The 106,288-nt window shown below is 44.5% G+C and overlaps 1 protein-coding gene across 1 annotated transcript; it reads right to left on the bottom strand.

Moving 5' to 3' along the window:
- Positions 1 to 17,644: 17,644 nt before the first annotated feature.
- LOC124038763 (protein shisa-9B-like) lies at positions 17,645 to 98,913 on the bottom strand. Its single transcript, XM_046354834.1, has 4 exons — positions 98,064 to 98,913; positions 97,125 to 97,231; positions 36,578 to 36,703; positions 17,645 to 19,071 (listed from the first exon to the last, which is right to left on the bottom strand). Exons 1-4 carry the CDS (start codon positions 98,579 to 98,581, stop codon positions 17,645 to 17,647), a joined length of 2,178 nt encoding a protein of 725 aa, XP_046210790.1. The 5' UTR covers positions 98,582 to 98,913.
- Between the last annotated feature and the right edge of the window lie 7,375 nt (positions 98,914 to 106,288).

Consider the following 106,288-nt stretch of genomic DNA (forward strand, 5'->3'; position numbering starts at 1 on the left):
CAACTCCAGTCAATCTATAAACTAAACAACTCCAGTCAATCCATAAACTAAACAACTCCAGTCAATACATAAACTAAACAACTCCAGTCAATCCATAAACTAAACAACTCCAGTCAATCCATAAACTAAACAACTCCAGTCAATCCATAAACTAAACAACTCCAGTCAATCTATAAACTAAACAACTCCAGTTAATCCATAAACTAAACAACTCCAGTCAATCTATAAACTAAACAACTCCAGTCAATCTATAAACTAAACAACTCCAGTCAACCTATAAACTAAACAACTCCAGTCAATCCATAAACTAAACAACTCCAGTCAATCTATAAACTAAACAACTCCAGTCAATCCATAAACTAAACAACTCCAGTCAATCCATAAACTAAACAACTCCAGTCAATCCATAAACTAAACAACTCCAGTCAATCCATAAACTAAACAACTCCAGTCAATCCATAAACTAAACAACTCCAGTCAATACATAAACTAAACAACTCCAGTCAATCCATAAACTAAACAACTCCAGTCAATCCATAAACTAAACAACTCCAGTCAATCCATAAACTAAACAACTCCAGTCAATACATAAACTAAACAACTCCAGTCAATCCATAAACTAAACAACTCCAGTCAATCCATAAACTAAACAACTCCAGTCAATCCATAAACTAAACAACTCCAGTCAATACATAAACTAAACAACTCCAGTCAATACATAAACTAAACAACTCCAGTCAATCTATAAACTAAACAATTCCATTCAATACATTAACTAAACAACTCCAGTCAATACATAAACTAAACAACTCCAGTCAATACATAAACTAAACAATTCCATTCAATACATTAACTCAACAACTCCAGTCAATCTATAAACTAAACAACTTCAGTCAGTCCATAACCTGAACAACTCCAGTCAATACATAAACTCAACAACTCCGGTCAACCCAAAAACTAAACAAGACAAATGCATAGCAACACAATGTAATATATTATCAGACAAAACTTTGCTATATATCTTTTTTTTACATCTATATATAAAGAACTAGTATCCATAAATACAGGTATCCAATAACTGAATCTCACAAATCATATGTCAGGACCGAAAACAGTGGGACAACACTGTATTCTTATAGCTACTTCACAAACAAGAGTAGGGGATAGGGTCTACAAATATCTTCAAATATGTCTGACTAATAATCACTCGTACTATGCAGTGTTCAGTCAAATGTATAAATATACACATAATTAGTTGGACATCATTTTTATGATTGCATGATTACACTTCAGCTGATCTAATCAATGGACGAATCAACATTAGTATTTTAGAAAGCATATTGATCCCTCCATTGGAACTGTATCCATTGGCCCTTGATAGAGTTCAACCCCCAGAAAAAGAACACAAACAGATTGTATGGGTTTGATACCCTTCCATTGATTCTGATATCAGATAAGAACTTGTATTAAAACACACCTTAATCAGATGGAAGAGAAGCTGCAGATGTTTGATATCTTCACCCTCGTCATGTGTATGTACAAGATTTAGTTTTGTTTTTAATAGAAGGTCAAATAACACAAAATCAACAGGGTGACATAGTAGACAAAAACATGATTCAATATTACATAGTTTCAATGACAGGGTGGAACTGGAATTAACTGGAATGTATTTAACTCACTTCCTCAGGGGAACCAAACGGCGTAAAATGTGTTCTAGAAGTCAGACCTGCAGAAACACTTTAATATCAGCCCAATGTATCGGTTGGAGCGAGTGGTCGCATCTGCACTTCGCTCCCGCGGGTAGTATAACTTTTTCATTATATTTCATTATAGCACAACGGTTTGATTTGTCTAATCTTAGCAATTTCTTCTCAGCTAGCTACATAGCCGTCTTTGTATCAAAGATAATTGCGTAATTATCGTATTTCGCCGTCCTAACGTAGTATTCACTAGCCAGCTAGCTAACGTCCACTGATTAGCTGCACTGGAGAAACTTTTACACTCAACTGAACGACTTGATTAGTCGTTCAGTTGTTTAGGCTTAGAGTGTGTAGTCTTAGAGTGATTATCTTAATTTACCGAGGTTAGCTAGCCAGCTATTTGTCGTCCTTAACGTAGGTGACTCTGCTAGCCAACGTCTACCGAATAGACTCACAACCCGGTCGCATTCACAGGTAGTATCACATTTTCACTTCATTTCATTACAGTACAACGGTTTGATTTGTTTGATCGTAGCTAGCTACATAGCTAGCTACATAGCCGTCTTTGTATCAAAGATAATTGTGTAGTCTAGAGCGATTTTCTAGGTTCGCTAGCCAGCTATTGTCGTTCTTTTAACGCAACGTAACGTAAACAACACTGCTAGCTAGCCAGCTAGCCCCCGAATAGCAACACTGCAGAAACTATTACACTCAACGGAACGACTTGATTAGTGTAGTGTCAACAACGCACCCACTGCCAGCTAGCCTACTTCAGCAGTACTGTATCATTTTAATCATTTTAGTCAATAAGATTCTTGCTACGTAGCTTAACTTTCTGAACATTCGAGACGTGTAGTCCACTTGTCATTCCAATCTCCTTTGCATTAGCGTAGCCTCTTCTGTAGCCTGTCAACTATGTGTCTGTTTATCCCTGTTCTCTCCTCTCTGCACAGACCATACAAACACTCCACACCGCGTGGCCGCGGCCACCCTACTCTGGTGGTCCCAGCGCGCACGACCCACGTGGAGTTCCAGGTCTCCGGTAGCCTCTGGAACTGCCAATCTGCGGTCAACAAGGCAGAGTTCATCTCAGCCTATGCCTCCCTCCAGTCCCTCGACTTCTTGGCACTGACGGAAACATGGATCACCACAGACAACACTGCTACTCCTACTGCTCTCTCTTCGTCCGCCCACGTGTTCTCGCACACCCGAGAGCGTCTGGTCAGCGGGGTGGTGGCACCGGGATCCTCATCTCTCCCAAGTGGTCATTCTCTCTTTCTCCCCTTACCCATCTGTCTATCGCCTCCTTTGAATTCCATGCTGTCACAGTTACTAGCCCTTTCAAGCTTAACATCCTTATCATTTATCGCCCTCCAGGTTCCCTCGGAGAGTTCATCAATGAGCTTGATGCCTTGATAAGCTCCTTTCCTGAGGACGGCTCACCTCTCACAGTTCTGGGCGACTTTAACCTCCCCACGTCTACCTTTGACTCTTTCCTCTCTGCCTCCTTCTTTCCACTCCTCTCCTCTTTTGACCTCACCCTCTCACCTTCCCCCTACTCACAAGGCAGGCAATACGCTCGACCTCATCTTTACTAGATGCTGTTCTTCCACTAACCTCATTGCAACTCCCCTCCAAGTCTCCGACCACTGCCTTGTATCCTTTTCCCTCTCGCTCTCATCCAACACCTCCCACACTGCCCCTACTCGGATGGTATCGCGCCGTCCCAACCTTCGCTCTCTCTCCCCCGCTACTCTCTCCTCTTCCATCCTATCATCTCTTCCCTCCGCTCAAACCTTCTCCCACCTATCTCCTGATTCTGCCTCCTCAACCCTCCTCTCCTCCCTCTCTGCATCCCTTGACTCTCTATGTCCCCTATCCTCCAGGCCGGCTCGGTCCTCCCCTCCCACTCCGTGGCTCGATGACTCATTGCGAGCTCACAGAACAGGGCTCCGGGCAGCCGAGCGGAAATGGAGGAAAACTCGCCTGCCTGCGGACCTGGCATCCTTTCACTCCCTCCTCTCTACATTTTCCTCCTCTGTCTCTGCTGCTAAAGCCACTTTCTACCACGCTAAATTCCAAGCATCTGCCTCTAACCCTAGGAAGCTCTTTGCCACCTTCTCCTCCCTCCTGAATCCTCCTCCCCCTCCCCCTCCTCCCTCTCTGCAGATGACTTCGTCAACCATTTTGAAAAGAAGGTCGACGACATCCGATCCTCATTTGCTAAGTCAAACGACACCGCTGGTTCTGCTCACACTGCCCTACCCTGTGCTCTGACCTCTTTCTCCCCTCTCTCTCCAGATGAAATCTCGCGTCTTGTGACGGCCGGCCGCCCAACAACCTGCCCGCTTGACCCTATCCCCTCCTCTCTTCTCCAGACCATTTCCGGAGACCTTCTCCCTTACCTCACCTCGCTCATCAACTCATCCCTGACCGCTGGCTACGTCCCTTCCGTCTTCAAGAGAGCGAGAGTTGCACCCCTTCTGAAAAAACCTACACTCGATCCCTCCGATGTCAACAATTACAGACCAGTATCCCTTCTTTCTTTTCTCTCCAAAACTCTTGAACGTGCCGTCCTTGGCCAGCTCTCCCGCTATCTCTCTCTGAATGACCTTCTTGATCCAAATCAGTCAGGTTTCAAGACTAGTCATTCAACTGAGACTGCTCTCCTCTGTATCACGGAGGCGCTCCGCACTGCTAAAGCTAACTCTCTCTCCTCTGCTCTCATCCTTCTAGATCTATCGGCTGCCTTCGATACTGTGAACCATCAGATCCTCCTCTCCACCCTCTCCGAGTTGGGCATCTCCAGCGCGGCCCACGCTTGGATTGCGTCCTACCTCACAGGTCGCTCCTACCAGGTGGCGTGGCGAGAATCTGTCTCCTCACGACGCGCTCTCACCACTGGTGTCCCCCAGGGCTCTGTTCTTGGCCCTCTCCTATTCTCGCTATACACCAAGTCACTTGGCTCTGTCATAACCTCACATGGTCTCTCCTATCATTGCTATGCAGACGACACACAATTAATCTTCTCCTTTCCCCCTTCTGATGACCAGGTGGCGAATCGCATCTCTGCATGTCTGGCAGACATGGATGACGGATCACCACCTCAAGCTGAACCTCGGCAAGACGGAGCTGCTCTTCCTCCCGGGGAAGGACTGCCCGTTCCATGATCTCGCCATCACGGTTGACAACTCCATTGTGTCCTCCTCCCAGAGCGCCAAGAACCTTGGCGTGATCCTGGACAACACCCTGTCGTTCTCAACCAACATCAAGGCGGTGGCCTGTTCCTGTAGGTTCATGCTCTACAACATCCGCAGAGTACGACCCTGCCTCACACAGGAAGCGGCGCAGGTCCTAATCCAGGCACTTGTCATCTCCCGTCTGGATTACTGCAACTCGCTGTTGGCTGGGCTCCCTGCCTGTGCCATTAAACCCCTTCAACTCATCCAGAACGCCGCAGCCCGTCTGGTGTTCAACCTTCCCAAGTTCTCTCACGTCACCCCGCTCCTCCGTTCTCTCCACTGGCTTCCAGTTGAAGCTCGCATCCGCTACAAGACCATGGTGCTTGCCTACGGAGCTGTGAGGGGAACGGCACCTCAGTACCTCCAGGCTCTGATCAGGCCCTACACCCAAACAAGGGCACTGCGTTCATCCACCTCTGGCCTGCTCGCCTCCCTACCACTGAGGAAGTACAGCTCCCGCTCAGCCCAGTCAAAACTGTTCGCTGCCCTGGCCCCCCAATGGTGGAACAAACTCCCTCACGATGCCAGGACAGCGGAGTCAATCACCACCTTCCGGAGACACCTGAAACCCCACCTCTTTAAGGAATACCTAGGATAGGATAAGTAATCCCTCTCACCCCCCCCTTAAGTTTTAGATGCACTATTGTAAAGTGACTGTTCCACTGGATGTCATAAGGTGAATGCACCAATTTGTAAGTCGCTCTGGATAAGAGCGTCTGCTAAATGACTTAAATGTAATGTAATGTAAATGTATGTTTTTCTTTTTTTACTTCATAAGAACTCTGACAATAACCGTTTGCTTGATAAATACAATTATGTTTCTCTGTCATATAGAATGGTTTGACAATAATTGCTAACATCCCACCTGGTATGATTATTCACAGATAAACTATAGTTGTGTGAACAAGAGCCATACATAAGGGGATACACTTCCCATTTCTGAGTATAAGACCTGGATTCAACACCTATCGCTGAAGTTCCGTGTTGTAGCCCAATTGACATTTAAAGGCAATGGTCTCGCGTTAGCAGAGACTGCATTCATGGAAAACACTGCATATGTCGGCTCAATTGGAAATTACTTAAACATTTCTAGCGCCAAACACTGCTGAGCTTCGGCGATACAAATTGAATCCAGCCCTAAGCCTTTCGTTATGTTTTAGGCTGGGTCGATGTAGCCGCCTATACAAACTGTACAACCAAAGCATACAAACATAACTTTATAATCAGATCAGGTTTAATCTCATCAGGTTTGTATAACTTATTTATTGAATGGGAAAGTCCTCATCCCCCTATACAGGGTCTCCAAGATTAGCTTTTGAGTTTCTCCCCGTTACAGCAGGCAGCTTTCACCAGTTTTTTTTCTCTCTCTCTCTCTCTCTCTCTCTCTCTCTCTCTCTCTCTCTCTCTCTCTCTCTCTCTCTCTCTCTCTCTCTCTCTCTCTCTCTCTCTCTCTCTCTCTCTCTCTCATGACAGTCATCTGAGAGATGTAGGCTCTCTCTCTCCCTCCCTACCCTTCTTGTTCTCTCTCCCTCCTCTCTCCCTCTCTCTCACAGTCCCTCTCCCCCTAATTCTTTCCATCCCTCTCTCTAGATTCCTTTCAGTCATTTCCTCTCTGGAATGATAAGTGCCAGTGCTACACGCGTCACACTGCTTGCATATCGAGTACCACCTCCCGCGATTCAGCTCATACATGGTTCTCACTCGGGACCTCTGCTTTGCTGACACACGTGACCGCCGTAGTTTAACAAGAAAAGGCTTGAGATTTGATCTGATATACTGTACATTATATATATATAACAAAAACCGAATATATTATACACACAAAAATGACAACGTTCCAACTGGTTGAGCCACCCAAAGGTACCAAGTGGATATCTCCATCCACAACATTTCAAGCTAGCTGTGGAGTGAGCTTACGGTACGTTCTTAACTCTGTTGCACCAGATTGTTAATTATATGTGTAAATAAAATCAAACCACAGAGTTAAGTTCTCCAGACAATGAGAGGAGAAAGGTGGACTGGGGACAGCAGTTGAAACTGGAGCAGCAGCACAGTCAGGTGGACTGGGGACAGCAAGGAGCCATCATGTCAGGTAGTCCTGGGGCACGGTCCTAGGGCTCAGGTCCTCCGAGAGAGAGAAAGAAAGAGAGAATTAGAGAGAGCATATGTGGGGTGGCCAGTCCTCTTCTGGCTGTGCCGGGTGGACATTATAACAGAACGTGGCCAAGATGTTCAAATGTTCATAAATGACCAGCATGGTTGAATAATAGTAAGGCAGAACAGTTGAAACTGGAGCAGGAGCATGGCCAGGTGGACTGGGGACAGCAAGGAGTCCTCATGTCAGGTAGTCCTGGGACATGGTCCTAGGGCCCAGGCCAGTTGAAACTGGAGCAGCAGCATGGCCAGGTGGACTGGGGACAGCAAGGAGTCATCATGTCAGGTAGTCCTGGGGCATGGTCCTAGGGCTCAGGTCCTCCGAGAGAGAGAAAGAAAGAGAGAAGGAGAGAATTAGAGAACGCACACTTAGATTCACACAGGACACCGAATAGGACAGGAGAAGTACTCCAGATAAACAAACTGACCCTAGCCCCCCGACACATAAACTACTGCAGCATAAATACTGGAGGCTGAGACAGGAGGGGTCAGGAGACACTGTGGCCCCATCCGAGGACACCCCAATATTCGAACTGGCACACTATGTAACGGCGTTCGTCTGTTGAAGGAGAAGCGGACCAAAATGCAGCGTGGTGGTTACTCATGTTCTTTAATGAAGAATCGACGATACATTAAATAACTATATATAAACAAAAACAACAAACGAAACACGAAAACCTATACAGCCTATTTTTTTATTTATTATTTATTATCTTCAATACCATTCATTCTTTACAACTCATAATTTCCATACATACTCAAATAATGGTATTTTAATTAAACTAATTTAACTAAACATAAACCCCAAACAAAACCTCAGGGGAGCATCTTCCCTCCCCGTCACCCTACAAAATTCCTTTCCCTATCTCCCTGTCCCTAATCTATCCCCTTACAAATCTAAATGACACCCAGCCCTAAACCCCCCTTCCACCTCTCCCGAGCAGCATGCTGCCCCCACTTCCTCTCCTCCCTCTTCATCCTCCCCCTCAAATCTCCTTCCACCCTCCTCACTATCCCTTCCACCCCCAATCTCTCCCTGTCTTCACCATGTTCTGCCTTGCTTCCCACAGCCCCTGTTTAAAGAGACTCATGAGAAGCCAGAGCAGAAACCTGTCCCTATCCATCCCTCTCGCTCTCCCTACACCTCTCTCTAACCTGGCCCACGTCAATACAAAATCCCCCCTTACCAAACCTAACAACACCCGTGCCCTAGCCCATACTACTCCGGCAAAGGCACAGTCCCAAAAGACATGGCGCATAGTCTCCTCCCTGCCACAAGAGGATCTTGGACAGGTGGGGTATTGCACCAAACTATACCGGTACATGATGGAACGTACCGGCAAGCACTTATGGAGGCTCAACCAATTCAGGTCCTTGAGCCTGTTGTCCAGACCCCGCGCTTGCACTCCCTCCCAGACCACTTCCGAGATGCCCACTACAGGCGCCGGACTCCCTGCCTTTCTGACCTCCTCATACAGGTGCCTGTGATCTAAACCTACTCGGGCAACTTCAACCTCAGGGTGCGCAGGCAGCCACTTGGCCTCATGACCAAAGTGCCACGGCAGCTGTTCCGCCCGAGCACCCGTGTTAGACCACACCATTACGCTTCTCGCCTGATACGAGAAGAACACCCGCAGGAGGTAACCGGACGGGTGTATCACTGGCTGAGCAAACTCCGTTAACAAGAAAGAAACAAAAATTGTGTCCAGCTTGAGGGGGAAATGTGGTACCCCCCCTACCTCCCTCCCCGATGGGACAGATCATGCATGCCCTGGCAACCCACTCGCACCTGCCACTCCACATAAACTGAAACACAAGCCTCACTAGAGCCCTCCTCAGACAAGCCGGCAATGGGTAGATGTACGCCAAATACAAAAGAGACGGCAACACATCCACCTTTAGGACCAGGACATAAAAGACAAATACCTAGCCTTCCACATTGCTAGCTTCCTCTGTACCACTGCGATACGCATGTTCCAGTTTAGCGTCGCTGAGCCGGAGGTCTCAAAATGGACCCGAGAATCCTTAGGGCCCCCTCACAGAGAGATAATCCCCCAGGCATATCCGTTCTACTACGCCATCTTCCGAAAAACTTGATGGAAGACTGCATGGTTCAGAACTGCTCCCGACGCTCGGGTGAAATCCCCAAAGATGGCAAGGGACCTTGTCAGGCACGAGTCCTTGCACAGCAGCAAGGAAGTGTCGTCGGCGTACTGCGTCATCTTAACACGCAGCCCACCACTTCCAGGGATCAACAAGCCTTCCACCCCTGTGTCTGCCCTAATGGCAGCCCCCAGAGGCTCCATGTACAGAACGAAGAGGAGAGCCGAGAGTGGGCACCCCTGCCTGACCCCAGACGAGAGGTCAAAAACATCACCAAAGTGACTATTTACACTAACTCGGCACCCCGCTCCGACATATAATGTACGAATCCATCCTATGAACTTCTCCCCAAATCCTAATCGACCTATCACTCTGAATAAAAAGGATCTATTCACGCGATCAAAGGCTTTCGCCTGATCTAGCGCTGCTACCATTAAAGGCAGTCCTCTATCCTTAACCCAAGCGATTGAGTCCCTGATTAACTGTAGGTTCCATCTAATAGAGCGGCCCTCTACCCCACACGTCTGATCCTCATGGACGACGTAGGGAAGAGCTGTGCGCAACCGGTCTGCAAAACCTTTGCAAGTAGCTTGTAATCTACACACAGCATGGTCAACGGCCGCCAGTTGCCAAGGTCTGTTACTTCCCCCTTCTTATATAAAAGTGACAGCACACCAATAGCCATTGATCCCCCCGGGACCCCCGTCTCAAGGATGGCCTTCAAGACTTCGAGGACCACTGGTCCAAGTATACCCCAAAACTTGAGATAAAACTCAGACGGCAGCCCATCCATCCCAGGCACCTTCCCTTTTCCCATCCTCCTAAGAGCGCTCTCAACCTCTTCTAGTGAAATCTGGGCCTCCATCATTCTCTAATGTCCTCCGGCAACCGCCTGGACAAGTGTTCTAAAAACACATTTCCCTGCTCTACATCTATTTCCCTTTCCTTAAATAAACCTTGGAAATGATCAGTTGTCACCCTGACCATATCCTCTGGTTCTCTAACTATACTACCATTTTCTTCCCTAACGCCATGCATTACCTTCCTACTCTGTCTGGCCCTAACCGACTTAAAGAACATAGCAGAACAAGTCTCATTATGTTCTAGAAAGCCACTATGCGCACGCTCCAGGAAAGCTCGAGCATTCCGCTCCTGCAACTCCCTGAGCTGCGCCTTTAGGGTTGCGGATCTCTCCCAGTCAAACGACCCGCCGAGGTTGCCTGCCTCGTACTCGAGTTCAATTAACCTCCCTCCTCTCTTCCCTTTTTTTCCTCTTGAAATACCCTATTATAAAAGCCCTAATCCTCACCTTAACTAATTCCCACCACTCTAACACCCCCTCGCACATGGACCGGAGGCCTTCAAGCCTCCTAAAGAAACCATAAAACCCGTCAACAAATGCCTGCTCCTCCCAACCCCCCTGGAGTTGCGCCATGTAGGACCGGCCATTTTCGGAGTAGTGTGCAGACCACCATCTACCAGACCATGGCAAGCCATTAGCCCGGCAATGGAGCCTGCACTCCTATCCCCCCTATTCCTAAATCTGTATTAAAATCCCCCCCTATCACTAATTTCCTATTTGTGACACACAGACAGTCAACCATCTCCCTCCTGTCTGCCACCACCTGTGGCCCATACACCACCACTAATCTAAATTTACAATCCCTTATTGTGACATCCACCCCTATAACCCCCTGCATTACCACAAAATAATCCTCCACTTTTACCTCCCTGTGCCCACACAAAATCCCTACCCCCGATGAGTGCACCCCCAATACCCCAAACCGACTCCCCCTTGTCCCACTCCCTCTTAAACCTACTAACATCCCCTCCATCCCTCAGGTGAACCTCCTGTAAAAAACAAAAATCAAACCCCACAACCTCCAAATAACTAAAAAACGCCCTCCTCTTAACAAAATCCCTTAAACCCCTTACATTTAAACTAACAAAAGTAAAATTAGACCCCATGAAAAAAACAAACAAAAAAACAAGCATGTAATACACTCAAATTCTAAACCCAGACATAAAAAAAAAAAAAAACAGGAGACTCACCCGATGCTCCCCTGCTACCGGTGAGAACACCATCCGTACTCCTAACATCCCCCCTCTTCCTCCATCTCACCAACTCAGGATGCAGGAATAGTGTTTGGCTCCGGGGTGCCCTGCACCCTGGGTCTACCCCCACACTCCTCCCCCCTCCCCAGTGCTGCAGCTGGTTTGGAAAAAAATCAGGGCGGCTGAGTCCCCAAACAAAAAACTCCCCACCTCCTCCTGTACCCAGTCCTGAGTCTTGTTAGGTGTGTCCCCACCCAACAGAAGTTGAGGGCCTGGGGAAACCAGCAGCAACCCAGAGGTTTCTCCTATCCCCATCACTCTCTTGGCCATCCCTTCCCTCTCACTGTCGGCCAATCGCACCCTCCTCTTCATTCTCTTCTTTGGTGATGGCGGCAGTGGAGAGATACCACCCTCCCCCCCTGCCAGCTCCTCCACCATACCCCTCATCTCTTCCACCAGGGCACTTTCCCCCCAGTCCACTTGCTCTTCCACCGTCTCCTTGTCCACCACTCCTCCCTCGCTTTCTTCTCTCTCATGCTCCTCCACTCAGTTGCCTTCTTCCGCAGCTTTTCCTGGTTCTCCTACTCCCGTGCCTTCCATTTCCTTCTCTCTTCCATCTGCCGCTTCTTGCTCCTCCTCCTTCCTTGCGGCCTTCCCCTCTGGACCTGTACTCTGGTCATGAGGTGTGCTTCCTTCCCCTCCTCTTCTTCCCGCATCCCCCGCTCCTGCTCCCCCCCCCCAGCCGCAGACGCATATGACCTCTGACGAGCCGGGCACTCCCACCACAGGTGTACTGACGAGCCACACCTGTGGCACGCCTTAGGCTTGTCACAATCCCTCGCCTTGTGTTCCTCAGATCCACAAAATCTGCATTTTCTTGTGCTGCACGAGGCGAATATGTGTCCGTAGGCCATACAGCGCCTGCAAAATGGGGGCTGACGTGCATAAAACAACGTCCCCCTGTCAGCCCCTAGGGAGAACATAGCAGGAGGATGGAGGTAGCCACCATGTCCCTTTGGGTCCTCTCTGAGGAGGGCCTGGAAGCCTCTCCTCCCATTCCAAAACCCAAAGGAGTCTTTGAGGTGCCTTGCTGAGGAGACGTTATCCATGTATCTCCCCAGAAAAGCCCTCACCTCTTCGTCCTTAACGTAATTTATTTATTTATTTTGCTCCTTTGCACCCCATTATTTTTATTTCTACTTTGCACATTCTTCCATTGCAAAACTACCATTCCAGTGTTTTACTTGCTATATTGTATTTACTTTGCCACCATGGCCTTTTTTGCCTTTACCTCTTTACCTAGACTTGTTTATACTGTATTATTGACTGTATGTTTGTTTTACTCCATGTGTAACTCTGTGTCTTTTTATCTGTCGAACTGCTTTGCTTTATCTTGGCCAGGTCGCAATTGTAAATGAGAACTTGTTCTCAACTTGCCTACCTGGTTAAATAAAGGTGAAATAAAAAAAATAAAAAAATAATGATGAGTGATAAAGTTACAGATGCACAAATAGAGTCACATCCTTGCTGTAGTCATTGCATGCGTTAAAAAATATAATTTTTACTACTTTAATATGCACTACATGACCAAACGTATGTGGACACCTACTCGTTGAACATCTCATTCCAAAATCATGGCAATTACTAAGGGGGGAGTTGGTCCCCCCTTTGCTGCTATAACAGCCTCCACTCTTCTGCGAAGGCTTTCCATTAGATGGAACGTTGCTGCTGGGACTTGGTTCCATTCAGCCACAAGACCATAAGTGAGATCGGGCACTGATGTTGGGCGACTATGCCGGGCTAGCAGTCAGCGTTCCAATTCATCCCAAAGGTGTTTGATGGGGTTGAGGTCAGGGCTCTGTGCAGGCCAGTCAATTTCTTCCACAACAAACTTGACAAACCATTTCTGTATGGACATCTCTTTGTGCACAGGGGCATTGAAACAGGAAAGGGTCTTTGTTGCCACAAAGTTGGAAGTACAGAATCAATTAGAATGTCATTGTATGCTGTAGCGTTACGATTTCCCTTCACTGGAGCTAAGAGGCCTAGTCCGAACCATGAAAAACAACCCCAGACCATTATTCCTCTTCCACCAAACTTTACAGTTGGAACTATGCATTGGGGCAGGTAATGTTCTCCTGGCATCCGCCCAACCCAGATTCGTCCGTCGGACTGCCAGAGGGTGAAGCGTGATTCATCACTCCAGAGAACGCATTTCCACCACTCCAGAGTCTGACGCTTGGCATTGCGCATGTTGATCTTAGGCTTGTGTGTGGCTACTCAGCCATGGAAACCCCTTTCATGAAGCCCCCTGACGAACAGTTCTTGTGCTGAAATTGCTTTCAGAGGCCGATCACTTTACAGGTAGTGTACTGACCTGTTGCACCCTCTACAACCACTGTGATTATTATTATTTGACCCTGCGAGTCATCTATGAACGTTTGAACATCTTGGCAATGTACTGTTATATTCTCCACCCGGCACCGCCAGAAGAGAACTGGCCACCCCTCAGAGCCTGGTTCCTCTCTAGGTTTCTTCCTATGTTCCGGCCTTTCTAGGGAGTTTTTCCTAACCAACATGCTTCTACATCTACATTGCTGGCTGTTTGGGGTTTTAGGCTGGGTTTCTATATAGCACTTTGTGACATCGGCTGATGTAAAAGGGCTTTATAAATACATTTGATTGATTGATCAATTGAGAGGCAGTTTGGAACTCGGTAGTGAGTGTTGCAACCGAGGACAGACGATTTTTACGCACAACGTGCTTCAGCACCTGGCTGTCCCATTCTACCACTTCGCGGCTGAGCCATTGTTGCTCCTAGACATTTCCACTTCACTATAACAGCACTTACAGTTGACCTGGGCATCTCTAGCAGGGCAGAAATTTGATGAACTGACTTGTTGGAATGGTGCCATCCTATGACGGTGCCACGTTGAAAGTCACTGAGCTCTTCAGTAAGGCCATTCTACTGCCAATGTTTGTCTATAGAGATTGCATGGCTGTGTACTCGATTTTATACACCTGCCAGCAACGGGTGTGGCTAAAATAGCCGAATCCACTAATTTTAATGGGTGTCCACATACTTTTGTATGTATACAGTGCCTTCGGAAAGTATTCAGACCCCTTGACTTTTTCCACACTACATTACAGCCTTTTTCGAAATGTATTAAATAAAACAAAACTCCTCAGCAATCTACACACAATATCCCATAATGACAAAGCGTAAACAGGTTTTTAGATAGTTTTGCTAATTTATATAACAATAAAAATAATGAAATACCTTATTTACATAAGATTTCAGATCCCTTTGCTATGAGACTAAAAACTGAGCTCAAGTGCATCCTGTTTCCATTGATCATCCTTGACATGTTCTTACAACTTGATTGGAGTCCACCTGTGGTAAATTCAATTGACTGGACATGATTTGGAAAGGTACACAACTATCTATAAAAGGTCCCACAGTTGACAGTGCATGTCACAGCAAAAACCAAGCCTTGAGGTCGAAAGAATTGTCCGTAGAGCTCAGAGGATTGTGTCGAGGCACAGATCTGGGGAAGGGTCCCAAAAAATGTCTGCAGAACTGAAGGTCCCCAAGAATACAGTGCCCTCCATCATTCTTAAATGGAAGAAGTTTGGAACCACCAAGACTCTTCCTAGAGCTGGCCGCCGGCCAAACTGAGCAATCACCGGGAGAAGGGCCTTGGTCAGGGAGGTGACCAAGAACCCAATGAGCTCTAGAGTTCCTCTGTGGAGATCCTTCCAGAATGACAACCATCTCTGCAGCACTCCACCAATCAGGCCTTTATGGTGGAGTGGCCAGACGGATTTATTTTCTCAGTAAAATATGCATGACAGCCTGCTTGGAGTTTTCCAAAAGGCACCTAAAGGATTCTCAGACCATGAGAAACAAGATTCTCTGGTCTGATGAAACAAAGATAGAACTCTTTGGCCTGAATGAATCACACCTGGAGGAAACATGGCACCAAGGTGAAGCATGATGGTGGCAACATCATGCTGTGGGGAAGTTTTTCAGTGGTAGGGCTGGGAGACTAGTCAGGATCGAGGGAAAGATGCATGGAGCACAGTACTGAGAGATCCTTGATGAAAGCCTGCTCCAGAGCACTCAGGACTTAAGACTGGGGCGAAGGTTCACCTTCCAACAGGACAATGACCCTAAGCACACAGCCAAGACAACGCAGGAGTGGCTTCAGGACAAGTCTCTGAACTTGAACCTGATCGAACATCTCTGGAGAGCTGAAAATAGCTGTGCAGCAACCCTCCCTATCCAACCTGACAGAGCTTGAGAGGATCTGCAGAGAAGAATGAGAGAAACTCCCCAAATACAGGTGTGCCAAGCTTGTAGCGTCATACCCAAGAAGTCTCAAGGCTGTAATCTCTGCCAAAGGTGCTTCAACAAAGTACTGAGTAAAGAGTCTGAATACTTATGGAAAGTATTTCTAACATTTCTATAAACCTGTTTTTTTTCGTCATTATGGGGTATTGGTGTAGATTGATGAGGAAAATATTTCCAAAAACACTGTATATAGTGCACATAAGTACATTTGGCACAATACTCTTGGTTCCCTAAAATGCGGGGACTATGTACAAAAAGTGCTGTAATTTCTAAACGGTTCACCTGAAAATACCCTCAAATTAAAGCCGACAGTCTGCACTTTAACCTCATAGTCATTGTATCACTTCAAATCCTAAGTGCCGAGCCAAAACAACAACAATTGTGTCACTGTCCCAATACTTTTGGAGCTCACTGTATGTTCTACTTTTTCTGCCTGGTTTCTTTGCCTACTTGCATCCCTGCCTGCTTTCTCTGCCTACCTGCATCCCTGCCTGCCCACCTGCTTGCCTTCCAGCCTTTCTGTCCACCTACCTGCCCCCCTGCCTGCCTGCCTGTCTCCATGCTTGCCTGACTACCTGCCTGCCTCCCTGCCTCCCTATCTGCCTGTCTCCCTGCTGCCATGAGATCAGTGTAAACTTTAAGGATGACAGTATGGGATTCACATTTCTGCATGGCTGGATCAATTCAACGGAGTGTTGTGATAATGCACATCCTGAAAACATTTACCTGTTTTTTTTTATCCTGTCTTTCACAGTGGAACCACAAGCTGAGCAAAAAGGAGGACATGAGAAAGAAAACCAACTACCGGGATGTTTACAACCAGTACAGAGTGCTTTCTATAGGCTGCAGACTGACTATACATTCAGGCTGTATACATTTTACTGTTCAATTTGCTTGAAGATGTCTTGTCTTCTACTTTTAGACCATTTCATATTTGGATGCCCTAGCAACAGTATTTTCCACAAACACCAGAGTGAAGTGGTCGCCAAGGTTCAAGAGGACACAGTCATACAAAAATACAAAAAGAAATACATGTTTTTGGCACATTGTATTAATCACAATATTCTGTAGTAATGATACACATGAGAGATGACACTTCAGGGCCTCGCCAAACACCGTAGAACAGAAATGATTCAGAACCACATTTAGCTCTCTCTTTACATTTTCTTTACCTGAAGTTTGTCTTTTCTAAGAGGGATAGGTAGAATGAAAGAGAGAGAAAAAGGGACATGTAAAAAGATGGCTGTATCACTACAACTGGCCATGGTCTGTAGTCACATTTTTAAATATTGGATCACAGATTCTCTGTGAGTACAGGACTATCCTCCAGATGATGCTTTTGCCTCCTTGCCTTCGGGCCAGCAGTGATCAAGTACTGTTCTTCAAATATACAGGACAACAATCTCCAGAATGTGTTGACGACCGAGTGAGTTTCAAGGTTACAAGAGCAGAAGAAATTCCATAATGTTCGTAGTCCAAAGACCATAACCCATAGCCCTAAAACTGTGACCAACTAAATGGCTTTGTAGGAGAGAGCCGCTTTAATGACTGTCCTTTCCTTCCCCACAGTTTGATATTTCCCTGCTCAATGTTTTAGCCCCAGCCATTGCGGTGTCCATAGATCTCATATTGCAGATTTGGTAACGCAATCCATGGCAATCTCATGCTTTCTTTTGCTGTTGCTGTATTCACGTTTCACTGTCATTGGTTGATTATGTTACCATTATACAGGAGATATTATAACACACACAATGAATTTGATACTTCTGTTGGACGTTGTCATGGATATACCATCTCGCCCCCCCTCTCCTGACTGAGGGTCTGTGTAGGATTGACTGACAGTCACTTGTGCAGGGATCCACTCATACTGGACGACAAATGCAAGCACACTGCCACACCACCAGGGTGCTCTGTTCTGGCCCCCACTACCAGGACACACCACAACCAGGGCCTTACACACCACCATCTCTGTCCTCTCCCGCTCTGCCTAATAGGTGACTCTGCTTTGGAGACTATCGTCCCCCTCTCCCACTCTCTCACACAGTCACCTCCGTTTTACTGTTGGTCACAAAGTAAGGCTGAGTGGGCAGGAAGTGCTGACTGTGGCTCTGGGAGCGGGACTGACTGTGCAGCTCGTTGGTCTGCTCCACCGTGCACTGGGGCCTCTTGGAGCCATAACCCTTCCTCCTACCCATCGTTTCAGTCCCGTCCCAGCCCTTCGGCCCCATTCCTCCCCCCGTCCCCCTGGGGGCTGCGATGGTGTGGGAGCTGTAGGCCAGTGAGTGGTGTTGTTGCTGCTGATATTGGTGGTGTTGTTGGTGGTGAGGACCAGGAACCGTCCCGGTGTGGTGGTGAGGCCCCGGGAAAGTCCCTGTTCTAGTCATGCTGGACATGGTCATGGTTCCTGGACCTTTATTACTGAGCCTGTCACCACTGTTGCTGAGTCTTTGGGGCTTCTGTCCGTTCTGCTTGGGTGCGGTCAGGATGGTGGAGCCCTGGTAGGTGCTGGATAGGATGGGCAAACTGCTGGGCATCTCTGTGATGTAGGTGGCCACTGGCTTGGGGCCCAGGGAACCCAGGGTGCTGATGGGACTCAAAGGGTTGTTGTGGGCCATGGGGTTGTTGTGCGCCATGGGGTTGTTGTGGGCCATGGGATTGTTGTTGGTCGTGGGGTTGTTGTGGGCCAAGGGGTTGTTGTGGGCCATGGAGTTGTTGTGGGTCATGGGGTTGTTGTGGGTCATGGGGTTGTTGTGGGCCATGGAGTTGTTGTGGGTCTTGGGGTTGTTGTGGGCCATGGAGTTGTTGTGGGCCATGGGGTTGTTGTGGGCCGTGGGGTTATTGTGCGCCATGGGGTTGTTGTGCGCCATGGGGTTGTTGTGGGCCATCGGCTTGATGTGGGACATAGTTTTGTTGTGGGACATGGGTTTGGTGTGGGACATGGGCTTGATGTGGGGCATGGGGTTGTTGTGGGGCATAGGGTTGTTGTGGACCATGGGGTTGATGTGGGGCATGGGGTTGATGTGGGGCATGGGGTTGATGTGGGGCATGGGGTTGATGTGGGGCATGGGGTTGATGTGGGGCATGGGGTTGATGTGGGCCATGGGGTTGTTGTGGGCCATGGGGTTGTTGTGGGCAATGGGGTTGTTGTGGGCAATGGGGTTGTTGTGGGCCATGGGGTTGTTATGGGCCATGGGGTTGTTGTGGGCCATGGGGTTGTTGTGGGCCATGGGGTTGTTGTGGGCCATGGGGTTATTGTAGGCCATGGGGTTGTTGTGGGCCATGGGGTTGTTCATTGGATTGTGGGTCATGGTGGGGTTATTCATTAGGTTGTGGGACATAGCGTTGTTGGTCATGGGGTTCAGAGGTCGCATATGGTTCATGTGTTGGAGGGGGAGGCCTCCTTTGGACGGCAGCTCCATCATCAGACGCGGTTTGTTGTAGAAGTCACTGTTGGACTTGGCCGCTGCATGGGGATAGAGGCAGAAGCACAGGTTAGGGAAAGATGTTTCCTAGTTTATAACGCAGATGGGCAACTACGGTCCTCAAGCACTTTTGGTATCCTATATACTGTAAAAGTAGAAAAAAGTATTATTATTATTAAAGTACTTTATTTACAAGGACAACATTATCAGTTATTTTTCAGGTTGTGCACTTACAATTACCTTCAACTCTGGTTCTTACTTGTCACACCCTGACCTTAGAGATCCTTTATTCTCTGTTTGGTAGGTCAGGGTGTGACTAGGGTGGGAAATCTATGTTTATATTTCTTTGTTGGCCGAGTATGGTTCCCAATCAGAGGCAGCTGTCTATCGTTGTCTCTGATTGGGGAACATACTTAGACAGGCCATTTTCCCACCTTCTGTTGTGGGATCTTGTCTTTTTGTGTTGCATTCATAGCTTTACGTTTGTTGAGTTGTTTATTGTTTTTAGTGGAACATTTAAAATTAAAGAAAATGTACGGCTACCACCCTGCACCTTGGTCTTCATTTAACAACGGACGTAACATTACTGTAATACACTGGTTCTTACTGTAATACACTGGTTGTTACTCTAATACATGATGGTTCTTACTGTAATATCATACCGATAACAACATTCAGGTTACATTCATCACACCCACTCTCTCTCTCGCGCTGCATCTCAGATTATCAATGCCAAATTTTATTATGAACATTAGTTTCCTTTATCGAGTCTAAAAGAAAATATGTTTTCACTTTCACCCTGAGGGAGGAAAAACTTATATTATATTTCGACTCCCCTCACGGAAAAACACATGAGTTTCACGTGATCACATATGATTTTATGTGAAGTTAATGTGATAACATGTGCAAGACGTGATAACACGAACCTACACATGACAACATTTGAGCACATGTGAAAACCCAGGTGTCAAATGCAATTGAGATATTTTATCTTAAAAGGCATAATTGACATGATTCAAATTAAACAGTCATGGTCCCTGCAGGTTTTGCCTTGTTCCTGGTTTGTTCAAGGGACATCCCAATGCCAGCATCTGTCTGTGGTGGTAAATAATCAGCCACGAAAAGTATAGCTGAAAACTCTCTAGGCAAGTAGTGTGGCCTGCAATTTATCACAATATACTCTACTTCAGGCGAGCAAAATCTAGATACTTCCTTAGATTTCGTGCTGTTCTTTCTTGCCGGTGCAGCTTGTATCCCACTAGCTGAATATCCATGTTGTCATTCAGCCACGACTCCATGACACATAGGATATCACAGTTTTTGATGTCCCGTTGGTAGGATATTTGTGATCGTACCTCCCACTCGCCTTTTCCGGGTCCTGAGCAGGCATCCGGCTCTTTGTCCTCTGTACCTGTGTCGCTTCCTCTTGCAAGTAACGGGGATGTCGGCCCTGTCGGGTGTTTGGAGAATGTCTTGTGCGTCTTACTTGTTGAAGATAAAATGTTTTTCTAATCCGAGGTGAGTGATCACTCTCCTGATATCCTGGAGCTCTTTTTTTGCCGTAAGATACAGTTGCAGAAACATTATGTACAAAATAAGTTACAAATAACGCGACAAAAAACACACCCGTAAAACTGCTGCCATTTCTTCCGCTGCCATTTTCACTGTAGTTTGGCCACCTTCTGACATACAAGCCTCCAATGCCGGATGCGGTGGATTGAGACGCAGCCAATGCAAAAAAACATGTCTCTAGCTTAAAGAGACAGAATTTGATCTGGAATTTTTTATTATGCTAACATCAACTCTAGGGGTTTAAATAATACACATTGGTATTTAAGCCAATTATATTATATTATATGACTGAGAGACTGAAAAACAGCTCTCAATGCCATCAGCCTGTTAAACAGCCATCACTAGCACATTAGAGGCTGCTGTCTATAAACATAGAATAGGAATAACTGGCCACTTTAAGGAATGGAACACTAGTCACTTTAATAATGTTTACATATCTGGCATTACTCATCTCATATGTATATACTGTATTCTATACTATTCTATGGTATCTTAGTCACTTAATAATGCTTACATATCTTGTACTACTCATCTCATATGTATATACTGTTGTTCTATACTATTCTACTGTATCTTAGTTCGTTCCGCTCTGACATCTCTCGTCCATATATATATAGTCTTAATTCATTCCTACTGTACTGGGTGTATGTTGTTTAATTTGTTAGATATTACTTGTTAGATATTACTGCACTGTCGGAGCTAGAAGCACAAGCATTTCGCCACACCCGCAATAACATATGCTAATCACGTGGATGTGACCAATACAATTTGATTTGATTTGAATGTTGCCTCCTGTTTAAGTTTATTGTGTTGGTAATGACCTTTTTTTAAATTATAATTATTTGTCATTAGCTACAGTATCTTCAGCATAGCCTAGCTTTTAGCTAGATAGCTAGCTGCTCTGCGGTGCAAGCCAACTTGACTTACTAGAAAGTTATAGAAACAAGTTGAGGAAAAAGTAACTAAACAAAACTGATTTATTATCAAATTAAACAATAGGTCTCTCCTGGTTGCCTGGAACATACTAGTATGATTTGGCACCAGATCCAAACAACTAAGAAGGACAAGAGAGACCTCTATGCCATCTTTCTCGACCTGGCCAATGCCAGGTCGAGAAATGCCATGGGTCAGTTCCATGGGTCAGTTCCCCATGAACTCCTCTGGGAATCCTTCAACATTTTCCACGTACCAGAACCCATCCCTACACTGGTAAAGGCCTATTTCCAAGACCTGCAATTGTGTTTCACAACACCTGACTTCACAACAACATGGCAGCGCTTGGAAGTAGGCATAATAGCAGGCTGTACAATTTCACCTCTGGCCTTCACTATGGCCATGGAAGTCATCATCAGGGCATTGAGATGGGTGGTCGGCGGTGAGAGAACTAAGGAAGGGCTCCGTCTCCCACCTATCCGAGCATACATGGATGACATGACTACACTGGCCATCACTGCAGCATGCACCAGGCGGGCCCAGATGAAAATCAAGCCAAGCAAATCTCGAAGCGTCTCCATAGTCAAGGGACAGCTTAAAGATGTGAGGTTCTGCATTGGAGATGACCCGATACCAACGGTGTCTGAGCAACCCGTCAAGAGCCTGGGTAGATGGTACAATGAAAGCCTCCTGGATAAAGATCAAGTGCAGCAAGTAAGGCAGGACATCGCAGACGGTCTTGAGAACATCAACAAGACCCTACTGACTGGGAAGCTCAAGCTTTGGTGCCTACAGTTTGGACTTCTCCCACGGGTAATGTGGCCACTCATTGTCTATGAGGTCCCAATAACAACAGTGGAGAAGATGGAGCGAACCATTACCTCATACGTGAAGAAATGGCTGGGGGTCCCACGATGCCTGAGTAACATCTGCCTCTATGGCAAAGGGGTCCTTGAACTACCTCTTACAAGTCTAACGGAGGTTCAGACTTCAGATGACATTGAAGGACTCCAAAGACCAGACCATTAGCAAGGCTGCACCTCCCCTACAAACTGGACGGAAATGGACATCATCCAAGGCTGTGCAGCACGCAACATCAGCCCTGAGACACCAAGACATTGTGGGGAATATCCAGCATGGAAGAGGAGGCTTTGGCCTGATAGCAAGCAAACCAACGTTCCATAAGGCAACAACATCTGAACGCAGGAAGCTGGTGGTCGAGGAGATATATAGCCTCAAGCTATATAGCCTCAAGCTCATCAGGCAACATTTTCACAAAAACCAGAAAAGCATTCAAATAAAATAATTTACCTTTGAAGAACTTCGGATGTTTTCAATGAGGAGACTCTCAGTTAGATAGCAAATGTTCAGTTTGTCCAAAAAGATTCTTTGTATAGGAGAAATCGCTCCGTTTGGTACATCACGTTTGGCTACCAAAAAAAAGAAGTAAATTCAGTCATCAAAACGCCAAACTTTTTTCCAAATGAACTCCATAATATTGACTGAAACATGGCAAACGTTGTTTAGAATCAATCCTCAAGGTGTTTTTTACATATATCTTCGATGATATATCGTTCGTGGAAGTGTGCTTTCCCCTCTGAATCCCATGGGAAAATGCCTGCAGCTGAAGATTACGCACCAATTTAGACAAAGGACACCGGGCGGACACCTGGTAAATGTAGTCTCTTATGGCCAATCTTCCAATGATATGCCTACAAACATGTCACAATGCTGCAGACACCTTGGGGAACCGACAGAAAGGGCAGGCTCATTCCTGGCGCATTTACAGCCATATAAGGAGACAATGGAAAACAGGGCCTCAAAAATTCTGCTCATTTCCTGTTTGAAGTTTCATCTTGGTTTCGCCTGTAGCATCAGTTCTGTGGCCCTCACAGATAATATCTTTGCAGTTTTGGAAATGTCAGAGTGTTTTCTTTCCAAAGCTGTCCATTATATGCATAGTCAAGCATCTTTTTGTGACAAAATATTGCGCTTAAAACGGGCACGTTTTTTAAACCAATAATGAAATAGCGCCCCATAGGTTGAAGAGGTTAAGCAATGAAATAGTGTCATGTTATTGTATATAAACTGTTGCTAGTGGTAACGTGGCAGCACGCTCCGAGAATAAATTATGTTACCTATTATTGATAAGACTGGTCTCCGTCTATTCTAATCTTACAATTCTAATCTTACAAATTCTCATAAAATAGATTAAGGCAATTAAATGAATGAAAACACATTGGTATAATTAAATTACAGTAACAGTTACACAGAGTTGGCAGCAGACGCAACTCAGCGTAGCTGCAATGCAAAAGTCTGGCCAGTTGAAGTGGGATGCAGAGGATTCATGGCTTCTTCCACCATCAGGTTGCTGAAAGAACTTGGAATCCATGGACAGGCTCTGCGGCAGACCGTCAGAGCAGTTTCTCAAGCAGCTGAAAGAGGCAGCCAGTGGATCTAGATCAAACGGAAGGACCCTTGCTGGGCTATAACTTCATGACCCCCCACCCCCACCTGAGAACCCAATTCAGATCCCTCCAACTTGAGGAGGGCATATGAGGTATGCGGTCAGCTGTAGGGCTGGCTCAGGGAATAGGGCGCCCCTGCCTTGCATAGTCCCATGGGAAATCTTAATTGGGCATAGGACACAAGCTAAGGCTTGATCACCCTTTAGCTGGCCACCTTTGATGAGGGTGTTTAGTGATTAAAGGCCAAGACACCCACTGATTCAAAGGCACACTACTGAGGATGTGTCCCAAAATTTACATCTTAACCCAGTCTAAGAAATAAACCTCCCATGCCACTCTGTCAACATCACGGCAAATCTCATGTGAGTGTATTCCATCTATTGGCACAATGGACGGTTTTTAACATCTCGTCCCGTTGTTTTATGATTCTGTTTTGAATGAAAATGTCATATTTTTCAATCTCCCAACATAAATGTGATATCTGACAAGAGACTATGCTCTCCTCCATCTTGTCTTGCGTTGTGAAACCAAGGGGCCAGGATTCTTTTCTAGAGGCACAGCTTTGACTGCTCCTACAGTTTTGCGTCGGTACTGCAGTTTTAACTGACGCCCGGCCCAGAAAGACAATTTCCATACACCGCCACATAGAAAAGTCAGATTAGAAAATTCCTAACGAGACACTTTAATCATCACCTTTGTGCACAAAACATCCATTGAATTAGTCAAATAATTGTTGCTGAGGCCAATCCTATTTTACATCCCTCACAGCCAAAGATACAGTTTTAGCATTTTATAGTCATCCAAAGTCTGCCATGTTTTTGGACCTTGTGATGACGTAGTCACTGCTTGCGCTGCTTCCTGTGTGCACTGAATGCTAGTCCACATGTGATATTAATATTTTTCAAATCAAATCCAATTTGAATTGTACATGCTTCCTAAACAATAGGTGTAGACTAACCTAGCACTCCGGTACCACTTGCCATGAGGTAGTAGAGAGAACAGTCCATGACCTGGGCGGCTGGAGTCCTTGACAGTCTCCAGGGCCTTCCCCCGCCTGGTATAGAGGTCCTGGATGTCAGTGATGTTGGTCCCTATAAACCGTATGCAACACGGATATAGACGGACCATGAATCGGCGTATGGGAACGTGAGTAGATTGGAAAACAAAGGAAAATGCCTCACACTACTGCTCAGGCTCCCAGGTGATATTTATTTACAATGTTTCCACCTTTAGATCTTCATTAGGCAACGTGAGTAGATTACCTTGACAACAACAGGCGGACATCTAAGATGCAGTCCACAGTTCTTATTATACCTCAGTGTGTGTAACCCTATCCTATGCTCTCCATCCAGTAGCGGAACAAGACTGAATGAAATTGACGAACTGTGTAATGGAATATGTCACGATGTAAATGGGGCATCATGATGAAGTCTCTCCTGCTTATGGTGTTGTTCATGCACTGCTTGATAGCAGCCAAGTCAAGCATGTTGTAGAACACAGCAACAGGTTCCACCTCCCACTGAGTACAGACTTGCCATCTGATCCAAAACATTAGCCGATACTCGCTCACCTGCTGCCCGTAATGGATCCTTTCCCAGATATGGAAAGCCGTTCGGCATGAATCCGAATAATACTCCTCAGAGATGTCTTGATCCATTTCTTTCCTGCTGAGTATTATTCATTCAGATCTTGTAGCAACAATAACACAACATGTGCATCCATTCCTCTTGGTCTAGCAGATGGAAATGATGCACGCTCTCACTGTGTAGCCTACTCTGGGCCGAAATTAGACTGATAAAGAACTTTTGGATTCCGTGGACTGATACAGGGTACACCGTTTTGAGATTATAATTAGAATAGATACACTAGAATGGTCCACCCTGTTCACAATTTGTGATTACATAATTATACATTGTTTGCTTCCCTTCTGTAATCAACTCACCCATTCTCCCCCATCATACTATACTTCATTTATTTCATCTGTTGTTATATGTGTGAAACTGTGGTGGTTGGTGCCATTTAAGATGAGGGAGGATGATATATTTTTTCAATGAGCATGGCCTTATTTCTATTACACCATATTGGATGACTGTCATTTATATTCCATTCACCTAGCCCAATGTAACATCGATAGGTTTAGGCTACTAAATGATACAAATATGTTCCCTGTACCCATCATGAGGTTGCTACAACCTAGCCTACGAATGAAAGTTTATAATGTACAGTAGGTGCACAGGTTGAAAGAATTTTGAGTAATCAAGGTGACAGACAGTGACACATTTGATACCGCTTTGCCCGCTCATGCCTGCATCTAGCTGATCTAGGGTGTAATCATTAGTCCAACAGTTGCAAACGAGAGTCTCTATTGAACAAATTCAGGCACGTTAATCCCCGTTTTCGTCCCGTTTGCTTCCGTTTCATTATTATTTTTCAACAGAATCGGCGCAATGAATACACTGATCATAAGCAATGAGGCGGCAGGTGTCCTAGTGGCTACCTAACACTAGGCTAGCTGGGGCGGCAGGTGTCCTAGTGGCTACCTAACACTAGGCTAGCTGGGGCGGCAGGTGTCCTAGTGGCTATCTAACACTAGGCTAGCTGGGGCGGCAGGTGTCCTAGTGGCTACCTAACACTAGGCTAGCTGGGGCGGCAGGTGTCCTAGTGGCTACCTAACACTAGGCTAGCTGGGGCGGCAGGTATCCTAGTGGCTATCTAACACTAGGCTAGCTGGGGCGGCAGGTGTCCTAGTGGCTACCTAACACTAGGCTAGCTGGGGCGGCAGGTGTCTTAGTGGCTATCTAACACTAGGCTAGCTGGGGCGGCAGGTATCCTAGTGGCTACCTAACACTAGGCTAGCTGGGGAGGCAAGTGTCCTAGTGGCTACCTAACACTAGGCTAGCTGGGGCGGCAGGTGTCCTAGTGGCTACCTAACACTAGGCTAGCTGGGGTGGCAGGTATCCTAGTGGTTAGAGCGCTGGGCCAGTAACTGAAAGTTTGCTAGATCAAATCCCTGAGCTGACAAGGTAAAGATCTGTTGTTCTCCCCCTGAACAAGGCAGTTAACCCACTGTTCCTAGGCTGTCATTATAAATAAGAATTTGTTCTTAACTGACTTGCCTGGTTAAATAAAGGTTTAAAATAAACAGTGTACTTTCAAATAGCCTGTTTGCATGTGTCTTGGTTGTGTGCTTAGGGTCATTGTCCTGTTGGAAGGTGAACCTTTGCCCACAGTCTGAGGTCCTGAGCGCTCTGGAGCACGTTTTCATCAAGGATCTCTCCCTGAGTGTGCCTTCGGGAAGTATTCAGACTCTTTGTTGTTTTTCAAAATGTTGTTAGGTTACAGCATTATTCTAAAATTGATTAAAATAATTGTTTTCCTCATCAATCTACACACAATAACCCATAATGACAAAGCAAAAAATGGGTTTTTAGAAATACTTTACATAAGTATTCAGATGAATTACTCAGTACTTTGTTGAAGCACCTTTGGCAGTGATTACTGCCTCGAGTCTTCTTGGGTATGACGATACAAGCTTGGTACACCTATATTTGGGGAGTTTCTCTCATTCTTCTCTGCAGATCCTCTCAAGCTCTGTCAGGTTGGATGGGGAGTGTTGCTGCACACCTATTTTCAGGTCTTTCCAGAGATGTTCAATCAGGTTCAATTCCAGGCTCTGGCTGGGCCACTCAAGGATATTTAGAGACTTGTCCTGAAACCACTCCTGCGTTGTCTTGGTTGTGTGCTTAGGGTCATTGTCCTGTCAGAAGGTGAACCTTCGCCCCCTGTCTGAGGTCCTGAGCGCTCTGGAGCAGGCTTTCATCAAGGATCTCTCTGTACTTTGCTCCATTCATCTTTGCCTCGATCCTGACTAGTCTCCCAGTCCCTGCCGCTGAAAAACATCAACACAGCATGATGCTGCCACCACCATGCTTCACCTTGGTGCAAGGTTTCTTCTAGACATGACGCTTGGTATTCAAGCCAAAGAGTTCAATCTTGGTTTCATCAGACCAGAGAATCTTGTTTCTCATAGTTAAAGTCTTTGGGTGCCTTTTGGCAAACTCCAAGCGGGCTGTAATGTACCTATTACTGACGAGTGGCTTCCATCTGGCCACTCTACCATAAAGCTCTAATTGCTGGAATGCTGCAGAGATGGTTGTCTTTTTGGAAGGTTCTCCCATCTCCACAGAGGAACTCTAGAGCTCTGTCAGAGTGACAATTGCGTTTTTGGTCACCTCCCTGACCAAGGCCCTTCTCCCCTAGTTTGCTCAGTTTTCCCTGGCGGCCAGCTCTAGGAAGAGTCTTGGTGGTTCCAAACTTCTTCCATTTAAGAATGATGGAGTTCTCGGGGAGCTTCAATGCTGCAGAAATGTTTTGGTACCCTTCCCCATATCTCTGTCTCAGCACAATCCTGTCTCGGAGCTCTACGGACAATTCCTTCAACCTCATGGCTTGGTTTTTGCTTTTCCTTCATTCCAGGTGAAGCTGGTTGAGAGACTGCCAAAAGTATGCAAATCAAGGCAAAGGGTGGCTACTTTGAAGAATCTCAAAATAAATATATTTGGATTTGTTTAACACTTCTTTGGTCACTACATAATTCCATATGTGGTATTTCATAGTTTTGATGTCTTCACTATTATTCTACAATGTAGAAAATAGTAGAAATAAAGAAAAATCCTGAAATGTGTAGGTGTGTCCACATTTTTTACTGGTACTGTACAGTATGTTCTTGATTAAAAAATAAGCATCTGGTGGCCCTGCTGAGACATTAATGCACTCCAGACCAAAAGGTTTCAGGTTCTACTCCCCAGAGCATTTATGCATACTTAATGCCAATTGTCCCTGAGCTCTGCTACTTTTACGTTGGTGTTGTCAGATAATCACACAATTACTGACTTGAGTCTGGATAACTTTCAGCAGTGCAGAAATGTATCCATGCTAATAAACATGTGTCCGATCTCTGTCTTGGCGACAAACCAGGTGGCGTAGCAAGAAATTCAGGTTGCTGGAATCCCTCTTATGGAAATATCACATGATTTCCCATGTGGAAGATCACATGATTTCACAGTAATGTTAAAATGTGTTTTTGGAACATGTCAGATGTGACGGCGGCAGGTAGCCCATGCCCGTAAGAGCGTTAGTCCAGTAACTGAAAGATTGATGGTTCGAACCCCCAAGGTGAAAAAATCTGTTGATGTGCTCTATAAGACAAGGCACATAACCCAGAGTTAGTTGCTCTGGATAAGAGCATCTACTAAAATGTGAAAACATGTGAAAATGTGAAAACACTTCACATGTGACAGTGGTACGCTGTTCAATTAAAATGTGACCCCATCTGGGATGTGAACTCATAACCACTGGATTTGAGAGAGGCTGACCTTTCTGCTGCGCCACAAAGTCTGTAACATTCCATACCTATAATTCATCACTTCACTTAGCAACAGAGTGCCATCTGACTGCTGTTTTATTCATCAGTTTATCTGATTATTCTCTCAACAATTATATAATTTACTTATCTCATCAATTTGAGGGTTTTCAGTACAGTTGTCTAATGTTGGTTGGAAATATATTATTCTGTTTTAATGATACTCCTGAATCACTGTGATAAATATAATAGTTTTTCTTGAGTGTATTTTTTACTTTGAAGTCCAAAGTGTAGGAATACAGGTGACATCAGTCATTGACCCAGACGTGGTGGTCTGAGTACCAGTTAGCTAACATTCCAGGCTTTGCCACTCCTTGTTATTACCTTTTATACAGACATGGAGTGCAGGGAGTGGATTATCTAAAGAGACTGTTACCCAGGCTATAGACATGGAGTACAGGGAGTGGATTATCTAAAGAGACTGGTACCCAGGCTATAGACATGGAGTGCAGGGAGTGGATTATCTAAAGAGACTGTTACCCAGGCTATAGACATGGAGTACAGGGAGTGGATTATCTAAAGAGACTGGTACCCAGGCTATAGACATGGAGTACAGGGAGTGGATTATCTAAAGAGACTGTTACCCAGGCTATAGACATGGAGTACAGGGAGTGGATTATCTAAAGAGACCGGCACCCAGGCTATAGACATGGAGTACAGGGAGTGGATTATCTAAAGAGACTGGTACCCAGGCTATAGACATGGATTACAGGGAGTGGATTATCTAAAGAGACTGGTACCCAGGCTATAGACATGGAGTACAGGGAGTGGATTATCTAAAGAGACTGGTACCCAGGCTATAGACATGGAGTACAGGGAGTGGATTATCTAAAGAGACTGGTACCCAGGCTATAGACATGGAGTACAGGGAGTGGATTATCTAAAGAGACTGGTACCCAGGCGTTAGACATGGAGCATTATCGATTGCGCAACCAGGGCTGGTAAAACCTTGGATCATTTCTATTCTAACTTCCGCGATGCATATAAGGCCCTCCCCCGCCCTCCTTTCGGAAAAGCTGACCACGACTCCATTTTGTTGCTCCCTGCCTACAGACAGAAGCTAAAACAAGAAGCTCCCGCACCGAGGTCTGTTCAACACTAGTCCGACCAATCTGATTCCACGCTCCAAGAATGCTTCCATCACGCGGACTGGGATATGTTCCACATTGCAGCGAACAACAACATTGACGAATACGCTGATTCGGTGTGCGAGTTCATTAGAACGTGCATTGAAGATGTCGTTCCCATAGCAACGATTAAAACATTCCCAAACCAGAAACCGTGGATTGATGGCAGCATTCGCGTGAAACTGCTTTTAATCAGGGCAAGGTGACCGGAAACATGACCGAATACAAACCGTGTAACTATTCCCTCCGCAAGGCAATCAAACAAGCTAAGCATCAGTATAGAGACAAAGTAGAGTCGCAATTCAACGGCTCAGACACAAGAGGTATGTGGCAAGGTCTACAGTCAATCACGGATTACAAAAAGAAAACCAGCCCCGTCACAGATCAGGATGTCTTGCTCCCAGGCAGACTAAATAACTTTTTTGCCCGCTTTGAGGACAATACAGTGCCACTGACACGGCCCGCTACCAAAACCTGCGGACTCTCCTTCGCTGCAGCCGACGTGAGTTAAACATTTAAATGTGTTAACCCTCGCAAGGCTGCAGGCCCAGACGGCATCCCCAGCCGCGCCCTCAGAGCATGCGCAGACCAGCTGGCTGGTGTGTTTACGGACATATTCAATCAATCCTTATCCCAGTCTGCTGTTCCCACATGCTTCAAGAGGGCCACCATTGTTCCTGTTCCCAAGAAAGCTAAGGTAACTGAGCTAAACGACTACCGCCCAGTAGCACACACTTCCGTCATCATGAAGTGCTTTGAGAGACTAGTCAAGGACCATATCATCTCCACCCTACCTGACACCCTAGACCCACTCCAATTTGCTTACCGCCAAATAGGTCCACAGACGATGCAATCTCAACCACACTGCACACTGCCCTAACCCATCTGGACAAGAGGAATACCTATGTGAGAATGCTGTTCATCGACTACAGCTCAGCATTTAACACCATAATACCCTCCAAACTCGTCATCAAGCTCGAAGCCCTGGGTCTTGACCCCGCCCGGTGCAACTGGGTACTGGACTTCCTGATGGGCTGCCCCCAGGTGGTGAGGGTAGGTAACAATATCTCCACCCCGCTGATCCTCAACACTGGGGCCCCACAAGGGTGCGTTCTGAGCCCTCTCCTGTACTCCCTGTTCACCCACGACTGCGTGGCCACGCACGCCTCCAACTCAATCATCAAGTTTGCAGACGACACTACAGTGGTAGGCTTGATTACCAACAACGATGAGACGGCCTACAGGGAGGAGGTGAGGGCCCTCGGAGTGTGGTGTCAGGAAAATAACCTCACACTCAACGTCAGCAAAACTAAGGAGATGATTGTGGACTTCAGGAAACAACAGAGGGACAGTAGTGGAGTAGTGGAGAGGGTAGCAAGTTTTAAGTTCCTCGGCGTACACATCACAGACAAACTGAATTGGTCCACCCACACAGACAGCATCGTAAAGAAGGCGCAGCAGCGCCTCTTCAACCTCAGGAGGCTGAAGAAATTTGGCTTGTCACCAAAAACACTCACAAACTTCTACAGATGCACATTCGAGAGCATCCTGTCGGGCTGTATCACCGCCTGGTACGGCAACTGCTCCGTCCACAACCGTAAGGCTCTCCAGAGGGTAGTGAGGTCTGCACAACGCATCACCGGGGGAAAACTACCTGCCCTCCAGGACACCTACACCACCCGATGTCACAGGAAGGCCATAAAGATCATCAAGGACAACAACCACCCGAGCCACTGTCTTTTCACCCCGCTATCATCCAGAAGGCGAGGTCAGTACAGGTGCAAAGTTGGGACCGAGAGACTGAAAAACAGCTTCTACACTGTATGTTAAAAGCACTGTGTGTGTATCATAATGACTCACTTTTGTTTTAACATGCGAAGTGTTCCAAAAACTTGTGTGATTTCTTATGATTTCACATTTGAAATCATGTTTTTTTCCCGTAAGGGTCCAACCCTCAATGTAACAGACTGCCTTAGGTCAAACCATGTTGAATGTGATCGCATACAGAGACTGCAGGCTACTACTTCTACGCAGGTAAATAAATAGGGAGAATTTAAATTGGACTGGCTGATCAGGGAAACAACCATCAATTGATATGAGGATGCTTCCAGGTAGGTGAGAGATGTTTAGGTCGGCCTCAGAGGCTTCCTGTCTCCCAAGACCTGTGCCCTCCAGCTAGCCTACACCACTCCAGCAGATTTCCTTGCTGAGTGCAGTCACGTTTCATTTCCCTCATTCATTTCTCTGTCGTTCATGTCAGCAAATCTCTCTTACCACTGAGAAATGTGTCCTTTTTACCGGGTGATCCACGTTCCCCGGTTCAGTCATTACTCTTTATCCTTAGCTATTGAGCATCCTAGTGTGACTCTCGGGTTATGGTGGATGGCCTGTTGCTTTTTACGTCCTTGAAGATAGAGTCACTGGGGAAGTTTGCTCTGTAACTATACATCTATTTCATCACTCTGTTGTCCTTCCAGCGAGCATGATGAGGCGCTGTGAACACTGAGTTTGCCTCGCAGCTGCCTGCCTGCAAACTCAGTCAGGCGACAGGTAAATCAATCTAGCAGCAGTCAGCTCAACGGCACACATACATTCACAGGGAAAATACTCTGTCTGTAGTTGTTCTGATGAGAAACAGAACGACTATAGACAGACAGAGTAAGTTCCTCGGGCACAAAAGGCCACAGACAGAAACAATTTAAATGTGGATGCTTGGCAGAGGTGGTGGGACTGTAAGGACTGTAGGGACTAAATGATGTGTCAACTCCAATTACGCTACAATACTATCTGAGAATGACAAATCAGAGATAGCCTAACTGTCGGTCTCTATGGCATAAGGGCAGTGGAGTTGTGAGAGACAAATGCATTTGCATTGCAATATAATTTGCACCAGTGAACGATAGAGATAACCAAACCTTCTTCAGGGTTAAGTTATGGGTAATGGGTCCCTTTTATTAGTTAGATTTCCCATGTCTGGTTTTAAAATCCAACAGTGTGACCTTATACAGAGATTCATTTAGGGACAGTGAAGACAGATATTGATTAACAGAAGTGTGGCTTATCAGCTCTCAGATTGAGGATTCTGTAGCTACCGTTGGGAATGCTATTTTATATAAATATTATTGAACCTTTATTTAAACAGGGAGTCACATTGAGATTAACATATATTTTACAAGAGAACTCTGTACACATTACAATAAAAACGGAATATTAAAACAACGTGCATATGTGTAGAAAACAATACAATTCACTACAATAAAAAATAAATAAACATTTAATAAAAGCAATCACATTCAACTACATAGAGGTCCTCAATCAATCATGTAAACCGCCTGATTGGCACCAGCACATCTAACTGCAGTAAACTTTGTAGATTGTTCCACAAATTTGGGGCAAAAAAAACAAAATGCAGATTTTCCCAAATCTGTGGAAACTGGAGGGATCTCTCGTGTTATCCATTCCATTGAACGGGTTTGGTAACTTGTGATTTTTATCTTAATTAATGATGTTACATACAGAGAGAGTTTTTGTCAGATTGTAAATAAATCAAAGAGAATGCAGCTCTCGTCTTACAGACAGAGGTACATCCCACATTTTTATACGGACAACAATGAGTCCTAAAATTGTCCCCTGTGATAAAAACGCATTGCTGAATGGTAGACTGTGTCCAAGGTTTTCAAAACAGAGGTTGCCATATGCATGTAAACAATCTCACCAAAATTCAATACAGGGAGAAGCTTGTTTGAATAATCTCTCACCTATTTTCAATACTGAGGCATGATTTATTTCTATATAATTTTAAAAAATCTTGGATCTTAGCTTCTTAGTCAGATTTCTATATTTTCTATATAATAGAATATATATATTCTATTTTCTATATGCGTTATGAAGGACAACTTGTCATCAATCCAGACACCCAGGTACTTAAATTGAGAAACAAGGTCAATTTGGGCTCAATTTATAGAGCAAATATGCAGGTCCTCAGGGTCAACATTTCATGACCTTGAGAACAGCATGAGCTTGATTTGACTTGTATTTAACAGTAATTTAAGATCTGTAAGTTATTTCTGAATTGAATCAAAGTCAATTGAATCAAAGTCAAGTCAAGAACAACACTGTCGTTTAAGAGCCGCTTGTGATAAGTGGAATAAGGCCCGAGCAATATGGAGGAGAGAAGACAAAATGCTCAGTGAAAGTTCAGATAAATGCAATAACACAGCTCAAATGAAGGCTCTCCCTCTCTCTCTCTATCTCAGCTGTCCTCATAGTTGTTCGTTTCCACAGTCATATCTTTGTTGTGCATCTCCATGGTCATAACATCAGTTCACGACTCCAGAAAATGGAGATGGCCTCTTAGGACTGTGTCGCTATTGCTCTCTAAAGCAGATTAAAATAAGTGCCTCTAGAATGACAAGATTTCACTGAGACTCTGAATACAGTGGGTGGGAGATCCTCTATTACAGAAATTAAATCAGATATCCTGGGGAGCAGGTAGGTGAAGATGAGAAGAAGAAAAACTGCTTTGAGGTGGAGGGCGATGGAGAGGAGGGGAGGAGAGGAAGAGGAGGGGGAAGATACATTGGTGGAGGAGTAGGGGGGAGGGGAGGAAGAGGAGGGGGAGGAGGAGATAAACCAAATCTAATCTCTCAAAACTATTTTCCAGTATCATTGGACCTCCTCCAGTACAGATAGCCTCATTAAAACCTAGCTGGATAGATCTGGTTCACTTTATTAGTCAAACACAGGAGATATGGGCCAAATCAGTCAACATTTCCCATTCTTAATTGTCTCAGATTGAATGGCTTGCTAGTGGTTATATAAACTGTGTGACATTCACACAAAACAGAAAAATACTTCCTCTTCTCTCTTAAAGCCCCAGCATAATGGACTGCTTTTGTGTAAACAATCACGGCAATCTGTTTCCAAGCTGAAAATTAGTCAGGGACTGAATAGTGAAGTGATGGATTGGGAATTGCTTTGAAAATGATTAGCTTTCTCCTGCATTTAACATCTCAATGAGAGGTGTGAGTATTCTGCATTCCCGTAATGTTGTGTTATTCCAGAGGCAGCGACTATGATTATACAGTACAGAGAGCCAGACGGATCCCATCAGTTTGTTTCTGGGGGAACTGCCTTTCGCATACTTAAGAAGAAGACTTGCTTTGCTCGTATGATATTATGGTATTAACATAACAAAATAGAGTGGACTAGATTAAGAATGTCAATGTCAAAACAAGTTGATTCTACTTTTGATTGGGACTGTGAGAGTTCTATATACTTTTTATTGGTCCTTTATTTGAACAGGGAAGACATATTAAGACCTAGGTTTCTTTTTCAGATATGCCCTGCACAATACAACACAAACATACACAAATGTACACATAAAAATACAAAAACACAGTTATTGGAAGCACAAGTTAAACATCACATATCACCCAGAGCAGCAGTTACATTTGTCCACAAATAATTCCCAGATCAACACTGTAAACTGCCCGAACGGCACCACAACATTAAGATGAAATTGATTTGGGATTTTGTTCCAGCACTACGGTGCATTAAAACTAAAAGGATATTTACGTGGCTCGGTGGAGACCCTAGGAACATCAAGACTTAACCAACCCTGTGAATGGGTAAGGCAACTCTGGTGTCTATACAGAAGTTTATGACATAGGGTCTTGTGAACAAAAAGGGAGTCATGTAGAGATCTACGGGTCTTTAGCGAAGTCCAGCGAACCTTTTGATACAGGATGCAGTGATGAGTATCAAAACTGTCACCTGTAACAAAAGGAAGGGCACTATGGTTGATGACACTCATCACACCCATCGGTCTTCAGTTCCAGCGAAAGTGGGAAGTATACAGAAATCCTTCATGAAATGTCATGTGTACACAATGATAACAAATAGAATGGTATTTGATCAAGCTTAGTCATTGGGTTGTTCTGGTTGGAACAAGGCTAACTTACTTAGTGGAACCCAGGCCTCTACAGACACAAAGCAGAACAAAGCGGATTGAGCAGACACTCACCTACGAGCTTGAGAGAGGCGTACTTGTTGAGTTCCTTCCCAGGTCGTTGCTGGCTCAGAGCAGGGTAGGGGTGTGGCTGGCCCATGGTGGGACCTGGACCCACATTGTTGTTAATCTGACCTCCTTCTGCAGAGACGAGACACAAAATGGGGTAATGTTAGATGACTTTGGTTCCAACATGGCCTCATTAGAATACGTCAAGACAGTGACATTTGTCCATTGTAGTTACAAGTCACTAACACTAAAATATTAGTTATGCCACTTGTGTTCACATATTACACACCTATGGACAGCTGTTCTCACTTTACAATACACACCTTATATCATAACCAAGCCAGCATGGGCCAAAATAATCACCCATTGGTAATACTGATGTTTTTGACATCTAAGTACATGACCGGTTATTGTAGTAACTTTTTTCTTGTGAGATGATGACAAGAAGAAAAACAAAAGAGAAAACACTCATTTGAATTCACCCTGAAACTGTACTGGAGATTGACGTTAATTGCATTTTCATCTTACTCGATTAAGCGAGGGAGAAGGAGCTGAGTGAGAGAGAGACCTAGAGAGAGAGAGACGAGAGAAAGACCGAGAGAGGTAGGGGAGAGAGAGCGACCGAAAGGGAAACCGAAATAGAGAGAGACCAAGAGAGAGAAGAGAGAGGTAGGGGAGAGAGAGAGTGCAAGAGAGACTGAAATAGAGAGAAAGAGATCGAAAGAGAGACTGAGAGAGGTAGGGGAGAGAGAGAGACAGTAGAGAGAACAGAGTAAGAGGGAAAGAGGGAATGAGACAGAAAGCAGTATGGAAAGAGCTTTGTCTGTCTGATGGGAGGATTTACCCAGTCCTCATATTCATATTCCCATCCGACTCCCAGGAGCCTCGTCAAACGCCAGTCAGAAAATCAAACAGAGACTTCTACAGAGCACTTAACACTCCGCTGCCCGATAGAGAGGAGAGAGCAGCAGTCTTATTTACATACGTCAGCGGTCTTAATTACGTGCAGCAGCAGTCTTATTTACATATGGCAGCGTTCTTAATTACGTATGGCAACAGTCTTAATTACGTACGGCAGCAGTCTTATTTACATATGGCAGCGGTCTTAATTACGTACAGCAGCGGTCTTAATTACTTACGGCAGCGGTCTTAATTACGTGCAGCAGCAGTCTTATTTACATACGTCAGCCGTCTTAATTACGTACGGCAGCGGTCTTAATTACGTATGGCAGCGGTCTTAATTACGTACGGCAGCGGTCTTAATTACGTACAGCAGCGGTCTTAATTACGTACGGCAGCGGTCTTAATTACGTGCAGCAGCAGTCTTATTTACATACGTCAGCCGTCTTAATTACGTACGGCAGCGGTCTTAATTACGTACGGCAGCGGTCTTAATTACATACGGCAGCGGTCTTAATTACGTGCAGCAGCAGTCTTATTTACATACGTCAGCGGTCTTAATTACGTGCAGCAGCAGTCTTATTTACATACGGCAGCGGTCTTAATTACGTACGTCAGCAGTCTTAATTACGTACGGCAGCGGTCTTAATTACGTATGGCAGCAGTCTTATTTACGTACGGCAGCGGTCTTAATTACGTACGGCAGCGGTCTTAATTACGTACGGCAGCGGTCTTAATTACGTACGGCAGCGGTCTTAATTACGTGCAGCAGCAGTCTTATTTACATACGTCAGCCGTCTTAATTACGTACGGCAGCGGTCTTAATTACGTATGGCAGTGGTCTTAATTACGTACGGCAGCGGTCTTAATTACGTACAGCAGCGGTCTTAATTACGTACGGCAGCGGTCTTAATTACATGCAGCAGCAGTCTTATTTACATACGTCAGCCGTCTTAATTACGTACGGCAGCGGTCTTAATTACATACGGCAGCGGTCTTAATTACGTGCAGCAGCAGTCTTATTTACATACGTCAGCGGTCTTAATTACGTGCAGCAGCAGTCTTATTTACATACGGCAGCGGTCTTAATTACGTACGTCAGCAGTCTTAATTACGTACGGCAGCGGTCTTAATTACGTATGGCAGCAGTCTTATTTACGTACGGCAGCGGTCTTAATTACGTACGGCAGCGGTCTTAATTACGTACGGCAGCGGTCTTAATTACGTACGGCAGCGGTCTTAATTACGTGCAGCAGCAGTCTTATTTACATACATCAGCGGTCTTAATTACGTGCAGCAGCAGTCTTATTTACATACGTCAGCGGTCTTAATTACGTGCAGCAGCAGTCTTATTTACATACGGCAGCGGTCTTAATTACGTACGTCAGCAGTCTTAATTACGTACGGCAGCGGTCTTAATTACGTATGGCAGCAGTCTTATTTACGTATGGCAGCAGTCTTATTTACATGCAGCAGCGGTCTTAATTACGTACGGCAGCGGTCTTAATTACGTACGGCAGCGGTCTTAATTACGTGCAGCAGCAGTCTTATTTACATACGGCAGCGGTCTTAATTACGTATGGCAGCGGTCTTAATTACGTACGGCAGCGGTCTTAATTACGTATGGCAGCAGTCTTATTTACATGCAGCAGCGGTCTTAATTACGTACGGCAGCGGTCTTAATTACGTACGGCAGCGGTCTTAATTACGTGCAGCAGCAGTCTTATTTACATACGGCAGCGGTCTTAATTACGTATGGCAGCGGTCTTAATTACGCACGACAGCGGTCTTAATTACGTGCAGCAGCAGTCTTATTTATGTGCAGCAGCGGTCTTAATTACGCACGGCAGCGGTCTTAATTACGCACGACAGCGGTCTTAATTACGCACGACAGCGGTCTTAATTACTTATGACAGCGGTCTTAATTACGCACGGCAGCGGTCTTAATTACGTACAACAGCGGTCTTAATTACGTGCAGCAGCGGACTTAATTACGACGACAGCGGTCTTAATTACGTGCAGCAGCGGTCTTAATTACGTGCGACAACGGTCTTAATCACGTGCAGTAGCAGTCTTATTTATGTGCAGCAGCTGTCTTGATTACGTGCAGCAGCAGTCTTATTTATGTGCAGCAGCGGTCTTAATTACGCACGACAGCGGTCTTAATTACGCACGACAGCGGTCTTAATTACGTATGACAGCGGTCTTAATTACGTGCAGCAGCAGTAATATTTATGTGCAGCAGCGGTCTTAATTACGTACGGCAGCGTTCTTAATTACATACGACAGCGGTCTTATTTACGTGCAGCAGCGGTCTTAATTACGTATGGCAGCGGTCTTATTTACGTACGCCAGCGGTCTTAATTACGTATGGCAGCAGTCTTATTTACGTACGGCAGCGGTCTTAATTACGTACGGCAGCGGTCTTAATTACGTACGGCAGCGGTCTTAATTACGTACGGCAGCGGTCTTAATTACGTGCAGCAGCAGTCTTATTTACATACGTCAGCCGTCTTAATTACGTACGGCAGCGGTCTTAATTACGTATGGCAGCGGTCTTAATTACGTACGGCAGCGGTCTTAATTACGTACAGCAGCGGTCTTAATTACGTACGGCAGCGGTCTTAATTACGTGCAGCAGCAGTCTTATTTACATACGTCAGCCGTCTTAATTACGTACGGCAGCGGTCTTAATTACGTACGGCAGCGGTCTTAATTACATACGGCAGCGGTCTTAATTACGTGCAGCAGCAGTCTTATTTACATACGTCAGCGGTCTTAATTACGTGCAGCAGCAGTCTTATTTACATACGGCAGCGGTCTTAATTACGTACGTCAGCAGTCTTAATTACGTACGGCAGCGGTCTTAATTACGTATGGCAGCAGTCTTATTTACGTACGGCAGCGGTCTTAATTACGTACGGCAGCGGTCTTAATTACGTACGGCAGCGGTCTTAATTACGTACAGCAGCGGTCTTAATTACGTGCAGCAGCAGTCTTATTTACATACGTCAGCGGTCTTAATTACGTGCAGCAGCAGTCTTATTTACATACGTCAGCGGTCTTAATTACGTGCAGCAGCAGTCTTATTTACATACGGCAGCGGTCTTAATTACGTACGGCAGCGGTCTTAATTACGTATGGCAGCAGTCTTATTTACGTATGGCAGCAGTCTTATTTACATGCAGCAGCGGTCTTAATTACGTACGGCAGCGGTCTTAATTACGTACGGCAGCGGTCTTAATTACGTGCAGCAGCAGTCTTATTTACATACGGCAGCGGTCTTAATTACGTATGGCAGCGGTCTTAACTTAATTACGTATGGCAGCGGTCTTAATTACGTACGGCAGCGGTCTTAATTACGTATGGCAGCAGTCTTATTTACATGCAGCAGCGGTCTTAATTACGTACGGCAGCGGTCTTAATTACGTACGGCAGCGGTCTTAATTACGTGCAGCAGCAGTCTTATTTACATACGGCAGCGGTCTTAATTACGTATGGCAGCGGTCTTAATTACGTACGGCAGCGGTCTTAATTACGTATGGCAGCAGTCTTATTTACATGCAGCAGCGGTCTTAATTACGTACGACAGCGGTCTTAATTACGTACGACAGCGGTCTTAATTACGTGCAGCAGCAGTCTTATTTATGTGCAGCAGCGGTCTTAATTACGTACGGCAGCGGTCTTAATTACGTACGACAGCGGTCTTAATTACGTACGACAGCGGTCTTAATTACTTATGACAGCGGTCTTAATTACGCACGGCAGCGGTCTTAATTACACGACAGCGGTCTTAATTACGTGCAGCAGCGGACTTAATTACGTACGACAGCGGTCTTAATTACGTGCAGCAGCGGTCTTAATTACGTACGACAACGGTCTTAATCATGTGCAGTAGCAATCTTATTTATGTGCAGCAGCGGTCTTGATTACGTGCAGCAGCAATCTTATTTATGTGCAGCAGCGGTCTTAATTACGTACGACAGCGGTCTTAATTACGTACGACAGCGGTCTTAATTACGTATGACAGCGGTCTTATTTACGTTCGGTGGCGGTCCTATTTACATTCAGCAGCGGTCTTATTTACATACAGCAGCGGTCTTATTTGCGTACGGCAGCGTCTCTATTTACGTGCAGCAGCGGTCTTATTTACATGCAGCAGCAGTCTTATTTACATACAGCAGCGGTCTTATTTACATACAGCAGCGGTCTTATTTGCGTACGGCAGCGGTCCTATTTACGTGCAGCAGCGGTCTTATTTACATGCAGCAGCGGTCTTATTTACATACGGCAGCGGTCCTATTTACGTGCAACAGCAGTCTTATTTACTTAAAACAGCAGTCTTACTTACTTACGGCAGGGTTCTTATTTACTTAAAACGGCAGGGGTCTTATTTACTTAAAACAGCAGGTTTATTTACTTACGGCAGAGGTCTTAATAACTTACGGTAGCAGTGATAATATCTTATGGCAGTGGTCTTATTTACGAACGGCAACGGTCTTATTTACCTACGCCAGAGGAATTATTTACTAGGGTAGCAGTATTATTTACTTACACTAGCGGTCTTATTTATTTGTTGCAGTTGTATTATTTACTTAAAAGATACAATCTACTTGCAGTGAAGCCGTTCGGCTTTCGACCTTTGTCTCACCCGATCCGCAACGGGAGTTGTAGCCATGAGAGAAGATAGAAATGACTAACAATTGGATACCACAAAATTGGGGTAAAAAAAGGGGGTACAATTTTTTAATATATATATACATTGTATATACATTGTAAATTCTTATTTACAATGACGGCCTACACTGGCCAAACCCGGACGATGCTGGACCTATTGTGCACCGCCCTATGGGAATCCCAATCTCGGCCAGTTGTGATACAGCCTGGATTCGAAACCAGGGTGTCTGTAGTGATGCATCAAGCACTGACATGCAGTGCCTTGGACCGCTGCGTCACTCGGGATCCCCAAGACGCATGGCACTACTTACAGATGTGTATGTGTGTGTGTGTGTGTCCATGTAAGTGCACAAGTGTGTGTTTGAAGGAGAGTGTGTGTATCAGCCCGTCCCACCTATCTCTGCTGGCCACCCTCTTCGGATTTCTATGCACCATATATCTTTCAACTGCGCTGTGATGTTTAACATACAATTTGAATCTATCTAATTTAATAGAATCCACATATTGCAAATTTAAAATAAATAATTTTACTAGGAGTATTCGTGTATTACTAATTGACTGACCAGGTCTCTCCAGATCTCCTAACAGTACTATTTCTAGGGTACATTTTTAGATTAATGTTATGCTTTTCCAGCCATTCCTGAACCTGAGACCAGAAACAGGCTACCTGAGGGCAATACCAAAACAAATGGTCTATTGATGCTGTATCCTCGCAACAAAATCTGCAGAGCTGCGATGATTGAATGGCCCAAACATTCAACATTTTGTTGGTGGCAAGAACTCTTCACAATAATTTTAGCTGAAAAGCAAGAAGTCTTGAATCTTGCGTTGTTTTATATATCAACTCACACACCCTGTACCATGGAATCGGTAGATCAAATATCTCTTTCCAACTATTTTTCAATCTGTATGGCACAGTTGTCAACATCCTGGTCTTCAAATGAAACTGGTATTGTCATGCAGGTGAAAGAGGACCCAAAAGCGACTTAACAGAAACAGAGTTTATTCAAGTCCAAACAGAAAACGACAAATCCTGAATCCTTAACAGGAAATGTCCAAACAGGGAATAACAGAAATCCTCTAGTCTGTAGAGGGGAATAACAGGAGAAGCGGCCACAGACTGCAGGTCGCTTCGGGTAGGCGCAGGCCGTAGCTGACAGAGACACCTGCTCACACGCAGCATCTGATGAAGGCAAAAACACGACAGGACAGGGCGATACACAATCACAGCACGGTGAATTCTAAACAAGGAACCGACAGGACAGGAACGGAACACAAAGGAAGAAATAGGGACTCTAATCAGGGGAAAGGATCGGGAACAGGTGTGGGAAGACTAAATGATGATTAGGGGAATAGGAACAGCTGGGAGCAGGAACGGAACGATAGAGAGAAGAGAGAGCGAGAGAGTGAGAGAGGGAGGGGGAGAGAGAGGGATAGAAAGAGGGAAAGAACCTACTAAGACCAGCAGAGGGAAACGAATAGAATGGGGAGCACAGGGACAAGACATGATAATAAATGACAAACATGACAGTACCCCCACTCACCGAGCGCCTCCTGGCGCACTCGAGGAGGAATCCTGGCGGCAACGGAGGAAATCATCGATGAGTGAACGGTCCAGCACGTCCCGAGACGGAACCCAACTCCTCTCCTCAGGACCGTAACCCTCCCAATCCACTAAGTATTGGTGACCCCGTCCCCGAGAACGCATGTCCATGATCTTATGTACCTTGTAAATAGGTGCGCTCTCGACAAGGACGGGAGGGGGGAGGGAAGACGAACGGGGGTGCGAAGAAAGGGCTTAACACAGGAGACATGGAAGACAGGATGGACGCGACGAAGATGTCGCGGAAGAAGCAGTCGCACAGCGACAGGATTGACGACCTGGGAGACACGGAACGGACCAATGAACCGCGGAGTCAACTTACGAGAAGCTGTCGTAAGAGGAAGGTTGCGAGTGGAAAGCCACACTCTCTGGCTGCAACAATACCTTGGACTCTTAATCCTGCGTTTATTGGCGGCTCTCACAGTCTTCCCCGCAGACAAAGGCAGACCGGTAATGACGTCTAAGGCGATGTGAGACCATGGTCGAGAAGGAATGGGGAGCGGTCTGAGACGACCGGCAGGAGGAGAGTTACCCGACTTAGTCTGCGCGCAGTCCGAACAAGCAGCCACGAAACGGCGCGTGTCACGCTCCTGAGTCGGCCACCAAAAGCGCTGGCGAATAGACGCAAGAGTGCCTCGAACACCGGGATGACCAGCTAACTTGGCAGAGTGAGCCCACTGAAGAACAGCCAGACGAGTGGAAACAGGAACGAAAAGGAGGTTACTAGGACAAGCGCGCGGCGACGCAGTGTGCGTGAGTGCTTGCTTAACCTGTCTTTCAATTCCCCAGACTGTTAACCCGACAACACGCCCATAAGGAAGAATCCCCTCGGGATCAGTAGAAGCCACAGAAGAACTAAACAGACGGGATAAGGCATCAGGCTTGGTGTTCTTGCTACCCGGACGGTAAGAAATCACAAACTCGAAACGAGCGAAAAACAACGCCCAACGAGCTTGACGGGCATTAAGTCGTTTGGCAGAACGGATGTACTCAAGGTTCTTATGGTCTGTCCAAACGACAAAAGGAACGGTCGCCCCCTCCAACCACTGTCGCCATTCGCCTAGGGCTAAGCGGATGGCGAGCAGTTCACGGTTACCCACATCATAGTTGCGCTCAGATGGCGACAGGCGATGAGAAAAATAAGCGCAAGGATGAACCTTATCGTCAGACTGGAAGCGCTGGGATAGAATGGCTCCCACGCCTACCTCTGAAGCGTCAACCTCGACAATGAATTGTCTAGTGACGTCAGGAGTAACGAGGATAGGAGCGGACGTAAAACGTTCTTTTAGAAGATCAAAAGCTCCCTGGGCGGAACCGGACCACTTAAAACACGTCTTGACAGAAGTAAGAGCTGTGAGAGGGGCAGCAACTTGACCGAAATTACGAATGAAACGCCGATAGAAATTAGCGAAACCTAAAAAAGCTGCAACTCGACACGTGACCTTGGAACGGGCCAATCACTGACAGCTTGGACCTTAGCGGAATCCATCTGAATGCCTTCAGCGGAAATAACGGAACCGAGAAAAGTAACGGAGGAGACATGAAAAGAGCACTTCTCAGCCTTTACGTAGAGACAATTCTCTAAAAGGCGCTGTAGAACACGTCGAACGTGCTGAACATGAATCTCGAGTGACGGAGAAAAAATCAGGATATCGTCAAGATAGACAAAAACAAAGATGTTCAGCATGTCTCTCAGAACATCATTAACTAATGCCTGAAAAACAGCTGGCGCATTGGCGAGACCGAACGGCAGAACCCGGTACTCAAAATGCCCTAACGGAGTGTTAAACGCCGTTTTCCACTCGTCCCCCTCTCTGATGCGCACGAGATGGTAAGCGTTACGAAGGTCCAACCTAGTAAAGCACCTGGCTCCCTGCAGAATCTCGAAGGCTGATGACATAAGGGGAAGCGGATAACGATTCTTAACCGTTATGTCATTCAGCCCTCGATAATCCACGCAGGGGCGCAGAGTACCGTCCTTCTTCTTAACAAAAAGAACCCCGCCCCGGCCGGAGAAGAAGAAGGCACTATGGTACCGGCGTCAAGAGACACAGACAAATAATCCTCGAGAGCCTTACGTTCGGGAGCCGACAGAGAGTATAGTCTACCTCGAGGAGGAGTGGTCCCTGGAAGGAGATCAATACTACAATCATACGACCGGTGAGGAGGAAGGGAGTTGGCTCGGGACCGACTGAAGACCGTGCGCAGATCATGATATTCCTCCGGCACTCCTGTCAAATCGCCAGGTTCCTCCTGAGAAGTAGGGACAGAAGAAACGGGAGGGATGGCAGACATTAAACACTTCACATGACAAGAAACGTTCCAGGATAGGATAGAATTACTAGACCAATTAATAGAAGGATTATGACATACTAGCCAGGGATGACCCAAAACAACAGGTGTAAACGGTGAACGGAAAATCAAAAAAGAAATAGTCTCACTGTGGTTACCAGATACTGTGAGAGTTAAAGGTAGTGTCTCAAATTTGATACTGGGAAGATGACTACCATCTAAGGCAAACATGGGCGTAGGCTTGTCTAACGGTCTGAAAGGAATGTTATGTTTCCGAACCCATGCTTCGTCCATGAAACAACCCTCAGCCCCAGAGTCAATCAAGGCACTGCATGTAGCACCCGAACCGGTCCAGCGTAGATGGACCGACATAGTAGTACAAGATCTAGATGAAGAGAACTGAGTAGTAGCGCTCACCAGTAGCCCTCCGCTTACTGATGGGCTCTGGCCTCTTACTGGACATGAATTAACAAAATGTCCAGCAACTCCGCAATAGAGGCACAGGCGGTTGGTGATCCTCCGTTCCCTCTCCTTAGTCGAGATGCGAATCCCTCCCAGCTGCATGGGCTCAGTCTCAAAGCCAGAGGAGGGAGATGGTTGCGATGCGGAGCAGGGAAACACCGTTGATGCGAGCTCTCTTCCACGAGCCCGGTGACGAAGATCTACCCGTCGTTCTATGCGGATGGCGAGAGCAATCAAAGAGTCCACATCTGAAGGAACCTCCCGGGAGAGAATCTCATCCTTAACCACTGCGTGGAGTCCCTCCAGAAAACGAGCGAGCAGCGCCGGCTCGTTCCACTCACTAGAGGCAGCAAGAGTGCGAAACTCAATAGAATAATCCGTTATGGACCGTTCACCTTGGCATAAGGAAGCCAGGGCCCTAGAAGCCTCCCTACCAAAAACTGAACGGTCAAAAACCCGAATCATCTCCTCTTTAAAGTTCTGGAACTTGTTAGAGCAATCAGCCCTTGCCTCCCAGATAGCTGTGCCCCATTCTCGAGCCCGGCCAGTAAGGAGTGAAATGACGTAAGCAACCCGAGCTCTCTCTCTAGAGTATGTGTTGGGTTGGAGAGAGAACACAATCTCACACTGCGTGAGAAAGGAGCGGCACTCAGTGGGCTGCCCGGAGTAGCAAGGTGGGTTATTAACCCTAGGTTCTGGAGGCTCGGCAGGCCAGGAAGTAACAGGTGGCACGAGACGTAGACTCTGGAACTGTCCAGAGAGGTCGGAAACCTGAGCGGCCAGGTTCTCCACGGCATGGCGAGCAGCAGACAATTCCTGCTCGTGTCTGCCGAGTATGGCTCCTTGGATCTTGACGGCAGTGTAACGAGCGTCTGAAGTCGCTGGGTCCATTCCTTGGTCGGTTCCTTCTGTCATGCAGGTGAAAGAGGACCCAAAAGCGACTTAACAGAAACAGAGTTTATTCAAGTCCAAACAGAAAACGACAAATCCTGAATCCTTAACAGGAAATGTCCAAACAGGGAATAACAGAAATCCTCTAGTCTGTAGAGGGGAATAACAGGAGAAGCGGCCACAGACTGCAGGTCGCTTCGGGTAGGCGCAGGCCGTAGCTGACAGAGACACCTGCTCACACGCAGCATCTGATGAAGGCAAAAACACGACAGGACAGGGCGATACACAATCACAGCACGGTGAATTCTAAACAAGGAACCGACAGGACAGGAACGGAACACAAAGGAAGAAATAGGGACTCTAATCAGGGGAAAGGATCGGGAACAGGTGTGGGAAGACTAAATGATGATTAGGGGAATAGGAACAGCTGGGAGCAGGAACGGAACGATAGAGAGAAGAGAGAGCGAGAGAGTGAGAGAGGGAGGGGGAGAGAGAGGGATAGAAAGAGGGAAAGAACCTACTAAGACCAGCAGAGGGAAACGAATAGAATGGGGAGCACAGGGACAAGACATGATAATAAATGACAAACATGACAGGTATACTTTCCTATTTATGCTATTTTTATTCCACCGCCAGTTTTGGTCCTTTATATTGGACAGACAGACCAGTTCCCTGCCTCCTCCCGCTGCCACCTGCCTCTTCGATTTTTGGGGTAATAATGTAATCAAATGGTTGTAATCTTGGATTGAGCAGACCATCCCATACAATTCTGATAAATCCATGACATAACTCTACCATTCCAATTTACAAAATAATTTAAAAACTAAATACAGTTTTCAAACTTGTTCTATAAAGTCTTCTTTACTTACGGCAGCGGTCTTATTTACTTATGAGAGCGGTCTTATTTATTCATGACAGTGGTCTTATTTACCTGCGACAGCGGTCCTATTTAATCACGGCAGCGGTCTTATTTACTTACGACAGCGGTCCTATTTAATCACGGCAGCTGTCTTATTTAATTACGACAACAGTCCTATTCAATCACGGCGGCGGTCTTATTTACTTACGACAGCGGCCTTATTTATTCATGGCAGCGGTGGTCTTATTTACTTACAGAAGTTGTTTTATTTACTTAAGGCTGTAAGGACCGATGCCGGATATGAGAAGCAGGTACAGGGAGTCAACATTTAATAAGGAACAGACATGAAACAAGACAGGCACAGAATCAGCACATGGGCAAAACGATGACATTGGTCAATCAATGCAGAAGCGGGGAACAGAGATGAGGAACTGACAAATATTGGGGAGGTAATAAACGCTGATGTGCGTGACGGGGAAAGGCAGGTATGCGTACTGATGGTGGCAGGAGTGCATAATGCAGGGGAGCCTGGCGCCGTGGAGCGCCAGGGAGGGGTAGAGGCACTGTATAGGATGGTTCAATAACGACTTCCATGTCCAATGTGTACCACTGTATAGGATGGTTCAATAATGACTTCCATGTCCAATGTGTACCACTGTATAGGATGGTTCAATAATGACTTCCATATCTACTGTGTACCACTGTATAGGATGGTTCGATAATGACTTCCAAATCCAATGTGTACCACTGTATAGGATGGTTCAATAATGACTTCCATATCCTCCATATCCACTGTGTACCACCGTATAGGATGGTTCAATAATGACTTCCATATCCAATGTGTACCACTGTATAGGATGGTTCAATAATGACTTCCATATCCAATGTGTACCACTGTAGAGGATGGTTCAATAATGACTTCCATATCCACTGTGTACCACTGTATAGGATGGTTCAATAATGACTTCCATATCCACTGTGTACCACTGTATAGGATGGTTCAATAATGACTTCCATATCCAATGTGTACCACTGTAGAGGATGGTTCAATAATGACTTCCATATCCAATGTGTACCACCGTATAGGATGGTTCAATAATGACTTCCATATCCAATGTGTACCACTGTAGAGGATGGTTCAATAATGACTTCCATATCCAATGTGTACCACCGTATAGGATGGTTCAATAATGACTTCCATATCCACTGTGTACCACTGTATAGGATGGTTCAATAATGACTTCCATATCCACTGTGTACCACTGTATAGGATGGTTCAATAATGACTTCCATATCCACTGTGTACCACTGTATAGGATGGTTCAATAATGACTTCCATATCCACTGTGTACCACTGTATAGGATGGTTCAATAATGACTTCCATTTCCAATGTGTACCACTGTAGAGGATGGTTCAATAATGACTTCCATATCCAATGTGTACCACTGTATAGGATGGTTCAATAATGACTTCCATATCCACTGTGTACCACTGTATAGGATGGTTCAATAATGACTTCCATATCCACTGTGTACCACTGTACCACTGTATAGGATGGTTCAATAATGACTTCCATATCCACTGTGTACCACTGTATAGGATGGTTCAATAATGACTTCCATATCCACTGTGTACAACCGTATAGGATGGTTCAATAATGTAATGCAGTAGCAGCATTACATATGGTCTAGAGGTAGTAGCAGCATTACATATGGTCTATAGGTAGTAGCAGCATTACATTTACATTACATTTACATTTAAGTCATTTAGCAGACGCTCTTATGGTCTAGAGGTAGTAACAGCATTACATATGGTCAATAGGTAGTAGCAGCATTACATATGGTCTATAGGTAGTAGCAGCATTACATATGGTCTAGAGGTAGTAGCAGCATTACATATGGTCTATAGGTAGTAGCAGCATTACATTTACATTACATTTACATTTAAGTCATTTAGCAGACGCTCTTATGGTCTAGAGGTAGTAACAGCATTACATATGGTCAATAGGTAGTAGCAGCATTACATATGGTCTATAGGTAGTAGCAGCATTACATATGGTCTATAGGTAGTAACAGCATTACATATGGTCAATAGGTAGTAGCAGCATTACATATGGTCTATAGGTAGTAGCAGCATTACATATGGTCTATAGGTAGTAGCAGTATTACATATGGTCTATAGGTAGTAGCAGCATTACATATGGTCAATAGGTGGTAGCAGCATTACATATGGTCAATAGGTAGTAGCAGCATTGCATATGGTCTATAGATAGTAGCAGCATTACATATGGTCAATAGGTAGTAGCAGCATTACATATGGTCAATAGGTAGTAGCAGCATTGCATATGGTCAATAGGTAGTAGCAGCATTACATATGGTCAATAGGTAGTAACAGCATTACATATGGTCTATAGGTAGTAACAGCATTACATATGGTCTATAGGTAGTAGCAGCATTACATATGGTCTATAGGTAGTAACAGCATTACATATGGTCTATAGGTAGTAGCAGCATTACATATGGTCTATAGGTAGTAGCAGCATTACATATGGTCTATAGGTAGTAGCAGCATTGCATATGGTCAATAGGTAGTAGCAGCATTACATATGGTCTATAGGTAGTAGCAGCATTACACATGGTCTATAGGTAGTAGCAGCATTACATATGGTCTATAGGTAGTAGCAGCATTACATATGGTCTATAGGTAGTAGCAGCATTACATATGGTCAATAGGTGGTAGCAGCATTACATATGGTCAATAGGTAGTAACAGCATTACATATGGTCTATAGATAGTAGCAGCATTACATATGGTCAATAGGTAGTAGCAGCATTACATATGGTCAATAGGTAGTAGCAGCATTGCATATGGTCAATAGGTAGTAGCAGCATTACATATGGTCAATAGGTAGTAACAGCATTACATATGGTCTATAGGTAGTAACAGCATTACATATGGTCTATAGGTAGTAGCAGCATTACATATGGTCTATAGGTAGTAACAGCATTACATATGGTCTATAGGTAGTAACAGCATTACATATGGTCTATAGGTAGTAACAGCATTACATATGGTCTATAGGTAGTAACAGCATTACATATGGTCTATAGGTAGTAGCAGCATTACATATGGTCTATAGGTAGTAGCAGCATTACATATGGTCTATAGGTAGTAGCAGCATTGCATATGGTCAATAGGTAGTAGCAGCATTACATATGGTCTATAGGTAGTAGCAGCATTACACATGGTCTATAGGTAGTAGCAGCATTACATATGGTCTATAGGTAGTAGCAGCATTACACATGGTCTATAGGTAGTAACAGCATTACATATGGTCAATAGGTAGTAGCAGCGTTACATATGGTCTATAGGTAGTAACAGCATTCCATATGGTCTATAGGTAGTAGCAGCATTACACATGGTCTATAGGTAGTAACAGCATTACATATGGCCAATAGGTAGTAGCAGCATTACATATGGTCTATAGGTAGTAGCAGCATTACATATGGTCTATAGGTAGTAACAGCATTACATATGGTCTATAGGTAGTAGCAGCATTACATATGGTCAATAGGTAGTAACAGCATTACATATGGTCTATAGGTAGTAACAGCATTACATATGGTCTATAGGTAGTAACAGCATTACATATGGTCTATAGGTAGTAACAGCATTACATATGGTCTATAGGTAGTAACAGCATTACATATGGTCTATAGGTAGTAACAGCATTACATATGGTCTATAGGTAGTAACAGCATTACATATGGTCTATAGGTAGTAGCAGCATTACATATGGTCTATAGGTAGTAACAGCATTACATATGGTCTATAGGTAGTAGCAGCATTACATATGGTCAATAGGTAGTAGCAGCATTACATATGGTCTATAGGTAGTAGCAGCATTACATATGGTCTATAGGTAGTAACAACATTACATATGGTCAATAGGTAGTAACAGCATTACATATGGTCAATAGGTAGTAACAGCATTACATATGGTCTATAGGTAGTAGCAGCATTACATATGGTCTATAGGTAGTAACAGCATTACATATGGTCAATAGGTAGTAACAGCATTACATATGGTCTATAGGTAGTAGCAGCATTACATATGGTCTATAGGTAGTAACAGCATTACATATGGTCTATAGGTAGTAACAGCATTACATATGGTCTATAGGTAGTAGCAGCATTACATATGGTCTATAGGTAGTAACAGCATTACATATGGTCTATAGGTAGTAACAGCATTACATATGGTCTATAGGTAGTAACAGCATTACATATGGTCTATAGGTAGTAACAGCATTACATATGGTCTATAGGTAGTAGCAGCATTACATATGGTCTATAGGTAGTAACAGCATTACATATGGTCTATAGGTAGTAACAGCATTACATATGGTCTATAGGTAGTAACAGCATTACATATGGTCTATAGGTAGTAACAGCATTACATATGGTCTATAGGTAGTAACAGCATTACATATGGTCTATAGGTAGTAGCAGCATTACATATGGTCTATAGGTAGTAGCAGCATTACACGGTAGCATTACAGTACTGACATGTACATGTTGAAGAGACAGACAGTGGCATTACAGTACAGGAATGTACAGTATCAGTCAAATGTTTGTAGAAATCAAAAAAGTCTTAAACAAATATATTTGAGATTTTTCAAAGTAGCCACCCTTTGCCTTGATGTCATCTTTCTCTCAACCAGCTTCATGAGGTAGTCACCTGGAATGCTTTTCAATTAACAGGTGTGCTTTGTTTAAAGTTAATTTGTAGAATTTCTTTCCTTCTTAATGCGTTTGAGCCAGTCAGTTGTGTTGTGACCAGGTAGGGGTGGTATACAGAAGATAGCCCTATTTGGTAAAAGATCAAATCCATATTATGGCAAGAGCAGCTCAAATAAGCAGAGAAACGATAGTCCATCATTACTTTAAGACATGAATGTCAGTCAATATGGAAATTTCAAGCACTACAGTCGCAAAAACCATCAAGTGCTATGATGAAACAGGCTCTCATGACGACCACCACAGGAATGGAAGAGCCAGAGTTACCTCTGCTGCAGAGAATAAGTTAGTGTTACCAGCCTCAGATTGCAGCCTAAATAAACACTTCGCAGAGTTCAAGTAACAGACACATCTCAACATCTACTGTTCAGAGGAGACTATGGGAATCAGGCCTTCATGGTTGATTTGCTGCAATGAAACCGCTACTAATGGACACCAATAATAAGAGGAGACTTGCTTGGGCCATTAGACTGGTGGAAATCTGTCCTTTTGTCACACCCTGATCTGTTTCACTGTTCTTGTGGTTGTCTCCACCCCCCACCAGGTGTCTCCCATTTTCACGTATCATTCCCTGTGTACTTATACCTGCATTTTCTGTTGGTCTGTTGCCAGTTCGTCTTGTCAAGTCTTACCGGCGTATTTTCCCGTATACCAGTATCTCTATTTTCTGGTTTCTAGTCCCCCCAGATTCTGACCATTCTGCCTTCCCTGACCCTGAGCCTGCCGTTCTGTCCCTGTTTGATGCTGTCTTAGATTACCAACCTCTGCCAGCCCTGACCCTGAGCCTGCCTGCCGTTCTGTCCCTGTTTGACGCTGCCTTGGAATACTGACCTCTGCCAGCCCTGACTGTGAGCCTGCCTGCCGTTCTGTCCCTGTTTGACGCTGTCTTGGATGTCTGCCGTTTGTCTGCCCCCTGATTTGTAATAAACATCTGAGATTCTATCTGTCTGCCTCCTGTGTCGCATCTGGGTCTTGTCCTGAGTCGTGTTACCTTGTGTCTGATGACTCGAAATGGCATGTTTTGTGAGACGCTGAGTAAGTAAACAGATGATCTCTGCATGTGTGGTTCCCACCGTGAAGCATGGAGGAGGAGGTGTGATGGTGTGTGGGGGTGCTTTGCTGGTTACACGGTCTGTGATTTATTTAGAATTCAAGGCACACTTAACTAGCATGGCTACTACAGGATTCTGCAGCAATACGCCATCCCATCTGGTTTGAAATTAGTGGGACTTTCATTTGTTTTTCAACAGGACAATGACCTAAAACACACCTCCAGGCTGTGTAAGGGCTATTTGACAAAGAAAGAGAGTGATGAAGTGCTGCATCATGACCTGGCCTCCACAGTCACCCGACCTCAACCCAATTGGGATGGTTCGGGATGAGTTGGATGTCAGATTGTAGGAAAAGCAGCCAACAAGTGCTCAGCATATGTGGGAACTCCTTCAAGACTGTTGGAAAAGCATTCCTCATGAAGCTGGTTGAGAGAATGCCAAGAGTGTGAAAAGTTGTCATCAAGGCAAGGGGTGGCTACATTTGATGAAATCTAAAATCTAAAATGTTTTTTATTTGTTTAACACATTTTTGGTTACTACATGATTCCATATGTGTTATTTCATAGTTTATGTCTTCACTATTATTCCACAATGTAGAAAATAGTACAAATAAAGAAAAACCTTTCAATGAGTAGGTGTGTCCAAACTTGTGACTGGTACAGTACGTGCTGAAGAAACAGACATTAGCATTATAGCACGGAAATGTACAGTACGTGCTGAAGAGACAGACAGTGTAGCAGCAGAACACATGTGATGCATGTAAGTGGGAGTGATATACATGTATCCCATGCTTAGTGCTTGGCATGGCTTCATATCTATCTGGATGGGCTATTCACTGTTTGTTTGGTTTGGTGTTCATGAGCCGAGTCATTATCTATATATCTTTCTAGTGGAACATGGAACATGTCCTCCTCTCCAGGATTCAGCTGCCTTTATTTTCTCCTGTTCTCATGCTTTCACTTTGTCATGACAACATGGTGTGTGTGTGTGTGTGTGTGTGTGTGTGTGTGTGTGTGTGTGTGTGTGTGTGTGTGTGTGTGTGTGTGTGTGTGTGTGTGTGTGTGTGTGTGTGTGTGTGTGTGTGTGTGTGTGTGTGTGTGTGTGTGTGTGTGTGTGTGTGTGTGTGTGTGTGTGTGTGTGTGTGTCTGTGTCTGTGTCTGTGTGTGAGAGAGAGAGAGCTCTATTCTGTCTTGTGCGGTGCGCATCGCCCACACATACCAACAGGCAACTGTATAGGCAACTTAATCGCTCATACACAGTGCCTGCTCTCCAAGTCTTTTCATTTCCTCTGAGATGTGTGAGGTCAGTGTGAGTGATCGCAGGGCCGAATTAGTGATTTGGAGGTCCCATGCAGAGACCAATCAGAGCCCCCCTCATGTCTATTTAACAAAATCATGGCTACTGAAAGTGGAGCTGTTCGGAACCAGCTCTTTTAAGTGAATGAAGCAGAATGAAAAGGATAAATGAAAATACTTGAAATTACCTTCACTAGTAAAGGTATTTGAATCACCACAGATCAGGGCTGGGAAATCATTTTGTTTCGAGGGCCACATTGGGATTCCAACATTTTGGGGGACTGATTTGTTGGTCAAAATGTCACGACTCCCGCCGAAGTCGGTCCCTCTCCTTGTTCGGACGGTGTTCAGCGGTGGAAGTCACTGGTCTTCTAGCCATCGCCAGGTATTGTTGTAACCCGTGGTTTTGTTATTTGTACATAGGTGTGTAATTTGTGCGCATTCGCTTTTTTCTTTGGGCCAGAGTGTTGCGTCTGGTTGTTTTCCTCTGCCTGAATAAAGTGTGCCTGTTCACTCATCTCTGCTCTCCTGCACCTGACTTCCTTCGACCAGTTGCGCACACTCTGACACAAAAGCTACTTGCCAGCCAGAAAAATGGCAGTTATTTTTTATTAAAAACGGGCTGGTTCGAGCCCTGGATGTTGATTTACTGAGAGCCATGGTATATCAGACCGTATACCACGGGTTTGACAAAACATTTATTTTTACTGATCTAATTACGATGGTAACCAGTTTATAACAGTAATAATGCACCTTGGGGGTTTGTGGTATATTGCCAATATACTGTATCTGTCATATTTACTCCTGCTCCCCCTCTCCGGTGCTCAACGTCCCCGGTTGTTTTATTATTACGCGCACCTGCGCTTCATGAGACCCACCTGGACTCCATCACCTTCCTGATTACCTCCCCTATATCCGTCACTCCCTTTGGTTCTTTCCTCAGGCGTTATTGTTTCTGTTCCTGTGTTTCATGTCTGTACGCTACTCGTGTTTCTTGTTTTGTTCCATGTTCGTTTATTTACTAAATTCACTCCCTGTACCTGCTTCCCAATTATTAGCATACGCGTTACAATATCTTAAGATGAACGCACTTACTGTAAGTTGCTGTGGATAAGAGCATCTGCTAAATGACAAAAAATGTAAATATTTTACATACAGATCTCATATTATTGTATTGAATTTAAAAACATGTATATTTTTAAATAATAAATATATATACACTAACGGTCAAAAGTTTTAGAACACCTACTCATTCAAGGGTTTTTCTTTATTTTTACTATAGCATGCAAAGATGACTCAAGTAGCAAAAGGAGTAAACCATAAAAATGGACATTACACAAGCCGGAGGTGCATATCACATTTAACAAAACAAACATTGAAATACCATTAGAGAAGGTAAAGTAAAAACCGGTTCCTGCATTAGTACCGGTATATATAAGGTATATCACCCAGCTTTAGTCAGTGCAAATAGTCTCTAAGGTACAGATAGTCTCTAGGTGCAGGTCTGTGCAGGGAGAGAGCTAGGGTTAGCTGTTCAGCAGTCTGATGGCCTGGTGGTAGAAACTGTCTCAGAACCTGTTGGTCTCCGGAGTCTTCTGGTTGAGGCCGGTGCAGCAGCCGAACCAGGTGGTGATGCAGCCTGTCAAGACTGCAACCAAGTTTCTATATTCATAAGGCTAATAAGAAAGTGTCAATTGAATTGAATATGGGAAAGGTGTAACTATTTACATTTTCCTCCATGTTATGGTGAAGCCGCAAATAACACATATTTAGATTCAAAACAGAACATTTACATTCGCTGCAGAGAGATGGGCAGTATTTCTGTTACTTGGTCATTTGGGAATTTGGTCATTTGTATTTCCCCGGCCTAAACTACAGTCCAATGTATTTTGTAACAAGGTACTTGAGACCTTTTTCTATAGTGTTTCACACTTTTGTGGCCCCCTTTCAACCAGTATTGGTATCAGAAGTCTGATGGCACTATGGTGTGATAACAATGTCTGCTAAATTACCAAAATGTTGATATTAACACTTGCAAAGAATGCTGGGTATTATTCTAATGAGCCCTGCCTCAAAAACAAGGCCAATAATAGTATCCAGTGTTCTGTTAAAATGTTACATTTACATTTTGGTCATTTAGCAAATACTTATTCCAGAGAGATTTACAGTCAGTGGATTCAACTAAGTTAAATAAACATCCACATATAAAAATAATAGCAAGTAAAACATGTTTTGTTACTGTTACTGAGAATGTTGTTGTAGTGAAGGTGTGTACTTGCAAATGTATTTTGGATTTCATTACAAGATACCTCAATATACCTGTATTTTATATTAATACAATACTTTGCAAAAGTATTTTGTATCTTTTGAGACATTGGTCTTCAGAGTATCTTGTAACAGGATACATTTTTAGGCATCTTTTCCGTATCTCTGGCTGCACACTACCTTCTCACACTGTCACCATATGTTCATCTCTTCATCATCTCTCATTAGCAAGACAGTATGTTCCCATTTAGGAGAATACAGGGAGGGGGACTCAGAGGGGGGCAAGATACAGAGCCTGTGCACACCGTATGACCAGGGCCCTAGGGCTGGTCAAAAGTAGTGCTCTATATAAATGGCACTCTATTCACTATATAGTGCACACCGTATGACCAGGGCCCGTAGGGCTCTGGTCAAAAGTAGTGCTCTATATAGGGAATAGGGTGCCATTTGGGATAAAGCCTCTGCATTCAGAGCCGCCATACTGTTGCGGGACATAACCTACTTAAGTGTATTCCAATTCCAAACCACTCACATACAGAACATTCATATTCAAAGGAATGCTCTTCAAGAAGTCATTATTGTTTTGTAGGAAAATCTGTTCGGTGTAGTGTAATGGTATCATCATCATTATGGGTCAAAAAATAATCCAACACGTGCAGGGTTTTATCTATTTGCTTAGAGTGACATGATAACACATTTTCATGCTATGATACGTTGTCTGTACCTCTCTATGATACGTTGTCTGTACCTCTCATGCTATGATACGTTGTCTGTACCTCTCATGCTATGATACGTTGTCTGTACCTCTCATGCTATGATACGTTGTCTGTACCTCTCATGCTATGATACGTTGTCTGTACCTCTCATGCTATGATACGTTGTCTGTACCTCTCATGTATGATACGTTGTCTGTACCTCTCATGCTATGGATTGTGCTTGGCTCTGGTCATAATATTCCATCCCTATACTGTAGACCTCATATTGATATCCATTGTTATGTTCTGTACCTCTCATGTTATGATAGTAACTATGGAGTCATAATATTCCATCCCTATACTGTAGACCTCATATTGATATCCATTGTTCTGTTCACTCACAATAGAACAGTCTTCCAGATGGATTCACAAACAGCAGCCTTCTCCAGTATTATCTTTTCTGGTGAATACAACATGGATAATGAATTTGATTCAAGTCTCAAAGGACCTTACCTAGTAATGAGGAAAACAGACATCTCATCTCTCAAAAAGGATATTTATAAATTCCAACAGGCATTTTGTTATGAAATGTACACATCCAATGGTTTTTGTCATGCTAGGTAGTCACAAGCTTGCCCTTTGATTTTCTGTTCTAGTTTTAGGGCAGGTAGGAGACTGAACAGGAACCCCCATCTCATCTTCCCTGTGACTAGCCTTTCTGTCTCCTCATTGACAGCCTAATCAGTCAGTCAGATGGTCCACTAAACAATAGGATTGACAAAGAGCAGCTCGTTCCTCATAGTGATGGACCACCACCACAGCACCACGGAGACCAGAGCAACAACTGTCCAGGTCGTATTGTTTCAAGGTGTTCTCCCCAAGCCCCACAGGAAAGATCCATGGTTGTTGGGAATGCTTCTGTGAGTTTAAAGCGGGCCAGCCTGGCTGACAGTCACCCGTTTAGTTTTCACTCTATGGTTTTCCCTGAGTGGTCTGCTGAGAGTGTTTTGTTTTGGCCTTATGAGAAGCTCTGTGTTAGTTGAAGAGCCACCACCAGGTGAATTCTATTCCCTGCATGCTCATGGTTACTGGACGGTTGTAGGAGCCAGCAGCCAGCAGCCATTCTTAGTAACAGCTGATGAAAACATTATACACATCTCAGAGAGAGAAACAGAGGGATGAGATGTGATGAAAACATCCTCTCCCTCAGAGAGAACAACAGGCAGCGATGTGGTGAAAACAACCTCAGAGAGACAAACAGGAATGAATGTGATGTGATGAAAACATCTTCAGAGAGACAGAGGAGGTGGTGGTGATGAAACATTGTCAGAGAGACAGACAGACAGGATGTGATGTGTCTAACAAGTCACATGCAGAGCCATAGATAAAGACCAGATTTTTCTCTGGTCACATGGTCAGGAACAACTCACAGCTCTACTCTGTCTCATACCATCAAGCGGTACCATCGTTGTCATGCAGGTGAATGAGGACCCAAAAGCGACTTGGCGAAAACAGAGTCTTTAATCCAGTAAAGTAACTTTACAATCAAAAGGCATAATTCTACTCGTAATGACGAGAACAGACTGGAGACTTGATCAAGAACTGCAGGTTGCCTCGGGAAGGCACTTGAACGTAGCAGACTAGACACCTGCTCACCACGCAGCATCTGATACATAGACACAGCACGGTGAACAATAGACAAGGATCCGACAGGACAGGAACGGAAAACAAGGGAAGAAATAGGGACTCTAATCAGGGGAAAAGATAAGGAACAGGTGTGGGAAGACTAAATGATTGATTAGGGGAATAGGAACAGCTGGGAGCAGGAACGGAACGATAGAGAGAAGAGAGAGAGGAAGGGAGAGAGAAAAAGGGGAACGAACCTAAAAAGACCAGCAGGGGGAAAATGAACAGAGGGAAAAGCAAAATGACAAGACAATCTAAGACAAAACATGACAGTACCCCCCCCACTCACCGAGCGCCTCCTGGCGCACTCGAGGAGGAATCCTGGCGGCAACGGAGGAAATCATCAATGAGTGAACGGTCCAGCACGTCCCGAGACGGAACCCAACTCCTCTCCTCAGGACCGTAACCCTCCCAATCCACTAAGTATTGGTGACCCTGGTCGAGAACGCATGTCCATGATCCTACGTACCTTGTAAATAGGTGCGCTCGACAAGGACGGGAGGGGGGAGGGAAGACGAACGGGGTGCGAAGAAAGGGCTTGACACAGGAGACATGGAAGACAGGATGGACACGAAGATGTGTCAGTCGCACAGCGACAGGATTGACGACCTGGGAGACACGGAACGGACCAATCGCGGAGTCAACTTACGAGAAGCTGTCGTAAGAGGAAGGTTGCGAGTGGAAAGCCACACTCTCTGGCCGCAACAATACCTTGGACTCTTAATCCTGCGTTTATTGGCGGCTCTCACAGTCTGTGCCCTGTAACGGCAAAGTGCAGACCTCACCCTCCTCCAGGTGCGCTCACAACGTTGGACAAATGAGCGGAGGGAACGCTGACTCGGCAAGCTGGGAAGAGAACAGAGGAGGCTGGTAACCCAGACTACTCTGAAACGGAGATAACCCGGTAGCAGACGAAGGAAGCGAGTTGTGTATTCTGCCCAGGGGAGCTGTTCTGCCCAAGACGCAGGGTTTCTGAAAGAAAGGCTGCGTAGTATGCGACCAATCGTCTGATTGGCCCTCTCTGCTTGACCGTTAGACTGGGGATGAAACCCGGAAGAGAGACTGACGGACGCACCAATCAAACGACAGAACTCCCTCCAAAACTGTGACGTGAATTGCGGGCCTCTGTCTGAAACGGCGTCTAACGGGAGGCCATGAATTCTGAACACATTCTCGATGATGATTTGTGCCGTCTCCTTAGCGGAAGGAAGTTTAGCGAGGGGAATGAAATGTGCCGCCTTAGAGAACCTATCGACAACCGTAAGAATCACAGTCTTCCCGCAGACAAAGGCAGACCGGTAATGAAGTCTAGGGCGATGTGAGACCATGGTCGAGAAGGAATGGGGAGCGGTCTGAGACGACCGGCAGGAGGAGAGTTACCCGACTTAGTCCGCGCGCAGTCCGAACAAGCAGCCACGAAACGGCGCGTGTCACGCTCCTGAGTCGGCCACCAAAAGCGCTGGCGAATAGACGCAAGAGTGCCTCGAACACCGGGATGACCAGCTAACTTGGCAGAGTGAGCCCACTGAAGAACAGCCAGACGAGTGGAAACAGGAACGAAAAGGAGGTTACTAGGACAAGCGCGCGGCGACGCAGTGTGCGTGATTGCTTAACCTGTCTTTCAATTCCCCAGACTGTCAACCCGACAACACGCCCATAAGGAAGAATCCCCTCGGGATCAGTAGAAGCCACAGAAGAACTAAACAGACGGGATAAGGCATCAGGCTTGGTGTTTTTGCTACCCGGACGGTAAGAAATCACAAACTCGAAACGAGCGAAAAACAACGCCCAACGAGCTTGACGGGCATTAAGTCGTTTGGCAGAACGGATGTACTCAAGGTTCTTATGGTCTGTCCAAACGACAAAAGGAACGGTCGCCCCCTCCAACCACTGTCGCCATTCGCCTAGGGCTGCGGTTACCCACATCATAGTTGCGTTCAGATGGCGACAGGCGATGAGAAAAATAAGCGCAAGGATGAACCTTATCGTCAGACTGGAAGCGCTGGGATAGAATGGCTCCCACGCCTACCTCTGAAGCGTCAACCTCGACAATGAATTGTCTAGTGACGTCAGGAGTAACGAGGATAGGAGCGGACGTAAACGTTCTTTTAGAAGATCAAAAGCTCCCTGGGCGGAACCGGACCACTTAAAACACGTCTTGACAGAAGTAAGAGCTGTGAGAGGGGCAGCAACTTGACCGAAATTACGAATGAAACGCCGATAGAAATTAGCGAAACCTAAAAAGCGCTGCAACTCGATACGTGACCTTGGAACGGGCCAATCACTGACAGCTTGGACCTTAGCGGAATCCATCTGAATGCCTTCAGCGGAAATAACGGAACCGAGAAAAGTAACGGAGGAGACATGAAATGAGCACTTCTCAGCCTTCACGTAGAGACAATTCTCTAAAAGGCGCTGTAGAACACGTCGAACGTGCTGAACATGAATCTCGAGTGACGGTGAAAAAAATCAGGATATCGTCAAGATAGACAAAAACAAAGATGTTCAGCATGTCTCTCAGAACATCATTAACTAATGCCTGAAAAACAGCTGGCGCATTGGCGAGACCAAACGGCAGAACCCGGTACTCAAAATGCCCTAACGGAGTGTTAAACGCCGTTTTCCACTCGTCCCCCTCTCTGATACGCACGAGATGGTAAGCGTTACGAAGGTCCAACTTAGTAAAGCACCTGGCTCCCTGCAGAATCTCGAAGGCTGATGACATAAGGGGAAGCGGATAACGATTCTTAACCGTTATGTCATTCAGCCCTCGATAATCCACGCAGGGGCGCAGAGTACCGTCCTTTTTCTTAACAAAAAAGAACCCCGCCCCGGCCGGAGAGGAAGAAGGCACTATGGTACCGGCGTCAAGAGACACAGATAAAATAATCCTCGAGAGCCTTACGTTCGGGAGCCGACAGAGAGTATAGTCTACCCCGAGGAGGAGTGGTCCCCGGAAGGAGATCAATACTACAATCATACGATCGGTGAGGAGGAAGGGAGTTGGCTCGGGACCGACTGAAGGCACTCCTGTCAAATCACCAGGTTCCTCCTGAGAAGTGGGGACAGAAGAAATGGGAGGGATGGCAGACATTAAACACTTCACATGACAAGAAACGTTCCAGGATAGGATAGAATTACTAGACCAATTAATAGAAGGATTATGACATACTAGCCAGGGATGACCCAAAACAACAGGTGTAAAAGGTGAACGAAAAATCAAAAAAGAAATAGTCTCACTGTGGTTACCAGATACTGTGAGAGTTAAAGGTAGTGTCTCAAATCTGATACTGGGAAGATGACTACCATCTAAGGCAAACATGGGCGTAGGCTTGTCTAACTGTCTGAAAGGAATGTCATGTTTCCGAGCCCATGCTTCGTCCATGAAACAACCCTCAGCCCCGAGTCAATCAAGGCACTGCATGTAGCACCCGAACCGGTCCAGCGTAGATGGACCGACATAGTAGTACAGGATCTAGATGAAGAGACCTGAGTAGTAGCGCTCACCAGTAGCCCTCCGCTTACTGATGAGCTCTGGCCTTTTACTGGACATGAATTGACAAAATGTCCATCAAATCCGCAATAGAGGCACAGGCGGTTGGTGATCCTCCGTTCCCTCTCCTTAGTCGAGATGCGAATACCTCCCAGCTGCATGGGCTCAGTCTCTGAGCCAGAGGAGGGAGATGGTTGCGATGCGGAGCAGGGAAACACCGTTGACGCGAGCTCTCTTCCACGAGCTTGGTGACGAAGATCTACCCGTCGTTCTATGCGGATGGCGAGAGCAATCAAAGAGTCCACACTGGAAGGAACCTCCCGAGAGAGAATCTCATCTTTGACCACTGCGTGGAGTCCCTCCAGAAAACGAGCGAGCAGCGCCGGCTCGTTCCAGTCACTAGAGGCAGCAAGAGTGCGAAACTCTATAGAGTAATCCGTTATGGATCGATCACCTTGGCATAGGGAAGCCAGGGCCCTAGAAGCCTCCCTACCAAAAACTGAACGGTCAAAAACCCGAATCATCTCCTCTTTAAAGTTCTGGTAATTGTTTGAACAATCAGCCCTTGCCTCCCAGATAGCTGTGCCCACACTCTCGAGCCCGGCCAGTAAGGAGTGAAATGACGTAAGCAACCCGAGCTCTCTCGCTAGAGTATGTGTTGGGTTGGAGAGAGAACACAATATCACACTGGGTGAGAAAGGAGCGGCACTCCGTGGGCTGCCCGGAGTAGCAAGGTGGGTTATTAACCCTAGGTTCCGGAGGCTCGGCAGGCCAGGAAGTAACAGGTGGCACGAGACGAAGACTCTGGAACTGTCCAGAGAGGTCGGAAACCTGAGCGGCCAGGTTCTCCACGGCATGGCGAGCAGCAGACAATTCCTGCTCGTGTCTGCCGAGCATGGCTCCTTGGATCTCGACGACAGTGTTACGAACGTCTGTAGTCGCTGGGTCCATTCTTTGGTCGGATCCTTCTGTCATGCAGGTGAATGAGGACCCAAAAGCGACTTGGCGAAAACAGAGTCTTTAATCCAGTAAAGTAACTTTACAATCAAAAGGCATAATTCTACTCGTAATGACGAGAACAGACTGGAGACTTGATCAAGAACTGCAGGTTGCCTCGGGAAGGCACTTGAACGTAGCAGACTCAGACACCTGCTCACCACGCAGCATCTGAGGGAAACACGACACGACAGGGCGATACATAGACACAGCACGGTGAACAATAGACAAGGATCCGACAGGACAGGAACGGAAAACAAGGGAAGAAATAGGGACTCTAATCAGGGGAAAAGATAAGGAACAGGTGTGGGAAGACTAAATGATTGATTAGGGGAATAGGAACAGCTGGGAGCAGGAACGGAACGATAGAGAGAAGAGAGAGAGGAAGGGAGAGAGAAAAAGGGGAACGAACCTAAAAAGACCAGCAGGGGGAAAATGAACAGAGGGAAAAGCAAAATGACAAGACAATCTAAGACAAAACATGACAATCGTGTCAGTGGCGGTCTCGACGGCAAAACTAAGTCCGTCGCTGAAACAAAGATGGTTCTGTTGAGTTGTTCTGCCGAGTTCTTCGAGGAAGACTCCACACCACTCTCACTTGAGTATCTTACCTAGTCCTTTTCTGATGATCAAATGTTTGCTCTTTTGTAGCTTTGCAACTGTGTGTTTTCTATTCTTGTTCACTCCTCTCCCTGTAGGGTTTACAAACGCTCCCCACTCCTTGGCTCTAACCCTTGTAATTTAGTGCACCCTGTGTGCACAACCCATGTGGAATTCTGGGTCTCTGGCAGCATTTGGAAGTGCCAATCTGTGGACAAGAACGCAGGGTTCATCTTAGCCCATGCTCCCTTTCAGTCCCTTGACTTTTTTGCCCTGACGGAGACATGGATCACCCCAGAGAACACTGCTACTTCATCTGACTACGTTTCTCTTATAGTCCGAGAGCATCTAGTCGTTGCGGTAGTGGCACAGGGCTACTAATTCCTCCTAACTGGAGAGGTTCTCTTTTCTCCCTCTTTCATCTGTCCATCTGTTCATTTGAATTCAATGGTCACTTGTCCACTCAAGCTTAACATTGTCATCTATCGCCCACCAGCTGCCCTTGGAGAGTTCCTCAATGAGTTTGACACCTTGATAGATTCATTTACTGACGATGGCTCACTGCTCTTCGTACCTGGCGACTTCAACCTCCCGACATCTGCCTTCGATTGATTTATTTCCCCTCCTTGACCTCACCTTCAACTCACAATGCAGGCAATACGCTTGAGCTCATCTTTACTAGAGGTTGTTCGCCAACTAATCTAACTACAACCCCCGTCCAGATCTCTGATCACTGCTTTGTTTCCTTTTCTGTCTCCCTTTCCACCCACCCTAACCACTCAGCCCCAACCCAGATGGTCATGCCGCATCACAATCTTCGCTCTCTCTCTCCCACTACTTTCTCCTATCCTATCATCTATCCCTTCTGCTAAACCCTTCTCTTTATTCTGCCTCTTCGACCCTACTCTCCTCCCTGTCCGCATCCTATGACGTGCACTGTCCTCTTTCCTTCCAGCATCTTTCCCTCAATTCCTGCTCCATGGCTGAGTGACTCATTGTGACCTTATAGAACAGGGCTGCGAGCAACTGAGCAGAAACTTCCGGAGCACCTACCTTTACTCCTGTGTCCGCTGGTAACGCCACTTTCTTTCACTCTAAATTCCAAGCTTCTGCCTCTAACCTTAGGAAACTCTTTTCCACCTCCTCCTACCTCAATCCTCCACCCTATCCCCCTCCCTCTTCTCTCTCTCTGCAGCTGACTTTGTCAACCAAAATGGTCAATTTTGTACTGTCACTAAGTATGATCATATTTATTTTACAGTTATAAGAAAGGTGAAATATTATAATAAGTCATTTATACTTGTATTATTACTAAATTTAGAAGCATTTCAATAATTTCAAGCCATACTTTTGTTGAATAGGAAAAAAAATAATGTATAATTATTATATTTTCTTATCATATTTGTACTGTGTACTTGAGCTTGTGTCCTCAAAAGTGAGTGTCCTCAGAAATGTACAAAAAAATATACAAGAACGGTGAGATTTTTTTTCTTTCTGTCAGTATAAGCATTACCAGTTATTGTTTCTGAAAGAAATGGAGCCGGAAGAAATGGCAGCAGTTTTACTCTCACCAATTATGCTATTATGTGGGGGTTTTTCGCATTTTTTAAAACTGATTTTGTACATAATGTTTCTGCAACCGTATCTTACAGCAAAAAAAGAGTTTCTGGATATCAGGACAGTGATCACTCACCTCGGATCAGACGAAGATTTTTTCTTCAACAAGCAAGACGCACAGGACATTCTCCAAACACCCGACAGGGCCAACATAATCCGTTATTTGCAAGAGGAAGCGACACAGGTACAGAGGACAAAGAGCCGGATGCCTGCTCAGGACCCAGAAAAGGCGAGTAGGAAAGCTGCTGTTACCGTCAATACTACTCTCCAACGTGCAATCATTGGACAATAAACTAGACAAGGTACGATCACGAATATCCTACTAACGGGACATCAAAAACTGTAATATTCTATATTTCACGGAATCATGGCTGAATGACGACATTGATATTCAGCTAGCGGGATACACGCTGCACCGGCAGGATAGAACAGCACACTCCGGTAAGATGAGGGGGGTGGTCTGTGCATATTTGTAAACAACAGCTGGTGCACGAAATCTAAGGAAGTCTAGATTTTGCTTGCCTGAAGTAGAGTATATTGTGATAAATTGCAGGCCACACTACTTGCCTTGAGAGATTTCAGCTATACTTTTCGTGGCTGTTTATTTACCACCACAGACAGATGCTGGCACTAAGACCGCACTCAGTCAGCTGTATAAGGAAATAAGCAAACAGGAAACCACTCACCCAGAGGTGGCGCTCCTAGTGGCCGGAGACTTTAATGCAGGGAAACTTAAATCAGTTCTACCAAATTTCTATCAACATGTTAAATGTGCAAGCAGAGGGGAAAAAAATTCTAGATCACCTGTACTCCACACACAGAGACGCGTACAACGCTCTCCCTCGCCCTCCATTTGGTAAATCGGACCACAACCCTGTCCTCCCTTTTCCTGCTTACAAGCAACAATTAAAGCAGGAAGCACCAGTGACTCGGTCTATAAAAAAGTGGTCAGATGAAGCAGATGCTAAACTACAGGACTGCTTTGCTATCACAGACTGGAACATGTTACGGGATTCTTCTGATGGCATTGAGGAGTACACCACATCAGCCACTGGCTTTATCAATAAGTGCATCGAGGACGTCGTCCCCACAGTGACAATACGTAAAAAACCCAACCAGAAGCCATGGATTACAGGTAACATTCGCAATGAGCTAAAGTGTAGAGCTGCGGTGCGGGACTCTAACCTGGAAGCTTACAAGAAATCCTGCTATGCCCTGCGATGAACCATCAAACAAGCAAAGCGTCAATACAGGGCTAAGATTGAATCATACTACAACAGCTCCGATGCTCGTCTTATGTGGCAGGGCTTGCAAACTACTACAGACAACAAAAAGAAGCACAGCCGCAAGCTATTCAGTCACACGAGCCTACCAAATGAGCTAAATCACTTCTATGCTCGCTTCGAGGTAAGCAACACTGAGGCATGTATGAGATCATCAGCTGTTCGGGATGATTGTTTGAAAATGCTCTCCGTAGCCGACGTGAGTAAGACCTTTAAACAGGTCAACATACATAATGCTGTGGGGCCAGACGGCTTACCAGGACGTGTGCTCTGGGAATGTGCAGACCAACTGGCAGGTGTCTTCACTGACATTTTCAACATGTCCCTGATTGAGTCTGTAATACCAACATGTTTCAAGCAGACCACCATAGTCCCTGTGCCCAAGAACACAAAGGCAACCTGCCTAAATGACTGCAGACCTGTAGCACTCACAGACCTGTTGCCCCCTCCCCATCAAAGTTGCCCACCCCTGACATAAAGTGTAGCAGTCTGGCTCCAGTGAAATGACTGGCGGTCAAACAACTTATACAGCCAGCCTCAGCATGCATGCCCTTGTGTTGTAGACCTTGGCAGGTGTTGAGAGACAGAGCCAGGCATAGCCCGTTCTCTGGGGAGGTTACTTGGCCCTGAGAAGAGAAGACGGAGTGGAGCGGTTCAATTGCCAGCAATTCTGCAGTTCCTTCCTGAGCAACAGCAGCCAGATGAGAGGCAGGTGATTATTGGTGGGGGTGGGGCTAAAACACCAGTAATCACTCATCTACGGACCCACTGTTCACACGGCAATGCTGCAAACTAATCTCTTACCGGATGCAATAAACAACTCCGTAGTATTCTGAAAAAAATTACTAGATTTATTTCAGAGCTATTGATGAACAAATTGTTTCTTATTACACAGTTTGAGGTCCATTAACAAATCATAATCTACTCATCAATAAAAGCACCAGTGAACCTACATAGGGCTCATTAACAGTGACATTTAGAGCTTTGTTGTGGTGGTATCAAAACCCTCATAGTCTCTCTCACATCAAGTTCTCTGGTAAAAACACAGAGAAATCCCAAACAAGTGAGTCAAAGGCAACCATCTGTCCATGACTTAGATAATCAGACTAACCTCCTCTTCTTTAAACGACACTGTCATTCCCTTCCTGTTCAGGCTATTTCATGTTTTCTATCCCCTTATGGACAAAAACACACAGGATTTGACGTGGAAAATCACATTATTTCACGTGAAATTTCACTTGTGAAATCATTTTAAAACATGTGTTTTTGGAACACTTCACCTGACAACAAAATGAGTCTTCTGATAGAGACAGTGCTGTTAACATAGTGTTTTCAACTTACATATTTGACCCACAACCACATCGTGTACAGTGCGTTCAGAAACTATTCAGACCCCTTGACTTTTTACATATTTTGTTAGGTTACAGCCTTATTCTGAAATTGATTAAATTGTTGTTGTTTTTCTCATCAATTCACACACAATACCCCATAATGACAAAGCAAAAACTGTTTTTTGTTGCTAAGGCCAGAAACAATTCATTCACTGTGTAACAGTATAATTTTAAACCGTCCCCTCGCCCATACCGGGGCGCGAACCAGGGACCTTCTGCACACATCAACAACAGTCACCCTCGAACCATCGTTACCCATCGCTCCACAAAAGCCGCGGCCCTTGCAGAGCAAGGGGAACTACTACTTCAAGGTCTCAGAGCAAGTGACGTAACGGATTGAAACACTATTTAGCGCACACCGCTAACTAAGCTAGCCGTTTCACATCCGTTACACTCACCCCCCTTTTGACCTTCCTCCTTTTTCCGCAGCAACCAGTAATCCGGGTCAACAGCATCAATGTAACAGTATAATTTTTAAACCGTCCCCTCGCCCATACCCGGGCGCGAACCAGGGACCTTCTGCACACATCAACAACAGTCACCCACGAAGCATCGTTACCCATCGCTCCACAAAAGCCGCGGCCCTTGCAGAGCAAGGGGAACTACTACTTCAAGGTCTCAGAGCAAGTGACGTAACGGATTGAAACACTATTTAGCGCACACCGCTAACTCCAGAAAGCTAGCCGTTTCACATCCGTTACAACTGATTATGGATTTTTACTCCAGAAAGTAAGGCTAGTGAGCAAAATATATATATATATATATATATATTAAGTCGATAAGGAATAACAGTACTTGACCACATTGTCCTACAGTAGGAACTTATGCAGGCTCTAGGCCTAATGTGAGCTTCAAGAGATATTATTCCATGCAAAAACCTACACTATTTTTCTTAAAAAGAACGCAGATGTTACAATGTAGTTATAACCATGAGAAATGAAACACAATGGGAAGTATAACTTGTGACAGTTTCTTTATTCCTGATTTAAAAAAAATCCCTGATAAAAATCAAGAACAGCTTCACAAGACACCATAACTAAAATAAATCACCTACTGGGTGTCAACAAACAATAACGATTCAACATGTAGAATCGCCTGGAAATGAAAATGACAGCCAATGTTCTGTGGTCAGAAGTAATTGCACAATCACCTGCTGCTTTTTACTGTTCAACAGCATGGTCTGTTTTGCCCTTTATTTCTAGTTTATTCTGGTCTCTTGGTTGTTCATCTCTTTTTTACATTTATTGGAGCTCTTATAATGAACTGCTTTCCTTCTTGCTAACACACTGGGCACATTGGCCGGACATGTTGGGATTGTTGTTTGAGCCTCACAACCTCTTCACCCTCAAGAACATCTGGACATCCACAATGGACACACACATCTGGGAATGACACTGTGATTGCTGAGTAATACTGTCTCTACTTGTATTCCACAGGTTAGACCCTTGAAAGCAACTATCTGCTCGTGATATGGATTGTCTTCTTGGAAAACCTCTGAAACACATGTAAAACCTCTGAAACACATGTAAAAGCTCTGAAACATATGTAAAAGCTCTGAAACACATGTAAAAGCTCTGAAACACATAAAAGCCCTGAAAACATGTAAAAGCTCTGAAACACATGTAAAAGCTCTGAAACACATGTAAAAGCCCTGAAACACATGTAAAAGCCCTGAAACACATGTAAAAGCCCTGAAACATATGTAAATCTCTGAAACACATGTAAAAGCTCTGAAACACATAAAAGCTCTGAAACACATGTAAAAGCTCTGAAACACATGTAAAAGCTCTGAAACACATGTAAAAGCCCTGAAACACATGTAAAAGCTCTGAAACACATGTAAAAGCTCTGAAACACATGTAAAAGCTCTGAAACACATGTAAAAGCTCTGAAACACATGTAAAAATGTTCTCATCCTGAATGCGTTGGACTGATCTTTTTTAGAGAGCTTGCTTTTGGCATACAAGCACTTTGGCTTCTCACATTCAACACAGTTGATGGTCGCTCTCACCTTTGCACTGACGATGGCAGCACTCCTCTTTACATGTTCTATATTTGGTGTCAGAGAAGGCCTATCCATGTCAGTGGTGTCCAAGCTGTACAGATCATACCATTTCTGGTACTCACGTCTGTCTGCTGTCAATGTTGGATCAAGCATTTCGCTACACCCGCAATAACATCTGCTAAACACGTGTATGTGACCAATAACATATGATTTGATCAGGCACAAACCTTCATTTCTTAAATTGTTCTTCTGGCAAGCGTGGAGGATTCATTAAGCAATACCAGCATGGATCTTCTCCCTCGCATTTCTTGATCTGTGTATTTTGACATCTTGAAATGTCTGTCCTGGAATTGCTTGTACTGTTCCTTGTCAAGGCCTTTTCTGCTAAGGTCATGCATCATGTCAATTTCTGTATCAATGATGTTTAATTGGTGTGCAATATTGGCAATTTCTTAATGTGTTGCGAGCTGATGTACTTCTACGTGTGTTCCTTTCCACTTCAGGTGCTCAAACCGACCAATCACAAGAGCTGCAACAGGATGCATACTCTTTTCAAAAGCCTCTTTCATATCTGGTTGTTTGGTGGCTGTTTCACGTAGGCTTGTCATTGTGTCTCACTTCTTCACACACTTATCATTTGATTCTTCCATCTTCTTCCTAGCCAGGGCTGTTCCCTGAAGCCCCAAGTTTAGAAGGGAATTAACTCTCTCGGCAGGGTTGGCCCAGCTGTCACCTAGTGCAGTTCTACAGGCGATAAGCATGTCAGAATCCAGTAGAACAAACAGGAGTGTGTGGCATGCTTGAACAGAGGCATATGTGGTTCTGTGGTCTGGCCCACCACCATGAATGATCAAGATTTACTTGTTGAGAAAGACATCTTCACTGTAGTTCTCTCCTCTGAGAATGCTGAGATGTTCAACTGTGTGTCGAAGGGGCATGGATGGCTGGACAATCTTGTCCTTGACAGTGACATGAACTTTCCCATCATAGAATTAACTAGATGGAGATGCTGGGATATCTGGGATCAACATGACAGATGGTACTGATGTGGTAATCATGGTCGGCAGCTGCTAGAACTGGCCCACTTACAGGAGCAATGCTTGGATGTCTGCCTCTGTTACAGGTCCCTATAGGCTGGCCAGGTTCTCCGACAGGGATGATTGCCTTATCATCCACACATTACATTTCACATGCAAGAAAACTTTTGAATGTTTTTCCACTGTACTGCAACAAACTTTGAATCTTGATGTCCCTTATCACCCAAGACTGGACTGTGAACTTGAGGTTAAACCTTCCTGTGTACTGGAGAGCAGACATGGACCATGGATTCTTGGGTGTAAACTGCAGTCTTAAATACTGTATTGATGGCATTTTAGTTTCTGGTGGAAGCCACTTTTCCACTATGTCACGCGAGTACTCAACTGAAATAGCAAAAGGTAAATACAAGTACTTCCCATGACTGCAATCGTTGACCTGAACTGTGTATTCATTAAAATACTTCATCCCAAAAGGGCTAGAATGAGGATTGTGGTTTGCCATTCAGCTTCCTTAAATCCAGGATCAGGTCTGGGTCATCACCATCAAGGAGGAACAAGGACACTCTCTCATCAAATAGGCCCTGTTCATCATTGTTTGCTGAACTCTTGTCATCTGTCACAAACCAATCAATTTATCTCAGGAAGTAGCTGTTCACATTGGCAGCATGTGCGTATTTGTTAAGGAATGCTTTTTGCATTGCTCTCGTCTGGTACGTTGTTGTTGTTTTTTCTCCGTGTGGAGATGACAGAAGCCTGGTATCATGAACGCCATTGCTAGGAGAGGACACCTTGCATATGAATGTCAGAGTGCCTAGGTAGTTACCACAGGAATACTTGTACAAAGTGAAAGTCAATGAAAGTTTCAAGTTATCAATCCATTTCCTTCTCTGGAATCAATCTTCAGGAGAAAGTCCAGTAGAAAGAGGGGATGGTATTGGGGCACTTTCTCCAAAGCTTGTAACAGAGTGCTGTACTGGGGGCTGATCGGTCAGCATGATGCGCAATGTAGCATAAAACATCAGACTCTGGTGTACGTAGGGGTGTGGACTGTTGGTGACGTCTGGTAATTGCTTGATTCACCTTCTCCAAGTGGGATGCATCAGCTGCTATGGACTCTTTAGACTCACCACATCTTCTCTGAGAGCTAGTGTGAACAAGGAATACAGGCAGTTTTAGATGAGGGGTTTAAAACATAAAGCATACACTTACTTTTGAAAATTTCCTGAATAAACGGTGTGCCACAAACTTAATTGATATAGAAAAATGACAATACAATCATTAAAATACCGGCGAAGTGATTCCGGTGTGCCCAGGGCTGGGATATTGCAATAGAAAGCTGACTGCAATGATCCCGAAGCTGATCTTGACTTAGTTTTGGTGCCTTGCGTCGTGTTTCCTGGTATCTGCTGCAGGATCCAAGGCCTTGTGGTAATTGCAGGAATCTGTCTGGTAAGGCTAAGCCTCTCTCCTTGAACTTCTCTAGATGGGGGTCCATATACCAGAGTGCTTTTGATAATTGGGTAACGAATGTACAGGTTATATGGACATGAAAAATAGGAGAAATATTACATTTCAGCCTGATTATCAGATTATTATTATTAATACACAAATCAACATTAACATTATTCACATAGAATATTGCAATCTATTATACTGTACATCCTATCATATTCAACAATTATTGGAGAGAAAAAATGTAATGTATGAATGTATTATCAGTTCATTAATCTACTTAATTGTATAGCCTAACAAGGCTTTAACAAATGAAGACAAAAATAAAAGGCCTATCATAGACCACCCTTTCTAGGAAAAATATGCCATTGTTAAAAAAGGGCAATCATTCGAATTAGTGTTGAATTTATTATGGATTTATTATGGATAAATGAATAAACAATATCCCCATTTTAAATAGAATTGTATCTAGGTAAACTTATACTCTGTATGTTTAATAGACAATATGAGTTCATAAGAAGAACTTGTGGGGCAGGAGAAAGGAATAATAAAATGTTAAAGAACACCATTCCAACTGGGCAGGAACAAATGGGTTGTGGACTGTGTAAACACATAAGGTCGTTAGCCTATGGTTGACCCAACCTGAAACTTAGCTCTGGGGTTTTTAGATTAGGCAGTGAGTGCATTCCTAGGGTTTCTGTTAATTAAAACTGTCAGTTCAGTGGTGATCGATAATGTTGAGGGGTCAAAAGTTATCTGGGAGTGTGTTAGTAAGTTAGAATGAACTTTTCACCTACTTTGTCCTGTCGAAAGGAGGGGGTTCGGTTAAGGCAGTGAAATGACGTCATGACCTGTATTTAAACTGATGCATGTGTTTGAGTGGGAGCACGCTCCGAGAAAAGCTTATATTACCTATAATTTAAAGACTGGTCTGCGTCTATTTTATGCAAACAAGAAATCTTACAAATCCTCATAAAATAGATGAAGGCCTTCAATTGATGAAAGCACATCGGCATAATTAAATTATATAACAATTAGGTTAAATTAATGTAACACTGGAAAAAGTGCAATCCAATCTCGTAATTTAATGTGATGTATAGGGTAATAGAGTAAACAAAAAAATCGTATTCAAGAATGATTGCCAATAAATAATTGTAATCAAATTCAAAATGTTGATGTACAACAATGAGTTCATTACCTGCATGCATCTCTATAGCCTATAGGCGTTAACACACTTCGATTTCATCAATCATTTTGACTTCAATTTGGTTGTCCAAAATATTTGCTTGCACTGCGTCTTTGCTGATGAATGCCCTGCTCTCTGGCCAGTCAATTGGTTCAATGATGTTGTTTCATCTATTAATTGATTATAATAGATCAGAAAATGATGCATAATCATAAATTTAACTGACTGTTTGTTTATAATGAGGGACGTCCCAAGTTTAACCTGGACACATAAATAGTAGGAGTTTGTGCTGGCTTCAGCCATGACGGCATAAGAGAGAAATTAAACATCAGCATGTCGCCTGCAGGTGCGAGCGTGTCACGTCCTGACCACAGAGAGCCCTTATTTCCTATGGTATAGTGGGTCAGGGCGTGACTGGGGGGTTTTCTAGTTATTTTATTTCTATGTGGTGTTCTAGTTTATTTTCTATGTTGGGGATTTTTATGATTCCCAATTAGAGGCAGCTGGTAATCGTTGTCTCGATTTGGGGATCATATTTAAGTAGCTGTTTTTCCCACCTGTGTTTGTGGGATATTGTTTATGTGTAGTTGTATGTCAGCACTCCATTGTCATCACGTTTCATTATTATTTATTGTTTTGTTATGTGGTTCACTTACTTTAAATAAATAAAGATGTGGAACCCAAATCACGCTGCACGTTGGTCCGAGTATGCTTCCAACGATCGTGACAGAGCGTGTATTTCAAGTCCAATCCGAGGCTCAAACATGATCTGAGAGCGTGATCTCAGGCTGTTTGGTCTCTTGCGCATTGGGGTAGCAGTTCTATAGGAAGAGAGAAACTACAGATTCTTTTAAACAACACTTCATTTTAAGATTTACACATCATCTGCAGACTGCCACGTATACAAAAAGTATGTGCTTCCCTGTAAAAGCTGAGAACTGACACTGTTCGTTGAGCTTTCAACTATGCACTGTTGAGTGGATGGTTGATTCTCCATTTTTGCAAAAGGCAATTAGTTGTCTGTGCAGTTTTAAGATAGCATGAGGTTGATACCCTGAGGGCTCAACCGTCTAACTGCATTCACAACAGCAAACACTATAATGTGCTCCTTTCTGCAAGTTTCCATACATGTGACTTCCTGTACATAGTAAAGCCATGGGATGTCACATGCTGCGGTTGCACCCAAGCGGACCTTAACTATACGCCCAGTCTTATGAATAAATCCTACAAAGACAAGTTTGTATCAGGTTAGAAAAAACACTAGCATAGAACAAGAGACAATTGTTTAAACAGTAAAACATGGGATTGCATGACTACTTAAGTAATCTTCCATGACAGCATCAACTTGGGGAAGCCTCAAGGGAGAGCGGACAGGGCAATATAAACAAAGCGCTGCATATATTGCCCAAAATATTTTTTAAATATGCGAGGTCTGGAGAAAAGTAAGGCAGGTCATCTGTTAAACAGTAATTCAACTTTGTTCGGTCTAATTTATACAAAAAATAAAAATAACTACCGCATTTCCATAAGTATTCAGACCATTCACTCAGTACTTTGTTGGAGCACCTTTGGCAGCGATTACAGCCTCGAGTCTTCTTGGGTATAATACTACAAGCTTGGCACACCTGTATTTGGGGAGTTTCTCCCATTCTTCTCTGCAGATCCTCTCAAGCTCTGTCAGGTTGGTTGGGGAGCGTTGCTGCACAGCCACTTTCAGGTCTCTCCAGAGATGTTTGAGCAGGTTCAAGTCCGGCCTCTGGCTGGGTCAATCAAGGACATTCAGACACTTGTTTCCGAAGCCACTCATGAGTTGTCTTAGCTGTGTGCTTAGGGTTGTTGTCCTGTCGAAAGGTGAACGTTCACCTCAATCTGAGGTCCTGAGTGCTCTGGAGCAGGTTTTCATCAAGGATTTCCCAGTACTTTGCTCCATTCATCTTTGCCTCAATCCTGACTAGTCTCAAAGTCTTGGCCGCTGAAAACCATTCCCACAGCATGATGCTGCCACCACCATTCTTCACCGTAGGGAAGACGTGACGCTTGGCATTCAGGTCAAAGAGTTCAATCTTGGTTTCTTCAGACCAGAGAATCTTTAGGCGCTTTTGGCAAACTCCAAGAGGGCTGTCATGTGCCTTTTACTGAGTAGTGGCATCTGTCTGGCCACTCTACCATAAAAGCCTGATTGGTGGAGGGCTGCAGAGATGGTTGGCCTTCTGGAAAGTTCTCCCATCTCCGCAGAGGAACTCTAGAGCTCTGTCAGAGTGAGAATGGGGTTCTTGGTCACCCCCCTAACCAAGGCCCTTTCCCCCCAATTGCTCAGTTTGGGCGGGCAGCCAGCTCTAGGAAGAGTATTGGTGGTACCAAACTTCTTCCATTTAAGAATGATGGAAGCCACTGTGTTCTTGGGGACCTTCAATGCTGGAGATATTTTTTGGTATCCTACCACAGATCTGTGCCTCGACACAATCCTGTCTGGGAACTCTACGGACAATTCCTTTAACATCATGGCTTGGTTTTTGCTCTAGCTCTGTCAACTGTGGGATCTTATATAGACAGGTGTGTGCCTTTCCAAATAATGTTCAATCAATTTAATTTACCATGGGTGGACTCCAAGTTGTATAAACAGCAAGGATGATCAATAGAAACAGGATGCACCTGAACTCAATTTTGTGTCTTATAGCAAAGGTTCTGAATACTTATGTAAATAAGCTATGTTTTTTTAATACATTTACAAACATTTCTAAAAACCTGTTTTCCCATTGTTGTCATTGAATAGTGTGTCTAGATTGCTGAGGATTTCAATTTATTAAATCCATTTTAGAATAAGGAACGTAACAAAATGTGGAAAAGGTCAAGAGGTCTGAATACTTTCTGAAGGCCCTGTATGTTTATTTATGCAGTAATTATTATTCAACACATCTTCACCTGGGATTTGAACTCACAAGCTCTTGGTTCATGGCATTCCAATACTTCTGATATGCCACCATGTCTGTGTTAATATCTGATTTCACCTGTATTCCTACACTTTAGACTTCAAAGTGAATCTCAAATCTTTTTTTTTATAAAACTCATTAAACCAGAATAATATGCCCCACTAACATTAGACAACTATACAGAAAACCCTCAAATTGACGAGATAAGTAAAGTATATCAATTTAGTAAGAAAAACGGATAACTAAAATAGCAGTCAGTTGGTACTCTGCTGCTCAGTGTAGAGATGTACTATAGGTCATGAATGTGTAGGGGATTTCTGAGAATGCTACAGACTTTGTGTTGCAGCAGAAAGATAAACATACCCCAAATTCAGAAGTTGTGAGTTCAAATCTCATTGCGGGGTCATATTTTGGCTGAACAGCATACCACAAACTTTTAAACCACCATACCATTTCATTACTTTCATTATAATGGGTTGGAAGCATCTGAGACCATCCTGTGACGTCCTGGTAAAACAAATTTCTGGAGAACATCTTACATACATCCTAACATGGTCCTCACCCTTTCAGAAAACCACATGATTTTTGCCTGGTCACGTTTTCACATGAAATGTTACACTGGTGTTTTTGTAAATCAGCCCAGGCAGGGTAGCCAGAGTCTTCCGGAGAGGTCTTCCCAGCATGGAGCTTAGTGTCTGTGAAAGGCAGCAGTGAAACTATAATTACCTGAAATAGAACATGATTAAGCTGCTCTATTTACAGGTTCATTTTCCATTATTGAGAGAAAATGTACTTACTGAAAAATGACATAATAAAAGACAATATACCTCATACTATTTATGGGGCTGGGGAGCTTGATGGGTCTCTGTCTGTCTGGGTTTTGCTCTAATTTCTCTCTGTGTTTGGAAAGTGTCTGTCAGTTTGCTTTGCTCTAATTTCTCTGTGTTTGACGGGTTGCTGCAAAGTCTGTTGACACAGAGAGACTAGATCAACACTCCAGCAGCAGATACCTTTCCTCTCCTACAGCTCATAAAAGATGCAGAGGCATATATTTCAGGAGGAGCAGGAGCATCCCAAATGAATGAGCAATGAGAAGGGCACATTAGCAAACCAGTGATTTCTGCCCTGCATCGGATCAACCTATCCATCTACATTCTAGATGGATGCTCATGATTTCTATTATAAAACTAAACATGGAACTTATTGATGATCTGAGAGATGTAGATCTGTTCAAAGAAGACATCTATACTCCCTTGGAGAAAAATGCAAGCTAACACATACCGTAGAGAGAAAGGCTGTGTTTAGTAACCTAGTTATCTGGTACTGTTCATGAGGACACAAGCAGAATGAGTGGTAGGTTTGGGTGTGCTTCGCCTTGCAGCGTCTTGGCAACAGGGAGAAAAATGTGTTGGTCCAAGACAAAGGATCTCCTGCCTAATATGAAGCAGCGTAAGGGAGGAACTACTTTGTTATGGATGGAGAAGTGGGTCGCTAGGAAACCCCATATGGAACCCCGGCCGCTCGGTTCGGCCACAATGCCTTTAAGGCTGCAGAACTAACTCAGCGCCTTCAGCAAAGAGAACTGTATGTACGGTATGCGTGTTTTCATGCATGCTTACACACACAAGCATGCGTGTATGCACACACGCACAGAGTTAAATTACAATTTTAAAATGGTTAATTATGAAATTCCAGTTAACACCTGTTAGGTAATTAATGCCAATCACTGCCTCGGGAGAAAATGATCCGCCACCACCGTTTTACCAGCAAGACTCTCTCTCAACTCATTACCATCCACAACCTGTGGCCTTCTCATTCTGCTAGCAAATCATTTTAGAACACAAATAAACAAACACAGCCTACTGGTTGAATCAACATTGTTTCCACGTCATTTCAATGAAATTACGCTGAACCAACGTGGAATAGATGTTGAATTGACATCTGTGCCCAGGGGGAGCTGTCTGCAGAGGTCTGGGAGAAGAGAGCAGAGACAGACACTAGCGTGCTTGTTTTTCATCAGGAGGATACAGTGCCTTCAGAAAGTATTCACACCCCTAGAATCTTTCCACATTTTGTTGTGTTACTGCCTGAATTTAAAATGTATTAAATATTTTTTTGTCACTAGCCTACACCCCATAATGTCAAAGTGGAATTCTGTTTTACAAAACTTTTACAAATGTATTAAAAAAATTAAAAGCTGAAATGTCAATAAGTATTCAACCATTTTGTTATGGTAAGCCTAAATACATTCAGGAGTAAAAACTTGCTGAACAAGTCACATAATAAGTTGCATGAGATTCAACCACAAAGACCAGGGAGGTTTTACAATGCTTTCCAAAGAAGGGCACCTATTTGTTGACTGGTAAAACAAAGAAAAGCAGACATTGAATATCGCTTTGAGCATGGTCCCTCTGTTTCAGTCACTCTCTCTCCAGTCTGTCCTCCCTGGTTCATTCACTCTCTGTCCAGTCTGTCCTCTGTTTGTCACTCTCTGTCCAGTATGTCCTCCCTGGTTCAGTCACTCTCTGTCCAGTCTGTCCTCCCTGGTTCAGTCACTCTCTGTCCAGTCTGTCCTCTGTTTGTCACTCTCTGTCCAGTATGTCCTCCCTGGTTCAGTCACTCTCTGTCCAGTCTGTCCTCTGTTTGTCACTCTCTGTCCAGTATGTCCTCCCTGGTTCAGTCACTCTCTGTCCAGTCTGTCCTTCCTGGTTCAGTCACTCTCTGTCCAGTCTGTCCTCTGTTTCAGTCACTCTCTGTCCAGTCTGTCCTCCCTGGTTCAGTCACTCTCTGTCCAGTCTGTCCTCCCTGGTTCAGTCACTCTCTGTCCAGTCTGTCCTCTGTTTCAGTTACTCTCTGTCCAGTCTGTCCTCCCTGGTTCAGTCACTCTCTGTCCAGTCTGTCCTCCCTGGTTCAGTCACTCTCTGTCCAGTCTGTCCTCCCTGGTTCAGTCACTCTCTGTCCAGTCTGTCCTCCCTGGTTCAGTCACTCTCTGTCCAGTTTGTCATCCCTGGTTCAGTCAATCTCTGTCCAGTCTGTCCTCCCTGGTTCAGTCACTCTCTGTCCAGTCTGTCCTCCCTAGTTCAGTCACTCTCTGTCCAGTCTGTCCTCCCTGGTTCAGTCACTCTCTGTTCAGTCTGTCCTCTCTGTTTCAGTCATTGGTACTTATTGCCTGCATGAGTTTAGTCTGTGCATGTTCAGACAATGGAAATGTTGAATTATGCATGTTTCACTTTGAAGAAAAGGAGATTATGAACACATATTGCACACCTTTAAAAGTAGGGTTTGAAGGGAGTATTCTGCATTGTGCCATACTGACAGACAGTTTCAGACTTGATTGATCCCCAAGGGGAAACTTGCTGTCACGTCGCAAAGACTAACATACTGGCAAGACAGAAACAATGGCTGAGTCAAAAAGTGCCAATATGTCACAGTGCTAGATACAGTACGATGCGACAGTGTTAGATAATGTTATCAATCACCTGTAATCATATCACACTGAATCTTGACTTGATGGCTGATCCAATAAACAGAAACTCATAACTGTTTGGTTTTCTGCATGATCCCAGACGGAGTGCACATGATCCGTGTCATCTGTGGAGATCCTGAACTGATGCATTTGCATATATGCATTAGACAAAATACAGTGGGTGACAAAAGGGCAGAGAAACTAGCAGCATTTCCATGAGAATCACCAGGTTCACAAACACATCTACATTCTTTGAAAAAAGGGTTCCAAAAGGGTTCTGCAGCTGTCCCCATAGGAGAACCCTTTTTGGTTTTAGGTAGAACCCTTTGTGGAAAGGGATCTACATGGAACCCAAAAGGGTTATATCTGGAACCAAAGGGGGTTCTTCATAGGGTTCTCCAATGGGGACAGCTGAAAAAGCATTTTTGGTTCTAGATAGCAAAAAAATGCTAAGAATGTATGAGCAGAGTGAAGTGAATGATAAACATGATAACAGATCATAATCATATTATCTATATATTATAACAGATCAAGCTAGGTAGAGAGATGATGATGGGTGGAGTCCATTTTTTACCAATCTAGTTAAATTTCTATCCTATGATCTCATCTATTCAACCAGATTTGATCCCTGTCTTTCTTTTGAAGGCTAAGGTCATATGGAAGTCTTTGATATTATGCATTCTATGATGTTATGAAAGCTATGACCCCTTATTGATGTAATTTGTGGGGGGGGGGGGACTCAATATTAGGAAGGTGTTCCTACTGTTCGGTATACTCAGTCTATTTGGAAGTAGTTTAGTGACCAAAAAAGGGGTTAAATATGTGTACAGAAAAAATCCTGATCTGTCAGATATAGGACAGACACTTCAAAACAAACGTCCTTTGGGTCTGTTTTGTTTGACTGTTTTTCGATGTATGTTATTTAATGTTTCTATGGTCTATTAGCAGTAAGGCCAGATTCAGTGTTTCATTGGGGATAAATAAAGGGGTCCTAAAATTACATGTCAAATATCAAATCAAATTGTATTTGTCACATGCGCCGAATACAACAGTGAAATGCTTAATTACAAGCCCTTAACCAACAATGCAGTTAAGAAAAAACCTAAAAAATAAAACAATAAATTAAGAAATACAAATCATTAAAGAGCAGCAGTAAATAACAGTAGCGTGGCTATATACAGGGGGTACCGGTACAGAGTCAATGTGTCAATGTGCGGGGGCACTGGTGTCGAGGTAGTTGAGGTAATTATGTACATGCAGGTAGGGTTATTAAAGTGGCTATGCATAGATGATAACAGAGAGTAGCAGCAGCGTAGGGGGGTGCAAATAGTCTGGGTAGCCATTTTATTAGCTGTTCAGAAGTCTTATGGTTTTGGGGTAGAAGCTGTTTAGAAGCCTCTTGGACCTAGTCTTGGCGCTCTGGTACCGCTTGCCATGCGGTAGCAGAGAGAACAGTGTACGACTAGGGTGGCTGGAGTCTTTGACCATTTTTTGGCCTTCCTCTGACACCACCTGGTATAGAGGTCCTGGATGGCAGGAAGCTTGGCCCTGGTGATGTACTGAGCCATACGCACTACCCTCTGTAGTGCCTTGCGGTCGGAGGCCGAGCAGTCACCATACCAGGCAGTGATGCAACCCGTCAGGATGCTCTCGATGGTGCAGATGTAAAACAGTTTGAGGATCTGAGGACCCATGCCAAATCTTTTCAGTCTCCTGAGGGGGAATAGGTTTTGTCATGCCCTCTTCACAACTGTCTTGGTTTGCTTGGACCATGTTAGTTTGTTGGTGATGTGGACGCCAAGGAAGTTGAAGCTCTCAACCTGCTCCACTACAGCCTTGTCAATGAGAATGGGGGCATGCTCGGTCCTCCTTTTCCTGTATATATGATCCTTAGTATGACCATCTTAAAACAATTCAATACGTTAGCTTAGCAGAACCCACACCAGGCTTACATGCTGACCACACCACTTGCATTGTAAAATGTTATTCAATCATTGCACCCACACTGCCCGCGAGCGTCAACAAGCATTTACGTAGCCAGGCACTAAAATAGAACTTGGTTCTATTTGTGATGCTCGATGCGCTGAAAGTCCTGTTTCTCCCATCTCTTCATTGGTTTTTAGGAGCATATAGCCACTTGGGTGATTGAAAGATGAACTGGGGTCCACACTCCAGTCCAGTTGGTGGTGGTAATGCACCTTAAAGTTGGTTGCCAACCGCCATATAAAGTACAAAGAAGAAGAAGCCTGAAGGAGAGATTACTAGAAACTAACTATGTTTAAATACAATATAGCAAGTAAAACACTGGAATGGTAGTTTTGCAATGGAAGAATGTGCAAAGTAAAAATAAAAATAATGGGGTGCAAAGGAGAAAAATAAATACATTAAATACAGTTGGGAAAGAGGTAGTTGTTTGGGCTAAATTATAGGTGGGCTATGTACAGGTGCAGTAATCTGTGAGCTGCTCTGACAGTTGGTGCTTAAAGCTAGTGAGGGAGATAAGAGTTTCCAGTTTCAGAGATTTTTGTAGTTCGTTCCAGTCATTGGCAGCAGAAAACTGGAAGGAGAGGCGGCCAAAGAAAGAATTGGTTTTCGGGGTGACGACAGAGATATACCTGCTGGAGTGTGTGCTACAGGTGGGAGATGCTATGGTGACCAGCGAGCTGAGATAAGGGGGGACTTTACCTAGCAGGGTCTTGTAGATGACATGGAGCCAGTGGGTTTGGCGACAAGTATGAAGCGAGGGCCAGCCAACGAGAGCGTACAGGTCGCAATGGTGGGTTGTATATGGGGCTTTGGAGACAAAACGGATTGCACTGTGATAGACTGCATCCAATTTGTTGAGTAGGGTATTGGAGGCTATTTTGTAAATTACATCGCCAAAGTCGAGGATTGGTAGGATGGTCAGTTTTACAAGGGTATATTTGGCAGCATGAGTGAAGGATGCTTTGTTGCGAAATAGGAAGCCAATTCTAGATTTAACTTTGGATTGGAGATGTTTGATATGGGTCTGGAAGGAGAGTTTACAGTCTAACCAGACACCTAAGTATTTGTAGTTGTCCACATATTCTAAGTCAGAGCCGTCCAGAGTAGTGATGTTGGACAGGCGGGTAGGTGCAGGTAGCGATCGGTTGAATAGAATGCATTTAGTTTTATTTGTATTTAAGAGCAATTGGAGGCCACGGAAGGAGAGTTGTATGGCATTGAAGCTTGCCTGGAGGGTTGTTAACACAGTGTCCAAAGAAGGTCCAGAAGTATACAGAATGGTGTCGTCTGCGTAGAGGTGGATCAGAGACTCACCAGCAGCAAGAGCGACCTCATTGGTGTATACAGAGAAGAGAGTCGGTCCAAGAATTGAACCCTGTGGCACCCCCATAGAGACTGCCAGAGGTCCGGACAGCAGACCCTCCGATTTAACACACTGAACTCTTATCAGAGAAGTAGTTGGTGTACCAGGCGAGGCAATCATTTGAGAAACCAAGGCTGTCGAGTCTGCCGATGAGGATGTGGTGATTGACAGAGTCGAAAGCCTTGGCCAGATCAATGAATACGGCTGCACAGTAATGTTTCTTATCGATGGCGGTTAAGATATCGTTTAGGACCATGAGCGTGGCTGAGGTGCACCCATGACCAGCTCTGAAACCAGATTGCATAGCAGATTAGGTATGGTGAGATTCGAAATGGTCGGTAATCTGTTTGTTGACTTGGCTTTCGAAGACCTTAGAATAGAATATAGGTCTGTAGCAGTTTGGGTCAAGAGTGTTCCCCCCTTTGAAGAGGGGGATGACTGCAGCTGCTTTCCAATCTTTGGGAATCTCAGACAACACGAAAGAGAGGTTGAACAGGCTAGTAAATAGGGGTGGCAACAATTTCGGCAAATCATTTTAGAAAGAAAGGGTCCAGATTGTCTAGCCCAGCTGATTTGTAGGGGTCCAGATTTTGCAGCTCTTTCAGAACATCAGCTGAACGGATTTGGGAGAAGGAGAAATGGGGAAGGCTTGGGCGAGTTGCTGTTGGGGGTGCAGTGCTGTTGACCGGGGTAGGAGTAGCCAGGTGGCAAGCATGGCCAGCCGTAGAAAAATGCTTATTGAAATTCTCAATTATGCTCAATTTATCAGTGGTGACAGTGTTTCCTATCTTCAGTGCAGTGGGCAGCTGGGAGGAGGTGTTCTTATTCTCCATGGACTTTACAGTGTCCCAGAACTTTTTTGAGTTAGTGTTGCAGGAAGCAAATTTCTGCTTGAAAAAGCTAGCCTATGGTTTCTAGCTTCCCTGAACAGCTGCATATCACGGGGGCTGTTCGATGCTAATGCAGAACGCCATACATAGGATGTTTTTGTGTTGGTTAAGGGCAGTCAGGTCTGGGGAGAACCAAGGGCTATATCTGTTCCTGGTTCTAAATTTCTTGAATGGGGCAAGTTTATTTAAGATGGTTAGGAAGGCATTTAAAAAAATATTCAGGCATCCTCTACTGACGGGATGAGATCAATATCCTTCCAGGATACCCCGGCCAGGTCGATTAGAAAGGCCTGCTCGCTGAAGTGTTTCAGGGAGCGTTTTACAGTGATGACCGCTGACCCATTACGGATGTAGTCAATGAGGCCGTGATCGCTGAGATCTTGGTTAAAGACGGCAGAGGTGTATTTAGAGGGGAAGTTGGTTAGGATGATATCTATGAGCGTGCCCGTGCCCAGCATTGGGGAGGTACCTGGTAGGTTCATTGATAATTTGTGTGAGATTGAGGCCATAAAGTTTAGATTGTAGGATGGCTGGGGTGTTAAGCATGTTCCAGTTTAGGTCGCCTAGCAGCACGAGCTCTGAAGATAGATGGGGGGCAATCAGTTCACATATGGTGTCCAGAGCACAGCTGGGGGCAGAGGGTGGTCTATAGCAGGCAGCAACGGTGAGAGACTTGTTTTTAGAGAGGTGGATTTTTAAAAGTAGAAGTTCAAATTGTTTGGGTACAGACCTGGATAGTAGGACAGAACTCTGCAGGCTCTTTGCAGTAGATTGCAACACCGCCCCCTTTGGCAGTTCTATCTTGTCTGAAAATGTTGTAGTTTGGAATTAAAATTTCAGAATTTTTGGTGGTCTTCCTAAGCCAGGATTCAGACACAGCTAGAACATCCGGGTTGGCAGAGTGTGCTAAAGTAGTGAATAGAACAAACTTAGGGAGGAGGCTTCTAATGTTAACATGCATGAAACCAAGGCTATTATGGTTACAGAAGTCGTGAAAAGAGAGCGCCTGGGGAATAGGAGTGGAGCTAGGCACTGCAGGGCCTGGATTCACCTCTACATCGCCAGAGGAACATAGGAGGAGTAGAATAAGGGTGCGGCTAAAAGCAATACAAATTGGTCGTCTGGAACGTCTGGAACAGAGAGTAAAAGGAGGTTTCTAATCAGAACAGCAATGGACAAGACATATTGACATTAAGGAGTATTAATTGTCTGAGTAGAGGACCTTGTGCATTTCAGGTAAAATAACAACCCAATGTTTATATCCCAGGACAAAATTGGTTAGCAAGCTAGCCAACTAAATTGCCATAAATGTGTGATTCTTTTCAACATGTCCCCAAATTAATATAGTTGGTTGAGAGTTTGTTTTGATATTTCAGCCTGTGTCTTGATCACGCCTGGTGTGGGTGGACAAAATCAAGACGTGCGCGATGGCGCGCGAGTGGTCTGGTCAGCATATCAGACTCTAGAGGGTTAATTGTAAAACATGTTTCCTGGCAGGTATTATCATCATACACGACTGATGAAAGAAACAACTTGTTCATAAAAAACATCAATCAAAAAGGTCCCACTTCAAAACAAAGTAAAGCATAAACTTACAAATAATCCCTACAATCAATGCTTCTCAAATCCATCGCAAGCTAATTATAAAAGTCTGACAAAACCAAACCCCAGAAAGCAGCAGGATTCAGTATGTGTAAACAGCAATCCTAAATAGATAGACCAGATCAGACCAGTTCAGCAGTAGACCTGTGAATGTGTCCAGCTCCGTGATGCACTTCTCACAGCCACCACATATCCCAGTTCCCCTGGCAGGGCCAGAGCCCAGGAGGCAGACAGGGAGATGTCCCCCGCCTAGAGACTTGCTGGCAGCAAGGGTCCAACTCTCCATAGAGAGGTGCCTTAAGAGAGAGGGAAGGTGGTGGTACATCACAAAATGTGCTCTCAGTTGCCAGTAATATGACATTGCTGGTGGCGCTAGTCAGTTAGCCAAGCGAATCTGCTGCCTGCCCCAAGGGCATGTCCTGAGGGAGTGTGTGTGTGTAAGGTTATTGCCTTGGGACATGACTGATCTGTTGCTGTGGGCACCCCACCCAAAACAGCCTGTTCGCTCTCTCAGCCAAACATCTCCGTCCGTGTACAGAGAGATTGTACCATAATTCGCAGGAGGTTCTGTTGGGTCAGAGATTTGAACCAACATGAAAACTCTGTATAGCCTTTCTTCACAATACAATTTTACAATGCCAACCTACATACAGAGGCGTTTATCAACGTAATGTAATTTTAAAGAAAGAATATTCAAATGGAATTTTCTCAGTGAAAATATGATGAAACCTCTAACAATACAAGAGACTACAGGGGATTTCCTACTGTGTAGCACAGCCACATGTTAGGGCAACTAAATACTAACTCTGGCACATGTTTGGGAAGCTAAATACTACTGCATAGCCACATACAGATGCTAAATAGTGTTAGAATGACTCTCTCAAATGTTCCTCCCTTCATTACAATATATTTTTTGACAGAGGAGAAAAATGTGTATTTTGTTATCAAGACAAGTGTATTTTTCAGTATGAGCTATATCGATGTATTCCATATGCATCATAACACCGAGTCTCAATCAATAACAATTTCCCTCCTTAAGTATTAGTATCAGGTGACGTAGCTGTCAACATTACAACTTAAGACATTTCAAATCAGAGGACATCTGGAAAAAATAATTCCCTTTAGCAGATTAAACACATAATCCTAATGTTTGTGAACATCTTAATGAAATCAAATAAATTAAACTGTACAATATGATACTCACTGTAACATTTACTTAAAATTCTATGGATGCCCACCTACTCAAAAGACACTAAAGGAGGAATGCTCATATTTTTATCCCCATGTATCATAATGATATAGATGTAGAGTAGATGGGCGTAGTAATACAGTACATGACCAAAAGTATGTGGACACCTGCTCATCGAACATCTCATTCCAAAATCATGGGCATTAATATGAGTTGGTCCATAACAGCCTATAACAGCCTCCACTCTTTTGGGAATGCTTTCCACTAGATGTTGGAGCATTGCTGTTGGGACTGGCTTCCATTCAGCCACAAGGGCATTAGTGAGGTCGAGCACTGATGTTGGGCGATTAGGCCTGTTCGATGGGGTTGAGGTCAGGGCTCTGTGCAGGCCAGTTAAGTTCTTCCACACCGATCTCTAAGAACCATTTCTGTATGGACCTCACTTTGTGCACGGAGGCATTGTCATGCTGAAACAGGAAAGGGTCATCCCCAAACTGTTGCCACAAAGTTGCAAGCACAGAATCATCTAGAATGTCATTGTATGCTGTAGCGTTAAGATTTCCCTTCAATGGAACCATAAAAATACAGCCCCAGACCATTATTCCTCCTCCACCAAACTTTACAGATGGCACTATGCATTTGGGAAGGTAGCGTTCTCCTGGCATCCACCAAACCCAGCTTTGTCCATCGGACTGCCAGATGGTGAAGCGTGATTCATCACAACAGAGAACGCGTTTCCACTGCTCCAGAGTCCAATGATGGCGAACTTTACACCACTCCAGCTGATGCTTGTCATTGCACATGGTGATCTTAGGCTTGCGTGCGGTTGTTCGACCATGGAAACCCATTTCATGAAGCTCCTGATAAACAGTTATTGTGCTGACGTTGCTGCCACAGGCCATAGTGGAGTTTGGAGTGTGACTGTTTGAGGTTGTGGACAGGTGTCTTTTATACTGATAACAAGTTCAAACAGGTGCCATTAATACAGGTAACGAGTGGAGGACAGAGGAGCCTCTTAAAGAAGAAGTTACAGGTCTGTGAGAGCCAGAAATCTTGCTTGTTTGTAGGTGACCAAATACTTGTTTTCCACCATAATTTGCAAATAAATTAATTTAAAATCCTACAATGTGATTTTCTGGATTTTTTTTCTCATTTTGTCTGTCATAGTTGAAGTGTACCTATGATGAAAATTACAGGCCTCTCATCTTTTTAAGTGGGAGAACTTGCACAATTGGTGGCTGACTAAATACTTTTTTGCCCCACTGTACATGTAAACATTATTAGAATGGCATTGTATAAAGTGACTAGTGATCCATTTATTAAAGTGGCCAGTGATTGGGTCTCGATGTAGGCAGCAGCCTCTCTGAGTTAGTGATTGCTGTTTAGCAGTCTGATGGCCTTGAGATAGAAGCTGGTTCTCAATCGCTTGGTCCCAGCTTTGATGCACCTGTACTGACCTTGACCTCTGGATGGTAGTGGTGAACAGACAGTGGCTCGGTGGTTGATGTCTTTGATGATCTTTTTGGCCTTCCTGTGACATCGGGTGTAGTAGGTGTCATGGAGGGCAGGTAGTTTGCCCCCAGTGATGTGTTGTGCAGACCGCACCACCCTCTGGAGATCCTTGTGGTTGAGGGCAGTGCAGTTGCCGTACCAGGCGGTGATACAGCCCAACAGGATGCTCTGGATTGTGCATCTGTAAAAGTTTGTCGGGATGTTGGGTGACAAACCAAATTTCTTCAGCCTCCTGAGGTTGAAGAGGCGCTGTTGCGCCTTCTTCACCACACTATCTGTGTGGGTGGACCATTTGTGTGGGTGTACCATAGGCGGGTTCCTCTGCTGTTTCCTAAAGTCCATGGTCCTCTCCTTTGTTTTGTTGACGTTGATTTCCTGACACCACACTCCGAGTGTCCTCACCTCCTCCCTGTAGGCTGCGTCGTCGTTGTTGGAAATAAAGCCCACTACTGTTGTGTCGTCTGCAAACTTGATGATTGAGTTGGAGGCATGCATGGCCACGCAGTCGTGGGTGAACAGGGAGTACAGGAGAGGGCTCAGAACGCACCTTTGTGAGGCCCCAGTGTTGAGGTTCAGCGAAGTGGAGTTGTGGTTTCCTACCTTCACCACCTGGGGGCAGCCCGTCAGAAAGTTAAGGACCCAATTGCACAGGGCGGAGTTGAGGCCCAGGGCCTTCAGCTTGATGATGAGCTTGGAGGGTACTATGGTGTTGAATATTGAGCTGTAGTCAATGAACAGCATTCTTACATAGGTATTCCTTTTGTCCAGATGGAATAGGGCAGTGTGCAGTGTGATGGTGATTGTGTTGTCTGTGGACCTGTTGGGGCGGTATGCAAACTAAAGTGGGTCTAGGGTGGCCGGTACGGTGGAGGTGATATGATCCTTGACTAGTCTCTCAAAGCACTTCATGATGACAGAAGTGAGTGCTACGGGGCGATAGTCATTTGGTTCAATTATCTTTTCCTTCTTGGGTACAGGAACAATGGTAGCAATCTTGAAGCATGTGGGGACAGCAGACTGGAATAGGGAGCGATTAAATATGTCCATAAACACACCAGCCAGCTGGTCTGCGCATGCTCTGATGACATGGCAGATGATGCCGTCTGGGCCAGCAGCCTTTTGAAGGTTAAAACACTTCAAATGTTTTACTCATGTCAGCCACAGAGAGAGGGGAGGTGGCACTGTATTATCAAAGCGGGCAAAGAAGGTGTTTAGTTTGTCTGGAAGCGTGATGTCGGTGTCCGTGACGTGGCTGGTTTTCTTTTTGTAGTCTGTGAATTCCTGTAGACTCTGCCACATACTTATCGTGTCTGAGCCGTTGAATTGCGACTCCACCTTGTCCCTGTACTGGCATTTCGCTTGTTTGATTGCCTTGCAGAGGGAATTTTAATTTAATTTTACCTTTATTTAACCAGGCAAGTCAGTTAAGAACAAATTCTTATTTTCAATGACGGCCTGGGAACAGTGGGTTAACTGCCTGTTCAGGGGCAGAACGACAGATTTGTACCTTGTCAGCTCGGGGGTTTGAACTCGCAACCTTCCGGTTACTAGTCCAACGCTCTAACCAATAGGCTACACTGTTTATATTCAGTCATATTCTCAGACTTCTTTCCATGGTTAAATGCGGTGGATCGTGCTCTCAGTTTTGCACGAATGCCGCCATCCATCCACGGTTTCTGGTTAGGGTAGGTTTTAATAGTCACAGTGGGTACAACATCTCCAATGCACTTCTTTATAAAACGCACTCACTCAGTCAGCGGATAGGTTGATGTTGTTCTCTGAGGCTGACCGGAACATATTCCAGTGCGTGTGATCAATATATATAGTGTATAAATGTCTGATGACTCGCTACCTTGAAGACATGATAGGCTATTCACTTGCACTCAGTTCGACCCAATCCACACACACAAGTAATTACCTGTACAGCATTTGATTTGAGTCTATGGCTGTAAATGAACCGATTAGTATTCCCCAGGGTGGTGCAAGGAGAGAGGGAAGTCTGCTGATTATACCCTACTTAGATACAGACTCCTTACAGCTTATTTTATTATAACACCATGACAACAAGATGGACAATTATACATATGAACCGAGTCATACATTAAGGCCAAGTAATCAGTCAGATGGAGGACAATCAGGACATACATGGGACCTTCATGATAAATATCCTTAGATAGATCTCTGAAAGCATTTCAACAGTTTGGCTATTCTACTTCCCTTACTCAACTTTGTCACTTCTGTTTTCTCGCTTTTCTACTTGACTTCTATTTCTTCCAAGGAGCAGTGAGTCCCAACCTCCCCGTGTGTCTGAATGAGCTGATTACTGTGTCTAGTCAATCAGATCCATCTGATGAGGCTGGGAGGCCCACAGCCCTAATGAACAAGGCCTAATCGATCTCCGGTGCTGCTGAGAGGACCCACATTAGGGTAATTAGCCTAAGCAAGGGCACAGGAACGAGGCCCGGGAGGAGCGCGTCTGGGCCTGGGTCAGGCTGTAGATTCAAAAACATTATGAAACTCTTTGGAGGCCAATGGATTAAAAAAACATTTTGAAACTCTTAGGAGGACAATGGAATTTCATGTTATAATTATATTTTTTATTGATTATGTTTTTTGCCTATTATAAATAATTATTTTGATGTGAACTCTTATTGTCCTCCCTAGAGTCCCTGAATATTTGTTTTATCCTTAGCTTGCTCCTGTTCCTGCACCTTGATTGGAAAATTACAATGTTCTTTCTTTTCATTTGCTTTGTGCCTCTCTGTGGCTGGTTCCTGGATGCCTGTTTGTTGCCGCTTCCTGGATGCCTGTCTGTGGCCGCTTCCTGGATGCCTGTCTGTGGCCGCTTCCTAGATGCCTTTCTGTGGCCGCTTCCTGGATGCCTGTCTGTGGCCGCTTCCTGGATGCCTGTCTGTGGCCGCTTCCTGGATGCCTGTCTGTGAAGGGGTCAGGATGGAAGAGTTGCAGATAAGAACTGACACGAGTCTTCGGTGACGGGTGACTTAGAGGTCAGGGTGAAGTTGTACCTCTCAGCAAAAGTCTGATCTGATAAACCAAGCAGTAGCGTTACATTTTAGACACACTCGCACCCCCACTTGCACACATACACCACACACGTACGCAAACACGCAACACACACACACACACCACTGCAGGTGATCCATTTTGGCATAATTAATAAACAGTAGATGAGGTTAGAGTCATTCTAGAGTGGAGATTGTTTTGCAGACAGAGTCTGTCTTCATGCTGTGTGGTCTCCAAGCAATTACCTATTAAATATAATAAGTGCTTAATGCATATCTGGAGATGTATAGCGGAAGATTATAACTGCTAGGCAGGTAATTATCTTTGTGAACATGAGTTGTGAATACAGATCACTGTCTCAGTCAGCCAATGGATGGAAAGCCTACCCCGCCCTCTTTCTAGGGCTCTCAATAATACATTTCTATCCTCTGTTTCTCTCAATGTCCCACCTCAAGAGTTCAGGTTGATTGACAATATGACAAAACTAAAGCCTTTTTCTTTGCAATCCTACCAGAAGCAGCAGTGGTTTCATATAGTTGGTATGACACTTTGCCCTTCGCAGATGTAAACGAGGTTACATTCTGCCTACAGTATGTCAACTTTTGTCACTCAAAATATATTTAACTGTTGACATTGTCAAAGAGGATCAGTGCAGTCTTGACATGTCATCCTCTCTCCCTTTCTCTCTCTCTCCCTTTCTCTCTCTCTCCCTCTCGCCTTCTCTGTGTCTCTCTCCCACTTTATTTCCACCTCTCACTCCGTCTTTGATGCTGAAGACACAGGATTTTGAGTTCTTTAAGAATTCTAAAAAAGTATTCAGTTTTGAGATTACATTCAATTGTGATCACCAGCCCAGCAGGGGATAGGAGGGCTGCTTGGTTCAGGGGATATGAAGGCTGCTTGGTTCAGGGGATAGGAGGGCTGCTTGGTTCAGGGGATATGAAGGCTGCTTGGTTCAGGGGATAGGAGGGCTGCTTGGTTCAGGGGATATGAAGGCTGCTTGGTTCAGGGGATATGAAGGCTGCTTGGTTCAGGGGATATGAAGGCTGCTTGGTTCAGGGGATATGAAGGCTGCTTGGTTCAGGGGATAGGAGGGCTGCTTGGTTCAGGGGATATGAGGGCTGCTTGGTTCAGGGGATATGAGGGCTGCTTGGTTCAGGGGATAGGAGGGCTGCTTGGTTCAGGGGACAGGAGGGCTGCTTGGTTCAGGGGACAGGAGGGCTGCTTTGTTCAGGGGACAGGAGGGCTGCTTGGTTCAGGGGATAGGAGGGCTGCTTGGTTCAGGGGATAGGAGGGCTGCTTGGTTCAGGGGATAGGAGGGCTGCTTGTTTCAGGGGATAGGAGGGCTGCTTGTTTCAGGATTAAACTGTAGCAGAGGCCCCAGTCTTCATGGGGTATAACATAATGAGATCTGAGCTCTGACGTATTAGCTACTTGTTGATGTGTTCTGTGAGACATCTCACATGTGCGATACATGGTAAATGTTTTTTACACATTAAAACATCCCACATGCTGTCAAAACAAAACAATGTTAGGAACAAAACTCTTGTTCTAGTCTTGTCTTAAACTTATACTAAGAGGTGCTTGGAGAAAATTATTGGGGGAGAAAGTAGCTAATCCCAAGCTGTTATCCGCCATTGCCCTGTAGAAACAGGGATTGTTATGAGTATCAGCCATACAAACTGCCCTGGGCATTTTTCTCCAAAGCTGGGTGAGGACACCTAAGATGGGATCTATTGATGTTTGCCAGTAACAGGGCAATCTGGCCATAAGCTATAATCAATAGATGGTCTGCTCTAAAAATAGAATGTGATCAACAAGAGACGTACACAGTCGAACTTTGAACAGTAGTGTGTTTCACCTCAATCGGCATCTCACAAGATTTAGCTTCTCCCTTTAATTTATCTTCAAGACAAATACTGTAATACATCCACACTCCACATGAACCGCACCACTTTTACCCCCCACCCCATCATCCCTCCATCCATACCTCTTTCTATGATAAATCCGTCTCATGGCTGATAGAGACCTCTAAACCAATTTGGGGCCTCTCTGGGGATCTAATCAGATCACAGGGGTTAATAACATGCCACATGGTTACCCACAAGCCCTAAGACTAAATGGTTCAGGGAGCAGGGTTCCACATTGCTAATAATCACTATTTCCCCAGCCAGGACTCCCAGGTATTGAGTGGAGCTGTCACGTTCTGACCTTTATTTCCTTTGTTTTGTATTTATTTAGTATGGTCAGGGCATGAGTTGGGTGGGCAGTCTGTGTTTGTTTTTCTAGGTTTTGGGTATTTCTATGTTTCGGCCTAGTATGGTTCTCAATCAGAGGCAGGTGTCATTAGTTGTCTCTGATTGAGAATCATACTTAGGTAGCCTGGGTTTCACTGTGTGTTTGTGGGTGATTGTTCCTGTCTCTGTGTTTGCACCAGATAGGACTGTTTTTGGTTTTCCACATTTATTGTTTTGTTAGTTATTTCATGTCTAGTTCCTTTATTAAAGAACATGAATAACCATCATGCTGCATTTTGGTCCGCTTCTCCTTCACCACAGGAAAACCCTTACATGAGCACACCTCCACCCTCCTCTCTTTTGCCCTCAGAATAGCCCCATGGACTCTACAGGGTGTCAAATGCGTTCCACAGAAATGCTGGCCCATGTTGACTCCAATACTTCCCACAGTTGAGTCAAGTTGGCTGGATGTCCTTTGGGTGGTGGACCATTCTTGATATATCCGGGAAACTGTTCAAAGTGAAAATCCCAGCAGCGTTGCAGTTCTTAACAAACTTACTACCATACCCTGTTCAAAGGCACTTCAATCTGTTGTCTTGCCCGTTCACCCTCTAAATGGCACATACACACAATCCATGTCTCAATTGTCTCAAGGCTTAAAAATCCTTCTTTAACCTGTCTCCTCCCCTTCATCTACACTGATTGAAGTGGATTTAACAACTTACATCAACAACTGATTATAGCTTTCACATTGATTCACCTGTTCAGTCTATGTCATGGAAAGAGTAGGAGTTCCTAATGTTTTATACACTCAGTGTACAGCCATTTTTTAACCAGGAAATATCCCTTGAGGCTGAAACTTTCATTGCCAGGTAGACCTGGTACATCTGCCTCTTCGAAGCATCAGTGGCAGTTATTTATAGATATAAATCGATGACAGCAGAAACTAGCACCCCAGAAGACAGAGACAAAGGGCCCTACTTTAAAGTGATTAGAAGGAGAGCTGTTAGGAGCCCAGTACCGTCACACCGGATGATAAGGTGTGTCAGTCTGATTGTGTTTGATAGAATCAAGAAAATAGGACAAATTCCACTAACAACAGCACTGTCAGCTACACACATGGTCTCAGTCAGTATGTCTTAAAATACATCCTTTCAAGTAGGAGGGGGCTTAGATGTGCCACTTGCTTTGTGCTGGGATCATTTTTTAACTTTTAGGTAGAAACACATCCAGTCACAAACTGGGGTGATATAATCATACTGGAATCAGAATCAGTAGTACAGCAGCATGAGATGTGTATTAAATACTCCAGATTAAGACTATTCTGGGTTTCTGAGTTGGTTGATCTGTGTTAAAATACAAAGCCCATAACTGTGGTTGCAGCCCACAGGACGCAACAGAAATAGATGCCATTCACACTGCTGTGTTGTTCTCTCTCCTCTTCTCTCTCTCTCTCTTTTATTTATCTCTCTCCCCTCCTTTTTACACATCTTGAATCATGTAGGCATGGGACAAAAATAAAAGTGAATTATCACTGGCTTTACAAAGCAGAAAGCAGTTTGTTTCCCTCCACATGAATACATCTAAGATTATAAAATGAATGCCACATTTGAAACAAATAAACCTGGCTTTGATACAAGGGCTACAACCTATACCGTTACAGAGACCACATGCTTAATTGAGAGTCTGTGTACAATATGCAACCTGCCCACATTATGTTTGCTATTGTCTGTTTGGGGCCTCCATGACCAACCCTTCAGTCCACAACCATAACACCAAAAACCTCTGCCTATAGGGGCCGAAAGTGTGAAACTTACGGAGGTTGTTGACCCTTGTGTCATAGTTCTGTGCGTGCATGGCGAGGGTGTCCTCCACGTGGAACTGCTCACCCGGACAACTGACCGGTAACACACTCTGGACAGCCCTGTGTGAGAAAGATAGAAAGAGAGAGAGAGATTGCCATTTATCCAGATGTAAGAAATAGCCAGACAGACAACGAAAAATATGTCCTATGAAGAACAGTGCATAACGCTTGATTTCAACGCTGCACAGTTGTGTGCACAGGGCACCTAGTTCAAGATGATCACATAATATAAAATATTGCATCCCTGCTTCCATATAAAGCAACATTTTCATATGATTTTTTACATGTAACTGTTTGATTGAGTGAGCGGGTTCCACATTAATTAGAAAAATATAAAACTCAGTGAATAAGTAAGACATTTTCATAAAGAAGACGAATAGGACCTATTGATTCATTGTTAGAGAAAGGTCTCCAAATAAAGGAATAGCCTGCGCATGTTGCGGAGCGGAGAGCATGTGGCTATCCACTGCAAGAGACACACGCCCCCGCGCTCTCTGCGAATGAATCAGGCAAGCAGCCCACACAGGTGATGACATTATGCAATCTAGTCCAATTAATAAACTGTCGATGACAGCTACTTTTTACCCATTGAAGAAGCGTGTATTGTGCGCGTAAAAGTCATTGATTGGTTTATATGTATTATAATGTTAACAAAAAACAAGTTTAGATGATATCCTAGCTTTCTTATTTCAGCGACAACGCTATTAGAATGAGTTAGCCTATCGTAGTTTGCAAATATAAACCTGGCAAGCGTGAGGCTAGAACCCAAGAGTCAAATATTATTGTGGCGCGCGCTCTAGCCTACATGTGAGCACCAAGCAAGCTCCTTGAAAACATGCACAACAAAGAAGATCGCGGCACGCTCAACGGTAGCAGGACCCCAGAAACCCACCTAGTCATATTCTCTCTCTGGGGTCGGTGCGCCTTTTCCAGGCCGAGTTTGGTGAATATCCCAACAAGTGCCATGATAGCCACTACTCCACAGATGATATACACGATTAAATTAGTTTTATCTTTGGTGGGGTCGTGCCGAATGTCGTTTTTCTTAAACGGGGTTTGACCTGTCATCATCCACACCGGAGTGTCGTAGTTTTTACAGGTGCTCTGATCCAACCGCGAGGTCTTGTAGGAGCAGCAGAATCGAAAGCCACAGGTGCCGCAGCAGTACAGATAATCGCCCGTTTTACAAACGAACGGCGGGTCCCACTGGCCCATCACATCGTAATACCCCCGGCACCTGTCCTCCGTGTGCGGGGGCTCCGAGAAGCTTGCACCCTCGTCCTCCCTGGATCCGTTGCACGTCGTCATCATGACAAAGCCCTCCATTTGTCCTGGTTCTCCGTCCGCCTTGCAGACCAGCGCCATAACTTTGACCAACAAGTAACCCAGTATAAAGTATTTGCCCCTCATTGTGCTGTCCTTCCACCCCTTCCTTTCAGCTTCTCTAGCGCATGTAAGAAGAGACTCGAAGAAGAAGAGCGCACAGTCTTGGTATTATAAAAGTCCAGAAACATATATCCAATTTAGAGAACACTACCATCCGTGTTGGTGAGAGTTTTCATGAATGTTCTCGTCATCCATGAAGGTATAGAAAATCATTCGGTTATTTTTTCAAAATAAATCGTTGAATGTAATATAGATTATTGTCCTCCTCAGAATTGTTCCTCAGAGCACAATCTCTCTACAGGTGTTCTTAGAAAAGTATCTCCATGACGTTATCAAAACTAGGCTACTTCAATTTTCAAACCCATCAGCGCGGTTGCAGGCATGGGAGTCGGTGGAGATAGAACTGCACAAGCTATTTGAGCGCGGGTGAGCAAATCAGACCTGAGATGGGAGAGAGCATGGTGCGCAAAGCGAGTAGGGGAGGAGGCATTCCGACGAAGAGAGAGAGATTCATATATTGTTAAACAATGACGGTGAATCTGTGACAGCCCAAAACGCACATGAGGAAATATGGGGCGAGTTGTGCGGCCGAGCAATTCATTTTTTTCTCATAATTTGTGCACGGACAAAATATGGTCACGGATGCAGACATTCCGGTTATGGTAACTTCCAAATGAGATTAGAGAGAGCGTTATAGGGTGGTTGTTTTTGCCAGCATGAGTAGCATAGGCTACACAAGAAAAAAAATGGGTAGGCTAATGAAATTAAGTTGAGTATATACTTCTATTCACTGGACTGAATAATGGTCCACACATACAATGGTGTCGTTCCAAGCACAGTGTCATCATACCCAGAGACGTTTTTATATTCATCACTAAATGCTATTTTCTATGCCTGAAAAAAGTTCTGCCGATGTAGTCTTTTTCCTTTAGGAATTAATTCCCTTATATTATATGTAATGCATATTTACCATATGCTATCACATTCCACGCAATGTCTTAAACCTGATTAAAGCTCACCTCATCTTTAAAAAAATACTGTGCAGAAACATGGATAGGTCTATATTAGGGCAAATTAGCGTCTTTCTGGTCGAGCTGTCCATGGTGCTGAAATTATTTTGCTCAACAAGTCGCACTGTCCATGGACCTGATTGCCAACTCCCCAACACAAAACCAGGCTAAATAAGTCGACGGGAGAAACCGACAGGGCTGGGGGAGACAGAAATAGCGTGTGCAAGAGCTAGTTTAGAATTATAATGAAGAAGTTCCTACATGCTCTCGTGGTGATTGCCATTGGTATACATGCGGAGAAAGTCAAGATACATTCGCAGATGTAACTACTGCTGCTAAACAAAAATGATGGTCAGTCCTATCTGGGGTCGTGGGACATCCCTACCCTAACCTTAGCCTTAACCCATAGAAGGTCATACCAAGGATCATGTTGCTATTTTATTTAACGTTTTAACTCCTTAAAGTATTACAAATATATATTTTCTGAATTTTTTGGGGGGGCTTTACCGCTATTAGCTCACACAAACGAATTGAATAACACGTGAATGACATGGAACAACTAAAAACATCTAAAGGAAGTTAGTTCTGAAGTGTCTGTCCTATATCTGAGAGCAGTGGCGATTTTAGCATGTAAATCTTGGTGGGGGAAAAAATAAATGTTTGGGATGCATGCCAGCAAAGCCACTACACAACGCAACACTAAACAATACATTAATTTAACTATAATGGTGACAAACGGTGTCCACAAACTGTTAGGGCCTACATAAAGCTGTCCCAACAGCAGTCCCAACACCTTACCACTGCTACACCTGGCTAACAGCAGAGCCTTGTCTGGCAGCGAAACAATTCATTCAGCCTCATTTACTGCCTTTTGAAAAACATAGCTGATATGGCTGACTTGCTTAAACAAATGTGGTTTCTCCTGACAATTGACAAACTATGCTATACTGGGACAACAAGCGGATAAGAGGCAATCTGTCATTTCGAATTAAGACATTAATGAGCGATCTAGGATGGGCTTAGTCAATATAACTATTTGTTCAGCACTTTTGAAATGTACAATGACAGAATTCAGAACATGGGCCGTTCTTACAGTGTTCTCCCTGTACACCAAGTCAGAACCATATGATAAATAAAGGAGGCATATAAGCAGACGAAAGATTTTACAATATTCGATGATTACATTTTTCAAAAGCAGGTTATAGGCTACATGTGCACCATCAAGTCAGAATAGTAGGTGAAATTAAGAGGTGAAAATAGACCAAATTATTAGACACATGGGCTACTAACAGTTTACTACACAACATACACTTAGTACATACACTTTCTTAGCTACAGTATACATATCTCCCTGGCATGTTACATCATTAATACAGCAGAATAAAATACATTTTTGGACTCACCTTGTTGTGCTGTGCTCACAGAAAGGTGGCACGGCAGTCCTTCGTGGGCACATTTTGTCATCAAACTTCGTCAAAGTGAGATTCTCTGGATTTATAGTGATTTCAAGACACCTAGGAACCTGGAGGAAAAAAAAGTTGAATCATGATGACATCAGTGATCTTCAGATCGTAGCTCTAGAAAGAGGCCAGAGTTCCCAATTTACAATTCAGAGTTGGATGAAAGTTCAAAACACATTTTCCCAGTCGTAGCTCCTTTTTTCCAAAGATCCCAGTTGTCTTGAACTCACTAAAGTCAGATTTTGCAGTTCTGACTTAACAGTTGTTTTTGGCGCGGCACAAATCATGCTTCATTGACAGCATGGTCAATGTTAAATGTTTATAATTTTAAGCTAGGAATATAGACCCTTAATCTTAGACTTGGGATTACACAGCCACTCCACTGAATAGCAGGCTAATGATTGTTTTGCAATGCTTGCAGTTAGCCACTGATTCATTCCAAACCACTCAATGTTGAATTTGCAATTTCCAACTTGTTGTGTAATGTTTATGTCCAATGGTCAATGAGCACCGATACATTTTATTTATAATTTATCTTAATTATTTATCTTCATATGACAAGGATTATATAGGATTTTCCACTAGACTGTCGACTTGATTAAGATGATGACTGCCAGCTATGATTTTGAAAGTATGATGTTGACATGATCAGTCCAATCAAAGCTACTGTATATATAATGTATTTGATGTCATTTTATCTTTGTCCAATGAACTTGAAACTTCTTGGATGGGCACTTCTAACGTAACTTTATGACAACACCCAAGGGGCTTGAATTTTTGAGCTCTACACTTAGACTAGGCAGTGACGTATTGTCCCCATGAGTGACAGAACACTGAGGCAATCACGGCACAACGCTCCGTATTTTCTGCTGGCTTGCCACAGCACCACAGAAAGTACTGAGCTATACTGAAACACCTGCCTTTTGGAGCTGCCTTACTCAAGAAAACAAAAAAGAGACCATGTTTGTATGCGGCTTTATTAAATCAATTATATATATATATATATTACATCGTTTTTGAAAACTGATATGTGACACATACACTAGGGCAAAAATGTATTTAGTCAGCCACCAATTGTGCAAGTTCTCCCACTTAAAAAGATGAGAGGCCTGTAATTTTCATCATAGGTACACTTCAACTATGACAGACAAAATGAGAAAAAAAATCCTGAAAATCACATTGTAGGATTTTTAATGAATTTATTTGCAAATTATGGTGGAAAATAAGTATTTGGTCACCTACAAACAAGCAAGATTTCTGGCTCTGACAGACCTGTAACTTCTTCTTTAAGAGGCTCCTCTGTCCTCCACTCGTTACCTGTATTAATGGCACCTGTTTGAACTTGTTATCAGTATAAAAGACACCTGTCCACAACCTCAAACAGTCACACTCCAAACTCCACTATGGCCAAGACCAAAGAGCTGTCAAAGGACACCAGAAACAAAATTGTAGGCCTGCACCAGGCTGGAAAGACTAAATCTGCAATAGGTAAGCAGCTTGGTTTGAAGAAATCAACTGTGGGAGCAATTATCAGGAAATGGAAGACATACAAGACCACTGATAATCTCTCTCGATCTGGGGCTCCACGCAAGATCTCATCCCGTGGGGTCAACATGATCACAAGAACAGTGAGCTAAAATCCCAGAACCACACGGAGGGACCTAGTGAATGACCTGCAGAGAGCTGGGACCAAAGTAACAAAGCCTACCATCAGTAACACACTACGCCGCCAGGGACTCAAATCCTGCAGTGCCAGACGTGTCCCCCTGCTTAAGCCAGTACATGTCCAGGCCCGTCTGAAGTTTGCTAGAGAGCATTTGGATGATCCAGAAGAAGATTGGAAGAATGTCATATGGTCAGATTAAACCAAAATATAACTTTTTGGTAAAAACTCAACTCGTCGTGTTTGGAGGACAAAGAATGCTGAGTTGCATCCAAAGAACGCCATACCTACTGTGAAGCATGGGGGTGGAAACATCATGCTTTGGGACTGTTTTTCTGCAAAGGGAACAGGACGACTGATCCGTGTAAAGGAAAGGATGAATGGGGCAATGTGTCGTGAGATTTTTGGTGAAAACCTCCTTCCATCAGCAAGGGCATTGAAGATGAAACGTGGCTGGGTCTTTCAGCATGACAAGGATCCCAAACACACCACCCGGGCAATGAAGGAGTGGCTTCGTAAGAAGCATTTCAAGGTCCTGGAGTGGCCTAGCCAGTCTCCAGATCTCAACCCCATAGAAAATCTTTGGAGGGAGTTGAAAGTCCGTGTTGCCCAGTAACAGCCCCAAAACATCACTGCTCTAGAGGAGATCTGCATAGAGGAATGGGCCAAAATACCAGCAACAGTGTGTGAAAACCTTGTGAAGACTTACAGGAAACATGTTTTTTTTTCACCTTTATTTAACCAGGTAGGCTAGTTGAGAACAAGTTCTCATTTGCAACTGCGACCTGGCCAAGATAAAGCATAGCAGTGTGAGCAGACAACACAGAGTTACACATGGAGTAAACAATTAACAAGTCAATAACACAGTAGAAAAAATGGGGGAGTCTATATACATTGTGTGCAAAAGGCATGAGGTAGGCGAATAATTAAAATTTTGCAGATTGTAATTCTGTGGCACTGGAGTAATAAATGATCAGATCGTCATGTACAGGTAGAGATATTGGTGTGCAAAAGAGCAGAAAAGTAAATAAATAAAAACAGTATGGGGATGAGGTAGGTAAAAATGGATGGGCTATTTGCCGATAGACTATGTACAGCTGCAGTGATCGTTTAGCTGCTCAGATAGCAGATGTTTGAAGTTGGTGAAGGAGATAAAAGTCTCCAACTTCAGCGATTTTTGCAATTCGTTCCAGTCACAGGCAGCAGAGAACTGGAACGAAAGGCGGCCAAATGAGGTGTTGGCTTTAGGGATGATCAGTGAGATACACCTGCTGGAGCGCGTGCTACGGATGGGTGTTGCCATCGTGACCAGTGAACTGAGATAAGGCGGAGCTTTACCTAGCATGGACTTGTAGATGACCTGGAGCCAGTGGGTCTGGCAACGAATATGTAGCGAGGGCCAGCCGACTAGAGCGTACAAGTCGCAGTGGTGGGTGGTATAAGGCGCTTTAGTGACAAAACGGATGGCACTGTGATAAACTGCATCCAGTTTGCTGAGTAGAGTGTTGGAAGCAATTTTGTAGATGACATCGCCGAAGTCGAGGATCGGTAGGATAGTCAGTTTTACTAGGGTAAGTTTGGCGGCGTGAGTGAAGGAGGCTTTGTTGCGGAATAGAAAGCCGACTCTTGATTTGATTTTCAATTGGAGATGTTTGATATGAGTCTGGAAGGAGAGTTTACAGTCTAGCCAGACACCTAGGTACTTATAGATGTCCACATATTCAAGGTTGGAACCATCCAGGGTGGTGATGCTGGTCAGGAGTGCGGGTTCAGGCAGCGAACGGTTGAAAAGCATGCATTTGGTTTTACTAGCGTTTAAGAGCAGTTGGAGGCCACGGAAGGAGTGTTGTATGGCATTGAAGCTCGTTTGGAGGTTAGATAGCACAGTGTCCAAGGACGGGCCGGAAGTATATAGAATGGTGTCGTCTGCGTAGAGGTGGATCAGGGAATCGCCCGCAGCAAGAGCAACTTCATTGATATATACAGAAAAAAAGAGTCGGCCCGAGGATTGAACCCTGTGGCACCCCCATAGAGGCTTCCAGAGGACCGGACAGCATGCCCTCCGATTTGACACACTGAACTCTGTCTGCAAAGTAATTGGTGAACCAGGCAAGGCAGTCATCTGAAAAACCGAGGCTACTGAGTCTGCCGATAAGAATATGGTGATTGACCGAGTCGAAAGCCTTGGCAAGGTCGATGAAAACGGCTGCACAGTAATGTCTTTTATCGATGGCGGTTATGATATCGTTTAGTACCTTGAGCGTGGCTGAGGTGCACCCGTGACCGGCTCGGAAACCAAAGCGGAGAAGATACGGTGGGATTCGAGATGGTCAGTGACCTGTTTGTTGACTTGGCTTTCGAAGACCTTAGATAGGCAGGGCAGGATGGATATAGGTCTGTAACAGTTTGGGTCCAGGGTGTCTCCCCCTTTGAAGAGGGGGATGACTGCGGCAGCTTTCCAGTCCTTGGGGATCTCAGACGATATTAAAGAGAGGTTGAACAGGCTGGTAATAGGGGTTGCGACAATGGCGGCGGATAGTTTCAGAAATAGAGGGACCAGATAGTCAAGCCCAGCTGATTTGTACGGGTCCAGGTTTTGCAGCTCTTTCAGAACATCTGCTATCTGTATTTGGGTAAAGGAGAATCTGGAGAGGCTTGGGCGAGTAGCTGCGGGGGGGGGGGGGTGTTGGCCGAGGTTGGAGTAGCCAGGCGGAAGGCATGGCCAGCCGTTGAGAAATGCTTGTTGAAGTTTTCGATAATCATGGATTTATCGGTGGTGACCGTGTTACCTAGCCTCAGTGCAGTGGGCAGCTGGGAGGAGGTGCTCTTGTTCTCCATGGACTTCACAGTGTCCCAGAACTTTTTGGAGTTGGAGCTACAGGATGCAAACTTCTGCCTGAAGAAGCTGGCCTTAGCTTTCCTGACTGACTGCGTGTATTGGTTCCTGACTTCCCTGAACAGTTGTATATCGCGGGGACTATTCGATGCTATTGCAGTTGTTTTTGTGCTGGTCGAGGGCAGTCAGGTCTGGAGTGAACCAAGGGATATATCTGTTCTTAGTTCTGCATTTTGTGAACGGAGCATGCTTATCTAAAATGGTGAGGAAGTTACTTTTAAAGAATGACCAGGCATCCTCAACTGACGGGATGAGGTCAATGTCCTTCCAGGATACCCGGGCCAGGTCGATTAGAAAGGCCTGCTCACAGAAGTGTTTTAGGGTTTGACCTCTGTCATTGCCAACAAATGGTATATAACAAAGTATTGAGGTACACTTTTGTTATTGACCAAATACCTATTTTCCACCATAATTTGCAAATAAATTCATTCTTTTTCTCATTTTGTCTGTCATAGTTGAAGTGTACCTATGATGAAAATTACAGGCCTCTCTCATCTTTTTAAGTGGGAGAACTTGCACAATTGGTGGCTGACTAAATATTTTTTGCCCCACTGTATTAATGCCAAAATAACATGCAAAATAGACAAGCTCCAAAAAATATGTAATTATTTAAATTTTTGCTAAAAATGTGGGGCTCAAACAGGTTCAAACAGGTGGAGCTCTGCCCCACGTGCCCTGAATGACTGGACGCCACTGTCTGAA

The sequence above is a fragment of the Oncorhynchus gorbuscha genome, linkage group LG06 (assembly GCF_021184085.1).
Source record: "Oncorhynchus gorbuscha isolate QuinsamMale2020 ecotype Even-year linkage group LG06, OgorEven_v1.0, whole genome shotgun sequence".
Taxonomy (NCBI): Eukaryota; Metazoa; Chordata; class Actinopteri; order Salmoniformes; family Salmonidae; genus Oncorhynchus; species Oncorhynchus gorbuscha.

Coding starts and splice junctions, on each gene's coding strand:
- LOC124038763 (XM_046354834.1), bottom strand. CDS start 98,581: ATGAGGGGCAAATACTTTATACTGGGTTACTTGTTGGTCAAAGTTATG. Junction 97,232..98,063: donor CAGAGAGAGAATATGACTAG/GTGGGTTTCTGG, acceptor TTTCTCACACAG/GGCTGTCCAGAGTGTGTTAC. Junction 19,072..36,577: donor CGCCTCTCTCAAGCTCGTAG/GTGAGTGTCTGC, acceptor ATCCCCATGCAG/CGGCCAAGTCCAACAGTGAC.